The sequence below is a fragment of the Schistocerca piceifrons genome, chromosome 8 (genome assembly GCF_021461385.2).
Source record: "Schistocerca piceifrons isolate TAMUIC-IGC-003096 chromosome 8, iqSchPice1.1, whole genome shotgun sequence".
Lineage (NCBI taxonomy): Eukaryota > Metazoa > Arthropoda > Insecta > Orthoptera > Acrididae > Schistocerca > Schistocerca piceifrons.
In genome coordinates this window covers 54,417,473-54,538,770 of record NC_060145.1, presented here as the reverse complement: position 1 = coordinate 54,538,770, position 121,298 = coordinate 54,417,473, and the positions used below count along the sequence as shown (strand labels likewise).

The following is a 121,298-nucleotide window of genomic DNA, read 5'->3' as shown; positions in this document are numbered from 1 at the left end:
CACAAGTAGAACCAAAATTCGTGCACTCTAACTGTGGTGTCACCGCCAGACACCACACTTTCCGTTAGTATACGTCGGACCCGCGTGTCGCCACTATCAGTGATTGCAGACCGAGCGCCGCCACACGGCAGGTCTAGAGACTTCCTAGCACTCGCCCCAGTTGTACAACCGACTTTGCTAGCGATGGTTCACTGACAAAATACGCTCTCATTTGCCGAGACGATAGTTAGCATAGCCTTCAGCTACGTCATTTGCTACGACCTAGCAAGGCACCATTACCAGTTACTATAGATAATGTGAATCATGTACCGTCAAGAGCGACGTTCACCATTAATGGATTAAAGTTAAGTATTCCACCAGCTACGTCCGTTTTTTCTAAATTCTAATTTCCTTGTCCTGTTCCAGACCTCACGCCAGCCTGCGTGAGCTAAAACGCGTGCCTTTCGACTTCCTCTAGTAACACGGTGTTGGCTCTCCTGCCAACCACAACATTGGCGACGAGGCAAAACCGCGTTCTTAACTACAATGCCCTGATTTACTTGTGTAATGGCTTCGCCACCATCTCCAGATGTACTGTCCGAATTTTATGGTTTACAGAATCAGCAGACGCAGGCCTTACTGGATGCCCCTCGTCCAGGGTCAACGTGCGATGCAAAACGATGCGGCAGTTGCCGCTCCACCGCTAACACAGCCACAACACTCCGTTGCATCACCTTTTCGTCCTTTTGATGCTGCGCTGGAAAGCTGGACGGAGTGGTCACGCCAATTTGGATTCCATCTCGCCGCCTACAGATTTCAAGGTAACGAGCTGCAGCCATTTTTGTTGTCTTCGGTCGGCGTACAAACGTGCCGTGTGATAGTCAAATTATTTCCCTGACACGACATAGCAACTCTGTCCTACGACGAAATTTTGTCTGCATTAGATGCATATTTCAAAGAATCAGTCAATGTAGTTGCCAAATGGTATACCTTCTTTCGTACAAAACGTATGGCAGGTCAGGCTAATCGGGAGTGGGTTGCAACCTTGCAAGGCCTTACTAGGGATTGTGCTTTTGAGTGTCAATGTGGACTCCCTTATTTAGATACTATGGTACGTGATGCAATTGCACAGAACGTTTTTGATGTTCGTATAAGGCAACAGATCTTGAAACTAGCAATCCCTCCCTTCAACGAGTGATGGACATATTGGATCGGCAGGACACACTTGACTTTGCTCAGGAATCATTTGCAACTTCGCCACCCGTGTGTCAGGTTAACCGGCCCGCCGGGCGAGCTGCACGGAACAGTAAACAGCTCTCGCGCCCGGCTGTGCCGCTGCCGCCAGGCTCCCAGCCCCGTGTACCACGCCGGCAAGCAAATGCAGTGCTAAAATCATGCCCGCGGTGTGCTACTAGACATTCGCGTGAGAATTGCCCGGCACGCCAAGCTATTTGCTTTTACTGTAATACAAAAGGACATGTTCAAAGTGTTTGCCTGAAAAAGCTCAGATCGGAAACTCAAAATCATTCCAGGCCCTTTGCTTCGCGCCGGAATTGGAATCGAACCAAAGATACTCAGGATCGCGAAACTTTGCCCATGGAAATTCATATAGTCCATTCCACTCCGCCCAGTGCTACTCTCTCTAACAGTGACTGTGTTCGTCCCATAAATAGTGTGCGTCGACATCGCCGGACCTCCCGTCAAGTCGCAAGTGATTTTGTACCAGTGTCAGTTCACGTTGCACGAGACAGTCACTCTTGTTGTCAGCAGGACAATAAACTTTTTGTGGACTTGGACATTAACGGCAAAGTGATACAATTCCAGCTCTATACCGGGGCTGCAGTTTCACTGATCAATCAAGACACTTACAAACTGCTGGGCAGACCTCCGTTGCGTGCCGCAACTGTTAAGTTAACTAGCTATTCAGGTCAAGAGATCCCTGTGTTAGGACAGTGCAGCCTTCTTGCAGCATACAAGGGACAAACAAAACTTGTGTCATTTTATGTCCTTCGTTCTTCTTCTGCAGTGAACTTGTTTGGTTTCGATTTATTTCAGTTGTTTAACTTGTCTATAGTAAATCAGGTCCTATCAGTGAACCAGACTGTGCCCTATGACTGTGTTTCTCGTGTATGTGAAGAATTTGCAGACATTTTTACACCGGGCCTCGGTTGCGCTTAGAACTATAAAGCACATTTGGAACCGAAAGTAAACGCGCAACCGAAATTTTTCAGAGCGCGCAATGTTCCCCACGCATTGCATGATGAGGTCGCAAAAACATTACACGATTTGGAATCACAAGGTGTAATTGAACGTGTGCCGGCTCCTCTCTGGGCATCAACCTTACTAATTTTGCCAAAACCTTCTGGAAAATTGAGACTTTGTGTGGACTTCAAGGCAACAGTGAATCCACAACTAGTGATTGCAACTTTTCCTTTATCCCGCCCGGGAGATCTTTTTGACAAACTGTGCCTGGGTAAATATTTTTCGAAGTTGGACCTAGCAGATGCGTACTTGCAAATACTGGTGGACGAAGAAGCCAGCGCGTTTTGGTGGTTAACACGCATCTTGGTTTGTATTGATTCAAATGACTGCCATTCGGGTGTGCATCCGCCCCTGCATTGTTTCAGCAATATCTACAATCTGTTTCTGTGTCGGTCCCTACTGCAGCAAACTATCTGGACGATACTGTGATCTCCAGAAAGAACATTTAGCCAATCTCAGAACATTATTTCAGGTCTTGCGACAAAATGGTCTTCGCTTGCGGAAGGAAAAATGTGTGTTTTTTGCTCGTGACTTGCCCTACCTGGGACATGTACTCAATGCCGAAGGCATACATCCCAGTCCCGAGCATCTCCGTGCCATACAAGACTTGCCTTCGCCGCAGAATTTGAAGCAGCTACAAAGTGTGCTGGGAAAAATTAACTATTATCACAGATATGTGCCACATGCCTCTTCGATTTCAGCTCCGCTTCATCCCTCACGCCGTAAAGATGTTCCGTTCGTCTGGACGACGGAATGCGAACGCGCATTTCGCCAGTTGAAATCGGCGTTGCTTTCCAATACTTGCCTTACGCCATTCGATCCCCAGAAGCCCCTTTTGTTGATGGTGGATACATCGGATTTCGGGATCGGTGCTGTGCTTGCGCACAAAGATGGTTCGCACGATCGCCCTATTGCCTTTGCGTCCAAATTGCTCTCGTCTGCGCAAAGTAATTATTCACAGATCGAGAAAGAAGCATTGGCTCTCGTATTTGGCGTTACAAAGTTTCATGATTTCTTGTATGGTCGTCACTTTACCATCATCACAGACCACAAACCGTTGGCATCGCTTTTTCATCCGAGCAAGCCTGTACCTCCACCTACAGCGCAGAAATGCGTTCGCTGGTCTATTTTCCTCTCGCAGTACCGCTACGATGTCTTGTATCGGTCCACTGCTAAGCATGGAAACGCCGATGCGTTGTCCCATTTGCCTGTTGCTGAGGATAGAGCATTTGATTCCTCCGAACTTGCTTGCATGTTCATTGATTCGGAAACCGATGACGTGGTCGAATCGTTTCCGATTGGTTTTCGTCGTGTAGCTACAGCCACAGCTGCCGACCCTGTCCTTGCTACCGTTCTGCGTTTTGTTGCTACGCAATGGCCCTTGTCAAAGTCACGGATCGGGGATCCGTTGGTTCGCCGATTTTTTGCTCACCAGGAGAGACTTTTTGTATGACGTGGTGTTTTGCTGTTGCGTTCTGATAATGATCAGTCCAGGGTCGTGGTCCCACGTTTGTTACAGTCCTCTGTCTTACACCTTCCCCACCAAGGACATTGGGGTATAGTGAGAACGAAACAACTTGCTCGTCAGCACTGTACTTGGTTCGGAATCGATGCTGCGATTACGAATATGTGCTTTTCTTGCATGGTGTGTGCCGAACAACAATCAGCACCACCGCGGACGTTCTTGTCATGGCCAAAAGCCACTTCCCCTTGGCAACGCTTACACATCGATTTTGCTGGTCCATTCTGGAATGCTCGATGGTTGGTTGTGGTAGATTCATTCAGTAATTTTCCTTTTGTTGTCCGGATGTCTTCCACGACGTCATCTGCCACCATCGAAGCGTTATCTGCTATCTTTTGCATTGAAGGTCTTCCACAGACTATTGTTTCCGACAATGGCCCACTATTCATGTCCGCAGAATTTCAGTCATTCTGCAAGGCCAATGGTATTCAACATCGGACGTCCGCGCCATTTTCGCCACAGTGAAACGGTGCCGCTGAACGATTGGTCAGGACTTTCAAGTCACAGACGTTGAAGTTGAAAGAGTCGCATTCTCGGGAGGACGCGTTATTGCTCTTTTTGTCCTCGTATCGCTCTCAGCCCCGAGATGGTCGCTCGCCGGCTGAGTTGCTCCACGGTCGCCTTCATTGAACCTTGATGTCTTTGCCGCATCCGCCGCATCAGGTTCCTGTGCAGCGGCAGACACCTGCTTTTGCCCCAGGCGACGTTGTCTACTACCGCCACTATCGAGGTTCACAGCGTTGGCTCGAAGGGCGCATTCTTCGCTATGTATCTGGTTTTGGGGGCCTCTGGTGAGGTGCGTCGGCATCTCAATCAGCTGCGCCTGTGTCGTCGCACGGGATCTGCCGCTCCCCGTCTGCTTTCAGCGACGGTGCTGTCCGGTCAGCGCCCTGGGGACCCATTTACTGGTTCGCCTCGGCCCCAGGTGTTACCGACGCTACCTTCCATTTTGCCCCATGGCGACGCGCCGCCGCCGCCGCCCCCGCCGCCGCCGCCGCCGCCTGTTCTCCCGCCAGCGACGCCCGCAGTGGACGCGTCGCTGCAACCGCCGGGCGCCTCCCTGGGTCACGCGCCGCCGATCGCTTCCCGTGACCAGTTGTCCTCCGACATGGAACTCTTGCCCGCTCCGGACCGTATGTCGTCTTCGCCCTTCGGGTGCCCTGGCCCGATGGAGGTCGACCCTTCGGCCCCTCCTGTCTCTCTGTGGGCGCATACACCGCATGTTGGCGTGCACCCTGGAGCAGGTTTTCAGGCGTTTCATAGCTCCCCGCGGTCCGAATGGCAGGGTGCGGGTGGCACAGCCTCGCCTGTTGTTAGGCTCCCCACCTCGTCGCATACGTCAACATGGGGTCCTCCCCACGGCGGGCGGAAGCCTTATGCCACAACCGTACGCCGATTTGCGGGGGAGGAACGTGGTGTCACCGCCAGACACAACACTTGCTAGGTGGTAGCCTTTAAATCGGCCGCGGTCCGTTAGTATACGTCGGACCCGCGTGTCGCCACTATCAGTGATTACAGACCGAGCGCCGCCACACGGCAGGCCTAGAGAGACTTCCTAGCAGTTGTACAACCGACTTTGCTAGCGATGGTTCACTGACAAAATATGCTCTCATTTGCCGAGACGATAGTTAACATAGCTTTCAGCTACGCCATTTGCTACGACCTAGCAAGGCACCATTACCAGTTACTATAGATAATGTGAATCATGTACCGTCAAGAGCGACGTTCACCATTAATGGATTTAAGTTAAGTATTCCACCAGCTACGTCCGTTTTTTCTGAATTCTAATTTCCTTGTCCTGTTCCAGACCTCACGCCAGCCTGCGTGAGCTAAAACGCGTGCCTTTCAAAAAAATGGCTCTGAGCACTATGGGACTCAACTGTTGAGGTCATTAGTCCCCTAGAACTTAGAACTACTTAAACCTAACCAACTCAAGGACATCACAAACATCCATGCCCGAGGCAGGATTCGAACCTGCGACCGTAGCGGTCTTGCGGTTCCAGACTGCAGCGCCTTTAGCCGCACGGCCACTTCGGCCGGCGCGTGCCTTTCGGCTTCCTCTAGTAACACGGTGTTGGCTCTCCTGCCAACCACAACATTGGCGACGAGGCAAAACCGCGTTCTTAACTACACTGCCCTGATTTACTTGTGTAATGGAACTGCGGAACTCTGTTGGCCAGTTAGTGCAGTGGGTAGAGTTTTGCGTTAGGACACTCAATTTCGATTCAGGGCCTAGATGCAATTATATATTTTTATTTTTATTTTCTGAATACTCTGTGGCCAACTCTGTTTTTAAAGCGTACGTGGCTTACAACTACGGTTTTTTAACGTTCAACGTAACAATTACAGTTCAAACTGTTACGTGGCAGTTGGCCCAATGCTTCAAATGGCTCTGAGCACTATGGGACTTAACTGCTGTGGTAATCAGTCCCCTAGAACTTAGAACTACTTAAACCTAACTAACCTAAGGACGTCACACACATCCATGCCCGAGGCAGGACTTGAACCTGCGACGGTAGCGGTCGCGCAATTCCGGACCGAAGCGCCTAGAACCGCTCTCCCACAGCGGCCGGCGGCAGTTGGCATCCAAACTATCACATAACATGTTGTGTAATTTGATATGCAGAACCTATCAGCCGGTAAAGTTAAATCATTTACGCTGCATGAAAACTGCAAGCAATATTCGTTAGTGCCGGTGGCTGCATTGCTAATTGTTTAATTTTTCTCCTTTGTCCTTGATATGGCAAGAGAGCCTTGTTATTGCAGTGGTCTTGCAGGGGCCTTAAGCTGGTTCGTGGAAGGGAAAAGGAGTCATAAAGTTGTTTGTCACTGAAATCCATTGTTTCACTTGTATAGAACGGAGGTAAATAGTCTGCTTTGTCAGCAGAGTCGAAGCGTCCAGAGGGCTGGGCAGCTCTCATTAAAAACTGCATTGCGCGAGAAGAGAAAAGTATTCCTTAACCTCCTTTACCTAGATACGAATGTGAAGGCCAGTGTTGTGTCGGAGCAGCTGTTGAACTCTGGTGTACCTTGCTGGAATGTTTGTTCAGATTCTACTAAGGGATCTTCTTATTGGTTCACAGAAATTATTTTGGTAGAAGGGGGGAATTCCCACGTGAATGAACACTCAGTGCTTTTGGTTGGCGTTGACTAAAAATCTCGCATGTAGTGGGAGAGATATTCTGCCCTCTTCTTTGGGCAATACCTTCTTGGTTAAACACGGCAAAGTCTAGAGGAGTAGGAATTTGTTAAACTTGTTTACAGAATTATACTTGGTCAGAACTCATAATGTTTGCTGTTGCAATGAGCTGCCAAGAGTCTGACGCTGGTGGAACCAACTATGTTTCTGCAGAGTAAAGTCAGAACACACTTCGCCTAGCGATACCACAAACTGTTTCTAGGACTCGAGGCAGAGCTGCTGAGAGTGACAGAAATGTCTCTAGCTCATAGCAGAGTACAGAGGTTGAGCTGAACTTGGAATTTTCAGCCGCTACTGCAGCTGTCTTCCACATTCACATAGCTTAAGAGCGGTGAGCATGCGCTGTCTTTGCAGCCACCGAGACAAGGGAACGTGAAGTTTATTAGTTTGCATCAGCGTTCCATTTCACAGACCTCATTTTCACAGCTAGCCAGTTGTACCCATCTTGTGTTTGTTCGAGCTTCGGTGAGACTTTTTCTTTAAATCGGTATCCTTTCTCGCAATCATTGGCCGCATTCCCGAACCTGTTTCATTTTTCAGAAAGAGATTTTCACTCTGCAGCGGAGTGTGCGCTGATATGAAACTTCCTGGCAGATTAAAACTGTGTGCCGGACCGAGACTCGAACTCGGGACCTTTGCCTTTGCGGGCAAGTGCTCTACCAACTGAGCTACCCAAGCACGACTCACGCCCCGTCCTCACAGCTTCACTTCTGCCAGTACCTCGTCTCCTACCTTCCAAACTTTACAGAAGCTCTCCTGCGAACCTTGCAGAGCTCGTAGTTCTGCAAGGTTCGCAGGAGAGCTTCTGTAAGTCCGCAGCTCGTGGTCGTGCGGTAGCGTTCTCGCTTCCCACGCCCGGGTTCCCGGGTCGATTCCCGGCGGGGTCAGGGATTTCCTCTGCCTCGTGATGACTGGGTGTTTTGTGCTGTCCTTAGGTTAGTTAGGTTTAAGTAGTTCTAAGTTCTAGGGGAGTGATGACCATAGCTGTTAAATCCCATGGTGCTCAGAGCCATTTGAACCATTTTTGAAGCTTCTGTAAAGTTTGGAAGGTAGGAGACGAGGTACTGGCAGAGGTAAAGCTGTGAGGACGTGGCGTGAGTCGTGCTTGGGTAGCTCAGTTGGTAGAGCACTTGCCCGCGAAAGGCAAAGGTCCCGAGTTCGAGTCTCGGTCCGGCACATAGTTTTAATCTGCCAGGAAGTTTCCGTTTCATTTTGTTCATTTACTTGTCCATCCACGAGTACCAAGACTATAATTCGTATTTCAATTCCCTTGACCACTTATTAAATGTTTATGTACTTGGTTCAATGGATAAATCATAGTTTGATTTCTTATGGCAATAAACAAAACTACTATAGAAATCACTAGTTTCCTGTCGTAGTTTGATGGCTCCCTTCACTAATATGGGCAGCACAGTTACACAGTACTGAATCAAGAAACCTGTCTCACATGTGATTTCAGTGTTGCCAAATTGCTTTTTTCTGTCGTCTCGTTTCTACTGAAAATATGCATGGGAAGAAATTTTGTTACAGAAATTTTTGTGCTGTTAGTATGCGAAAAAGAGCGCTATGCCATTAAAGTTCGCGGATTTTTGTTCACTTCGTACAGGGAGGTTATGAATTATACGTGCCCTATAACACATTTTATTTTAAATATAATTTATAGATCATGAAATGGAGAGCAGCGTTATGGTATTATCGTAATATTTAAACTGAAAAATTGTGCAAAGCCACGAAGAGAGTTATTGTGTTCACAGAAAAAACTGCACGCCAAGAAGACAATCAGGTAGTGCTATTGCAATGAGACGGATGAAGAAATTTGCATATGAGAGGAAATCGTGGATGGCCCACATCAAAGTGGACAGAAGGCTTCCAAAGGAAAACAATATCTATTGCCACATACCGATGGCTTGCTGAGTTTATATGAAGGTTAGTTGTAATTACCATAAGGCAGCTGAGTCCTATACGACAGCAATTCTCCAGTTAGAGGCAGCTGGGGAGTGAACCTTTCCTGGACCTTCCAATACTACATTTATTTTGTCAAGGAATTATGCTAGAAATTAAAATAAAAATAAAATCCTGATTCCAAATTTTGTGTGTGTCCCGAAGACGCCAGAGATAAGGAAATAATTTTATTCCCGCCGCCCCTCTGTACAGGAGTGATTCTGAGTAAGCGTAATTTTAAGGCAATGCCTTTCAAACTGTAATTATTGGTAATCATCAAGATCGCAGTGACCCTCTGAGAAGCTAAGTTGGAATGACACCAGGAGTGCAGCGATACATGACTGGGAGATAGCTGGCGATTGGAACCAGCCAGGCAATGGCCAAAACATTCTTCATAAGTAATGCTTACTACACTTTTGAGTATTACTTAAATGGTTCAATGCAGTGGTTAATAACGAAATGAGATAACCACAGCATTCCATCTCATTCCAATACATGATCACAAGAAAATCAATTGCCTAGACGTACACTTCAGGATAGTAATGCCTTATCATTCTCCCAAATCGTACTTTTCATGTGTGTGTGCTGGTGCAGTTTTTCAGGTGAGCGTAGTAGAGGACATGTGCACGGGGGTCATGGTTGCATGTCTGTGGGCCTGGAGTCAATTTTCCGAGCAGGGCGAAGTAGGTACAAGTGGAACAGCGGTATTTTCATGGTTCAGGAGTCTCTAGCATATGTCTTTCGTGAACGCCGCGATGAAATCTGTGTTTATTTTATTCGTTACTTGAAGCAAAGATAATTTTACAATGGGGACCAGATGAATGACGCAGTGCAGTTGCTGAAACACTGTTCTCAGATTCGGGAAGACGGAGTTTGCTCTGTCCAGCCATCCTGATTTCGGCTTTCCACAGTTTTCCTGCTTAGTTTCAGGAAAATACTGGCCTTGGCCGACCACCTGCCCTGTACTCATAAAAGCATGCTTACGTTGTTGCATGTATGCATATTTTTGAGCTTTTTATTTTCATTCCATTGCAATGATAACTCATTTGTAATTGTCAGATCATCCCTGAGTGAATAAATAAATCAACACATATTATAAAAATGTATGTTACACATACTCTCCTAAACCAATTTACCCCAGTCTGGAACCACGCGACCGTTACGGTCGCAGGTTCGAATCCTGCCTCGCTCATGGACGTGTGTGATGTCCTTAGGTTAGTTAAGTTTAAGTAGTTCCAAGTTCTAGGGGACTGATGACCTCATATGTTAAGTCACATAGCGCTCAGAGCAATTTGAATTTTGGAACCAATTTACCGATTTCAACCAAACGTGGTTCACATATCATTCACCGTGTGGAAAGAATCGCTAAGGAGGTAAGAACCACTTACCTATCAAAAGCACTGCGATTCCGGAGATAAAGAAGTGCAGCCTATGATGCGTGAATACCCAGACTTTATTCATCCAGTATTTCAGAATGAGAGCAATTACTGATTTTCAGTTAACTTTGTAAATAATTTCAAACCTTTACTAAAATTTTTACCCATTGACGATCTCCACAAAATGATGGAAGGGATGAAGTTTATCGCTTATAACATTTTCGCTGTTCGTGCACCAAAACTGCTGCATCAGACATACTGTCTTAATTTATTATTTCTTTGCAACTGACACATTTTGCAGATTATATTCAAATACTTCACTGAATCTACCTACAAAGTTATATCATTTTACGACACATAATCCAAGAGATGTGATCATGAACACTGACATGTGTGGGAAACTGCCGCAACACGCGTGACTTTTAAATTTATTACTTCTTTGTTATAAACTCTAGTCGCAAAACATTTCACATTCAGTATCCACACATGCTGCTGAATGCGCCACAAAATTATATTATCCTATGACACGTAGTTCAGGAGATACGTCAAAAATATTGGGCTACGAGAAAACTATACTGCAGGGCAAAATTCGCTAAAGATAGATGAAACCAATGTACAAATACATGTGAATTTTTTGAAAATATGTGAGATATATGTGACATGTGCGTATGGGAGCAAAGCCCCGGATGTAAAACTGCTCCTCAACTCCTGGGTCGATTTCAGACAAACTTGGTACACACATTACTTACTGTCTGTTAAGAATTAGTATGAGTATAAGAACCAGCAACTTGTTGAGGTGGGTGTAGTATGGTGGTAAGAGAATGAGCATGGAAGAGATGGACAGACAGAGAGGAGGAGGAAGGACATGGGCACAAATATGAGGGAGAATGAGGTAGACAGAGAAGGGGGAGAAAACGGACAGAGAAATGGAAGAGCAGAAGATGAACAATGAAAAGAAGGAGAAGGAGATGGACTGATAGGTGGAGCAGTAGATAGATAGACATAGGACAAAATGGACAGAAAGAGTGAAGAAAAGGAAGACAGATAGAAGGGGGAGTGCAGGATGAGATTCACTGAAGGTGGGGGAAGGAGGAGATAGACAGAAATGAGGGTGAGGAAATGGACAGAGAAACTGAAGAAAGGGAGGAGGAGATGGACAGAGATAAGGGTGAGGAAATGGACAGAGAAACTGAAGAGAAGATGTAGAGAGAGAGGAAGGATAGGAGGAGATGGAGAAAGAGGGGGAGCGGGAAATGGACAGAGGCACTGAAGGTGGACACATGGAAGTGGGAGGGGAAGAAAAGATGGACAGAGAAACTGAACAGAAGATGGACAGAGAGAAGTGCGAGAGGAGGAGGAGATGGAGAGAGGGGGAGGGGAAATGGACAGAGAAACTGAAGATGGACACATGGAAGAGGGAGTGGAGGAGAAGGTGGACTGAGAAGATGAGGACTAGATGGGCAGAGATGAGAGTGAGGTAATGGATAGAGAACCTGAAGAGAATATGGCCAGAGAGAAGTGGGGGGAGGGTACAAGATGGACAGACGGGGGGAAAAGGAGATGCACAGAGAAACTGGAGATGGACAGATGGAAGTGGGAGGAAGGAGGAGATAGACTGAGAGGATGAGGGCTATATCGGCAGAGATGAGGGTGAGAAAATGGACAGAGAACCTGAAGAGTAGGTGGGCAGAGAGAAGTGGGGGGAGAGGAGAAGATGGACAGAGAGTGGGAGGATTAGATGGACAGAGAAACTGAAGATGGACAGATGAAAGTGGGAGAGGAAGACTAGATGGACAGAGAAACTGAACAGAAGATGGACAGAGTGAAGTGGGAGGGGGGGAGGAGATGGGGAGAGGAAAGCGAAGATGGACAGAGATGTGGGTGGAGGAAATGCGTAGTGAGGGGGTAGTGGGGGGTGGGAGGAGAAGGACGAATAGAACTGGAATAAATACATACCTGGGGAATACTGTAAATAAAAAAAATAAACCTAACCACACCTATAGTATGCCCTTAGAACTCCTTGGTAATATGTGACATAGCTTTTTGTAGTACTCCCATTTAGGGTGGTAATAGAAAATTTTGCTTGCTGTTACTACTGGGACTGCGTTTTGAAGTATGTCCCAGCTGGACATTCATCCTCCCTTTTGTTGGTCTCCTGGAGCCATCAACACTCAGCTTCTGGTTCCATGACACAGAATATCGTGGACAACCACCAGCCGCCATCACACGTCGAGCTGCCTACAGGCTAGGCAATGCACCATCATGCTCCACTGTTGTTTCTCACTGTTAGCGTCTCTCTCTCTCTCTCTCTCTCTCTCTCTCTCTCTCTCTCTCTTGCTCGTTCGCTCGCTAGCCCGCCCGCTCGTGTTAGCCTTACAGAGATTTCATTGTTTACATTTTTCTAACTCTTAAATTATACTTGATAGCATGTGAACATAAAAGTAGGTTGTATACGTGGAAGAAGCCTGGAGATAGTGACAGGTTTCAGATAGATTATATAGTGGTAAGACAGAGATTTAGGAACCAGGTTTTAAATTGTAAGACATTTCCAGGGTAGATGTGGACTCTGACTACAATCTGTTGATGGACGGTAGATTAAAACTGAAGAAACTGCAAAAAGGTGGGAATTTAAGGAGATGGGACCTGGATAAACTGACTAAACCAGAGGTTGTACAGAGTTTCAGGAAGAGCACACGGAAACAATTGACGGGAATGGGGGAAAGAAATACAGTAGAAGAAGAATGGGTAGCTTTGAGAGATGAAGTAGTGAAGGCAGCAGAGGATCAAATAGGTAAAAAGACGAGGGCTAGTAGAAATACTTGGGTAACAGAAGAAATATTGAATTTAATTGATGAAAGGAGAAAATATAAAAATGCAGTAAATGAGGCAGGGAGAAAGGAATACAAACGTCTCAAAAATGAGATCGACAGGAAGTGATAAATGGCTAAGCAGGGATGGCTAGAGGACAAATGTAAGGATGTAGAGGCTTATGTCACTAGGGGTAAGATAGATACTGCTTACAGGAAAATTAGAGAGACCTTTGGAGATAAGAGAACCACTTGTATGAACATCAAGAGCTCAGATGGAAACCCAGTTCTAAGCAAAGAAGGGAAAGCAGAAAGGTTGCAGGAGTATATAGAGGGTCTATACAAGGGCGATGTACTTGAGGACAATATTATGGAAATGGATGTAGATGAAGATGAAATGGGAGATACGATACTGCGTGAAGAGTTTGATAGAGCACTGAAAGGCCTAAGTCGAAACAAGGCCCCGGGAGAGGACAACATTCCATTAGAACTACTGACAGTCTTGGGAGAGCCAGTCATGACAAAACTCTACCATCTGATGAGCAAGATGCATGAGATAGGCGAAATACCCTCAGACTTCAAGAAGAATATAATAATTCCAATCCCAAAGAAAGCATGTGCTGACAGATGTGAAAATTACCGAACTATCAGTTTAATAAGTCACGGATGCAAAATACTAACGCGAATTCTTTACAGACGAATGGACAAACTGGTAGAAGCCGACCTCGGGGAAGATCAGTTTGGATTCTGCAGAAATGTTGGAACACGTGAGGCAATACTGACCACACGACTTATCTTAGAAGCTAGATTAAGGAAAGGCAAACCTACGTTCCTTTCATTTGTAGACTTAGAGAAAGCTTTTGACAATGTTGACTGGAATACTCCTTTTCAAATTTTGAGGGTGGCAGGGGTAAAATACAGGGAGCGAAAGGCTATTTACAATTTGTACAGTAACCAGATGGCAGTTATAAGAGTCGATGAACATGAAAGGGAAGCAGTGGTTGGGAAGGGAGTGAGACAGGGTTGTAGCCTGTCCCCGATGTTATTCAATCTGTATATTGAGCAAGCAGTAAAGGAAACGAAAGAAAAATTCGAAGTAGGTATTAAAATCCATGGAGAGGAAATAAAAACTTTAAGGTTCGCCGATGACGCTGTAATTCTGTCAGAGACCGCAAAGGACTTGGAAGAGCAGTTGAACGGAGTGGACAGTGTCTTGAAAGGAGGATATAAGATGAACATCAACAAAAGCAAAACGAGGATAATGGAATGTAGTTTCTTTAAATCAGGTGATGCTGAGGGAATTAGATTAGGAAATAAGACACTTAAAGTATTAAAGGAGTTTTGCTATTTGGGGAGCAAAATATCTGATGATGGTCGAAGTAGAGGAGATATAAAATGTAGACTGGCAGTGGCAAGGAAAGCGTTTCTGAAGAAGAGAAATTTATTAACATCGAGTATAGATTTAAGTGTCAGGAAGTCGTTTCTGAAAGTATTGGTATGGAGTGTAGCCATGTATGGAAGTGAAACATGGACGATAAATAGTTTGGACAAGAAGAGAATAGAAGCTTTCGAAATGTGGTGCTACAGAAGAATGCTGAAGATTAGATGGGTAGATCATATAACTAATGAGGAGGTATTGAATAGGATTGGGGAGAAGAGAAGTTTGTGGCACAGCTTGACTAGAAGAAGGAATCGGTTGGTAGGACATGTTCTGAGCCATCAAGGGATCACCAATTTAGTATTGGAGGGCAGTGTGGAGGGTAAAAATCGTAGAGGGAGACCAAGAGATGAATACACTAAACAGATACAGAAGGATGTAGGTTGCAGTAGGCACTGGGAGATGAAGAAGCTTGCACAGGATAGACTATCATGGAGAGCTGCATCAAACCAGTCTCTGGACTGAAGACCACAACAACAACAACAACATCACGTGAGCTTAGTATTGAACGTTAGGGCACTCTTTCCTCCTTATTACAGTGCTTAATATTCATCCCCTTGCAATTACTGAATATAGAATATTTTTGATTGAATAGTCGAATTTTGGCTCTTCCCGTTGTTGTGTTTGTGGTAGTGTGCTTCCTGTTCACCTACATCTATTAATCAAAGTGACTGCTTCATTAGCACTCGCAAGTAGGATCGAGTCACCTGCTTCTAAGGCTACAAGCTGGGGCACGACTTCTATTGGGCTTCATTTGTTAGCGGAAGCGGCGGGCAGCCGAAGTGTAACGCCACTACCTCACCATAGACCGAAGGGGAGTATGACAACACTCTCTGTTAGGCGACGGTATCTTTCGAGAGGGGAGTTTACTGCCCTGGCTTTGTGAGTGGCTGACGCGATCTGGCGAGCGGAGAATGCCCTCTACACATCATGCCTGCAGATAAACCGAAGAGATGACGGCCACGTGTGAGTGTGGCCTTTATCAGATGAAGCATCGCGGCCGTCACACTCCGCTTCGCGCTGTCCCCAGACTGACGCGCCCCTTCAGGACAGCGTCCTCGTCTGCCGCTCCACACCCGGACGCTCTCGCCTCTGTACAGGAGGACGACAACCCTGACACCCAAAGGTCAGTTACCCATCTACTTACCTACGTCTTTACTACAGCCAGCTAGCCTCAGAATGGTCCGTAGTGGAGGTCGCCAGCTTCATTCATCCGACTTCCTGCTCCATTCACAGACCCTCTTTCCGAAGTTCTTTGCCTTTCCATTTATTGCTTTTCCCTAATTTCTTTAGTTTGCTGTCTTAGTTCTTTCCATTTTCAATGCCGTGTCTTAAGAGAGGTCCTGGCTTTGATTAAAAACATCTCTGTTTAAGTATATTCCTTCGTAAATCTGTCTTTGGTTCAAATGGCTCTGAGCACTATGGGACTTAACAGCTGTGGTCATCAGTCCCCTAGAACTTAGAACTACTTAAACCTAACTAACCTAAGGACATCACACACATCCATGCCCGAGGCAGGATTCGAACCTGCGACCGTAGCAGTCGCGCGGTTCCGGACTGCGCGCCTAGAACCGCGAGACCACCGCGGGCGGTAAATCTGTCTTTCTCAGCAGCAAAGCAATTTTGTTGTTTTTCTAATGCACTGATGATTAATAATCAGTAATTTGATGAGCAACAGTTCTTCTTCTTCTTTCTGCAAAAATCTTAGGCATTTGCCTATTACGTTCTCTTTGTTGAAATTACTGATCTTTCCATCTTTTCCTCCGTCTTCCTAAAGGTCTGCCCACTGTGTAATAATTCATCATTAACTTTGGTATTCTGTTCCTGTGACGTTGTCCTTCGAGTTGCTCCTGTGTTCCTTAAGTTCCTCGTTTCAGATTGTCGTTCCCAATTCTCAATTCCTGTCTGATATTAACATTCCTCTTCTTGTCGGAGTGTACCCAGCTACTCATCTTAGGAATCATTTATTTTTGTTAGTCCTCAACTCATTTCCATATGTTATTGTTGGTGCCGACATTGTTTTGTGTGAGTTCAGTAGAACTTACTTTCTTAATTTAGTTCTGAGGGTTCTGTAGATTGTTCCACTAATGTAATTCAGTCTTTCCACTTCCTTTTGTACGTCCCCTTCTGTCACGAATGAGATGGTATTTCCTAAGAAGTTGAACGAGTTTACTTTTCTGTTTTTTGATTATTTACTGTTATTTTTCCGTGAATTGACTCCTGGTTAATGAAAACCATAAGTTTTGTTTTCTTTGAAGATAACAATATCTTTATAACTGAGCCCTTTTTGGATAAAATATGGTAGCTCTTTGGAGAGTGTTCCTGCTATCGGCAGTCAGGAAAGTATAAAGTCATACAATAATTCCCGCTGTTGAAGTCACAAGTATAAAAAGTTAATTTACTTATCTATTGCCTCAGTATATTTAGCATAAATATTAAAAAGAATTGGAGACAAACTGTATCCTTATTTTACTCCGAAATTTGTCCTGGTCTTAGATTTTCCAGTTTCTGCAGTGTCGATTTCTGATCCTCGTTACATGCTTTCTACTGTCTTTATTATGTACAAAAGCATGTTTATTATCTCTGATAGCTTTTCCTATGCACTTTATCGAAAGCTTTCACATATTCTACGAATGATAAAAGTACGTTTCTATTGCACTCTTCCTATTTCTCAGTTATTTGTCTAACATTGAACTTATTGGCTGTGCATGATCAACTTTCCCTCAAACCCGTTTGGCCTTGTATCAGAAAAATTTCGACAGTTACTACTACTGTCTATGTTACTACTTTAGAAGATATTTTATACCCGGTGCTGAGCACAGAGATGCTCCTATAATCTTTTTGCAATTACTTATGTCTCATTTTTTTCAAGTTATTGTTCCAAATTTCAAAGATTTCTTGAATTGTCTTATTTTTCAGCATGTGTTAATATGTATTCAGCTCGTTGCTAATTCCATTGCTGCCAGGTGTTTTCCTATTTTTCATTACAAATACCACATCTTTTAATTCCTTCATTTCCATACTGTTATATCTTCCTCTTCTTTTGTTTTTTTATAGTAGTCCATCCATTGCGTCTTAGTTACCACTTCTAATATTGCATCATTCTTCGCCTTATTATTTCAGTTCCTCATAATTTTAAAAGCAAAATTTCTGTAAAATATCGATATCTATTTCCACTTCCAATATAAAGCCAGCCCAGTTTCTTGATTAATTTTCCTACATAGTTCTTTAGATTCTTTCTACAGTGTTCTACATTCCTTCTTATTTTCAGTCGCCCTGCTCTGTAACCTCTTCAGGTATGCCTCTTCTGTTCCTCTTCATCAATCTATCTATTCGTCTTTCCAGTAGATCAGTATTTGATTTCGATGTTCTAGAGACTCTACAGAAGCCTGCACTATTAGAGTTTCCATTCCTTCTCTAGATCTTGGATTTCTACTATTTTATCACACAATTGATCCAGCTTCTACCCATAACGATTCTTTACAGAATTTGGTTTTAACAAATATGGTTTCCGTTTCTTATTCTTACGGCTTAATCTGTATGGTTCATAGACCAAACGACACCTTACGAGTCGCCAGTGAGTAATATAAGACAGTGTCAGCTCTGCTTGCGCAGCGAGTAGACTTCAGTGGGCTCCGCTCAAACGTTTGCCGAATTCACTCCACTATGCCATCAGAAGTGGAAGGCCGACTCTTATCTTTTCACAAGCATCCTATCTCTTTAGATTGGCGATACCAACTACAAATATTTGTGGGTGCAGACGGATCAATACCAAAATGCCAGCGAAATGCACGCTGGGCCGAAACTGCTGACTCACTCTTTGCAAACTGCAACACAGAAAATGCATACAGTTGAGCGGACGCCATCTCACTTCTGACTGGCTGCGAACTGAGAAGACGCATTAACTGACACCTAACGGTGATTTTCTGAAACTCCAGGGCACGCTCACTCAAACAGCACCCATTTCCTTGCCCGCACGTCACATGTTTCGTAATTATTATCGTCCTAAACAAGGTCGTTATTTTTTAAACAGCCCGTATAATGGATCCGTATTGTCCGGTGGCGCGTTACAGAGTAATCGCATATTATTTGATTTCCTTACTGCATTGCACTGAAGATATCTGCACAGCAGTGCAGATATCAATGGTATCCTGTTTGTGTCTTGTTCGGCAAAAAACTTCTTCCATTCAATCACGGAGCATGCTGTTGACAACAGTAATTCCTGTTTCACCCTTCACCCACAAACTTGCTTTCGATATTGCTAGGTTATGTCACGAGTTTGTTTCTTTCTGTGTTAGCTGAACGTTTAGAGACATAGGGTGAGTCAGGAGGATAAGCACAACCTTTGAAGGGTAGTAGTATTAGTGATTTTTAATCAATGACGTCATGTGAACATATGTCTCGTTCTTAACATTTTCTGGGGAAACGCAGAGAAAATGAAACATTGTGATTTAGTATTTTGTTACATTATGCACATTTCCTCAGAAAGTATGTTCAAAAAGTCCACCGTCAACTGCAATGCATTTTGCAGCACTTTTAAAGGAGCTACTGTGTTGCTGATGTGAGCTTCATTCATTCTGTCCTGTACTTGAGCACACACATGTAAAATACGAGCGAGAAGTTCCTCCTTAGTGTCCGCTCACACATATAGTCATAAACAGCAGTACAAAAGTAAAATATTTAGCGGCACTAACTTCAAATAAGTAGGAAAATACGCCGGCCAGAGTGGCCGAGTGGTTCTAGGAGCTATAGTTTGGAACCGCGCGACCGCTACGGTCGCAGGATCGAATCCTGCCTCGGGCATGGATGTGTGTGATGTCCTTAGGCTAGTTAGGTTTAAGTAGTTCTAAGTTCTAGGGGACTGATGACCTCAGAAGTTATGTCCCGTAGTGCTCAGAGCCATTTGAACAATTTTTTTAGCCTAAAAGACGCTAAACTGTTGCTGATTCTCAAACAGCGTCATTCAGATACAGCTAAGAAAAGGGCATAAGTTTTTAAGAAAGTTTTTTGTCCAGAATCACCAATACTATCACCCTTCACAGAACGTACCTTTCCTCCTGATGATATACATAGCAGTGCTGATAGGTTTACTTGTGACGATTTGAAGGAATTATCTGAATGGGACAGAAACCAGCAGATGTGATGTACATGTACTTGTACAGATGCAAATGATCCCAGTTTCAGAAAAATTGGATAATTTATTCAAAAGAAAGAGCTTCATGAATTGAGCAAGTCTGTAACTCGTTGGTCCACCTCTGGCCCTTATGCAAGCAGTTATTCGTCACGGCATTGACCTATAGATTTTTTGGGTGTGCTCCTGAGGGATATCGTGCAAATTCTGTCCAATAGGCGCATTAGATCATCAAAATCCCGAGCTGGTTGGAGGGCACAGCCCATAGTGCTGCGAATGCTCTCAGTTGCGGACAAATTCGACTGCCTTCCTGGCCAAGGTAGGGTTTGGCAAACACGGAGATAAGCAGTAGAATTTCTCGCCATGTTGTGGCCGGTAAATATCTTGCTAGAGTATAAGCCCAGAATGGCTTGTCATAAAGGACAACAACACGGGACGTAGAGATCCGCCGACGTGCCTCTGCCCTGCAAGGCTGCTGCGAATGACAACCCAAGGGGTCCTGCTGTGAAAAGAAATGGCACCCCACACCATCACTCCTGGCTGTCTGGCCGTATGTCGGTCGACAGCCAGTTGGTAACCCACCACTGTCTGGGGAGACTCATCGGGCAGCTAGAATCATCAGTGGAGGTGTCCAGTCAATGAAGTTCCAGGTCGAACACGTGTCTGGAGAGGCCCTGGACAGCGGTGGGATACCACCCTAGATGTTGGCCGTCATACAGCCCGACAGCTGGGAATGATGGTCTAGGGTGCCATTTCCTCTCATAGCAGGACACCTTTGGTTGTCGTTCGAGGCACCCTTGCAGCACAGCGGTACATCGACGATATTTACCAAGCTGTTTTGTTGCCCTTAATCTTATTCTCACATAGTCGTGGTCTTCAGTCCAGAGGCTGGTTTGATGCAGCGCTCCATGGTACTCTATCGTGTGCAAGCTTCTTCATCTCCCAGTACGTACTTCTGAATCGGTTTAGTGTATTCATCTCTTGCTCTCCCTCTACGATTTTCACCCTCCGCGCTTCCCTCCAATAATACTAAATTGGTGATCCCTTGATGCCTCAGGGTATACCGCACCAACCACTCCCTTCTTCTAGTCAAGTTGTGCCACAAATTTCTCTTCTTCCCAATTCTATCCAATACCTCCTCATTAGTTTTGCGATCTACCCATCTAATCTTCAGCATTCTTCCGTAGCACCACATTTCGAAACCTTTTATTCTCTTCTTGTCTAAATTATTTATCATCCACGTTTCTCTTCCATACATGGCTGCACTCCATACAAATACTTTCAGAAGCGACTTCCTGACACTTACATCTATACTCGATGTTAACAAATTTCTCTTCTTCAGAAACGCTTTCCTTGCCATTGCCAGTCTACATTTTATATCCTCTCTACTTCGACCATCATCAATTATTTTGCGCCCCAAATAGCAAAACTCTTTTACTACTTTAAGCGTCTCATTTCCTAACCTAATCCCTGCAGCATCAACCGATTTAATTTGACTACATTCCACTATCCTCCTTTTGCTTTTGTTGATGTTCATCTTATATCCTCCTTTCAAGACACTGTCCAGGTCCTTTGCTGTCTCTGACAGAATTACAGCGTCATCGGCGAATCTCAAAGTTTTTATTTCTTCGCCATGGATTTTAATTCCTACTCTGAATTTTTATTTTGTTTCCTTTACTGATTGCTCAATATACTGATTGAATAACATCGGGGATAGGCTGCAACCTTGTCTCACTCCCTTCCCAACCACTGCTTCCCTTTCGTGCCCCTCCTTATAACTGCCATCTGGTTTCTGTACAAATTGTAAATAGCCTTTCGCTCCCTGTATTTTACCCTGCCACCTTTAGAATTTGAAAGAGAGTATTCCAGTCAACATTGTCAAAAGCTTTCTCTAAGTCTACAAATTCTAGAAACATTGGTTTGCCTTTCCTTAGTCTATTTTCTAAGATACGTCGTAGGGTCAGGATTGCCTCACGTGTTCCAACATTTCTGCGGAATCCAAACCAATCTTCGCCGAGGTCAGCTTCTACCAGTTTTTCCATTCGTCTGTAAAGAATTCGCGTTAGTGTTTTGCAGCTGTGACTTATTAAACTGATAGTGCGGTAATTTTCACATCTGTAAACACCTGCTTTCTTTGGGATTGGAATTATTATATTCTTCTTGAAGTCTTGGGGTATTTCGCCTCTCTCATACATCTTGCTCACCAGATGGTAGAGTTTTGTCAGGACTGGCTCTCCCAAGGCCATCAGTAGTTCTAATGGAATGTTGTCTACTCCCAGGGCCTTGTTTCGACTCAGGTCTTTCAGTGCTCTGTCAAACTCTTCACGCAGTATCATATCTTCCATTTCATCTTCATCTACATCCTCTTCCATTTTCAAACGGTACTTACTTAAAAAATACGCCTCGTACATGCTTTTTAAATGTTGTGAAAGTGTGTTCACATTAAAAGGCTAAAGATAACTGGGCTAAACTGAATAAATAATAATTACAATCTAATATTCTGCGTGGTGTCTGTTTGTTCTAAGTCGTGTCTCCCTACCACTTTCGCGCAACGACGCTCTGAGCGTGTTTTTTAGGGAATTGACAAGTTTGAACCTGGGACCTGTTGCTGGTAAGGAGACGCCAGGCCACACATGACATGTAGAGTTCAGAAGAGTTCAGTGAGACTAGCGATAATATAACCAAATACTTAATGATTTCAGCGTCAGCTCCACTGGATTCCCTGTAAAAGAATCTTAATACTAACTAAATTTAGTGGAAGGGGTTCAAGGCTTTCCTATTTTTAGTTAGCTGGTACAATAACGACGAAAAAGCAGTTAAGTTTATCATTGGAAATTTTATTCTACACACAAAACATTGTTTATAAATTGCACTATTGATAAAAGGAACTGTTTTAGTACAGAATGATAAAAACCAACTGCGTTCAACAAAAATGTGAAAGAATATTCCCAGAATGTGTTTCCAAGTTCTAAAATGGATCGAAGGATGACCTATGCCATATCACATCTATAATCTAGGTTTAAATTAAGTATCGCAAGAGAGAAAGCTATCAAAATGGTCTACAGTGACCCTCAATTATCTTTAATTACTTATCTAACTTGTCGTAAGTTACAGTGGCTGATGTGGCTTCTCAATAACTATATAACAGAAAAATCATCGCGTTTCAGATTCTTACTTCAAGTGGCAAATGTGAACACCATGAGCTTTAATTGACGATCGACACTAGTATTACGCAAAAAGGGGGTGTAACAGATGAGACTTCTGCAGTTCTGAGTGAAGCTTTATGCGCTGTTATGTGGCATTGCGTTCGTTCATTACCTTATCGGTTTTCGTCAGGGGGCGGCGGGCAGCACAGCTCCGCTCACCTCGCCGTCTCGGAAGCAACCCCCTCCTAACTTCTCCTTACTACAATTTACCGAAGTTGGTTTAAAAAAACTATCTGGCTGTGTTTTCTTCTGAGCAATCAGGGTCTCAATGTTAACCTTAAGCTCCGCCTACAAAAATTCTCTCCATCCAATGAGAAACGTTATACTTTTCGTGGTGGAGCAATGTTTTTAAACTTTGCAACGTAACAGAGACGCGAAAAAGTCTCACGCTACAACTTGCAGCTGGTGTGGTCCTTTTAGTGTTATCGTAAGATCTATACTGTTCTTCTGGAGGGCTATATCTTTTAACATGGGCTGGGGGGTGGTCCTGACGTAACAGAGACGCGAGAAAGTCTCACGCTAAAACTTGCGGTTGGGGTAACACTTTTTGTGTTATTGTAAGATCTATACTGTTCTTCTGGAAGGCTCTAGCTTTTAACATGGGCTGGGGGGTGGTCCTAGCGGTTAGCTGGCGACGTGGGTGTCCGTCCCTTATCGTAGGGCCTTCAGCTTAACACGGTTCTGCTCTCGGCTTCTGTTCTCGTTTCTCTCTTTGGAACTGCGTCTGTCTCACGGTGGGAAGGTGTGACATGCATTTAGGCATTCTTGTGTTAGTTTGTGGTATTCCATTTACTCACTCGTTACTCGTATTACTTTGGTTAATTTAATGTCACGATTTATTCGGAGCTATGTGACATACGACTGGATTTGCTTATCATGTCAGGGTTTTCATGGAAGGTGTTGGATTTGCCTGACACCTTACATATCACCACCATTCGAACTTAATTTTTGTGCTGAAGTTAGGCAATGATTGAATCGTTGTCAAAAATTAATCCGTTATCTAAATTTTGTTGCCTACTGTTCAGCCACATTATTTTGTTCTATGCTAGTTTGTATTTTAATTTATATTTTTATATTGTTCCACATTATTATTAAAAATATGTTTAAATTGACAAGGGAAGAATATTTTTATTCTATTATAATTATTATTTTTTTTATTATTTTCTTTCTTTATTTAATTGTGAAGTTTGTTTTTTAAGAAGTTTGTTATCGAAAGTGAGGAGTCTTTCACTTCGATTTTCTTAGAAATATTGTTTTTATAGAAGTAGTAATTAAGTAAAATCTATTCCTAACACATTTTCTAAATATCATGTACAAGTAAAATGTTTTTGTTTCTAGACACTCATTTCAACATTGTTACACTAACAAATAAGAATTATTTCCAAGAATTGCTTTGACAAAGAAATATACATACATAAGTATTGTGATATTATCCTAACAAATGGTATAAATGTAAAAAAAAAGAAGGGAAAACATCCAACAAGATAATTCTTTATTCTTTGTTTTTATAAGGAGAAAATAAGTAAAATATAATTATTCTTTTATTTTTATGAGGGGAAAATAAGTGGCATAAAGTTTTAGTGTTTATTATGCCTTACCTTTGTTCTTTATATACTGTCCATTTCAGAACTAATTACTTAATTTTTGCGATTGTCTATTTTTTACTTAAGTCCATAGTCAATGACTGTTATTTTGTAGTTTATTAGCTGTCTGGTGTGCTTAACTTATTTAGTTTTTCACATGTTTCTTTTGCACTATTCCTACATCACATAATTTGATTTCACACATTCATACAACCCTATGAATGTTTAAGCATGAGGTGGCGAATGTTTTTTGCACGAAGGTGATGGATTTGAGCGAGATGGATGTCGGCAAGTAATTGATGTACAGCTTCGTTCGTTGTTCCTTGTTGGCTTTGCAAGTGTGTGTTGCTGTTGTGGAGGTCTCATAATGGAATAGAGTTGTGAGTGCAGAATCTCGTGGTTTACTGGCTTTGTATGCGTGAAAGTCATCGTTATGTGTCGCTGAAAGCGGTCGTTTTTCGTTGTAATACTTCGCAGACGACTAGTTTACAATAGGATAGGGATTTGGGAAGGTATGTCGTATATTCTTCACCCATCTTCTTTCTTGGTCTCAATCTTGCGAATCTTCAACTTCTATTCTTCCTGCTTTTTCTCTGCTTCTTACTTGATTCTTGGTTCTTCTCTGGGCAGGATATGGAAATATTTATTGATAACCAGTCGCTTTGAAGTTCTCCTCCTAGTAACAGTTTGGTAAATTGTTTGGAAGTGTCATTTTTACTTTGTGGAAGTTTTCTTCAGTTTCGTGCATCAGTGTGCTGTTTAATAGCAGTAGTGTGACTTTTACACATATTTTTTTGCCAGTGGTGGCTTGCCCAAGCAGTCTTCTCGTCGGGCCGTTTTTTTCTCACTCCGCGTTCGGAGACCCTTCTGGCGTTCGGTGTCGTGTCGTGTCTCTGCAGGGTTCCGTCACTGTGTGGTTCCGTGTTCTGTCCCAGCAGGGTTCCGCTTAGTGGGCAGATTTATTGTCCACTTCTGATACAAGAGCCCTCTGTTGGTCTCGCTGTCCTTTCCCTTCCCTCGACGCTTCTGCCTTGTAGGAATCATGTCTTGCTAATTATGTCCTTTCCTTTCTTGACACTTCTCGCGTTGCAACTTGTGGGTTGTTGCATCTCGTCCTTGCTGGAGTTTTTACAATGGTTCTTACAAAAAGTTTTACTTATAATCATCTAACATATGTCTAGTACCTACATTGTTTTACGCCTTCTTAAAAGCTTTACAAATTTTGGCGCCCTTTCCATGTTACAATTCTATGATATTTTGAGTCTTAACATCTACAAGAAACCTCAAATTCGTTTTTTATTTTTGTGTAGTGTCGTGGTGTATAGCATTTTAGTTTTTAATGCTGTTAGACTATCTACGCTTTAGCCCTTCACCTTAATCTATGGTACTATTGGTGTTATTTTTGTTTTTGTTTTCATTGAAACTACTTTCTTTTTCCTACCTCCCTCTGTCTTCATTCTTCTTTCTCCTGATGATCTTATCTGCAACATAATCTTGAAATATTGTGCTGATTATTTACCAGTAATAAAATTAATCTTCAAACTTTTTGATATGGCTCACATGGTGAAGTCCTAAGGTTTTGCTTGTTTTTGGGTTCATTAGTTCCACAGCATTATCATGAGGAATTCGGCTAATTATGACAGGTCCTTTGTATGCAGCGTAAAACTTATGTATTTTGTGTTTCTGTTTTCTGGAGAGATGGTGTGTTTTCACAAATACTTTCTGGCCTACTGAGAATGTTCTTTTAATTGCTGTTCTATCTCCTCTTTCTTTTCTCTTAATGGCTGCCTTTCGGATGTTGGAGAGTGCTGTTGCTATGACTTGTTTGTGCTGTCTACGTGGTACAATAGGAAATATAACATTTTCTCTGGTTATGTTTTGGGTTCAATATTTTTAAGTACAGTAACTGGAGGAAGTAGTGTAGTGCTATGTGGCATTTCATTTATTACTTCTTGAAAATCTTTAAGGTATATATCCCAAGTGTTGCGTCTTTTGCCTGAATATAATAGGCATAAAGTGCCTATGTCCTTCATAGATCGTTCTGCTGGATTTACGCTAGGTTTGTACTTAGATATGTAGATGGGTTTTATTTTATGTTGTTTTAATGTGTTCTGCCATCACACTGATTTGTATTGTGGGCCATTATCCGAAATTATTCGTTCCACTCGACCTACTTGTCTGAGAAAATCTTGTCTAAATGCTTTACTTATAGTAAGACCTGTTGCCCATTTTAGTGGTGTCAAGGTAACATATTTAGAAGTAAGTTCCAAAACGACAAATATGAAAATATATCCATTTTTTGTGCGTGGGAGGGGCCCCATCAAATCTGTTGCAGCTATTTGTTTTAATCTTTTAGGGATTATTGGAAACATAGGTGGTTTGGTTTGGAAAGTGACATGTTTAGCCCTCATAAATTTTTTGCATTTGACTAATACTGTTCTAATTCGTCCTTCCATATTACGAAAATGGCTTGTTTGTTTTATTTTTAAAAAGCATTTCTTTGGTCCAAAGTGGCCATTACTTAAATGTGTATACCATATGTACTTATTAATTAGTTCATCTGGGATATAAATTAACCATTCATTCGTTGCAACATTTCGTCTAAAAAATAAAACATTGTTTTTTTACGAGATAGTGCTGTCAAATGTCCGGAAAATCCTTACTTCTCCACTTGTGTTTGATTCCTAGTATTTCGGGATCCTTGTCCTGTTCTTTGCCTATGTATTTCAGTGCTGTCGTAATGTAGTTTTCGAAAGGTACTTGTTTCATATAGTACATTGTAAACTGGTCTTCTGCTGCTTCCAAACCTATGTTATTGGATGCACCCTGTGGACATCGTGATAAAGCATCTGCTAAATACATTCGCTGGGCCTGGTATGTGTGTAATAGTGAAGTCAAATTCTTGTAGGATTAACATCCATCTGGCTAACCTTCTATGAGTTAGTTTGGCGGATAACAGAAATTCTAATGCTTTGTGGTCAGTGTATACTTTTGTTTTTCTTCCGAATAGGAAGTATCGAAAACGTTGGAAGCCCCATACAATGGCCAATGCTTCCAGCTCCGCGATTGAATAGTTTTTCTCGCTTTTTGTAAGTACCCGACTGGCAAATGCAATTGTTCTATATGATCTTAGCCCTGCCTGTTTGTATTCATGGGATAAAACAACTCCTAAACCTGTTTTCGCGCTATCAGTGGCCATACAAAAATTTTGTGTTAGATCAGGATGTGCTAAAATCGGTGCTGTTGTTAGGGCGTTTTTCACTTTTAAAAATTCTTCATTGGCTTGTTGATCCCATACCCATGGCGTGTTTTTTCCAGTCAATGCACATAGGCGTGGTGTTGCGAGAGAGTCGATTCAAATAAATTTTTTATAGAATCTGGTGAGACCTAGAAATCCTCTGAGAGTTTTCTTATTATATGGAGTACAGAATTCTTTGATTGCCATTAGTTTTTCTGGGTCGGGCATTACCCCTTTCTCGGAAATTATGTGTCCTAGAAATTTGACCTCTCGCCTTCCAAATTTGGATTTTGTTATATTTACTGTGACCCCATGCTCTTTCATGATCTGTAAAAACTGATTTAATGTGTCGTTGTGATGTTCCCAAGAGGGTTCTGCTGTAATCACATCGTCAACATAACAAGTAATTTTTTGTAAAATTTCAGGACTGAGTATAGTATTAAATCCCCTAATAAACGCTGCTGATGATATGTTTAAACCAAATGGCAATCGTTTAAACTGGTAACATCTACCGAATACGATAAATGCTGTAAATTTTCTACATTCTGGGGCCAATTCTATTTGCCAGAAACTACTCCGTAAATCAATTGATGAAAATATCTTAGCAACGTGGAAGTTTTGTATCAATTCCTCTAATTTTTCTGGGCGATCTGTCTCAGTGATTATGATTATGTTGATCTATCTGGAATCAAGCACTAACATGATGCTCCCATCTCGTTTTTGTACAATATGGAGCGGGCTGTTATATGTGGAGGTAGCTGGTTCAATAATATCGTCATCTAACATTTTAGATATCTCCTGGAATACTTTATTCCTGTAGCTTAATGGGATTGTATAGGGTGGCACTCTAAATGGTTTGTGCTGTTTTACTTCAAACTTGTACTGAAAGTGCTTAATACTGCCAGTCTTAGGTAAAAATACCTCTGCTTTATCTCGTAAAATACCCTCTAATTCTCTTTTACTGTGTTCCGAAATACCTTGAACTTTTTGCAGTTTTTCTTCGATTTCTTTATGGACTTCTAACATGAGTTGAGGCGATTCCCTCTTTCGGGCATACCATTCTAATTCTTCATCCTCTTTATCTCGCGTCATTCTTAATTGTTTGTTTATAACTGGTATTTCTTCTAATTTTAGCTTTTGCTCAAAGAGAAGTGTGACATTCCCGAATGTTACGCTACCTTTCCCCATATCTATTATCGCTCGTCTCTCATTTAAAAAATCTGCACCTATAATCAAATCTACAGTTAGTTTAGGTATAATCACGAACTTGGCTTCGATCTTTAGACCTTGACACGAAAGAGTTAACCTTGTTTGTCTCGTAACTTCCGCAGCATTGTTTCTAATAGGACCTCTTACTTTAATCTTACGTGTTTTCAGAACTGGCAATCCCTCATTGGCATTACACTGCATGAATAAATTTTCTGAGATCGCAGTCAGTTCACTTCCGCTATCAATTACAATATTGACTGGGATATGCTTTACCATGGCCTTCACAATTGGTTGAATTTGAAAGGCTTGCTTCTGTTCTTCTTCTTCTTGCATCAACGAATCCTCCACTGAATCATACAGGAGTCTTTTTAGGAATTTCCCTTGTAAATTCGAACTTTCTGTAGGATAAGCTTCGACTGCTACTTCTCTCTCTTTTATTTCCTCTTCTCTATTTCTTCCTTCATTTACGCTTTCTTCAACATCCTCTACTTTTTCCTCATCCTCGTCTATCTTCTCCTTCTTTGTCGCTACTTCCACATAATCGTATCTAAATGCTCTAATTATCACTTCATAACTTCCTTCATTATATACGTTGGGTTGTGTGCCCTCTAGTAACTTATTTTCAACTTCTATCGACTTCGCTTTCCCTGGTTTCCATCTCAAATAGCTCTGCAATACTCATTACTTCGTCCTTTCTTCCTACATTCGTTGTGCATGCCTCTGGTAATTCATCTTCCTCGTCAGTATTCTCCCAATTAACTTCGTCCCAACACGATATTGTTATTTTCTTGTCTTCGATTTCATCTGGTCCCCGCGGATTTGTTTCTTCCATCTTCTCTTCTCGTGATAAGATTTTTACTTCTCTGTTCAAGATGCTGCAATTGTCCTGGGTCGGTGCGTCATTCTCTTTGGCATGGGCGCTTAGCTGTCAATTCGAACGTTTATCGGGGTTTGCATTCTCTTTTCTTGTTCAGCTTGTTGATAGTGGTTTCTTTGTTGATAATTTGTCGGTCTATTGGTTCTCCAGTACCCGTTCCGGTTGTCGTTATTCCCTCTGTAATAGTTGTTGCCGTTCCTGGGTGAATTATAGTTATTGCCATATTCTCTTCTAAATCCATAACAGGTTCTTTGTTGAAATGTATTGTCGTTTCTTGGTGCGAAGTTATCACGTGGTTCGTAATTATTGTTTCTTCATACTGTGTCTTGTGGATTCCACTGCTTTTTGCTTTCGTTTTCACGTGCGCTTCGTCTTTTTCTTGCGTCATCTTCCGAAAATATGAACTCTAGTTCCCTTAGAATACCTTTAAATGCTTCGACGTCATTGCCTCCGCGACCTACTAATGATTGCTGGTATTTCAATGGTAGCTTCATCGCGCATAATTTAATCAACTCTTCGTCACTGTATGGTATATCTAAGCATTGATTTCGAAAAATTTCACGGGACTCTTCTCTCCTGAATTTTCAAAATACGGGTTCTGTAATATTTGTACTTCACTCTGTTCTGTGCTTCGCTGGACCAATATCGTGAGAAAAACTTCTCTCTGAAATCTTCGTACGATCGGCATGTCGCTGCAACATTCTGCATGGTTTCTGCGACTGTTCTTGACATGTGTGCACATATAAAGTCTAATTTGTGTGCTAGCGTCCAGTGTTCTGGTAATCCTACTCGGAATTGATGAATAAAAGTTCGTGGATTAATGAGTTTCTTTCTCGAAAGTGTTGAAATTTTCTTACTGTGAGGAAATGATCGTGTTCGCACTTCGTCATAGTTCCATATGAAATTCGCGATTCTTCGCCACTTTTGTTTCTGATCGTTTCTCCCGTCGTTCTTTCCGGTTGTGGTAGATCCATTGGATATTGTCCACTGTAACTTTCGCCTCCCTTGCGTAGTATCGTTGGAGTGGTACGCAATAATTTTCTTCCATCGGTTGTGAACGTGTAGCTGAATGCACTGCACTGTATTCTTCGCGACCTGGCTTTCCATTGTCAGGTATTGGTTCGGTATCTTGTCTGGCTAACCTTGCTGCTTCATTGCACGATCCAAACTGTCTTGAAACATACATTTGTGGTTCCGCATGTTTTTGTGATGACGTTTGTTCATCAAGAATTTCGAAACGTGTTTGTTGCTGTGCGGGCTGTCTGATTTCACGTATGTTACTTTCCGCCTGTGATTGGAATCGCAAATGCGTAATATCTTCGTTAATTGCTTGTTTTTCCGGTCCTGTTAAGATACGGATGTGGTTGCAGACTCTGTGCTTGTTCGATCCTGTTCACTACTCTCTTCAATGGTTTGCAACAACTCTGTTCGCAATTTCTGAAATTGTCGTTTCGTTTGCGCTTCTACTTTGACTATGCGGTTATCATATCTTCTCAGCGCTGCTTTTGTGATACGTTTGTGTAACACACTGTTTTCAACAATTTCACGCGCTGTACCTGTTGCTTGTCTAGTAATTTCGTTTATCTGTTTCTCTAGTTTCTAGACTTCTCCCTGGGTGTTGTTACATTATGTTTTGATCTCGTCCTGAATGTCATTACGCAATGTTTGTACGTCCGCTTGTACCTTGTCAATGTCTGTTCTCAATTGATTGTGACCTGTTATTAAGTTTCCTATCACTTCTCGAGATTCTTTTGCCTCGTCTTCAATATGACTTAGGTGTAACTGAATTTTTTTGTTTTGCTCTTTAATCTCACGCATTTGTCTCGTGATTTCTGCAATTTGTTTCGTCGTTTCTGCATTCTCAACTTTAATTTGGTTCGCAATTTCTTTATTTTGTCTTGTCATGGTTTCCGTCATTAATTGTAATAATTCTGCCAGATTGGTGGGTCCTATTGCGATTTCTTCCGACGTCCTTCGCTCTGTGTTTTCGCCCAAGTGTTGGTTTGCAACCGATTGCATTGAACTGTGCGGTGACACGTTTCTGCTTGAGTTCCTTGTACTCTGTGGTGAGGGAGTTCTGATTACTTGTACTATGGGCTCTACGTATTCAAGACGCAAGTTAGAATCCTCATCGACTGTCTCTCTACTTTCCTGCTCCTCTGTCGTATGCTGACTTACGTTTTCTATGCCTTGACGTACATTATCCTCGTTGTGCGTTATATGTCCTATTTCTCGCGAAACTGCATCGTCTGTTGTACTGTCCTCTATTCTCTGTCCATTTTCATGCTGGGTCTCTACCTCAATTCGGTCAAGGTCTCGATCTGCCATTGCTAATCTTTCCGAATCCCTTATTTTCTGTTTTAAAAGCAATTAACGCGCCCTACTTCGCGTCAACATGCACTCATACGATCTCACGTGTTTCATAAAGTTTTTGCACACACGACTTGACAATAAATTCACTTACTTGTTGGGTCAGAACCAACTTGTCAACGATGTATCCGCCACCTGTGCGCTTGGATTGAGGAGAAAACTTAATTCTAACAATTTTTAAAATTGATAACTTAATTATGCTATTGTCTCTGCTAGAATGTCTCACTATCTATCGCTGCAGCTACTGTTTTCAACTATTTATGCCTTTTTATTACGAGAAATTTTTAACAGGATTTTTTTCTGACCTAGTTAGGCATGTGGTCGACCTTCAATCATGGTATTTTACCATCCTGGCAAGGTCGCCATTTTCTAACATTCTGCATAGTGTCTGTTTGTTCTAAGTCGTGTCTCCCTACCACTTTCGCGAAACGACGCTCTGAGCGTGTTTTTTAGGGAATTGATTAGTTTGAACCTGGGACCTGTTGCTGGTAAGGAGACGCCAGACCACAATCACATGTAGAGTTCAGAAGAGTTCAGTGAGACTAGCGATGATATAACCAAATACTTAATGATTTCAGCGTCAGCTCCACTGCACTCCCTGTAAAAGAATCTTAATACTAACTAAATTTAGTGGAAGGGGTTCAAGGCTTTCCTATTTTTAGCTAGCTGGTAAAATAACGTCGAAAAAGCAGTTAAGTTTACCATTGGAAATTTTATTCTACTCACAAAACATTGTTTATAAATTACACTATTGATAAAAGGAAATATTTTAATACAGGATGATAAAAACCAACTGCGTTCAACAAAAATGTGAACGAATATTCCCTGAATGTGTTTCCAAGTTCTACAATGGATCGAAGGATGACCTATGCCATATCACATCTATAATCTAGGTTTAAATTAAGTATCGCAAGAGAGAAAGCTATCAAAATGGTCTACAGTGACCCACAATTATCTTTAATTACTTATCTAACTTGTCGTAAATTACAGTGGCTGATGTGGCTTCTCAATAACTATATAACAGAAAAATCATCGCGTTTCAGATTTTTACTTCAAGTGGCAAATGTGAACACCATGAGCTTTAATTGACGATCGACACTAGTATTACGCAAAAAGGGGGTGTAACAGATGAGACTTCTGTAGTTCTGAGTGAAGCTTTATGCGCTGTTATGCGGCATCGCGTGCGTTCATTACCTTGTCGGTTTTCGTCAGGGGGCGGCGGGCAGCACAGCTCCGCTCACCTCGCCGTCTCGGAAGCAACCCCCTCCTAACTTCTCCTTACTACAATTTACCGAAGTTGGTTTAAAAAAACTATCTGGCTGTGTTTTCTTCTGAGCAATCAGGGTCTCAATGTTAACCTTAAGCTCCGCCTACAAAAATTCTCTCTATCCAATGAGAAACGTTATACTTTTCGTTGTGGGGCAATGTTTTTAAACTTGGCAGCGTAACAGAGACGCGAAAAAATCTCACGCTAAAACTAGCAGCTGGTGTGGTCCTTTTAGTGTTATCGTAAGATCTGTACTGTTCTTCTGGAGGGCTCTAGCTTTTAACATGGGCTGGGGGGTGGTCCTAGCGGTTAGCTGGCGACGTGGGTGTCCGTCCCTTATCGTAGGGCCTTCAGCTTAACACGGTTCTGCTCTCGGCTTCTGTTCTCGTTTCTCTCCTCGGAACTGCGTCTGTCTCACGGTGAGAAGGTATGACATGCATTTAGGCAGTCTTGTGTTAGTCTGTGGTATTCCATTTACTCACTCGTTACTCGTATTACTTTGGTTAATTTAATGTCACGATTTATTCGGAGCTATGTGACATACTACTGGATTTGCTTATCATGTCAGGGTTTTCATGGAAGGTATTGGATTTGCCTGACACCTTATAACAATAGTAATAAGATACTCCAGGTCCTTATAATGACATATCCAAATAAGAAACGCAACTACTTTTGAAAGTTTGTCTGCCTAGGCCGTGCTCTCTCTATACTCTAACATTTGCTCAAAGCGCTGCCTGCGTCATAATACGAGAACTAAAACGTGTTGCCAGATGCCGGCCTAGGTGGCCGAGCGGTTCTAGGCGCTACAGTCTGGACCCGAGCGACCGCTACGGTCGCAGGTTCGAATCCTGCCTCGGGCATGGGTTTGTGTGATGTCCTTAGGTTAGTTAGGTTTAAGTAGTTCTAAGTTCTAGGGGACTGATGACCTCAGAAGTTAATTCGCATAGTGCTCAGAGTCAATTGAACCATGTTTTTGTTGCCAGATGAGTTCCGGTATCCGGCCACTTAGCCCCCAGCTGGAGGTAGTCGCTAAGAAGGAACTGGGGGAGGAGCCGAAGAGGAGAGCGAAGGACATCCAGCACATCAGGGACTGGATGAAGAAGCAGCCCCACCTCAAGGCGCGCACGGGTAAGCTCACTCCTCAAGCCAATTGCCAAGCTGCATTCCCCATACACGTGTTCCTGCGTACTGGCCTTCAGATTAGGTACAGGCCGAGCGTGTCCCTGGTAAATGCGTTCTTGTAGATATCCCCAGAGCCAAAAGTCACATGGATGTACATCAGGTATTATTGCAGGCCGTGCATCTGGAAAACCTCTAGAGGTACCACCTGCGTGGAATTTTGCATTAAGCAGACCTTTCACTGGGCGAACGACATGATGTGTCGCCCCATCTTGCAAGAAAACAGCGCTTTCCACAGAACTGCGCTCTTCCAAAGAAGAAATCACCTGTTGTGCAATGTGTTCTCCATAACGTGCATCTACATCTACATGATTACTCTGCAATTCACATTTACGAGCTTGACAGAGGGTTCATCGAACCACAATCATACTATCTCTCTACTATTCCACTCCCGAACAGCGCGCGGGAAAAACGAACACCTAAACCTTTCTGTTCGAGCTCTGATTTATCTTATTTTATCTTGATGATCATTCCTACTTATGTGGGTTGGGCTCAACAAAATATTTTCGAATTCGGGAGAGAAAGTTGGTGACTGAAATTTCGTAAATAGATAGCGTTTGGGATCCGTACCAGATCGGGTTGACGGAGGAGATACAGAAGATCCAAAGAAGAGCGGCGCGTTTCGTCACAGGGTTATTTGGTAACCGTGATAGCGTTACGGAGATGTTTAGCAAACTCAAGTGGCAGACTCTGCAAGAGAGGCGCTTTGCATCGCGGTGTAGCTTGCTCGCCAGGTTTAGAGAGAGTGCGTTTCTGGATGAGGTATCGAATATATTGCTTCCCCCTACTTATACCTCCCGAGGAGATCACGAATGTAAAATTAGAGAGATTCGAGCGCCCACGGAGGCTTTCAGACAGTCGTTCTTCCCGCGAACCATACGCGACTGGAACAGAAAAGGGAGGTAATGACAGTGGCACGTGAAGTGCCCTCGGCCACACACCGTTGGGTGGCTTGCGGAGTATAAATGTAGATGTAGATGTAGAAAAACGTCTTTGCTTTAATGACTTCCATCCCAACTCACGTATCATATCTGCCACACTCTCTCCCCTATTACGTGATAATACAAAACGAGCTGCCCTTTTATTGCACACTTTCGATGTCCTCCGTCAATCCCACCTGGTAAGGATCCCACACAGCGCAGCAGTATTCTAACAGAGGACGAACGAGTGTAGTGTAAGCTGCCTCTTTAGTGGACTTGTTGCATCTTCTAAGTGCCCCGCCAATGAAACGCAACCTTTGGCTCGCCTTCCCCACAATATTATCTATGCGGTCTTTCCAACTGAAGTTGTTCGTAATTTTAACACCCAGGTACTTTGTTGAATTGACAGCCTTGAGAATTGTACTATTTATCGAGTCATCGAATACCAACGGATTTCTTTTGGAACTCATGTGGATCACCTCACACTTTTCGCTACCTAGCGTCAACTGCCACTTGCCACACCATACAGCAATCTTGTCTAAATCGCTTTGCAACTGATACTGGGCTTCGGATGGCCTTACTAGACGGTAAATTACAGCATCATCTGCGAACAACCCAAGAGAACTGCTCAGATTGTCACCCAGGTCATTTATATACACTCCTGGAAATTAAAATAAGAACACCGTGAATTCATTGTCCCAGGAAGGGGAAACTTTATTTACACATTCCTGGGGTCAGATACATCACATGATCACACTGACAGAACCACAGGCACATAGACACAGGCAACAGAGCATGCACAATGTCGGCACTAGTACAGTGTATATCCACCTTTCGCAGCAATGCAGGCTGCTATTCTCCCATGGAGACGATCGTAGAGATGCTGGATGTAGTCCTGTGGAACGGCTTGCCATGCAATTTCCACCTGGCGCCTCAGTTGGACCAGCGTTCGTGCTGGACGTGCAGACCGCGTGAGACGACGCTTCATCCAGTCCCAAACATGCTCAATGGGGGACAGATCCGGAGATCTTGCTGGCCAGGGTAGTTGACTTACAGTTTCTATAGCACGTTGGGTGACACGGGATACATGCGGACGTGCATTGTCCTGTTGGAACAGCAAGTTCCCTTGCCGGTCTAGGAATGGTAGAACGAAAGGTTCGATGACGGTTTGGATGTACCGTGCACTATTCAGTGTCCCCTCGACGATCACCAGTGGTGTACAGCCAGTGTAGGAGATCGCTCCCCACACCATGATGCCGGGTGTTGGCCCTGTGTGCCTCGGTCGTATGCAGTCCTGATTGTGGCGCTCACCTGCACGGCGCCAAACACGCATACGACCATCATTGGCACCAAGGCAGAAGCGACTCTCATCGCTGAAGACGACACGTCTCCATTCGTCCCTCCATTCACGCCTGTCGCGACACCACTGGAGGCGGGCTGCACGATGTTGGGGCGTGAGCGGAAGACGGCCTAACGGTGTGCGGGACCGTAGCCCAGCTTCATGGAGACGGTTGCGAATGGTCCTCGCCGATACCCCAGGAGCAACAGTGTCCCTAATTTGCTGGGAAGTGGCGGTGCGGTCCCCTACGGCACTGCGTAGGATCCTACGGTCTTGGCGTGCATCCGTGCGTCGCTGCGGTCCGGTCCCAGGTCGACGGGCACGTGCACCTTCCGCCGACCACTGGCGACAACATCGATGTACTGTGGAGACCTCACGCCCCACGTGTTGAGCAATTCGGCGGTACGTCCACCCGGCCTCCCGCATGCCCACTATACGCCCTCGCTCAAAGTCCGTCAACTGCACATACGGTTCACGTCCACGCTGTCGCGGCATGCTACCAGTGTTGAAGACTGCGATGGAGCTCCGTATGCCACGGCAAACTGGCTGACACTGACGGCGGCGGTGCACAAATGCTGCGCAGCTAGCGCCATTCGACGGCCAACACCGCGGTTCCTGGTGTGTCCGCTGTGCCGTGCGTGTGATCATTGCTTGTACAGCCCTGTCGCAGTGTCCGGAGCAAGTATGGTGGGTCTGACACACCTATGTCAATGTGTTCTTTTTTCCATTTCCAGGAGTGTAGATGAGGAACAGCAGAGGTCCCAGGACGCTTCCCTGGGGAACACCTGATATCACTTCAGTTTTACTCGATGATTTGCCGTCTATTACTACGAACTGCGACCTTCCTGACAGGAAATCACGAATCCAGTCGCACAACTCAGACGATACCCCATAGGCCCGCAGCTTGATTAGAAGTCGCTTGTGAGGAAGGGTGTCAAAATCTTTCCGGAAATCTAGAAATACGGAATCAACTTGAGATCCCCTGTCGATAGCGGCCATTACTTCATGCAGACGTCTCACGGTACACCTGACAGGCCTTCAAAGAAGAACGGACCGAGAATAAATGTGCTTCTGAATCCAGACCATACAGTCACATAATCACACCGAACGATGTAGGTGTTCGGTTTTTCCGAGCGCTCTACGAGGTTAGAATAATAGAGAATTATTGTGAAGGTGGTTCGATGAACCCTCTGCCAGGTAATTAAATGCAATTTGCAGAGTATCCATGCAGAAGTAAAAGCAGATACGGCGAGTGTAATGGGTCTTTGTGCACTCGGTTTAATAGTATCCTATATTCGGCAGTTCTGTGTAATCACTGCACCCTGTAGCGTAAAATCTACCTCATCATGGAATATTGACCGGTCACAACTCATCAACTTCGATCCGTGTCAGGAACCAAACAGCAAATTCAGAACGTTGCTGCGTATTATGAAGTTTCAGTTGCTGCATTATCTGGATGGCACTGTAAACTAGACTGCAAAACTCCCCATACTGTTACTGTGGGATGGACAATTCTCGTGACACTGCAGGAGCACTAGCGCTACCAGGGGCACGTGCTGCATGGTCAGTTACGGCAACAGCAACCTCGCCAGTAACTCCCATCGAGATAGGACGCCTTCCTCTTCCAGGTGACACACCAGGCTCACCCGTGTTTTCGAATTCCATGATTATCTTCTTTAAACCATTGGATGACATTGGGCCCATCCTCAGACTTTTGAGTCGGCGATACTCTCTCAGTGCAGCACCGTAACTGCTGCTGTTCACCCAAAACGGTTCCATTAGAGATGTTCGATCTCTCCTCTCGGTATCCGTACTGTTCACTCACGTTATGGCTTGTCAAATGGCAGCGTGGTTGAAATGCCGTCATACCAACAATGTACAGCGCCAGATTTGCACATGGTGGCCAAATCTGGAACTAAATTTTTTGTCGATCGAAATTCAGTTCTACGTTAATACACCGAAACGCCAAAGAAACTCGTATAGGCATGTATATTAAAATAGAGAGATAGGTAAAGAGGCAGGATACGGCGCTGCAGTCGGCAACGCCTATATAAGACAACAGGTGTCTGGCGCAGTTGTCAGATCGGTTACTGCTGCTACAATGCCAGGTTATCAAGATTTAAGTGAGTTTGAACGTGGTGTTATAGTCGGCGCACAAGCAATGGGACACACCATCTCTGAGGTAGCCACGAAGTGGGGATTTTTCCGTACGACTATATCACGAGTGTACCGTGAATATCAGGAATCCGGCAAAGCTTCAAATCTCCCACATCGCTGTGGCCGGAAAAACATCCTGCAAGAACGGGACCAACGACGACTGAAGAGAATCGTGCAACACTTCCGCAAATTGCTACACATTTCAACGCTGGGCCATCAACAAGTATCAGCGTGCGAGCCATTCAACGAAACATCATCGATATGGGATTTCGGAGCTGAGGACCCACGTGTGTATCCTTGATAACTGCACGACACAAAGCTTTATGCCTTTTATGCCTAACCTGGGCCCTTCAACACCGACATGGGACTGTTGATGTTTGGAAACATGTGGCCTGGTGGGACGACTCTCGTTTAAAACTGTATTGAGCGGATGGACGTGTACGGGTATGGAGACAACCTCATGAATCCATGGACCCTACATGTCAGCAGGGGACTGTCCAAGCTGGTGGAAGCTCTGTAATGGTATGGGGCGTGTGTGGTTCGAGTGATATGGGATCCCTGATACGTCTAGATACGACTCTGTCAGATGACACGTACGTAAGCATCCTGTCTGATCACGTGCATCCATTCATGTTTATTGTGCAGACGGACGGACTTGGGAAATTCCAGCAGGATAATGCGACACCCCACACGGCCAAAATTGCTACAGAGTGGCTCCAGCAACACTCCTCTGAGTTCCGCTGTCCGCCAAACTCCCCAGACATGAACATTATTGAGCATGTCTGGGATACGTTTCAACGTGCTGTTCAGAAGAGATCTCCACCCCCTCGTACTCTTACGGATTTATGGTCAGCCCTGCAGGATTCAGGGTGTCAGTTCCCTCCAGCACTACTTCAGACATTAGTCGAGTCCATGCTACGTCGTGTTGAAGCACTTCTGCGTGCTCGCGGGGGCTCTACATGATATTAGCCAAGTGTACCAGCTTGTTTGGCTTTTCCGTGTATGTTAGCATACTAACAGTAATGAAGTAACAGACGAGGTGGAAACCATTACAACGTCCCTGAACAAATTTACAGTTGTGGTACCTTATACGCAGAAAATGATATGAACTAAGACTTAAGCTGTCTTTAGTGTGCAACAGATTCACCGCACAGCGCAAATATCAATATCGGGGGAATGTCAGAGATATGTCGGCCTCGTTACACGGCCGCAGTTTCCTCTGCGCAGCGCGACGCCGCCATCGGGGCATGCCATGTGGAGCGTCCACTACCACGAGGGTGTCCGTAGACAAAGCGTTGCAACACTTGTCCGACAGGTCTGGCAATCGTCTGTAGCCTTCAATGATAGTAGGGTAACTGACCTAGCCTGTGTTTGTTTCTGGATCACTTCCTGGATATTTGTGCACTGTAACTTGTTTGTCTTATGTTTCATGTACTTAAATTCGTTTTAGAATAGTAAACTTTCGTGTACGTCTGCTTTGAAAAGTGAATCAGAAAAGTGAAAGTGGTGTGCTTACGTAAACGCTATCTGATGAAATGAGTCGACAGATCCAACTGGAACGGTGTAACTTACTGCAATTAACTTTTACCAAAAATAACAATAAAAATTCTGCATAAAATTACAAATCGAGTGTTGAAAGAATAGATGTTCACAATGCTTTTGTTAAAATGCCTTGCAGTTTTGCGTACGTAAACTGACTAAGTAAAATCCCGAAGACTAAATGTCACAGGCCGGCCGGAGTGGCCGTGCGGTTCTAGGTGCTACAGTCTGGAACCGACCGACCGCTACTGTCGCAGGTTCGAATCCTGCCTCGGGCATGGATGTGTGTGATGTCCTTAGGTTAGTTAGGTTTAATTAGTTCTAAGTTCTGGGCGACTGATGACCTCAGAAGTAAAGTCGCGTAGTGCTCAGAGCCATTTGAACCATTTGAACTAAACGTCACACATACTCATGCGTAGCACTGTACTGGAAGAATAACATTGTCTGACAAAGCAAATGATATATGAACTAGAATTTGCTGAATTGTACCTGCTAATTTTGAAATGACAAGCTTGACTGTGAACAATTTTGTTGTGTCCTCACTGATTTTAAACTGGCCCTTATAAACTTCCGCGACTTACCTTGCAGCATCAGAAAAATGGTACTGTTCGAAAGTGGTGGATATTAAAATACAGCAACAAAACAAACCAGCTAAAGAAAAATCTTGCCAAGTACAATGCACGGAAAAGCGACTACGCTATGCACATCATGCATTATCTTTTGAGCGACTGTTTTTCGCTAAGTGCAATGTGACAATACTCGATCAGGAAAGTAAACTCTCGTGAGGGGAAGGTAGCAGAAATTCGACTTAGTAAATGACTGAAAAGAGACTGGCATTCAAAACTGTATTGTGAATGTCATTCCTTGAGTTACAACCATCTATACGAAAATAACTTCTTATATAAAAAATACTCTGCTACGAAATCATTTAATGAAATGGTAAAGGCGTGGTGAATCTGTAAGCCATGTGAACTGATAACCTTGTTACAAAGCAGACGCACACGAAAGTTTACTATCCTACAACGAGTTTACATACACGACAACATAAGACAAAACAAGTTACAGTGTACAAACATCTAGGAACTGATCGAACTAAGTAATCCGAACCAATAAAGGAAAATCATAGACATTTCCTGTTTCTTTTCCGTCGTTCCTTAGTTGCTTCAAAATTCATGGAGATGTGTTCCGTCCATACAGCTAAATGGAAGGCAATGCTACTGCCACCTTTGACACCGTGGAGAACGAAGACAAGATGAAAGAATTATTAAATGATCCCATCTACAAAGAACTAAGGGTGGACCCTACGGCGAAGATAATTCGAAAGACGCAGGCCTCGATTAAGGACTCGAGAATTTACGCTGATACAGCCAAGGGTCTTATTCCCAGAGTACAGTCTCTCCTAGCATTAACGGTGTTCCAAAGATACATAAGGAAAGTTATCCTTTGAGGCCAATAGTGAATGGGATCAATTCGCCTACTTACAATTTGGCAAAGAATCTAGCGTGCAAATTAAGACGTCTAGTTGCCAAGACGGGTTCTTATGTGAAGAACTCGACGCACTTTATAGACCGTCTAAAGGGAGAAACAATTTTACCCACGGACATCATGGTCAGCTTTGATGTGAGGTCGCTATTTACGAATGTGGCAGTAGATGAAACTATCCGCATCGTTCAGGAGCCTGTCGCGCCAGACATATGCGACCTGGTTGAGTTGTGCCTGCCTTCAGTGTACTTAAAGTGGAAAGGAAAATACTACGAGTAGACAGATGGAGTAGCAATGGGGTCTCCCCTATCTTCGTTGGCAGCTGACATATTCATGGAAGCATCTGAAGCAACGGCCGTTGGTTCAGTTCCTTTACGCCCACGTTTCTGGTTCAGGTACGTGGACGACACGTTCGCTTTATGACCTCATGGGGAAGAGGAGCTACACAAGTTTCACGAATATTTGAACAACATGCACTGGAAGATACAGTTCACGCTCGAAGTAGAGAAGAATGGTGCACTTCCATTTTTTAGGAGTCGAAGTATACAGGACAACTGAGAGCACACTGGGGCACAGAGTATATCCCAAGCCTACACATACAGACAGGTATCTGCACGCCCAATCCTACCACCACACAGCGCAGAAGAACTCGGTCATCCGTTTTTTGGCGATCCGTACACAGCGCCTAAGTGATGCTCAAAACACAACACCTGAGCTTAAAAGGCTACTCTCAACTTTTCTAGCCAGTGGCTACAGCCATAAGTCGATAAACACAGCCTTGTCGACGAGCACAAGTAAGAAATAGACAAACTGCAGCAAACAGTGCGCTTACCTTATGTGAAAAATGTTACTGATCGAATAGGCAAACACCTTCGCCGCGTTCGGGTGCAGCCTGTCTTCTGCAGTGGTCGCAGGTGCTGGGCTCCACCAGGGACAAGGTGGATGCATTACACACTGCAGGCGTGTACAAGGTGGAATGTGAATGTGGAGAGGCATACAACGGCGAGACTGGCAGGCAAATAGCAACGCGCATTCGGGAACACGAGCGCTATATTCGTCTAGGGTAACACAACGAATCAGCAACACTGCGGAAAAGAAATAAAATTTAACCAAGCCTGTGTGTTGACCAAGCAGCAGGTTATGACGAAACGCAAAATCAGAGAGGCCATCGAAATACTTAAACACCCTAATAACATGAACACGGAGGATGGACTCAGGCTTGCCCCAACTTGGCTGCCAGCTATCAGAGCCCAACAGGCCGCACTGTCAACACGAGGCACGAGCACTACCGGTGAGTAACTGCCGCCGCGCGGCCGACGTCCAGCATTTGGTAAACAATTTTTCATTCGTCGGTGAGGACCAATCATGGCACATAACACAAGAGCCAATACACAACAGAGGTTACGTTCTCCCTCCACCGCAACAACCTATTAAAATAAAGTTCCGTCTCCTTCTTTCTTAAGTGACCAATGAAAAGAACTATCTTTTTAAAATTATGACGTAATGGCATGCGCAGTGAACACTAACAACAAAATATAAGGGACACTGCATAGCTAGAACGCACCAGTAGACCCAGAAGAAGGCCGCTGCAACAGTGGCTGAAACGCTGGTTTTTCTCCAGCGGCAGTAGTTCTATACATTACTACGTGGTACCATACCCAAAAAAACCTTTATGTCGACTGACTCTGTCCGCGGAAGCCTAAGCAATTAGAAAGGCAGTTTGTTTTTTGCCATACGCGTGTCGCTTCTCTGATTTACGAAGCGTCTTCAATGGCCTGTAATACATGTTTCTTTTTTCACATAAAATAAATGTATTATGTATTAGTTACAGTATGTTACTGTGTTACATTTTGCCATGTTTTTTCTCTTGTTTTTCAGATTAGAAACAAATATCGTGATGTTAAATTATCGTTTGGTGTTACTCACGATTTCCGGTGTTGTTAGTCCATATGTGTAATCCCGGAGATGTGCTCATTCGGCCCCCATGCTCCAGCTTTATTCATTAACATTTATTATGACACATCACATGTAATTTTCATTTTCTGATCAACATGTGTGTATTTACAGAGTCTAGTGTTGTCAACTGTCGCTGTGTGTTTATCTTTCGCCTTTTGTTTCTGTTGTGTGTGTGGTTTGAGGATTTCATAATATGTGAAAAGCACGAGTTCGCTTTTGTATAAAAGTGATACTGTAGAACAAAATCTAACTAGTGATATTCACTTATTATAATGTTGTTCTACAAAGAAACTAAGGAATATTTAGTGTACATGATATTTTTCATTTGGTTTGTGTGTGTGTTTGTTTTGAGAGAGAGAGAGAGAGAGAGAGAGAGAGAGAGAGAGAGAGAGAGGGAGAGAGAGAGTGACAGTGTAAAATTATCACGATAGGAGTAACGCTTCAAATGGTGCATAACACCCGATATCAGGTTCTCGTGAGATATAAATAACATGACTGTATAACAAACAAGGAGGAAAATAGAATTGTCTTAATAAATTTATGGCTGTGAAACCTGTATGAAAAAGCTTATTTACAGTAATTACTGATTTATTCCTGTCTTTGGATGAAATTAACACATATTGCATGATTACATGAATTTTCTTTCCCAATATAACGACTTAACATAAGGAATCTAATCATCTTAGTATGCAATGGCAGATTGATGCCATGGTGCACTGAATGCGAACAGATGCGTATCCCTATGAAAAAGAAAGTGGAAGAAGCTGGAACGAAGAAGAAAGTAAGGAATGATAAGGAACAGTGTACTAGGTTGAAGAAGCAGAATGAGAAATCTGTACGTGGGTGCTTTACTGAGTAGCCAGTAAAGAAGAAAAAGAGAACCAGAAGTGGGAAAACACAACCTAACAAGCAGGCAAGGAGAAAAAAATTGTTGTGCACGTGTGTTGAGTGCCCCGTTTGGAATCGTGCTGGATGCATAACAGAAGACATGGAAAGTCTACGTTTGTCGTTACTACTTATCCACGAAATGAACATTCTAAAAGTTGTTGAAATAGTAATGTAGAAGTGATTACACATTTCATGTTAGTGTCTAAGTGTATTTCAATATTCTAATTTCCCAACAAGAAATGGCAGATAATTTAAGTGGCGAATATTTTTACTCACGTATATTTTACACATATTTCCCTTCTCAAGCACATAATTCCCAAACCACCGCAGATAATTACACAGTGGGATGTGACATGGTCTTCAATCCCATCTTTGTAATAAATGCAGTTAACTTCATTGTACTGCGCTGCACAGCCTTTTTCGGAAACTATCTTGCTCTTGGACGTCCGACACTTGTCCTGCATTAGGCTTGTATTCCACGAACTATTCTAGGTAGACGATCTTGTTTCATTTTTTCTAAATACTTACTCAAATAACTTTGTTTTTTAATTTTGCTTTCCAAATCTAAAACCGATAGCTCTTGTCATTTATCTCTGTTTAGTACTTTGCCCATCTGTTTAGTACTTTGACTGCCTTGAGAAGTTCATCTCGGCTGACCTAATGTTCCTTCTTCGTTTCTTCGATAGTACGCACTTCTCGCTTCCTGATAATGCAACCAGTTTCGTCATTGTTTTATAAAGATTCAGTTTATTTTCCTTTCTAATTTTATATTTCAGAGGTCTATAAATTGTTCCACATGTTTGTTTAAATTTGTTTCTGTGTGGTCATCCATTTTGGGTATTTTCGCATTCTGCTCCTATATTTCCTATTTATCTCTATTTTCTCCTTTTCGCCTTTTTCCTCAGAAAAGCCATTTTCAATTATGTGGAAATATTATGAGCCTTGTTCTTCTGCCCTATTTCTTAAGATCTGTAGCCTTCTTTATAAATTATCTTCGGTCTGTTGCACATTTAAATTTATTTAGAATAGTAAAAGTTGAGGAACTACAGAATGTTGCACGTATACTGAGTGACTTAGCCGCCACTACCGATGATGTTTTATGCAACCTGTAATGTTACTCCTGGCCTTCACAAACCACACGTGAGATTTTCATGTTCTCTCGCTCGCTTCGGAAAAACTATTAGTCCTACAGAAAAAAACGAACAGCACTTTTTGTTAGGAACTTAAATGTAGTTAAATTTTCATGAAATGAATTTTATCCATAGTGGATGCTGTTGAACTCCGTGACTGTTCCCTTATAGGGTGTAGAAAAATTTCCGCTACCAGTCACAATAAAAGGTTATTTATTTGTCACACGACCGGTTTCGGGCTTGCGCCCATCCTCAGGTGTTTATACATTCAGTGTACATGTTTATATTGCTGGAGATCGCTGTATAAATGCAAAAAAATTATTTGCTTGTGACTAAACAGATACAAGTGAGACGATTGTAAGTGGCAAGGCAGCATTTGTCGAAAAATGTACCTGTACTTATATAAAGATGGAAGCATCATTATTAGTTAAATTTTCTACTGGTGTACGTTTTTGACAGAGCATATACACTCCTGGAAATTGAAATAAGAACACCGTGAATTCATTGTCCCAGGAAGGGGAAACTTTATTGACACATTCCTGGGGTCAGATACATCACATGATCACACTGACAGAACCACAGGCACATAGACACAGGCAACAGAGCATGCACAATGTCGGCACTAGTACAGTGTATATCCACCTTTCGCAGCAATGCAGGCTGCTATTCTCCCATGGAGACGATCGTAGAGATGCTGGATGTAGTCCTGTGGAACGGCTTGCCATGCCATTTCCACCTGGCGCCTCAGTTGGACCAGCGTTCGTGCTGGACGTGCAGACCGCGTGAGACGACGCTTCATCCAGTCCCAAACATGCTCAATGGGGGACAGATCCGGAGATCTTGCTGGCCAGGGTAGTTGACTTACAGCTTCTAGAGCACGTTGGGTGGCACGGGATACATGCGGACGTGCATTGTCCTGTTGGAACAGCAAGTTCCCTTGCCGGTCTAGGAATGGTAGAACGATGGGTTCGATGACGGTTTGGATGTACCGCGCACTATTCAGTGTCCCCTCGACGATCACCAGTGGTGTACGGCCAGTGTAGGAGATCGCTCCCCACACCATGATGCCGGGTGTTGGCCCTGTGTGCCTCGGTCGTATGCAGTCCTGATTGTGGCGCTCACCTGCACGGCGCCAAACACGCATACGACCATCATTGGCACCAAGGCAGAAGCGACTCTCATCGCTGAAGACAACACGTCTCCATTCGTCCCTCCATTCACGCCTGTCGCGACACCACTGGAGGCGGGCTGCACGATGTTGGGGCGTGAGCGGAAGACGGCCTAACGGTGTGCGGGACCGTAGCCCAGCTTCATGGAGACGGTTGCGAATGGTCCTCGCCGATACCCCAGGAGCAACAGTGTCCCTAATTTGCTGGGAAGTGCCGGTGCGGTCCCCTACGGCACTGCGTAGGATCCTACGGTCTTGGCGTGCATCCGTGCGTCGCTGCGGTCCGGTCCCAGGTCGACGGGCACGTGCACCTTCCGCCGACCACTGGCGACAACATCGATGTACTGTGGAGACCTCACGCCCCACGTGTTGAGCAATTCGGCGGTACGTCCACCCGGTCTCCCGCAAGCCCACTATACGCCCTCGCTCAAAGTCCGTCAACTGCACATACGGTTCACGTCCACGCTGTCGCGGCATTCTACCAGTGTTAAAGACTGCGATGGAGCTCCGTATGCCACGGCAAACTGGCTGACACTGACGGCGGCGGTGCACAAATGCTGCGCAGCTAGCGCCATTCGACGGCCAACACCGCGGTTCCTGGTGTGTCCGCTGTGCCGTGCGTGTGATCATTGCTTGTACAGCCCTGTCGCAGTGTCCGGAGCAAGTATGGTGGGTCTGACACACCTGTGTCAATGTGTTCTTTTTTCCATTTCCAGGAGTGTAGTTTCCAAGTTATTCAAGAACAACGTACAAAAGTGCACTGTCAAACGCTACCCCACTCCCACGCTCGGCCCGCACCTGTCAGAATTTTTGTTATGTGGTTCATGGCACTTTTTCCTGCCACTATACAACAATTTGTGACTGCACGAATTATGTCCCGCATTCGACCAGTTTTTGGTATACGTTGACTGCCCTTCTTACGCCACTGGCTTAGTTGCGCACTTACAACTTGTAATATTGACGTTAGTGTAAATTTTACCTAAAATTTTTGTGAATTCTAACGGCATAAAATAAACAGTTACATCGTTGTATTCGTCAGGCTTTCTGACTATTGAACTACTGCGCTTGTAAGGGTCAAGTTTGGATCGAACTGCCAACGTAATTAGTTTTAGCGTAACGTTTACAAAAATCGTTTTTCTTTCAAAAACCTTACAAGCACGTTTCCATTAATAATGTTAACGAAATAGCCGACTATGTTGGTGACGTATTAGCTCAATCAAAGGTAGAATATCAAGAATAAATAGTACATGTAGTCGGAAATTTTTGTACAGCCGCAGATGGGATTGCCACGAAGAACATGCTATACATCCTGACCAACGAGAGATGTATGTGGAGTGAAGGTGCGTTTGAAGGTAATTTTTTTATGTTTTTCTCGAATAACACGAAAACCCTAGTCTCCAGCGAAAATATATCCCCGCACAAAATGTAACTACACTACTAGCCATTAAAATTGCTACACCAAGAAGCAATGCAGATGATAAACTGGTATTCAATGGACAAATATATTATACTAGAACTGACATGTGATTACATTTTCACGCAATTTGGGTGCATAGATCCTGAGAAATCAGTACCCAGAACAACCACCTCTGGCCGTAATAACGGCCTCGACACGCCCGGGCATTGAGTCAAACAGAGCTTGGATGGCGTTTACAGGTACAGCTGCCCATGCAGCTTCAATAGGATACCACAGTTCGTCAAAAGTAGTGGCTGGCGTCTTGTGACGAGCCAGTTGCTCGGCCACCATTGGCCAGACGTTTTCAGTTGGTGAGAGATCTGAAGAATGTGCTAGCCAGGGCAGCAGTCGAACATTTTCTGTGTCCAGAAAGGCCCGTACAGGACCTGAAACATGCGGTCGTGCATTACCCTGCTGAAATTTAGGGTTTCGCAGGGATCGAATGAAGGGTAGAGCCACGGGTCGTAACCCATCTGCAATGTAACGTCCACTGTTCAAAGTGCCGTCAATGCGAACAAGAGGTGACCGAGACGTGTAACCAATGGCGCCCAATTATATCACGCCGGGTGATACGCCAGTATGGCGATGACGAATACACGCTTCCAATGTGCGTTCACCGCGATGTCGCCAAACACGGATGCGACCATCATGATGCTGTAAACAGGACCTGGATTCATCCGAAAAAATGACGTTTTGCCACTCATGCACCCAGGTTCGTCGTTGAGTACACCATCGCACATGCTCCTGTCTGCGATGCAGTGTCAACGGTAACCGCAGCCACGGTCTCCCAGCTGATAGTCCACGCTGCTGCAAACGTCATCGAACTGTTCGTGCAGATGGTTGTTGTCTTGCAAACGTCCCCATCTGTTGACTCTTTGATCGAGACGTGGATGCATGATGCGTTACAGCCATCTCGACCAACGCGAGCAGCAATGTCGCGATACGATAAATCGCAATCGCGATAGGCTACAATTCGACCTTTATCAAAGTCGGAAACGTGATGGTACACATTTCTCCTCCTTACACGAGGCATCACAACAACGTTTCAGCAGGCAACGCCGGTGAATCCTGTTTGTGTATGAGAAATCGGTTGGAAACTTTCCTCATGTCAGCAAGTTGTAGGTGTCGCCACCGGCGCCAACCTTGTGTGAATGCTCTGGAAAGCTAATCATTTGCATATGACAGCATCTTCTTCCTGTCGGTTAAATTTCTCGTCTGTAGAACGTCATCTTCGTGGTGTAGTAATTTTAATGGCAAGTAGTGTATATTAAATCCTCTACAAAAAGTCCTCTTCATTTTTTCCTGTAGGACTATTAATCTGCACATGTTGAGGGAGAGAATATAAGAATCTCACTTGCGGTTTTCGAACGCCAGGAGTTTCGTTGCGGGTTGTATAAAACGAAATCGATAGGGAAGCTGACCCACCCTGTACAGTTTAATTTACTTATAATGAATACATCAATGAAAAAGAAGGTGAATCTGACACGAATCGAATCCGCACGATGGACTGACCAGCTTCGTCGCTGCGTTGCCGAGCTTGGGATGGTTTCCCATTCTTTTAGAGACATATGCTAGATTGGTCCTCAGTTTCGTCCTCGATAATTGTGAGTTTTATTCAGATACCTTTAAAGATATAAAGGTGTGTAAGAAGGATCCATAATTTGTAAATATAACATTTGTTGTGAAAAGTCAACGTTTACTACTAAAACTTGAATTTCTTACCTTTTGATGAGAAATTCATCACAATTATAGTACTTGCCATAAGGGATCATTATAAACAATATTTTTCTCAGTTTAAAATGTAAAGTACGTGACCAATTTACAGTATTTTCAAAAGGTAGGCATTAAGTACCCCTTACTCCCTTATATTGCGAGAGTTTTAGTTTCCAAGGATTTTACTAATAAAAGTAACTGCGAAACACGGACTGTGATGTCGTCTTCGGCGCAGGTCATAAGTAACGACAATAACTAACAAATAAGACTGCTAACAACTCACTATTAAATGTGAAGAACTCACCAAGGACACATTACTGCAATAGTGGTAAACCACAGTACGATCATTTGGATTATGTTCAGATAGACTCTTAAGGCAGTAACGTATGTTCTATGTTTAGTATGTCGTATTTGGCGAAAATGTGTGTCTGATCCATTGATTTATCACTCTTCTGTGAAGATGATTCTTATAACTGAAGCCGATGGAGAATAAATACACAATTTTACAGCTCATGGTGCAGATATCCTATTTTAGAAATACTCAACAGTCGTAGATAGTCACCTACAAAAGTTCTCGATTATGCTTTTCCAGAAACTTGGGGTTAGCCCCACGAAACTGGTCTCGTCGTATTTTATTTCATGAAGGAGTCTATCGGAATAAATACACCAAAAACCTTAACGACAGTGCTTGAGATCCAGCACTGTGTCCATTAAGCTGTCGCCGGTCATCACATCCACCTGCAAACTTTAAAAGGGCGTCACATGTGGAATCGGATTCAGCTATAAATAGTGGCGCGAGACGAACAGTAGTTCATACTCTTGCTGGATTCGAGGCAGTGAATACAAATAACAGCAATACTCGCAGCACCTGAAGACGATGTATGGGTCGGTAGTCGAAATACTGTGCATAAGGGAGAAACAACTGTTCAGTGGAAAATCGAAAGCACATCAATCATGCTGAGAAAACCTGAGAGATCAAATAACAACGTTATTGATAGTCAGAGTATGTTTCAGGTTGCAAGAAATTTCCGAACAGCAGGTTGAGAGTTGGAAAGAAAAGCACCTGACGACCTGGTGGTTGATTGGTTGATTTGGGAGGAAGGGACCAAACAGCGAGGTAATGAATCCCATCGCATTAGGAAATGATGGGGAAGGAAATCGACCGTTTTCTTTCAAAGGAACCATCCCTGCGTTTGCGTGAAGCGATTTAGGGAAATCACGGAAAACCTAAATCAGGATGGCCGGACGCGGGTTTGAGCCGTCGTCCCCCCAAATGCGAGTCCAGTGTGCTAACCACTGCACCTCGCTCGCTGATCGACGTGTAAGAGTTGATACGCCTGCGATTATTGAGGCTGCAAGAGGGAATGTTTTTCAATTCCCAAATTCGTCTGCAGCGAAACGTGCTGTAGCTGTTAGGCCTCCTAGGAATGGTATCGGAAGGGTTTCACAAATACAAAATGACAGAAATGAGCATGCAGTATTGTTGGCCGGGAGGCCTCGTCTGGTGAAGTTCGGCCGCCGAATGCAAGTCTTATTTCAGTCGACGCCGCATCGGGATACTTGCGTGCCGGTGATGAGGATGAAATGATGATAAGGACAATACAACATTCAGTCCACGAGCGGAGAAAATCTCCAGCCCGGCCGGGAATCGAACCCGGGCCCGCTGCATGGGAGGCAAGTATGTTACCACTCAGTTAAGCAGGCGGACTTCACAAAAACAATTTCAGTCCCACACGTGTAAAATTATGACTACATTGTAATTATTTGAAGCGTTTATTCCACAACTGGCAGATCGAAGCTGTTTATCTTACAGATAAGATTAACTATTACTTGCCACCTGCAAAAGACCTATCTAAGAGATAAGCAGCATCCGGTTTTGTAAAATACTGAGATGGCACAATGCTGTGTTGACGATGACGCTGAATGGAGCATTGAACCTTTAACGTGTTGCCATCGACGTAATGCATACCTGAACGTATGCCTACCAGTACAGAGAAACTACACTACTGGCCATTAAAATTGCTACATCACGAAGATGACGTGCTACAGACGCGAAATTTAACCGACAGGAAGAAGATGCTGTGATATGCAAATGATTAGCTTTTCAGAGCATTCACACAAGGTTGGCGCCGGTGGCGACACCTGCAACGTGTTGACATGAAGAAAGTTGCCAATCGATTTCTCATACACAAACAGCAGTTGACCGGTGTTGCTCGGTGAAACGTTGTTGTGATGCCTCGTGTATGGAGAAGAAATGCGTACCATCACGTTTCCGACTTTGATAAAGGTCGGATTGTAGCCTATCGCGATTGCGGTTTATCGTATCGTGACATTGCTGCTCGCGTTGGTCGAGATCCAATGACTGTTAGCAGAATATGGAATCGGTGGGTTCAAGAGGGTAATACTGAACGCCGTGCTGGATCCCAACGGCCTCGTATCACTAGCAGTCGAGATGACAGGCATCTTATCCGCATGGCTGTAACGGATCCTGCAGCCACGTCTCGATCCCTCAGTCAACAGATGGGACGTTAGCAAGACAACAACCATCTACACGAACAGGCCGACGACGTTTGCAGCAGCATGGACTTTCAGCTCGGAGACCATGGCTGCGGTTACTCTTGACGCCGCATCACAAACAGGAGCGTCTGCGATGGTGTACTCGGCGACGAACCTGGGTGCATGAATGGAAAAACGTCATTTTTTCGGATGAATCCAGGTTCTGTTTACAGCATCATGATGGTCGCATCCGTGTTTGGCGACATCGCGGTGAATGCACATTGGAAGCGTGTATTCGTCATCGCCATACTGGCGTATCACCCAGCGTGATGGTATGGGGTGCCACTGGTTACACGTCTCGGTCACCTCTTGTTCGCATTGACGGCACTTTGAACAGTGGACGTTACATTTCAGATGTGTTACGACCCTGGTTCCACACTTCATTCGATCCCTTTGAAACCCTACATTTCAGCACGATAATGCACGACCGCATGCTGCAGGTCCTGTACGGGCATTTCTGGATACAGAAAATGTCCGACTGCTGCCCTGGCCAGCACCTTCTCCAGATCTCTCACCAATTGAAAACGTCTGGTCAATGGTGGCCGAGCAACTGGCTCGTCACAATACGCCAGTCACTACTCTTGATGAACTGTGGTATCGTGTTGAAGCTGCATGGGCAGATGTACTTGTTCACGCCATCCAAGTTCTGTTTGCCTCAATGCCCATGCGTATCAAGGCCGTTATTACGGCCAGAGGTGGTTGTTCTGGGTACTGATTTCTCAGGATCAATGCACCCAAATTGCGTGAAAATGTAATCACATGTCATTTCTAGTATAGTATATTTGTCCAATGAATAGACGTTTATCATCTGCATTGCTTCTTAGTGTAGCAATTTTAATGGCCAGTGGTTTTGTAATATAGCTGTAAATTTCGTAAAATGTTAACTACAAACTGTTTTCAGCACTATCTTTCGTTTTAGAATACATAATCCAACTGCAATTCACTGAGGTGGCAGAAGTCATGGCTTACCTCTTCATATCATGTGGGACCTCCTTTTGCTCGGAGTAGTGCAGCAACTCGACGGGGCGTGGACTCCAGAAGTCGCTGGAAATCCCCTCCAGAAATTTTGAACCATGCTACTTCTGTAGCCGTCCATAATTGCTAAAGTGTTGTCATCGCAGGGTGTCGTGCACGAACTGCTCGATTACATCCCATAACTGTTCGATTGGGCTCATGTCGGCGGATCTGGGTGGCCAAATCATTCGCTCGAATTGTCCACAATGTTCTTCAACCCAGCCGCAAACATTTGTGGCCCAATGACGTTACATCATTATTTGGGAACATGAAGCACATTAATGGTTGGAAATAGTCTCCAAGTAGCCGAACATAACCATTTCCAGTCAATGATCGTTTCACTTGGAGCAACGGACCCAGTCAATTTCATGTAAACACAGCCCACACCATTGTGGAGCCATCACCTGCATGCACAGAGCCTTGTTGTGTACTTGAGTTCATGAATTCGTGGGCCCTGAGCCACCCTCTAACCCAACCATCTACTTTTACCGACTGAAATACGGATTCATCTGACCAAGACACGGTTTTCCACTCGTCTGGCGCCCAACTGATAAGAGCAAGAGCCCAGGAGACGCGCTGTAGCCGACGTCGTGCTGTTAGCAAAGGCACTCGTGTCGGTCGGCTGCTACCGTAGGCCATTAACGCAAAATTTGGCCGCACGGTTCTAACGGATATGTTCGTCGTACGTCCCACTTTCGTTTCTGCGGTTATTTCACGCCGTGTTGCTTGTCTGCTGGCGTTGACAACGCTACGCAAACGCCGCTGCTCTCGATCATTACGTGAAGGCACACCATTCCTCGTGGTGAGAGGTAACACCTGAAATCTGGTATTCTTAGCAGACTCCTGACGTTTTGGATCTCAGAATATTTCATTCCATAAGGATTTCCGAAATGAAACGTCCTACGCTTCCAGATCCAATTACCATTCCGCATTCAAAGTCTGGTAATTCCCATCAAGTGGCCATAATCACGTCGGAAACCTTTTCACACGAGTCACCTGAGCACAAATGTCAGGTCCGCCAATGCACTGCCCTTTTTACACCTTGTGTACGTGATACTACCGCCATCTGTATACGTCCATATCACTACCCTATGATTTATGTCATCTCTGTTCTGTTAGCCTTTAAACAGTGACAGGTATTCGTGTGTTACCCTTCATTAAACCAAAATAGATATAGAAGAGTATGGTTACAGTGTACTCCACGTTCTGCCATCTTCCTGGATTCTCAAATGAATGCCACTTAATTGAGTGTACAATGTATTACAGCTAACATTGTCTCTATCAGTAGGCTTTGAATGGCCCTAACCAGGTCTTCCTCGCCAGTAGATAGCACACGCTCACTCTGAAGAGACTGGTTATCACGAAGTTCTCAGAACTGCACCTGCTGCACCTGTTTATCTTCTGCACGAGCCTGATAGGTCAACACGTGGCACTTGAGCAAGCAGTGACTCAGCTCCTAATATAGTTCTCTGTTTCCTTTCAGAACAGAAAGACAACAGGTTCCGTATCTTCACAAACAACTTTCCAACGAGAAATTGATCTCATATTGAGTAACAGTAGTTAATGTAGGCAAAGATTGATACAATTATATGTACTCCATCCCCACTAATACTATTAATTTCATATAAGAGTAACAGTTGCGCAGTTTAATGATATGCTATTGTACGAGAATTAAGTTTCAATACGCACGAGTTTCCATATTCAACCGAGTAGCTTACTGGTCGCTAGGTGCGCTAGTGTCGCAGTATATAACAAAAACGAGCAGTAGTTTCGCGACTGTACTTGTTAGACTGTGGCGTTACAGGTGCCCCAAAAGTGTTGACCATAAACGAAATGATGAAAGTCAAGAAAATTTCCATTTCGTGTATTGTGATGTTATATGCAAAAAGACAATATGTTTTGGAAAACCAGTGATCACTTCTTGTTGTATCAGAGGATTTATTAACCGATAAGATCACAGCACTAATTCTTGCTTGTTTCTGTGGTTTACTTGTACGAACGTCACTCCAAAAGAAATGCACACTATTTTTTTTCAAATCCATCTTTTATTCTACATGTTTGAAAGTTTTACAGTGTGTAGATACAATATTTTCATTTCTCCACATAATTTCCATCCCTCTCAACTGTCTTACGCCATCTTGGAACCAGCGCCTGTATACCCGCACGGTAAAATTCTGGACCAACCTGTTGGAGCCACTGTTTGGCAGCGTGCACAAGGGAGTGATCATCTTCAAACCTTGTTCCACGAAGAGAGTCTTTCAGTTTCCCAAAGAGATGATAGTCACATGAAGCCAGGTCAGGACTGTAAGGCGGGTGTTTCAGTGATGTGATCGCTTCCATGGTTTTTTGACTGACATGTGGCCGTGCATTGTCGTGCAACAGCAAAACATCCTGCATTTGCCGATGTGTTCGAACACGCCTCAGTCGAGGTTGACGCTTCTTCAGAGTCATCACATACGCATCAGAATTTATGGTAGTTCCACTTTGCATGATGTCCACAAGCAAGAGTCCTTCGGAATCGAAAAACACCGTAGCCATAACTTTTCCAGCAGAAGGTGTGGTTTTGATTTTTTTTTTCTTGGGTGAATTTGCATGATGCCACTCCATTGATTGATTCTTAGTCTCTTGTGAAAAATTATGGAGCCATGTTTCATCATCTGTCACAATTCTTCCAAGAAATTCATCTCCACCATTCTCGTACTTTCCAAAAGTTCGCTGCGTACCGTTTTTCTTGTTTCTTTGTGAGCCACTGACAACATCTTGGGAACCCATGTGGCACAAACCTTTTTTTAACGCCAACACTTTAAGTATTCTGCAAACACTTCCTTCCCCTATCCCAACGTAGCTTGACAATTCGTTCACTGTGATGCGTCTGTCAGCAGTCACCAATTCGTTAACCCTCTGCACACTGTCTGGAGTGTGTGCAGTACGAGGCCTGCCGCTGCGAGGACGATCCTCAACATTGCCGTGCCCGCTTTCATCACGTAACCTGCTTGCCCACCGACTAACTGTAGCGTGATCGACAGCAGCATGTCCATACACATTTTTCAACCTCTTGTGGATGTTTCCCACTGTTTCGTTTTCACAGCACAGGAATTCTATGACAGCACGTTGGTGCTGACGAACGTCAAGTGTAGCAGCCATCTTGAGGACATGTTGTGACGGCGCCACTTACGGGAACAGGTTGAACTAAGTTTGAAAACAAGCGGGAAGGATGTATCTACACACTGTAAAACTTTCACACGTGCAGAATGAAAACTGTATTTTTACAAAAATAGTTGCATTTCTTTTGGAGTTACCCTCGTAACACTACAACACAGTGCCTCATGTATTTTCAGTCACTTGGGTCTATGGTTTTAAAAATATTTTTTTGTAATTAAATGTAGTTATGAGCTTTGTCGGTAGTTAGTGTTTATGAAACTGTAATATGATGCTAGAAGAACAAATAAGGAATAAATACACTCCTGGAAATTGAAATAAGAACACCGTGAATTCATTGTCCCAGGAAGGGGAAACTTTATTGACACATTCCTGGGGTCAGATACATCACATGATCACACTGACAGAACCACAGGCACATAGACACAGGCAACAGAGCATGCACAATGTTGGCACTAGTACAGTGTATATCCACCTTTCGCAGCAATGCAGGCTGCTATTCTCCCATGGAGACGATCGTAGAGATGCTGGATGTAGTCCTGTGGAACGGCTTGCCATGCCATTTCCACCTGGCGCCTCAGTTGGACCAGCGTTCGTGCTGGACGTGCAGACCGCGTGAGACGACGCTTCATCCAGTCCCAAACATGCTCAATGGGGGACAGATCCGGAGATCTTGCTGGCCAGGGTAGTTGACTTACACCTTCTAGAGCACGTTGGGTGGCACGGGATACATGCGGACGTGCATTGTCCTGTTGCAACAGCAAGTTCCCTTGCCGGTCTAGGAATGGTAGAACGAAAGGTTCGATGACGGTTTGGATGTACCGTGCACTATTCAGTGTCCCCTCGACGATCACCAGTGGTGTACGGCCAGTGTAGGAGATCGCTCCCCACACCATGATGCCGGGTGTTGGCCCTGTGTGCCTCGGTCGTATGCAGTCCTGATTGTGGCGCTCACCTGCACGGCGCCAAACACGCATACGACCATCATTGGCACCAAGGCAGAAGCGACTCTCATCGCTGAAGACGACACGTCTCCATTCGTCCCTCCATTCACGCCTGTCGCGACACCACTGGAGGCGGGCTGCACGATGTTGGGGCGTGAGCGGAAGACGGCCTAACGGTGTGCGGGACCGTATCCCAGCTTCATGGAGACGGTTGCGAATGGTCCTCGCTGATACCCCAAGAGCAACAGTGTCCCTAATTTGCTGGGAAGTGGCGGTGCGGTCCCCTACGGCACTGCGTAGGATCCTACGGTCTTGGCGTGCATCCGTGCGTCGCTGCGGTCCGGTCCCAGGTCGACGGGCACGTGCACCTTCCGCCGACCACTGGCGACAACATCGATGTACTGTGGAGACCTCACGCCCCACGTGTTGAGCAATTCGGCGGTACGTCCACCCGGCCTCCCGCCAGCCCACTATACGCCCTCGCTCAAAGTCCGTCAACTGCACATACGGTTCACGTCCACGCTGTCGCGGCATGCTACCAGTGTTAAAGACTGCGATGGAGCTCCGTATGCCACGGCAAACTGGCTGACACTGACGGCGGCGGTGCACAAATGCTGCGCAGCTAGCGCCATTCGACGGCCAACACCGCGGTTCCTGGTGTGTCCGCTGTGCCGTGCGTGTGATCATTGCTTGTACAGCCCTCTCGCAGTGTCCGGAGCAAGTATGGTGGGTCTGACACACCGGTGTCAATGTGTTCTTTTTTCCATTTCCAGGAGTGTATGTCAAAGCTCTGTAATAAACACTCTGGCACGTCAGGGACATTCATACTGTACAAAGCCGTGAAAAATCTTAATTAGTACACCTCGAAAGACAACGTTGATTTTGATCCGATGATGACATACGCCACCTGGGAGGATAGTAGCTTGCGCCATCTGTGTCTATCCTTTACTACGGAATGCTCACTGTCATAAGGCTCAATGTGGTGCAAACTTAAAAACAGTGTGAAGTAAGCAGGCAACCAAGCCACAAACACGCACTCGTGCTTCCTACAGCCAAATGAGAGAGTTTGAAATGGGTCAAACTGTGACCTTCTGACCGGCGGGATGTTCCTTCCGGAGAACTGCCATACAAGCTGGACGTGCTGCGTCAGTTGTGCAACCATTCTGATGTCAATGGTCACGCGAACATTCTCACACCCACAGACGAGGTTCCGCACGTCCGCGCAGCACAGATGCCCACCAGGATCATCGTATTGAAGGGCAGCAGTGTCAGCTCGTACAGCTGCCACAGCACAGATAAGAGCGCGTGTGAGAACAGATACGTCAACACGGAACTGTGCGGATGGGACTACAGGCATGCAGACCAGTAAATGGTTCCAATGGCTCTGAGCACTATGGGACTTAACAAATGGTTCAAATGGCTCTGAGCCCTATGGGACTTAACTTCTGAGGTCATCAGTCCCCTAGAACTAAACTACTTAAACCTAACTAACCTAAGGACACCACACACACCCAAGCCCGAGCCAGGATTCGAACCTGCGACCGTAGCTGTCGCGCGGTTCCAGACTGGAGCGCCTAGAGCCGCTCGGCCACCCCGGCCGACTGGGACTTAATAACCTACGGCATCAGTCCCCTAGACCTGAGCACTATGGGACTTCTGAGGTCATCAGTCCCCTAGAACTTAGAACTACTTAAACCTAACTAACCTAAGGACATCACACACATCCATGCCCAAGGCAGGATTCGAACCTGCGACCGTAACGGTCGCGCGGTTCCAGACTGAAGCGCCTAGAACCGTTCGGCCACACTGGCCGGCGTGCAGACCTCTAGCCCATCTTCCACTCACGTCACAGCATAGACGTGCATGGCTCAACTGGTGCCGTCAGAGGATCACTTGGAAGATGGAATGGCTCACCGTGGTCTTCAACCATGAAAGCAGTTTTTCCCTCAACGCAAATGATGGTCATTTGCAAGACGTAGACCTGGTGAGTGCTGTCTCGTAGTGCATTTGTCCAAGACCCCACCCCAGATATTTCTGTCTGGGATGCGGTAAGTTACAACTCCCATTCACCTATGGTGTTTCTGGGGGGGGGGGGGGGGGAGGGGGGGACGGTAACCTAGCACTCGGTACGTGGAGAAGATTGTTGGACCAGTTCTCTTACCGTTCTGGCAACAGGAAAGTGATGTGCTGATCCAACAGGATATGCTCACCCACACACTGCTCGTGAAACTCAACGTGCTGTGCAAGACGTACAGCAACTTCCCTGGCCAGTATGATCTCCAGACTTGTCCCCAATTGAACACGTGTGGGATATGATGGGGCGAGAAGTAACTCGTGCAACTCGGCAACCAACAACTTCGTGAACAGGTCGAGCAGGCGTGACACAACGTATCCCAGGACAGTATCCGCCATCTGTACGATCTACTGGATGCCAGTCAGGCCTGCATTGTCGCCCATGGAGGCTTCACCACATGCTAATATGCGTGTTTCAGTATGGGTCGGTACCTGGTACTTCTGAACCACTTGTGCTGTTGATCGGTAAATGTAATTGTTTCATGTACTCTATATGCACTGTTGCAACAATAAATCTCGAGTGGAAACACCTGAAATGGTGTACTATTTTTTTCCGTTAATCTATAACAGCAACATCGTTGGAGCTAGCGCGCGCAATCATGGTAGTGTAGCCAACGAGATGAGTTGTGAATCATCTGTGGTGGCATACGGCTGCAAAGTGTTGGTGCGTTAATGCAAAATGGAGATTGTTCTGGAGTTGGTTCTGTAGTATGTGGCTAGGTAAAATATATAAGAGAGCGAGCACGTGTATGGCCACAGTATATGGTTAAATTTGAAAGAAGATTTGGTAATTAAAGAAGATAACTGTGTACATGAATGTTATTCAAGCTGCTCGCTAACCAAGAAGAGCTTGTTGCCAATAATGGATACCATAAAAAGTATTACGTCGCACCACAAGCAACTGGTCGTAAAGGTCAAGCCGGATATACTTGGTTTTCCAGCGTATTAATTAATTTTTTTGATCATTAGAGTGTTGTGTAGTCAAATCATAAACTTAGGGAGTGAACCTAATTGACCCAAGTCATTAACCATCATCAGGGTTCCATTGTTTCACCAAAACCTTCAAGAAAGTCACAACTTCGTAATACTGACACTGCCAATTTGCTGTTGCTATAAATGAAACCATTTACGATCTCAATTTGAGAAGTAACCATTAAGAATCAATAATTCGTTTTTGGTCACGTTTCTGCAAATTTTCAAATAGATTACATTATCGTGGTTACGTAATTCACTACAGTTACCATGAAGTCTTACCTGTCGTTATCTATTATTTATTAATGTAAGTGTACTGGAAATTAGCGTAATTTTGTTCATGTACAAGTGTATTTAACCTCTAAGCTCGCGTAAGTGCATTTTGTTCAGTTGCTGCGTTATTATTCACTCCCAGCTATCACGTGACTTCAAAGTAATGTCAGTCCTTAACAAAATTTAACTTTTGCTCTTATTGAACTGGTGACCGTGATTATTCTAGAATCTAAATTTAATTTGTCTCCTCCCGAAATAGCCATGAAGGCCCAACGGTACCGACCCGCCACCGTGTCATCCTCAGCTCATAGGCCTCACTGGGTGCGGATTTGGAGGGGTATGTGGTCAGCACACCGCTCTTCGGGCCGTTTGTCAGTTTCAGAAACCGGAGCCGCTACTTCTCAGTCAAGTATCTCCTCAGTTTACCTCACACCGGCTGACTCCACCCCGCTTGCCAACAGCGCTCGGCATACCGGATGGTCACCCATCCAAGTGCTACCCCAGCACGACGGCGCCTTACGTCGGTGATCTGACGGGAACCGGCGTTACCACTGCAGCAAGGCCGTTGACAAAATTTAATTTTTCAAAATTATTGCTGTCTGCTGAGAACCGGTGATTTACTGTCATTTTTATACTTGGATCTTTGTTGAACTTCACAAAACCCTGGGCAGTAACGATCAAAATTTAAGTACCTGTATTTTTTGTCGTTAAACATTGTTCTTCGGAACTGATAACTTGTTTTCATCAATTGCGGAACATTAAGTATAAGTGTCAAACATATCTTATACAGCAGAGACTATAGGTACGTCACAGTCTGTTGAAAAGTACAACCTATACCGACTCAAGGGAATAACCATGCTGATTCCTAAACAATGGACACGAGTGCAGCAAATACGTACATATATCTTGCGGTTGAAACTCACTTTTTTGTTCGTGGTTGCTTCCGTAATTACGGATATAGGATTCTGCGTTGAAGAAACACAAATTCTTCTCGCTTAACACTAAATTATGTTTCAGTAAAGTTTCACCATCGTTAATTTTCTGTAAACAAGTAAAACAGTACTGCCTGATAACATATACAGGTTTGAGATTATAGTATTTACTTTCATAACGTTACTGACAGAGAATATACAAAACATTAATGTTCGTGTGGTTATCTGACATTCGTCAGCCGCGGTGGCCGAGTGGTTCTAGGTGCTTCAGTCCGGAACCGCGCGACTGACACGGTCGCAGGTTCTAATCCTGCCTCGGGCATGGAAGTGTGTGATGTTCTTATGTTGGTTAGGTTTAAGTAGTTCTACGTTCTAGGGGACTGATGACCTCAGATGTTAAGTCCCGTAGTGCTCAGAGCCATTTGAACCATCTGACATTTATACTGCAGCTGATATTTTGTTGCAGATGAAAAACTGACTATTCAACTGTGCTTCTAAAGTGTCTTCCTGACGGTAACCAGGGGTTTTCCTGTTACGACTCGCTGCGCTTCTCTACAATTTCATGCATAACACTCAAAAGAAATTTTGACATTTACAGGTTTTCCCGTATGAAATAGTAAGAGAATTTAATACAGATAGGTCTGATATGAACAAAAATAGTTTTATACAATTTCAAGTTTTCTTTTAAAATTCAGTCATTTACACTTACCACCATGTCATAATTACATACTGTTTCAACTAACCAGCGTACTTTTCGAATTCAGTCTCCAGTTAGCGGTCTGTATTTTCTGTTGATACCGGAGCCGGCCGAAGTGGCCGTGCGGTTAAAGGCGCTGCAGTCTGGAACCGCAAGACCACTACGGTCGCAGGTTCGAATCCTGCTTCGGGCATGGATGTTTGTGATGTCCTTAGGTTAGTTAGGTTTAACTAGTTCTAAGTTCTAGGGGACTAATGACCTCAGCAGTTGAGTCCCATAGTGCTCAGAGCCATTTGGACCATTGTTGATACCGTTCCAGTTAAATGGTATGTGGACACAAGCGACTTTTCTGCCGCACCACTTCAATACCAATAGCGCGCTCATTGAGCTAAATTCTAATTCTGCTCTCTACATCTTGTGTTCGCCTTTTGTCCTCTTTCTTGTATTTACGTAATGTATCGAAACCATCAGTTTCTGTCCGCCCCCAGTAGCTCAGTTGTTGCCGGGACGGTGGCTCAGCGTGCTCGGTCAGAGAGCTGGTTGGCCTCTGTAACAAAAAACTGAGAGAAAGGATCAACAACGAACTTCAATGGATATCATGTGACGTCCGCAACGACCAAACACAACAATCAACAACGAACAAAATGAAAAAAAAAGAAGTGGTCAGCGCCAGACTGTCAATCTTAAGGGCCCGGCTTCGATTGCCGGCTGGGTCGGAGATTTTCTCCGCTCAGGGACTGGGTGTTGTGTTGTCCTAATCATCATCATTTCATCCCCATCGACGCGCAAGTCGCCGAAGTGGCGTGAAATTGGAAGACTTGTACCCTATAAAATGACTTTTATCTTAATAATATGAATATTTGTATACCTGTTCGGATATATATATATATATATATATATATATATATATATTGATCTTTGATTGAGATTTTTACTTTAAGTCGTAACTAGTACCTGAATTTTGGTTGCTGCAACAGTTGGTGACGTATTACAATTTGGAGGAAGTTATTGTTCTTTAAGGATTAAAAAACGACTCTCTTTCTTGGCCGTATTGCGGATAGCTTTGAGCCCAAGATTTCGTAGCTTTTCATACCTGAGGGACCACTGCTGTAAGAAATAAGATCAAACAGTAATCTGCTTTTCGTGAGAAAAAGAAGATTGCTTGGCACACAAACTTCCTTCAAACTACACGTCCTGTTACATCCAAATTGGTCAGTGGAGTTCGGCACAATACTATTGTACAAGAACATAATCCTTTAATTGAGAAATTATGAGAGGTTGTTGCTTATTGAATGAAAACTATAGAGAATGCATTTCTTTTCCTGTATTTTAGTGAACTTTGTACACTTACAATTCTGTCGATTGATAGACGGCTGCGGTAGCGTTCTCGCTTCCCGCGCCCGGGTTCCCGGGTTCGATTCTCGGCGGGGTCAGGGATTTTCTCTGCCTCGTGATGACTGGGTGTTGGGTGATGTCCTTAGGTTAGTCAGGTTGAAGTAGTTCTAAGTTCTAGGGGACTGATGACCATAGATGTTAAGTCCCGTAGTGCTCAGAGCCATTTGAAACCTTTTGATAGACGGCGACGAGAATGAAGTTCACCTCCTTTTCCAAAAACAAGATTTTTCTATTCTTCACTTCCAGAAAATTTGTATACATAACTGTTTGGCAACTCTTACACATACTTTACTCGGTTTTATCACTAAAATATCAATTTTCATTAAATGTAACAATACGGTCTGAGCGACGGCCTAGCAACACGTCCTCTTTCCACAAGATACAGATTAACAATCCTCTTTTTTTTAATAAATAAATTGTCTTTTTTTTAGTGTCCATACTCAAAGATTCACAACTACTATCATTGCGGGGATTGCGCTTCGCTTCACTTCGCTTAAAGTACTTTTTGAATCAAATTGACATTTATGGTATTTACATACATTACTGAGCTTCTCGGAATAAAATCAGACACAAATTAGTTTTTAAAAAAAGGGACAGTGAGGCTCACATAACATTACAACCCGGCGAATGGTCTATCCGACGGGAGGCCCTAGTCACACGACATTTACATTTTACCATCAGTTCCTGTGTCATGCAACTCTCTGCCCAAATGAGGTTCCAGTAGTGTTACTAGTGTACTACCTGGTTTTTCTAAATAATCTTCAGTGATTATTGAAGCTGTAGTAGGACCCGTGTAAGAAATCCAGTTACACAGTCGTACAGAGCAAATGTTTTTATGCCGAACAGCTTCTTTTCGACTGCACTTACTGCTTGAAAATCCGGCACCTATAGAACATTGAGAGAGCTTTCGTCACTACATACGTTTTGAAGGAAGAGTGCACTGGATTCTCTATGATTTACCTAATAACAGACTTTATGTTGAACATTTTCACGCGTGGAATGTGAGCGCAAGGAACGTGAACAAAAAAAATTTCCGTCTCGAGATACTGAAGACCAGGGTCGATCATAGTCTGAGTAATATTATCCGAAGAGGAAAGAAAACTACATGAATCCCCTCTCTCACCATTTACTACTCACTTTCAACATCTACGTTTGACAGTCTACGCCTGCACATCGTAGAACACTACTTTATAAGCCCGCCAAGAGGAGCGAGTGGTAAAAAAGACACATTCTTTAGCCACCGATAAAGGATATTAATAAAGTTGTTAGTACGACTAACAACCACATGAAGCGCTTTAGGTCATGCGTGTATTCATGTTGCGTTGAAACATCGATACGTATGCATAAAACATTCTCGGACTTCTTGCAGCGTCAGTTCAGGAAAAAACCTCAAGATTTCGAAGAGTACCCACATCGTTTTCGTGAATAGCAAGTGACTCTTAAAACAGCTACTGTGGTGGCCTTATATCGTGCAAAGTCGCCGTGGCCGAGCGGTTGTAGGCGCTTCAGTCCGGAACCGCGCTGCTGCTACGGTCGCAGGTTCGAATCCTGCCTCGGGCATGGATGTGTGTGATGTCCTTAGGTTAGTTTAAGTAGTTCTAAGTCTAGCGGACTGATGACCTCATATGTCAAGTCCCATAGTGCTTAAAGCCATATTTCGCAAAGACGGCTTGTCGTAGGTTGATAACTGCATCATGTTGTCGCGATTAGTGTCAATTTCTGCACTGGTGGTGCCACCGACCCCGCTGTAGCGTAAACATTGCGACAATATCTCTGGCTCTTCTCTACATCAACAGCTCCATCCCATACATCGCTCGGATTATATTCGCCGCCACGCTTGAAGATTATCTTACACATTATCTTTAGTTATAGAGTCCTAGCATGCGGGAGTCTGGGACAGAACTTAAGTTTCATCAAACAGTATTTCGTGTTTTTTTGTGAGGTTGTGCTCTAAAACTGAATACTTCTCCACTTCTCGATTTTTAATACGCCGTTGTTCTGCATAACGGTCGGAAACTATGCAGATGGACTGACCGATGTAATCGCTTCCGAGATCACAAAGAATGTTGCAAATTTCAGGAATCCTGAGGCCGAGACTGTCCTTAATAGGGCGTAGCATCTCGTTTATAGATCTCATAACTCGTCTTCCCAGCACTCAGCCTATTGTACTGGATGTTGCGCCGCAGAGGCGAAGGAATGCAGTCGGTGGCTAATCACGGGAATGCCCAACACTTTTACGTTTCCGTTTCTTGGAGAAAGCTGACTTCATGTCAATGGACTCATAGCCGTTCTTTGAGAACACATACTTCAGATGATTAATTTCGGAATCTAAGTGGTCGACGTCAAAAGGGTTTTTGCTCTGTGTAACAGTGTACTTAAAGCTGCTCTCTTCTGGATTCGATAGTGAAAACTTTGGGCGTTAAGATATAAATCAGTCTACGTCGGCTTGCGATACACTGAGTGACCTGGTTGTCCAGCCGACTTCCGTTGTACAAAAACATCTGAAAACGGCTGCCTTCTCTCTTTCTCTGTCTCGACGCTCAACTGGGTGTTTGGGTGCAAGCTGTTCATATGTTCCTGGAAGTGCTCAAGAGCTACTGCGTAGCGTGGCCAGACCACAAACGTGTCGTCAACGTGATGATAAAATGAAGGTAGACGAAGGGGAGCCGAATTTAATGCACGTTCCTCAAAATGGGAGCGAGCTCTGGATGCAGAGAAGAGCTAGAAATATTGTCGCAATGTTTGCACTACTGCGGGAGCGTAAACGCTGACACCATCTGGGACAGTATGACATAATTATCGGCCAATCAAAAGCCGTCTTTGGGCGATATAAGGCCACCGCAGCAGCGGTTTGTCAGCCACATTTGTACGCTTATTCCCAAATAGCAAAGAATTTATTTAACTTTTCTCTCCCACGGATCGTACGTTTCTCTTTACTAGTGGTTTCGTCTATTTACAACATGTACTCACATACTTATCCATGCCTATTTTCAGTTTATTTCAATTTGTTCATCTACATGGCCGTATTGAATTATTTACGTAACACTTTGATCTGACGAAGACGATGGAGGTAATCGTCGAAAGCTCGAGGTGTTACTCTGAATTGACATCGCAAGAAGTGCGAGAATTTTTCATACAACAGTGGTCGACAAACTTCGTTCGCATCATTATGTATACAGCCGATATTCGCGTTCCTGGTATTATTCACTCTTGATGCACATTACATTAGTAGCACAGGGTGTACGCAAAATCTAGACGAATATATGCATCGCAAACAGTAAAAGGGTTAATTGTTCTGCCGATGACAGAAACGATAAAACATATGTTGCCTAGTTCTTGATGGAAATAGGCTATAAACTGATTTTAGTGGCATGCACTGTTTCTGTGCCTACATGCGTACTGCCTCTTTTGCTCGAAAGAAGGGAAGGAAGCAAGCTTAGAGTTTGCCTCATCGACAGCACCGCTGTCAGAGACGGAGCACAAACTCGGATAACAAAAGGAGGGCGAAGCTAGTTAGTTAATTAGTTACGTGTTCCATTGATCAATAGCACGGAAAACCGTTATGATGTGGAACGTGTCAAATACACAAGAAATGCGCACAGGAAACATGTTTTTTTGTTTACATTATAGTGTTATACCTAAATATTTGTATTATATATCCCATTCCCTTAAATGGCAAAAAATGCATATATTATATCTCCAGATTTATTCAAGAACTCATCTATGATATAGGAGGAGTTGTCAAGGAGGTATGATTTCAGTTTGTTTTTGAAATTATTACTGCTGTCTGTCAGTTATTTTATTTCATCTGCTAATTTATCAAAAAGTTTTATAGCAGCATATTTTATTTACCCCTTTCTGTGCCAAAGATAGGTTAAGTAAAGGATAGTGAAGGCCTTTCCTTTTTCTGGTATTGTAATCATGAATGTCGCTGTTGATTTTAAACTGGTCCATGTTGTTGTGAAAAAATTTCATTACTGAGTAAATGTACTGTGAAGCAGTTGTAAGAATTCCTAGCCCTTTAAACAGTTGCCTATAATATGTGCGACTATGACCCCACACATTATTCTAACTACTTTCTTTTGAGCAGTGAATACCTTTTGCCTAAGTGTTGAGTTGCCCCAGAATATAATTCCGTATGACATCAGAGTGTGGAAGTATGCGAAGTATCTTAGCATACTAATTTCTACATCCTCCAAATTGGTAATTATTCTGATTGCAAAAGTTGCTGAACCTAGGAGATCCAAAATATGAATTTTCCAATTAAGATTCTCATCTATATGTACACCCAAAAACTTAGTATGCACTACCCCGGCTACTGACTTCTTTTGATGTGTTATGTTTATTGAAGGAATTATACTTTTTGCAGCAGAAAATTGAATGTACTGTGTTTTTTCAAAGTTCAGAGGAAGCCCATTCGCAGAAAACCAATTAACAACTTTTCCAAAGAACTTATTTGTATCATTTTCCATCGGACTTTCCTTTACTGGATTATGCTTGTATCATCAGCAAACAGCGTCAGTTCAGCATCTTGTTTCGCATAAGAAGGGAGGTCATTCAATATATCAAGAACAGGAGGGGGCCCATGATCGAACCTTGTGGAACACATAATGAAATTTCACCCCAGTTAGATGAAGTGGCAAACTCCTTTGAATCACTTGAAGCATATAAAGAGACTTTTTGCATCCTGTTCTGTAGCTATGACTTAAACCACTCATATGCTGTTCCATTTATACCATAGATCGGCCGTGCTTTTTTCAAATAAACAATCCTGACATTTGCCTGGAGCTATTGTGGGAAATAATGGAGAACCGAAATCTGAATGGTCGGACAGGGATTTGAACTGTCGTCCTGCCGACTGCGAGTATAATGTGTCTTTCGGTCGATTCCTTTTTCCAACACAGGGCTCTCGTCTCGCTAAATATTACTTTGCATGATCATTTTAGAAGGTGCTGTATCGCTTCACACATCTCGGCTTTGCGCTTCATACTACCAAATGTTGAGTACCGTTACACGGACGTTAATCGGCTAGAACGAAGACACACCTTCATCTGGCGAGGAAACTGAATTTCACAGCGGTTAAAATTTTGAATGTGTGCTAAAGATCTTAAATCATATTGTCACTATTCAGCAGATGGTAGTCAAAATGTGAAGAAACTTTGCGAAGTTATGAATAGAAATCAGAGAGGGTCTCTTTGAGAATGCGGGTATTGCTTAAGCAGCCACGTGCCAGAGAGTAGTACGTCCAGTCACTGATCGTTCTAAACACAATGCCCATTGAAGTCAATATACTACTGTCACAATGCAAGGAATTATCTGACCTGCATGTGGTGTGGTGTAACTCCGTTTGTTAAATTTACCGGTCATTTTATGTTTCTAAGATCAACATAAAATTAATTTGTTGTTCATAACATAAATTTTCACTCAAAAACAGTTGTTTCTAATGAAAATTATGACACTTTCTGCTGCATCAATAAATTGTTTGAATTTAACTGTCTCCTTTCATACCAGTCACTTTTACCCTAGTAGCTCTTAACATATCAGTCATGTTTTCGCCTTTCGTTTCATGTTTATAAATTAAACGTAACATTGTTAACACTTATTGAAAGTCAGTGCCACCTCATTTTAGCAGTGACGTATAGGTTTTGTGGGAGATATGTTCCACGAACTAATCCTATCAGGTGTCTTCGAGACACAGTCCAAATTTCTTTTCAATCCTTTTAAGAAAGTAAGTTTCTTGTGCTTTCCATTTTCGCATCAGCGGTATATAAATTGGGATAGTTTACAGGAAAACCGCCTTTTCCCGTTTTTCCACGCTGCACGTTGTTCTTTTTATTTCACTTACGCGCCCAGATGCGTTCCGCCATTTTAACGAGGCGTCTTCAACGTGTGTTCTGGGATATTAAACGATTTTTTCGTTCTCACGTATTGGTTATAGCATTAAAACAGTTCTTGGGAGTTTTTTCCATAATAAAACCAGCTTAGGGCCCGCTGCTTCGCTCGCGTAGACACACACACACACACACACACACACACACACACACACACACATACATATATATATATATATATATATATATATATATAATATATATATATTCAGTTGACATTTTAAATTGCAACACCTAAAATGTTCCCAATAATTAAGGCCTTAGAAGCATGGTCTTTCCCGAATGTAATTCTGATCAAAAAGCGATTCTGATAGGTGGAGTCCAAGGTTTTTGTTAATCATTCTCTTTACTTTCTAGTGGCGATATTTCCATAGAAACTTTCATCCCTAACACATATTTACGAGGTGTGACAATAAAGTAATGAGACTGAAGTGAAAAAAAAATGTTGCTTACCGTTTTAAATGGCTCTGAGCACTATGGGACTCAACTGCTGAGGTCATTAGTCCCCTAGAACTTAGAACTAGTTAAACCTAACTAACCTAAGGACATCACAAACATCCATGCCTGAGGCAGGATTCGAACCTGCGACCGTAGCGGTCTTGCGGTTCCAGACTGCAGCACCTTTAACCGCACGGCCACTTCGGCCGGCCTTACCGTTTTAGTCAAGTTTAGTGTTGTCTCCTTCAAAGTAGTTCTCTTCTGATTGCACACACTTTTTCCAGCGCTTCTGCCATTGATGGTAACATTTCTGGAACTCATCTTCTGTAATATCCTCCAAGTCCCTCGTCACAGCTTTTTGGACATCTTGTGTTGTTTGAAAATGGTGTCCCTTGACCAACGTTTTGACTCCTGGAATAGAAAAAAGTCGCACGGAGCGATATCTGGTGAATAAGGTGGCTGTGGTAGCACTGAAATTTGTTTTGAGGTTAAGAATTGTTGTACTGACAGAGCAGTATGGGATGGCGTATTATCGTGATGCAAAATCCAATTATCAGCAGTGTTGGCACGGACACGAAGAACTCTTTTACGAAGTCTTTCTAAAATTTCTTTGTAGTAATATTGGTTAATTGTTTGTCCAGGAGACACCCACTCTTTATGAACAATTCCCTTGGAATCAAAGAAGCCCACAAGCATGCATTACACTTTTGACTTTGACATGCGAGCTTTTTTTGGTCTGGGTGATCCCTTTGAGCACCATTGCGAACTTTGGCGTTTTGTCTCTGGATCGTACTGAAAAAACCAACTTTCATCACCACTGATAACACGGCTCAACAGTTGTGTATAGATTTCCATTTTCTCTAAGAGATCGGCTGCCACATTTTGCCGTGTTTCTCGCTGTTGTGGTGTGAGATTTTTGGGGACCATTTTTGCACAAATCATTCTCATACCAAGATCTTCAGTTATTATTAGACGAACCGTTTCTCAACTGATGTTCAGTTCTTCCGCAATCATTTTCATGGATAATCTTCGATCAGATCGTACGAGATCATGCACGCTGGCCAAGTTGACATCCGTCCGTGAGGTTGATGGTCGTCCAGTGCAGTCTTCATCTTCAGTGTTCGTTCTGCCTTCACTATACATTTTATGCCAACGAAAAACTTGAGCTCTTGACATAACCTCCTTTCCAAAAGCTTTCTGAAGCTTACCGTAAGTTGTCGTTGCGTTTTCACCAAATTTAACGCAAAAAGAAATGTCATACTGTTGCGCAATATTATGCAGTTCCATTTCCGTGACGAGAGACACAAACACATGTTAACGTATTACAGCACAACTCATGACTGAACAGCTGCATCGATGTGCCGCTTGGACTAGAAGCAGCTTATAGACCAAGGTCAAATATATTGTGCCTACACAAGCCTGCAGTGTTACCATATCTTGCAAAGAAAATGAGTCTAATTACTTTATTGTCGCACCTCGTATATCTAATTGAGAAGAGAAGTAACATTTTTTGTAGATTTAGCTTTGAGAACGTTTTTACAATGAAATAATTTTGCACAGCTTTTCTACACCCATTTCACTCCCTTCAGGGGGTGAATTTCCAAAAACACCGAAATATGTAATTTTTAATTTCTAACAGAGAAGTCAAATATCAGTTTTCATAGATATAAGTTTAAAATGCTGTAGCAGTTTTTTAATAATTATTTATTTTAATAAACTTTCACCCACACTTTTATTCCCTTGGTGGCTGAATTTCAAAAAATTGCTAAAACACGTATTCTTTTTAAATTTCTGACTGAGGTGCCAGATACCAATTTGCATAGCTCTAGCTAGCTTCAGAATTACCTTCACAGCGACGTATATCCAAAAAGTCATTCTTCCCCTATTTCATTCTATCAGGAGTGGAGTTTTGTACATTCCCTTCTTAAACGATGGATACATTATAAGATCTACATCCCCTCTAAATTTTTTGATCATAAAGAATCTTCCTTGCAGTCTTCAGACAAAACTACACGACAAAGTATAAACTGGAAAAGAAAGTATATATTCATTAGCAGCTCTTTGGGGCTTCGTAATGACGTCATTCAAGTACTTACAAGGGAACCTCCCCATCGCACCCCCCTCAGATTTAGTTATAAGTTGGCACAGTGGATAGGCCTTGAAAAACTGAACACAGACCAATCGAGAAAACAGGAAGAAGTTGTGTGGAACTATGAAAAAATAAGCAAAATGTACCAACTGACTAGTCCATGTGTACGATAGGCAACATCATGGCCAACGGGAGCTTGGGAGCGCCGTGGTCTCGTGGTTAGCGTGAGCAGCTGCGGAATGAGAGGTCCTTGGTTCAAGTTTTCCCTTGGGTGAAAAGTTTACTTTCTTTATTTTCGCAAAGTTATGATCTGTCCGTTCGTTCATTGACGTCTCTGGCTCTGTTCACTGTAATAAGTTTAGTTCCTGTGTTTTGCGGCCGTACCGCAAAACCGTGCGATTAGTAGACGAAAGGACGTGCCTCTCCAATGGGAACCGAAAACATTTGATCGCAAGGTCATAGGTCAACCGATTCCTCCACAGGAAAACACGTCTGATATATTCTATACGACACTGGTGACGGCATGTGCGTCACATGACAGGAATATGTTGTCTAACCACCTAACTTGTACACTTGGCGAATGGGTAAAAAGATTCTTCTACCTTGCCCGATTTAGGTTTTCTTATGGATGTGATAATCACTCCCAAGAATTGATGAAAATATAAGCGTTTGTTACATAAACTGAAAATAAAAACTTAAACTTCTTACCCGAGGGTAGGCTTGAACCAAGGACCTCTCGTTCCGCAGCTGCTCACGCTAACCACGGGACCACGGCGCTCCCAAGCTCCCGTTGGCCATGATGTTGCCTATCATATACATGGACTACTCAGTTGGTACATTTTGCTTATTTTTTCATAGTTCCACATAACTTCTTCCTGTTTTCTCGATTGATCTGTGTTCAGTTTTTCAAGGCCTATCCACTGTGCCAACTTATAACTAAATCTGAGGGGGGTGCGATGGGGAGGTTCCCTTGTTAGCCGCAAGTATTCAGCCGCTCTGGAACACTGTTGTGGAACGCAATGTAGATGCCTCCTAACATGTAACCGGCGTGTTAAAGAACTAGCAGGAGCTTCACTGAAACAAGAGGTTTGGAATTCTCTTCTACTCACACATGAAAAGTTTTATCAGAGTGCTATTCGAATCACGTGTGCTACACGTCACGGTTTCTTCACGCCTGAAGCCCACTGGCCTCGATTAAAACGAAGACGAAAGCAGGATTGATAATTAAATCAAGACTCTACACTGCTGACAGGCGTTGATATACATCAACGGGGACAGTTGAAAATGTGCGCACCGACCGGGACTCGAACCCGTCGGTTTTTATTTGGTCGTTGCGGACGTCGCATGACATCTGGTCAACTTCGTTTGTTGATCTGTCCACTCAGTTTTTTTTTTTTTATTACAGGGGCAAAGCAGCTCTCTGACTGAACACGACGAGCTATCCATTTGAGCCACCGAGGGCACAGAGAATAGTGCGACTCCAGGGATTTATCCTTTGCACGCTCCACGTGAGACCCACATTCCCAACTTAATGTCCACACACTACATTCGTGGTGCCCCTGCCCATTACACTCATTAAGGCTAACCGGCCGTTGACCTCCTTCTGTGCGGATGCACACACATTGCCCGACCTCTTACGGCACTCGGTAAGATTGTCTGCCGCGAGTAATGAGTGTAATGGGCAGGGACACTACGAATGTAGTGTGTGGACATTAAGCTGGGAATGTGGGTCTCACGGGGAGCGTGCAAGGGATAAGTCCCTGCAGTCGCACTATTCTCTGTGCCCTCGGTGGCTCAGATGGATACAGCATCTGCCATGTAAGCAGGAGATCCCGAGTTCGAGTGCCAGTCGGGCCACGTATTTTCAAATGTCCCCGTTGATGTATATCAACGCCTGTCAGCACCGTAGTGTCTTGATTTAATTATCATTTCATTCTAGAGCGCTGCATGGTCACCGATGGTAGCTGTTCTTTCGGACATCGTTAAACGGTACTGGAAAGCATACATTATGTTTTCCAGAGCAGTGCTTGCAGCAAGAATAAAAGCAATGCACGACCCCCACAATACTCCAAACTAAATTGTATCATCTGATGACGAATCGCCAGGCGATTCGAAACCGGTCGTGAGTAAATAAAAATTGAAGAAAAAACGGCGATTGGTTGCAGTAATTCCTGAAACCTTTAACAAGACAGTCGCAGTGCTCCAAATACCGAAGGGATAAAAGTTTTACAATGATTTCACTTTGCTGTTCCAGATGACCAGTGGATCGTGACGTTTCTGCGAGGCTGCAAGTTCTCCCTGCAGCGCACCAAGGAGAAGCTGGACATGTACTACACCATGAAGACGGCCGCTCCGGAGTTCTACAAGAACCGAGACCCCTTCGACCCCAAAATTCAGTACATGCTCGACGCTGGGTAAGAACACCAACTTCAACTGGATCTAGAATTAATGGTCACTCTCCAGCGGAGTGTGCGTTGATTTGAAACTTACCGGCAAATTAAAATTGTGTCGCAGTCTGGGACTCGAACTTGCAATCTTTCCCTCTGCTGGCCAGTGTTCTACCGACTGACCAATCCAGATATTACTCATAATCCATCCTCACAATTCATTTTAATCACCCATTTTCAAAGTTTCGGCTTCGAATCCCGATCAGAAGCTTCAAATCGATCAACACTCCGCTACAGAGTGAAAAATTTATTCTGGCAATGTTCTTTAGGCTGTGGCTAAGCCACATCATCTCAAACATCCTTTATCTCAGGAGTAATACTCCTGAAAGATATGCAGCAGAATTTAAGTGGTTTGTCAAGCAGAAGAGAGGTACTGGGGTAGGTAAAACAACGACAGTGAGTGTATCTGGACCTCTCAGTCGGTAGAGGATTTCCATCGGAAGTCCGTCCTCTTGGCTGAGTGGTCATTGTGTCTGATTACCATACAAAGGGCCCGCGTTCGATTCCCAGCAGGGTTGGAAAATTTTCTCCGCTCGGGGACTGGCCGCTGAGTAATCATCATCATCGACACGCAAATAGCCCAGTGTGGCGCCAACTGAGAAGACACATAGCCCAGCGGCCGAACTTCCCCAGGAAGGAGAATTTCCGATCATCAGTACCATACGATCAAATGGTTCAAATGGCTCTGAGCACTATGGGACTCAACTTCTGAGGTCATCAGTTCCCTATAACTTAGAACTTCTTAAACCTAAATAACCTAAGGACATCACACACACCCATGCCCGACGTAGGATTCGAACCTGCGACCGTAGCGGTCGCGCGGTTCCTGACTGTAGCGCCTAGAACCGCTCGGCCACCACGGCCGGCGCCGTACGATCAATTCATTTTTTTCTGCGGAATGCAAAGGTACCTGACTAGAGTCCCGGTGCGCCATATAGTTTTAATCTGCCAGGACGATTGCTCCTCAGTCTCAACATGATTCCTGTTTTCATGCAATTAATGTGTGTGCCCCCATCCGCTACACTAACATCCAAAACTGTAAGCAGTGTAACTGCGGGAATCGGCAAACGACCTTTACCTATAAATGAATACAGAGCCTGACAGAAAGAGTGAAACACCCAGAAGCAGAAGAGGAACCGAAATGAAACGTGACACTTTGCGAAGGTATGTGGTGTTATGTCAGTGATTACGGTATCGAGTCCACTTTACAAAGGACATGGCAGTGTGACACAGAGCAGTTTTATTCTCTTCTGAGACAAGCTGCCCCTCAGCTGTTGTAACTGATCCTTGATATCCTGAATACTGTGAGTAGCAGGCAGTTTACATCACACACGTGTTCCATCAGGGACACACCTCAGGATCTTGCTGGCAACGAGAGTACCGTTGTGAGCCCGCATCTCGTGGTCGTGCGGTAGCGTTCTCGCTTCCCACGCCCGGGTTCCCGGGTTCGATTCCCGGCGGGGTCAGGGATTTTCTCTGCCTCGTGATGGCTGGGTGTTGTGTGCTGTCCTTAGGTTAGTTAGGTTTAAGTAGTTCTAAGTTCTGGGGGACTGATGACCATAGTTGTTAAGTCTCATAGTGCTCAGAGCCATTTGGACCATTTTAGAGTACCGTTGTGTCGTGAGATTTCCTTCTGTCACTACCAGCCATGACTTGACAGAATGGGAGTTCTACATTTACATATATACTCCGCTATCTACCAAGCGGTGTGTGGCGGAGGGCACAATTCGCGCCAAAGTCATTTTTCCGCCTCTCCGTTCCATTCGCGGATCGCGCGAGGGAAAAACGACTGTCTGAACGCCCCAGTACGAGCTCTAATTTCCGTTATCTTTGAATGGTGATCATTGCGCGATTTGAAAGTTGGTGGTAATAATATATGCTCTACATCCTCGGTGAAGATCTGATTTCGGAATTTAGTGAGCAGCCCCTTCCATTTAGCGCGCCGTCTATCTGCAAGTGTGTCCCACTTAAAACTTTTTATGAGGTTTGTAACCCTCTCGCGATGGCTAAACATATTAGTCACGAATCTTGCCGCTCTTCTTTGGACCTTCTCAATCTCTTGAATCAGACTCAAGTGGTAACGGTCCCATACAGGCGAACAATAAGACTGGACGAACTAACGTATTGTAAGCTATTTCCTTTGTTGAAGGGCTGCATCGCTTCAGTATTCTGCCAATATACCGCAATCTAGAGTTCGCCTTACCCGTTACTTGTGTAATCTGATCATTCCGTTTGAGATCATTTCGAATAGTCTCACCAAGATACTTGACGGATGTTCCAAAGACTGAGCATTTATTTTGTACTGGTACATTAATGGGGATTTTCGCCTTGTTACACGCAGTAGGTTACACTTACTAATATTGAGAGATAACTGCCAGTCACTACACCACGCATTTATTTCCTGCAAATCCTCATTGATTTGTTCACAACTTTCATGTGATACTACTTTCCTGTAGACTACAGCATCATCGGCAAACAGTCTAATTCCGCTGTCAATACCATCAACCAGGTCGTTTATGTAAATCGTAAAAAGCAGAGAACCTATCACGCTACCGCGGGGCACACCTGAAGTTACGCTTGTTTCTGTTGACGTCACTCCGTTCAGGACCACATACTGCTCCCTGTCTGTTAGAAAACTTTCTATACAAACGCATATGTCATCGGATAGACCGTAAGCGCGCAGTTTTTGGAGCAAGCGACAGTGCGGAACTGAGTCGAACGCCTTTCGAAAGTCGAGAAATATGGCATCAACCTAGGAGCCGGTATCTAGAGCCTGTTGTATATCATGCACAAAGAGGGTCAGCTGTGTCTCGCATGACCGCTGTTTCCCAAAACCGTGCTGGTTTCTGCAGATGAGCTTCTCAGAGTCTAGAAAGGTCATTATGTCTGAACACAAAATATGTCCCACGATTCTACAACAAATTGATGTCAGTGAAACTGGCCGGTAATTATGTGCATCCGATTTTCTACCCTTTTTATTGATTGCTACTACCTGGGCCTTCTTCCAGACCCGTGGAACTTACCGCTGTTCCAATGATCTCTGACAGATGATGGATAAGAATGGAGCTATATTTGTAGCATAGTCAACATAAAATCTTACGGGGATACCGTCTGGGCCAGATGCCTTCCTGGCGTCTAATGATCTTAACTGTTTTACAATCGCAGATGCACTAAACACTATGTCAGCCATCCTTGCGTTTGTTCGATAATTGAAAGGGGGAATGGTGCTGCAGTCCTCTACCGTAAAAGAGTTTTTGAAAGCTGGGTTTAGAATCTCCGCCGACGATAGTCGTGCGGGGTAGTGCAGAACTGAATACGATACGACTCCATTCATCAGAATTCCTTGATTCCCTATGACGGCAACACTCCAGACGTAGCGATTTCTGTCGTGGAGTAAATGGCAGCCTAGTTATGGGTCAGTAATTGGCTAGCTCGGCTTCTGCTCGTCTCTGACCAAAGGTACGAGATGACAAAGAACGTTTCAGGACGTCCTTTACTTGGTCTCGGATGGCAGCCGCAGATGCCTGGTGCCAGCACGGTGATGCTCTATTCTGACGGCCACACACTGCCGACGAGAATCTTGGCGATTTGTGCGCCCGCCCTCACACTCCCATGCAGTCCAGCACTGCGCCACGGTCACATTCCAATGCCCCACAAATCTGCATATTGCACAAGTCGACCAGCCTGCCAAATCGAGACGCACAATGAGGCCCCATTCGAACTCTGTCAGTTGCCTATAACGCTGTCTCACGCGGGTGCGCTGTATCTCCATAGCCTTTACAGTGATCTCTCAAAATTTCAAGCTGGTGAGCCCCTTTTATACTCAACCAGCTCTGGTTACAATGCTAAATACCAGTAATGCACAATGGTGGCTGTTCTACTTGTCTCTCGGAAATGCAACTCTAACCATTTACGTACCTGCCGATGGTGTGAATGGGTACGAAGTTACAGTAACATGTGACCATGTCTTCTGGTCCTTCATTTTTTTCAGGAAGTGTGCGTACAGAATGTACCAGAAGGAATGGTCAGTATTCACGGACGTGACGGGAACGCTCACTCGAAGCAACAAAGTCTAGTCAACATGGGCTCTAAAAAGAATCCCTTAAGAGCTATGAATACTTCCTCATCTTCGATACTGTGAAACGAATCTCCTCTACTGCAAGCCCTTTCCTTTCTATATTTTGGGAGACGGCACTATGTTGTGATCAATGACATTCACGGCAGGGCATGTAGAGCTCAGAGTGAAGACGTGCTCGCTATTAGTTTGTAAACACCGGGAAGCACACTGTGGGAAAGTGTTACTCAACAGGTGCGGAGTCTACCTGATGGAGAGAATTTGTAATATTCGTGGAGCCAGGAGGAATGAAAGATCTCGGGTACGATGGAAGATCTCCGGCACTAAGGAAGACGAATATGATGTATATAAGCGATTGTTGTTACACACTGCCATGTGATTGAGAGGTCTTTGAGATAGTAATTTAAATAGTTCTGGGAGCAATAACTTCCCAGGTAACGCGTAACTTTTTATGAAAGTTTGTACAATATACAGAGTTCATTGGAACCAACGTACACTTTATTTAAGTGGAGGAGCACTGTTTTGTTTTATAGTTACTTCACTTATAGAAACCTGTTCAAATGGTTCAAATGGCTCTGAGCACTATGGGACTTAACATCTGGGGTCATCAGTCCGCTAGAACGTTGAACAACTTAAACCTAACTAACCTAAGGACTTCACACACATCCATGCCCGGGGCAGGATTCGAACCTGCGGCGGCAGCAGTCGCGTGGTTCCGGATTGAAGCGCCTAGAACCGCTCGGCCGCCGCAGCCGGCTAGAAACCTGTACGGAAGAAAGAGATTCGATGCTGAGGAAGAACTGAGCCCAGCATAGATGGACCCACAGACAAATCACAAGAATTGTAAGGCTGAATCTATACACCAATCTAATAATGAGGTGTTATGGCGGCGGTGTCAGCTATAGCATCTTGGAGTAATAGGTCGAGAACAGACGTTTCTCCAGCTATCAAATCATCGCCACACAAAATAAGTAAAGCAGTTATCAGCCATTAAAAATCACTCCGTATGCAGCAAAAATTTGTAGTAAACATGGACTCTAAAATGAATATCTCAAGAACTACTACCACTTTTTCATCTTCGCTACTGTGAAACACATCTTTTCTTCTGAACAATTGCTCATAATTTATTAAAGAAAGCACTTTGGAGCCCATGTGTACTGTTCAGTTTTTCTTGTTTTTGTCTCTACTAACTCCTCCCAAAATACAGAAAGCGAAGTGCTTGCACGTGATGACTGGGTGTTGTGTGATGTCCTTAGGTTAGTTAGGTTTAAGTAGTTCTAAGTTCTAGGGGACTGATGACCATAAATGTTATGTCCCATAGTGCTCAGAGCCATTTGAACCATTTTTTTGAAGAGCTTGCAGTAGAAGAGATTTCTTTCACAGTATCAAATAAAAAGTGCTCATACCTCCTATGGAAAGCATTTAAGAGCCCATGTTTGCCAGACTTTTTTGCTTCGAATGGTCGTCCCTGTCATATTCCTGAATATTCACCATTCCTCCTGGGACGCCTCGAATGCATATATGCATATGGCCTGCCTCTGTAACTCAGGAGTCAGCATGCCTATTGTCATCGCTTTCTGTTTTTAAAAATTTTAGCGATGACAGACGTTTATAACGTGCTGAGTTTTTTCTACTTGACAGCGTAAAATGGACGTGTTTTACTACAAAAAGATGTTTAAGACCTTAAGATGACAGCAAAAACTGTTGAAACTGGTTGTCCTGAATAAAAAATATTTTGTGCGATCTTGGCTTTTTAATGGTTTTTAACCAATTATAATGAATTCTACTCTGTAAATGATGAAAGTCTATATGAATGCAGCTTGCCGCTAACTTGGTGTAATGTTTTGTCTGTACATAAGTGTATCTGTCGTCTTTATCGCTCTTTCACCCTCACACATAAATCGGTACAATAAAGTCGGGGCTTCGTGTTTTCTTATTAGGCTGATCCGTGAAAAGACAGACAAACAATTATGCTAATGGAGGATTCTGAGTAATTTCTCGAATTTCATTCGCTCTCTCTCTCTCTCTCTCTCTCTCTCTCTCTCTCTCTCTGTCTTTTATCTGTGTACAGTTTAACTATATTATTTACGTGAAATCAGCCTAGTAGACTCTCTGGTGGAGCCCTTCGTCTTAATATTCAGCGGCTGGCTTGCTAGAAAAGATCTTTACATTTGTTATTATTATTAAGCGCTGCATTCAGTTGGGAAAATCGATCGTTTGAACAATTCGTTCAGTTTACGACAGATCTAAAATTTCAGATGTGGACGAAGCCTTTTTGGACGATTTCAAAAAACTCAGAGATTGCAGGCTCTCTTCGTCACAGCTGAAACTTCCCAATTAATTACAGGGCCCAGACAATCACCAATGATTCAGACATAGAACTCATTCGTCATGCACTCTAGAATAAAATGGTCACAAACCTTATTTCTGAGGAAAATTGTATATTGAATCCATTTTCGTACATGTTCCGTTTTCTGTTGGTTCCAAGTCTCATGTAATTTTCTTTTACAGGGTTCTCTTTCTCTTTATATATCACGCTAGCGGCACAAACTTCCTAGCTCGCTTTAGCGCGAAGACGGGTAAATAAATCTCTTTTAGCAATCCGATAATCTTCCAACCGATACTTCCGAAGCTGTTCCTTTTTCCCCCTATAATAACCATGGAGCATACATATCTGTACCTCTGTTGTTCCAAAGAATAAACGTACTAGAAAAATACCTTGGCGTCGACGAGCTGTCGGCGCATATATTACTAGAAAATCTGATCATATACTTTTCAAACGTAAATACATGTGGGTGATTTGGTTGACCATTATTAATTATTGCGTGGTAGAGGGTAATTTTCCGTGGGGAGATTACACGATGTCGAATGGTAAGTTGACTAGAATGGATCGTAGCTATTGGATAAAGTTGTGTTTCACTTATTGTTTCACGTTGTTGTGTTTTATTTATTGTTTCACGTAAATCAGTTCTTATTCTATAATGTCCTTGTATTTTAGTACTCAAGATGGCTATTTATAGCCGAAATCTCGATACGCAAGATTAATAAAAAGATTTCTGTGTTTCTATCCCTTCCTTAATTAAGGAAATTGTGTTTCTTGCTTCTTGTGCCGGTATTGTATTAGTAGACAGTCATTGCTGAAAACAGAAAGTAATACAACATCCTAAGAAGAAGCAATGAACACAATTTCCTCATTCCTGTACCAAACATAGATATACCGTATCATACCTATCTCATCTCGCCTATCCTGGTGCCTCTCTCTCTCTCTCTCTCTCTCTCTCTCTCTCTCTCTCTCTCTCTCTCTCTCTTTCTCCCTCCCTCTCTCTCTTCGTCTCCGCCCTGCCACCCCCCTTCCCATGCGCCCGTCTACCTTTCACTAAACCCCAGATTGTACTTACCAACAGCTCGGAGGTAGTTTCATTTCATTTGTTCGCATCACTAGAAGAACATGAAGTTTCTACTACAACTGCTTGCAAAACTGTAGTACTATAGTAGCTTACGTGTCAGTGCTACGTACAGTAACTCGATTAAACTTGTATCATACAGGGAGAGAACTGCTTCCGTATAGCACAGAAGGTAACTACAGAAAGTAACTGAAAGAACAGCGCAATGAAATGAACAGAAATGGTTCATTTATTCGTATTATAATTACACTGAAGCCACCGTGATTAATTATGGTTCGCTGGGCATTACAAACGGCGGGACATGGTTCCTAATGGGGTGCGTGGTCTGCAACGTGCTCCCAACCTGGCCACAAGGTGGATACGGAGATCTTGTGGCAGGGCGTTCCAGTCTGAACCAGCGCGAGTGACAACTGCTGGATAGTCACATGTTCCACACCCACGAGAATCATCTCATTTTTTGAGTCTGTGGAACGTGACCTGAATCTAATCTAATCTAGCACATCCCTAGCACGACGAGACTACGTGTCCCTCCCGGTTCTCCGGCAGGTTCATCAGTTACCTGCCCAAGGTGGACAAAGAAGGGCGGCGCATAACGGTTCTGCGCCTGGGCAGGCTGGACCCCAAGAAAGTGACCGCTGACTACCTCTTCCGGCTGCTTTTCATGGGCGGCGACCTGTCCCTCAACGAGGACGACTCGGCCATTGTCTGCGGTGCCACAGTCATCCTCGACCTCAAGGACACCACGCTGGCGCACGCCGCCATCTTCACTCCATCCGCGGTCAAGAAATCCATGGCAGTCTACCAGGTGAGACATAAATAAAAACGTAAATGTTGGTTTGTTCACAATTGTTAATCTCCGACCGATTGCTTTCAAATTTTTACGCAACATTGCATTCTAATTTCTAATAGAGGCGTGTTGTACTACACCCATTTCTTTAACATGTAATGTAATCGTATTGAGATGTCCGCCCCAGTAGCTGAGTGGTCAGCGTGACGGATTGCCGTCCTCTGGGCCCGAGTTCGATTCCCGGCTGGGTCGGAGATTTTCTCCGCTCAGGGACTGGGTGTTGTGTTGTGTTCATCATCATTTCATCCCCATCCGGCGTGCAGGTCGCCCAATGTGGCGCCGACTGTAATAAGACCTGCGATATGGCGGCCGGACCTGCCCCGCGAGGGGCCTCCCGGCCAGTGACGCCAAACGCCCATCATCATCATCATCATCGTATTGAGATTCCATATTATTAAATTTATAAAACATTATTTATTACATACTATTAAAAAAGGTATATAAAATGTTGTGTTACTAGTGGAGGCCGAAATGTACGCGTTTTAGCTCACGCAGGCTGACGTGACGTCTGGAACATGACAAGGAATTAGAATTCAGAAAGCGGACGTAATTAGTTTGATACTTAACTTTAATCTATTAATGATGAACATCGCTCTTGACGGTACATGATTCACAATATTATCTGTTCAGAATACATTCATAGTAACCGAATATGGCGCCTTGCTAGGTCGTAGGAAATGACGTAGCTGAAGGCTATGCTAAACTGTCGTCTCTGCAAATGAGAGCGTATGTAGACAGTGAACCATCGCTAGCAAAGTCGGCTGTACAACTGGGGTGAGTGCTAGGGAGTCTCTCTAGACTAGACCTGCCGTGTGGCGGCGCTCGGTCTGCAATCACTGATAGTGGCGACACGCGGGACCGACGGATACTAACGGACCGCGGCCGATTTAAAGGCTACCACCTAGCATGTGTGGTGTCTGGCGGTGACACCACATAAAACACATGCGTATTTGAATGCAACATCGTGTCGAAGTTGCAAAGCATTCGGTCAAACACTTTAGGAGTTTTACAGTTTGTATGTAACTACAAACGTAGGTGTTCCATTCTTAAAATTTTCATATCTCCGAATGTCCTTCTCCGATTGCTTTCAAATTTTGATACAACATTGCATTCGAATACTCAGGTGTTTTTATATACCCACCGAAACGTTATCTGATATGTACGTAATACGAAAGGAAACGTTATAAAAATGTAAATGTTGGTTTGTTCAAAATAATTATTCTCTCAAAGTTCTTGACAGATTGCTTTGAAATTTTGACACAGGAGTGAATTATAATAAGGGCGTCTTCTTAGATACCTAATTCTTTAATATATGGTGTATAGTACATGTCATGTAACTTTTCAGTTTTTTTGTTTCAACGATTCTCTATGATTAAATTTATATAAAATTATATTGTTGTTGCTGTGGTCTTCAGTCCTGAGACTGGTTTGATGCAGTTCTCCATGCTACTCTATCGTGTGCAAGCTTCTTCATCTCCCAGTACTTACTGCAACCTACATCCTTCTGAATCTGCTTGCTGTATTCATCTCTTGGTCTCCCTCTACGATTTTTACCCTCCACGCTACCCTCCAATGCTAAATTTGTGATCCCCTGATGCCTCAGAACATGTCCTACCCACCGATCCCTTCTCCTTGTCAAGTTGTGCCACAAACTCCTCTTCTCCCCAATTCTATTCAATACCTCCTCATTAGTTACGTGATCTACCCATCTAATCTTCAGCATTCTTCTGTAGCACCACACTTCGAAAGCTTCTATTCTCTTCTTGTCTAAACTATTTATTGTCCATGTTTCACTTCCATACATGGCTACACTCCATACAAATACTTTCAGAAAGGACTTCCTGACACTTAAATCTATATAAAATATATAAAAGTAAATCTATATAAAATTATATATTATGCATATTTAAAAAAAGGGAAATAAAAATCACGGATGTACCAATGAAACGTTGTCTAAAAATTTCAAAGCAATCGGTCAAAAACTTTCGGAGAATTGCGATCAGCAAATCTACATTTTGTATATAAGTAAAAACGTAGATGTTCGTTTCTTCAAAATTCAAATCTCCGAAAGTTCTTCATTAAAGTCTTTTAAATTTTAACACAACATTTCTTTCGAATACCCGCGTGTTTTTATATACAAACTGGATCGGCATCTGGTAAATATGTAATAAGTATGTGATGAAAAACGAAACACTCTAAAAATGTAAATTTTGGTTTGTTTAATGTCGTGTTCTCCGAAAGTTATGGACCAATTGCTTTGAAATTTTGGCATAACGTTCCACTGGTATACATGCTTGTTTTTATTTACATATTTTGAAATATATGTAATACAAAAATTTCTATGAATTTAAGAATAATAATCTGTTGCAAATATGCAATAGTGAAACGATGTTGTTGTTGTTGTTGTGGTCTTCACTCCTGAGACTGGTTTGATGCAGCTCTCCATGCTACTCTATCCTGTGCAAGCTTCTTCATCTCCTAGTACCTACTGCAACCTACATCCTTCTGAATCTGCTTAGTGTATTGATCTCTTGGTCTCCCTTTACGATTTTTAGCCTCCACGCTGCCCTCCAATGCTAAACTTGTGATCCCTTGATGCCTCAAAACATGTCCTACCAACCGATCCCTTCTTCTCGCCAAGTTGTGCCACAAACTCCTCTTCTCCCCAATTCTATTCAATACCTCCTCATTAGTTACGTGATCTACCCACCTTATCTTCAGCATTCTTCTGTAGCACCACATTTCGAAAGCTTCTATTCTCTTCTTGTCCAAACTGGTTATCGTCCATGTTTCACTGCCATACATGGCTACACTCCATACAAATACTTTCAGAAACGACTTCCTGACACTTAAATCTATACTCGATGTTAACAAATTTCTCTTCTTCAGAAGCGATTTCCTTGCCATTGCCAGTCTACATTTTATATCCTCTCTACTTCGACCATCATCAGTTATTTTACTCCCTAAATAGCAAAACTCCTTTACTACTTTAAGTGTCTCATTTCCTAATCTAATCCCCTCAGCATCACCCGATTTAATTTGACTACATTCCATTATCCTCGTTTTGCTTTTGTCGATGTTCATCTTATATCCTCCGTTCAACTGCTCTTCCAAGTCCTTTGCTGTCACAGACAGAATTACAATGTCATCGGCGAACCTCCAAGTTTTTATTTCTTCTCCATGGATTTTAATACCTACTCCGAATTTAACATCGGGGAGAGGATACAACCCTGTCTCACTCCTTTCCCGACCACTGCTTCCCTTTCATGCCCCTCGACTCTTATAACTGCCATCTGGTTTCTGTACAAATTGTAAATAGCCTTTCACTCCCTGTATTTTACCCCTGCCACCTTCAGAATTTGAAAGACAGTATTCCAGTTAACGTTGTCAAAAGCTTTCTCTAAGTCTACAAATGCTAGAAACGTAGGTTTGCCTTTTCTTAATCTTTCTTCTAAGATAAGTCGTAAGGTTAGTATTGCCTCACGTGTTCCAACATTTCTACGGAATCCAAACTGATCTTCCCCGAGGTCCGCTTCTACCAGTTTTCCATTCGTCTGCAAAGAATTCGCGTTAGTATTTTGCAGCTGTGACTTACTAAACTGATAGTTCGGTAATTTTCACATCTGTCAACACCTGCTTTCTTTGGGATTGGAATTATTATATTCTTCTTGAAGTCTGTGGGTATTTCGCCTGTCTCATACATCTTGCTCACCAGATGGTATAGTTTTGTCATGACTGGCTCTCCCAAGGCCATCAGTAGTTTTAATGGAATGTTGTCTACTCCCGGGGCCTTGTTTCGACTCAGGTCTTTCAGTGCTCTATCAAACTCTTCACGCAGTATCTTATCTCCCATTTCATCTTCATCTACATCCTCTTCCATTTCCATAATATTGTCCTCATGTACATCGCCCTTGTATAAACCCTCTATATACTCCTTCCACCTTTCTGCCTTCCCTTCTTTGCTTAGAACTGGGTTGCCATCTGAGCTCTTGATATTCATACAAGTGGTTCTCTTCTCTCCAAAGGTCTCTTTAATTTTCCTGTAGGCAGTATCTATCTTACCCCTAGTGAAACAAGCCTCTACATCCTTACATTTGTCCTCTAGCCATCCCTGCTTAGCCATTTTGCACTTCCTGTCGATCTCATTTTTGAGAAGTTTGTATTCCTTTTTGCCTGCTTCGTTTACTGCACTTTTATATTTTCTCCTTTCATCAATTAAATTCAATATTTCTTCTGTTACCCAAGGATTTCTATTAGCCCTCGTCTTTTTACCTACTTGATCCTCTGCTGCCTTCACTACTTCATCCCTCAGAGCTACCCATTCTTCTTTTACTGTATTTCTTTCCCCCATTCCTGTCAATTGTTCCCTTATGCTCTTCCTGAAACTCTGTACAACCTCTGGTTCTTTCAGTTTATCCAGGTCCCATCTCCTTAAATTCCCGCCTTTTTGCAGTTTCTTCAGTTTCAATCTGCAGTTCATAACCAATAGATTGTGGTCAGAATCCACATCTGCCCCTGGAAATGTCCTACAATTTAAAACCTGGTTCCTAAATTTCTGTCTTACCATTATGTAATCTATCTGATACCTTTTAGTATCTCCAGGATTCTTCCAGGTATACAACCTTCTTTCATGATTCTTGAACCAAGTGTTAGCTATGATTAAGTTATGCTCTGTGCAAAATTCTACAAGGCGGTTTCCTCTTTCATTTCTTCCCCCCAATCCATATTCACCTACTATGTTTCCTTCTCTCCCTTTTCCTACTGACGAATTCCAGTCACCCATGACTATTAAATTTTCGTCTCCCTTCACTACCTGAATAATTTCTTTTATCTCGTCATACATTTCATCAATTTCTTCATCATCTGCAGAGCTAGTTGGCATATAAACTTGTACTACTGTAGTAGGCATGGGCTTTGTGTCTATCTTGGCCACAATAATGCGTTCACTTTGCTGTTTGTAGTAGCTAACCCGCACTCCTATATTTTTATTCATTATTAAACCTACTCCTGCATTTCCCCTATTTGATTTCGTATTTATAACCCTGTAATCACCCGACCAAAAGTCTTGTTTCTCCTGCCACCGAACTTCACTAATTCCCACTATATCTAACTTTAACCTATCCATTTCCCTTTCTAGATTTTCTAATCTACCTGCCTGATTAAGGGATCTGACATTCCACGCTCCGATCCGTAGAACGCCAGTTTTCTTTCTCCTGATAACGACGTCCTCTTGAGTAGTCCCCGCCCGGAGATCCGAATGGGGGACTATTTTACCTCCGGAATATTTTACCCAAGAGGACGTCATCATCATTTAATCATACAGTAAAGCTGCATGTCCTCGGGAAAAATTACGGCTGTAGTTTCCCCTTGCTTTCAGCCGTTCGCAGTACCAGCGCAGCAAGGCCGTTTTGGTTAATGTTACAAGGCCAGATCAGTCCATAATCCAGACTGTTGCCCCTGCAACTACTGAAAAGGCTGCTGTCCCTCTTCAGGAACCACATGGTGAAAGACATTAAAGTCACCTTGTAGACAAGTATTATGTTAGGTCAGGAATTTCTTTTACTGCACTTTCATGTGTTGCCATTAATCTCAAATGACATCATAATGGCCCATTTGTCAAAACAAAATTTTTAGTGAATCACAGGAAAACAAAAACAGTTCCATTACTGAAATTACATCACATTTATGTGTTTACAAACTTCAGGAAGGATGACAGAATTGCTTCAGCATGTCTCATAATAAACTGCTTGACAGAGAGATTTCAAACAGGGCTGTCGACCCACATTCTTGTATGTAGTCCAATGTGTTGACTGAGTAATCAAAATATTAACCCAGCAAAATGAAGTTCTCATTAGAACGATGTTAGCAAACACGAAAATTGTATTTATGCCGTATTGGTTTACTATTACAGAAACTAAATTTCCAATATCAATAAAAACGAGTCAACATTAGAGAGGGGAGGGGGGGGGGGGGAGAGCACATGGACAGAGGAGTGGAAAGAAATGGACACAGCAAATGGGATGTAGGAGATGGACAGAGAGAGTTAGGAGGTGATGGACTGAGAGGGGAAGAGAGAGGAAGTAGGTAGAGAGAGAGAGAGAGAGGAAGGAGCAGAAGATGGACAGAGAAAGGGGTAAAGAGGACATGGACAAAGAAAGTTGGAGGAGATAATGGATAGAGATAAGTGAGAGAAGGAAATTAGGACATATATTCAATTCTCGTACGTATTAGATCTTTGGAGAAAAGAGAACCACTTGTATGAATATCAAGAGCTCAGATGGAAACCCAGTTCTAAGCAAAGAAGGGAAAGCAGAAAGGTGGAAGGAGTATATAGAGGGTCTATACAAGGGCGATGTACTTGAGGACAATATTATAGAAATCGAAGAGAATGTAGATGAAGATGAAATGGGAGATATGATACTGCGTGAAGAGTTTGACAGAGCACTGAAAAACCTGAGCCGAAACAAGGCCCCGGGAGTAGACAACATTCCATTAAAACTACTGATGGCCTTGGGAGAGCCAGTCCTGACAAAACTCTACAATCTGGTGAGGAAGATGTATGAGACAGGCGAAATACCCTCAGACTTCAAGAAGAATATAATAATTCCAATCCCAAAGAAAGCAGGTGTTGACAGATGTGAAAATTACCGAACTATCAGTTTAATAAGTCACAGCTGCAAAATACTAAGACGAATTCTTTACAGACGAATGGAAAAACTGGTAGAAGCTGACATCGGGGAAGATCAGTTTGGATTCCGTAGAAATATTGGAACACGTGAGGCAATACCGACCTACGACTTATCTTAGAAGAAAGACTAAGGAAAGGCAAACCTACGTTTCTAGCATTTATAGACTTAGAGAAAGCTTTTGACAATGTTGACTGGAATACTCTCTTTCAAATTCTAAAGATGGCGGGGGTAAAATACAGGGAGCGAAAGGCTATTTACAATTTGTACAGAAACCAGATGGCAGTTATAAGAGTAGAGGGACATGAACGGGGAAGCAGTGGTTGGGAAGGGAGTGAGATAGGGTTGTAGCCTCTCCCCGATGCTATTCAGTCTGTATATTGAGCAAGCAGTAAAGGAAACAAAAGAATAATTCGGTGTAGGTATTAAAATCCATGGAGAAGAAATAAAAATTTTGAGGTTCGCTGATGACATTGTAATTCTGTCAGAGACAGCAATGCACTTGGAAGGGCAGTTGAATGCAATGGACAGTGTCTTGAAAGGAGGATATAAGATGAACATCAACAAAAGCAAAACGAGGATAATGGAATTTAGTCGAATTAAGTCGGGTGATGCTGAGGGAATTAGATTAGGAAATGAGACACTTAAAGTAGTAAAGGAGTTTTGCTATTTGGGGAGCAAAATAACTGATGATGGTCGAAGTAGAGAAGGTATAAAATGTAGACTGGCAATGGCAAGGAAAGCGTTTCTGAAGAAGAGAAATTTGTTAACATCGAGTATAGATTTAAGTGTCAGGAAGTCGTTTCTGAAAGTATTTGTATGGAGTGTAGCCATGTATGGAAGTGAAACATGGACGATAAATAGTTTGGACAAGAAGAGAATAGAAGCTTTCGAAATGTGGTGCTACAGAAGAATGCTGAAGATTAGATGCGTAGATCACATAACTAATGAGGAGGTATTGAATAGAATTGGGGAGAAGAGGAGTTTGTGGCACAACTTGACGAGAAGAAGGGACCGGTTGGTAGGACATGTTCTGAGGCATCAAGGGATCACAAATTTAGCATTGGAGGGCAGCATGGAGGGTAAAAATCGTAGAGGGAGACCAAGAGATCAATACACTAAGCAGATTCAGAACGATGTAGGTTGCAGTAGGTACTGGGAGATGAAGAAACTTGCACAGGATAGAGTAGCATGGAGAGCTGCATCAAACCAGTCTCAGGACTGAAGACCACAACAACAACGTATCAGAAACGTGACCTTTCTCTTTTCTTTCTTTTCCGTTTGAACAGACTGAGCCACAGGAAAAAGTGGCTGGCTGCAGTATTACAGATAAGTCATTTTGTGTCAGAGAAATGGTTACAAATATAAGTAATTAATACCTCACGACACCCATTGATTCTTTTGTTCAAATATTATCTTGATATCGATAAAATTGTGGATATTTCTGTTGGTACCACATAACGTATTGAATGTGACACTGGAACACCTCTCAGATTGGTTTGTCCACCAGAGCGCTCAGCTGTCGATGTTAGTCACCTGCCCAGGAATTTCGTAGTATCCCCTCGAGGACAAGTCTGAAGGTGTGGAATCGGGCGATATCGGCAGCCAACACATGGTCCACCACGACCTACTTTTCCCCGGATACTTCAACGCACACAATCGCATTGAAAAGTCAATTATTCGTGAGTCTTTAGTGGTACACCTTCCACCAGTTCTTCCTGTAGGAAAATCAGAAATATCTATGACCTATTCAAACCAGTTATACTTGTCCATCGGCCAAACATGAAGATGTACTGATATCCATGGGCATGTGTGGAGTAAGGATTTACTTAACCCTCTTCTTTTTATTTATGTTGGGTCACGGGGCATGAAACACTTCGTATACAACATTTGAAATTTAATCTTCCAATTTAGCTGCTATTACTTTTATAATATTTCGTACGGCAAGACTATTTCTGCGGTACTGCCTTTGTCAAGTACACCTCCGAATATTGCAGTTGGTGCATTTCATTTACTTTTGCGATATTTTAATATGGAGCTAACTGTACATTATACCTGGGCGAGAAGTACATATTGTATTACTGATTAATGGTTTGGTCAAATACTTGTAGTAGTTTTTATGATGAATAAATAAAGTCGGGTAGTAATTTGGCAGCTAGATGACAGTTCTCAATGATGCTGTATGTTTACAAAGTAGTTACAGCTAGCCAGCCGTATTGTTCGAAGTGCAGATAATTTAGTTGTTTGTGTAATATTGGTCGTTTATTTTTTGCCTGTTGTCATATTCCATAACGCCTGTAGGATTTTCTCAGTGATATTTATGTTTGAAGACTGTCTGTTCATTTAATTTGTCGTGCCGATAAATTTTCATGTTTATAGAAATATACAATTCTTTCAGGATGTTCATGGTGAGTATTTTAGGTATTATATGTAAGATTTGAATGCAGTTTCGATTTTGTCGGCTTTCTACTTTTGGATTTCTAAATGCATGAAGAGGCTCGACTGACTGCTCTCATTATCTCTAGCATATTCTCTAAAACTGTTGTTAAAATTTCCTCCTGTTCATCCAATGTAGAATTTGTTAAAACTGTCACACGTAATTCTGTATGCGTTTGGATTAGCGTATTGAGGTATTTTGGTTCCTCCAGAGAGGGGTTCCAGGTTTAGGTTGTTGGAAGTCCTGAATGCTTACTTAATCCAAAATCTGGATGTTACTTCTGCTGAAAACACCTTTTCTGGTGAAACGTCGACTTCGTACTGCTTACCTCAGCCCCAGATATGTGTTCTTACAAAATTTTTTGTTACGTAAATTGAAGGCAGAGGGGTGGGGAGCAAAGGAAAGGAGGGATGGATGGTCTGGGGGAGGGGATCAAACAGCGAGGTCAGCGGTCCCACCGAATATGGAAGGAAATCGGCCGTGCTCTTTCAAAGGAACCATCCCGTCATTTGTCTGAAGCGATTTATGGAAATCACGGAAAACCTAAACCAGGATGGCTCGAAGCGGGTTTGAACCGTCGTCCTTTCGAATGCGAGTCCAGTGTGCTAGCCACTGCGCCATCTCGCTCGGTAACTGTGCGAACTGATGATATCAGCCGCATCCAGGCTTCATCCAGTCTTCTAATTTGTTTGATGCGGCCCGCTAAGAATTCCTCTCGTGTGCCAGCCTTTTCATCTCAGAGTAGCACTTGCAACCTACATGCTCAATTTTTTGCTGAATGTATCGCAATCCCTGTCTTCCTCTACAGTTTTTACGCTCTACAGTTCCCTCTAGTACTATGGAATTCACTCCCTGATGTCTTAACAGATAGCCTATCATCCTGTCCCTTTTTCTTGTCAGTGTTTTCCATGTATTGCTTTCCTGGAAGATACCGCGGAGAACCTCCTCATTCCTTACCTTACCAGTCCAATTTTTCAACGTTCTTCTGCAGCACCGCATCTCAAATTCTTCCATTCTCTTCTGTTGTGGTTTTCCCATAGGCCGTGTCTCATTGCTATACAATTCTGTGCTCTAAACGCACGTTGTGAGAAATTTCTTTTTGTATTTTAATCCCACTTTCTACGTTCCTCTTATATCCGACTTAGCTTCTTAGACGTATAGACTGAACAGCAGGGGCGAAAGATTACACCCCTGTCTCATACACAGACATTCACACACACACACACACACACACACACACACACACACACACACACACACACACTCACACTCACTGGTCATACCGGACTCGAGAGTCCATTACCGCAGCAACGTATTTTCGCCATCTGTCCCTGTCTTGGGCTACTTCCTTCCATTCACTTTCAATACCTAGGCTCCTCAAATGAACCTTCACATTGTCCTCCCATCTACGCCTCGGTCTTCCCACAGGACGTTTTCCTTCTAGGTGCCCTACCAGTACTCTGCGCGCTGCCCTGCCCTCATCCATTCGAGCTACGCGACCCGCCCATCGCAGCCTACGTAATTTAATAATACTGATTATGTCAGGGCTTGATAGAGTTCGTGAACCTCTTCGTTATGCAGTTTTCGCCACTCTCCGCTAAAATCATCCCTTTTTGCTCCGAAAATTTTCCTCAAAATTTTGTTTTCAAACACTCGAAACGGCTTTTCATTTTGCACAGTGAGAGACCAAGTCTCACATCCATACAGCATAAGTGGTACAATAATAGTTTTGTATATTCTAATCTTTAAATTCCTAGAGAATATCCCTGATGAAAGTAATCTATTCAGTGATAAGTAGCACGAATTTCCCGCCCGTAATTTCTTTTTCAGTTCGGATTCAATCTCATTTCTTGAAGTGATGTCCACGCCAGATTGTATAACTGCAGAATTAGTTAAAAATGGGGGACAGAAATTGGTGGAAGTAGTTCACAAAGTGATAACTAAATTATGGAACTCAGAGATGATACCTGAAGAGTGGCAGGAGTCGATTCTGATCTCAATTTTTAAGAAGGGTGACAAAATGGATTGTAGTAATTATAGAGGGATATCACTATTACCAGTATGTTCCAAAATGTTCTCGAATATTCTGCTAAGCAGGCTTACACCGTATGCAGTTGAAATTGTGGGGGATTACCAAGCCGATCGGGGGAACAGATTAACTATAGACCAAATATTCATGCTGCGTCAAATTTTCGAAAAGAAATGGGAATACAATAAACCAGTTCATACTCTTTTCATAGATTTTACAAAAGCATATGATTCAGTATTGCAATCAGAATTGTACAGAATTATTTTAGAACTCGGAATACCAAAGAAGTGTGTTAGACTTATAGAAGCGAGTTTGAAAAACACAAAAGGTAGAGTACGCGTGGCGAAATTGGAGTCAGAAGAATTTGTAATAAAGAACGGACTTAAGCAGGGAGATGCCCTGTCTCCGCTACTTTTTAATTTAATCCTAGAATATATTGTACGAATGGCAGCAGATAATTCAGAGGATGTGGAGTTAAATGGAAATATTAAGATATTGGGGTATGCAGATGATCTAAACATCATTAGCGATAGGAAAGAATCTGTAACAGCAAATGCGAATGCGTTAATCAAGGCTAGTTAAGATGTAGGTCTAAGGATAAGTGAAGACAAAACTAAATACCGGGTTACTACTAGAATGTCAACAGCAGTAGATCAGGAAATGTTAAGAGTTGGAGACATGCAGTTTGAAAAAGTGAACACACCCCTGTCTCATACACTGTTTAATCTGTACACTTCGTTCTTGGCCTCCCACTCTTATTGTTCCTTGGTCGTGGTACATTTTGCATTGTAAGAGAGCATTAAGTGGAAGGGCTGGGAGTGAGGAGGTAGCAGTAATACAACAGTTCTAAGCATAATTTTGTGGTAACCAACCATCCAGTAATATCCACTGATACTCTTAAGACCAAACATTTAAAAACAACACGAAATAATTGATTTAAAACAATATGTCAAAAAACTTTACAATGAAACGTTTAATTTAATTTAATGTGGTACCTTGACCTAGAAAAACTTTACAACCAGAAGTGAATATTACACATGCGCTCATCCTATCAAAATTACTGCAGTTCCTCATTCGTCTATCTTTGCTCAGTGCAAACAGTTGCAAAAGAAAACACAACTATCAGAATTCGCCTCTGTAAGAAACAGGAAAATAACTGTCTGACTACAGTAATACACTCCTGGAAATTGAAATAAGAACACCGTGAATTCATTGTCCCAGGAAGGGGAAACTTTATTGACACATTCCTGGGGTCAGATACATCACATGATCACACTGACAGAACCACAGGCACATAGACACAGGCAACAGAGCATACACAATGTCGGCACTAGTACAGTGTATATCCACCTTTCGCAGCAATGCAGGCTGCTGTTCTCCCATGGAGACGATCGTAGAGATGCTGGATGTAGTCCTGTGGAACGGCTTGCCATGCCATTTCCACCTGGTGCCTCAGTTGGACCAGCGTTCGTGCTGGACGTGCAGACTGCGTGAGACGACGCTTCATCCAGTCCCAATCATGCTCAATAGGGGACAGATCCGGAGATCTTGCTGGCCAGGGTAGTTGACTTACACCTTCTAGAGCACGTTGGGTGGCACGGGATACATGCGGACGTGCATTGTCCTGTTGGAACAGCAAGTTCCCTTGCCGGTCTAGGAATGGTAGAACGATGGGTTCGATGACGGTTTGGATGTACCGTGCACTATTCAGTGTCCCCTCGACGATCACCAGTGGTGTACGGCCAGTGTAGGAGATCGCTCCCCACACCATGATGCCGGATGTTGGCCCTGTGTGCCTCGGTCGTATGCAGTCCTGATTGTGGCGCTCACCTGCACGGCGCCAAACACGCATACGACCATCATTGGCACCAAGGCAGAAGCGACTCTCATCGCTGAAGACGACACGTCTCCATTCGTCCCTCCATTCACGCCTGTCGCGACACCACTGGAGGCGGGCTGCACGATGTTGGGGCGTGAGCGGAAGACGGCCTAACGGTGTGCGGGACCGTAGCCCAGCTTCATGGAGACGGTTGCGAATGGTCCTCGCCGATACCCCAGGAGCAACAGTGTCCCTAGTTTGCTGGGAAGTGGCGGTGCGGTCCCCTACGGCACTGCGTAGGATCCTACGGTCTTGGCGTGCATCCGTGCGTCGCTGCGGTCCGGTCCCAGGTCGACGGGCACGTGTACCTTCCGCCGACCACTGGCGACAACATCGATGTACTGTGGAGACCTCACGCCCCACGTGTTGAGCAATTCGGCGGTACCTCCACCCGGCCTCCCCCATGCCCACTATACGCCCTCGCTCAAAGTCCGTCAACTGCACGTACGGTTCACGTCCACGCTGTCGCGGCATGCTACCAGTGTTAAAGACTGCGATGGAGCTCCGTATGCCACGGCAAACTGGCTGACACTGACGGCGGCGGTGCACAAATGCTGCGCAGCTAGCGCCATTCGACGGCCAACACCGCGGTTCCTGGTGTGTCCGCTGTGCCGTGCGTGTGATCATTGCTTGTACAGCCCTCTCGCAGTGTCCGGAGCAAGTATGGTGGGTCTGACACACCGGTGTCAATATGTTCTTTTTTCCATTTCCAGGAGTGTACACTACTGGCCATTAAAACTGCTACACCAAGAAGAAATGCAGTTGATAAACGGGTATTCATTGGACAAATATATTATACTAGAACTGACTTGTGATTACATTTTCACGCAATTTGGGTGCATAGATCCTGAGAAATCAGCACCCAGAACAACCACCTCTGGCCGTAATAACGGCCTTGATACGCATGGGCACTGAGTCAAACAGAGCTTGGATGGCGTGTACAGGTACAGCTGCCCATGCAGCTTCAACACGATACCACAGTTCATCAAGAGTAGTGACTGGCGTATTGTGACGAGCCAGTTGCTCGGCCACCATTGACCAGACGTTTTCAATTGGTGAGAGATCTGGAGAATGTGCTGGCCAGGGCAGCAGTCGAACATTTTCTGTATCCAGAAAGGCCCGTTCAGGACCTGCAACATGCGGTCGTGCATTATCCCGCTGAAATGTAGGCTTTCGCAGGGATCGAATGAAGGGTAGAGCCGCGGGTCGTAGCACATCTGAAATGTAACGTCCACTGTTCAAAGTGCCGTCAATGCGAACAAGAGGTGACCGAGACGTGCAACAAATTTCACCCCGTACCATCACGCCGGGTGATACGCCAGTATGGCGATGACCAATACACGCTTTCAATGTACGTTCACCGCGATGTCGCCAAACACGGATGCGACCATCATGATGCTGTAAACAGAACCTGGATTCATCCGAAAAAATGACGCTTTGCCATTCGTGCACCCAGGTTCGTCGTTGAGTACACCATCGCAGGCGCTCCTGTCTGTGATGCAGCGTCAAGGGTTACCGTAGGCATGGTCTCCGAGCTGATAGTAAATGCTGCTGCAAACATCGTCGAACTGTTCGTGCACGTGATTGTTGTCTTGCAAAAGTCCCCATGTGTTGACTCAGGGATCGAGACGTGGCTGCACGATCCGTTACAGCCATGCGGATAAGATGCCTGTCATCTCAACTGCTAGTGATACGAGGCCGTTGGGATCCAGCACGGCGTTCCGTATTACCCTCCTGAATCCACCGATTCCATATTCTGCTAATAGTCATTGGATCTCGACCAACGCGAGCAGCAGTGTCGCGATACGATAAACCGCAATCGCGATAGGCTACAATCCGACCTTTATCATAGTCGGAAACGGGATGGTACGCATTTCTCCTCCTTACACGAGGCATCACAACAACGTTTCACCGGGCAACACCGGTCAACTGCTGTTTGTGTATGAGAAATCGGCTGGAAACTTTCCTCATGTCAGCACGTTGTAGGTGTCGCTACCGGCGCCAACCTTGTGTGAATGCTCTGTAAAGCTAATCATTTGCATATCACAGCATCTTCTTCCTGTCGGTTAAATTTCGCGTCTGCGGCACGTCATCTTCGTCGTGTAGCAATTTTAATGGCCAGTAGTGTATGAGTAGCATGACAAGTTTTCGGACTCCCCCTACGGCAGAGTTCTCTTAGTGAAACGTACGCCACAGCTGAGCCACATAGAATGCGCCAGGTATTCAGATGCCTGGGCGACGTCTGTTCCAATCACCACAGCTCACTATAACTCAAAAAGGTTCATGATCGGTACTATCCACGGTGTCACCGATATCGACCAAAGGCATCTTCTGTGCGGAACACGTCGTGTAGCAGGTTGACGCAGTCCGGGGTTCCGCTCTTCCGTCTCGCTCCCAGATTGGAACCTTTCTCCACGTAGCTGGCCCCAGCCGTCCCTCATGGCAGTCGGCTGGAGGCGACCGACACCCGAGTGGCGCTACTAGCGCCACACTGTAGTATCGGCGCTGGATGGTTGCGTGCTACATTCAGAGGCGGCCGATATGTGGTGATGATACCATCGGCACAGTATATTGCCCCTATTTTTCTCAGGATTTAGAACATCTTAAACCATTTTGCATTGTGGAACGCTTTTTCCAGGTCGACAGATCCTTCGAACATCTTACATTTTCCATCAGACTTGCTTCTATTGTCAAGCGCAACGTCAGAACTGCCTCTGGTGCTTTTATCCTTCATAAAGCCAAACTGCTCCTCATCTATCACATTCTCAATATTCTTTTCCATTCTTCTGCATATTGTTTTGTCACCAACTTCGACGCACGATCTGTTAAGCTGATTGTGCGGTAATCCTCGCACTTGTCGTGTCTTGAAATCTGGGGAATTGTGTGGATGATTGTTTCCGAAAGTCAAATGGTATGTCGATAGTCTTATACTTTCTGCAAACCAACGTGAATAACCGTTTAGTTGCCACTTCCCACAATGATTTTAAATATTTCGATGGAATGTTTTTCTATCGCTCCCATCTTATTTGATTTTAAAACTTCCAAAGCTCTTCTAAATTCTAGTACTTGATCACCTGTCTTTTCCCTATCGATTGCTGTTTCTTCTTGTATGACGCAGTGAGATATGTCCTCCCCTTCACGGTGTCCCTCAGTGTTCTCTTTCCACCAACCGCTCTATCCTCTGTATTTAATATTACAGCCCTTGCTTTTAATTTCACCGAAGGTTGTTTTGACTTTTCATTATGCTGAGTCACTCCCTCTAACAAACATTTCTTTTTTGATTTCTTCACGTTCTTCCTGCAGCCATTTCGCCTTAGCTCCCCTGCCCTTCCTGTTTATTTAATTCCTACGTGACTTGAATTTCTGTATTCCTGAATTTCCCTGAACATTTTTGATTTTGCTTCTTTCGTCGATCAACTGGAATATTTCTTCTGTTATCCACGGTGTCTTCGCAGTTACCTTCCTTGTACCTACGTTTTACTCTGCAACTTCTGTGGCTGTCCTTTTTAGAGATTTCCACTCCTTTTCAATTGAAATGCCTACTGAATTATTCATTATAACAGTATCTATTGCCTCAGAGAAAGTGTATCTCTTAATTCCTTAGCACTTCCGTATCCCACTTCTTTGCATATTGATTCTTCCTGACTAGTATCTTACACTTCAGCCTACTCTTCATCTTTACCTAATTGTGATGGATCTATATCTGCCCCTGAGTACGCCTTACAACATATTATTTCGGAAGCTTTCACTGACCATGTTGTAATCTGACTGAAATCTTCCTGTATCTACCGGCCTGTTCCAAGTATACCTCCTCCTCTTGTGATTCTTGAACAAAGTATTCGCTATCACCATCTGAAACTTATTGCTGAACTCAATTAGTCTTTCTTCTCTCCCATCGCTACGACCGAAATTACACTCCTGGAAATGGAAAAAAGAACACATTGGCACCGGTGTGTCAGACCCACCATACTTGCTCCGGACACTGCGAGAGGGCTGTACAAGCAATGATCACACGCACGGCACAGCGGACACACCAGGAACCGTGGTGTTGGCCGTCGAATGGCGCTAGCTGCGCAGCATTTGTGCACCGCCGCCGTCAGTGTCAGCCAGTTTGCCGTGGCATACGGAGCTCGATCGCAGTCTTTAACACTGGTAGCATGCCGCGACAGCGTGGACGTGAACCGTATGTGCAGTTGACGGACTTTGAGCGAGGGCGTATAGTGGGCATGCGGGAGGCCGGGTGGACGTACCGCCGAATTGCTCAACACGTGGGGCGTGAGGTCTCCACAGTACATCGATGTTGTCGCCAGTGGTCGGCGGAAGGTGCACGTGCCCGTCGACCTGGGACCGGACCGCAGCGACGCACGGATGCACGCCAAGACCGTAGGATCCTACGCAGTGCCGTAGGGGACCGCACCGCCACTTCCCAGCAAATTAGGGACACTGTTGCTCCTGGGGTATCGGCGAGGACCATTCGCAACCGTCTCCATGAAGCTGGGCTACGGTCCCACACACCGTTAGGCCGTCTTCCGCTCACGCCCCAACATCGTGCAGCCCGCCTCCAGTGGTGTCGCGACAGGCGTGAATGGAGGGACGAATGGAGACGTGTCGTCTTCAGCGATGAGAGTCGCTTCTGCCTTGGTGCCAATGATGGTCGTATGCGTGTTTGGCGCCGTGCAGGTGAGCGCCACAATCAGGACTGCATACGACCGAGGCACACAGGGCCAACACCCGGCATCATGGTGTGGGGAGCGATCTCCTACACTGGCCGTACACCACTGGTGATCGTCGAGGGGACACTGAATAGTGCACGGTACATCGAAACCGTCATCGAACCCATCGTTCTACCATTCCTAGACCGGCAAGGGAACTTGCTGTTCCAACAGGACAATGCACGTCCGCATGTATCCCGTGCCACCCAACGTGCTCTAGAAGCTGTAAGTCAACTACCCTGGCCAACAAGATCTCCGGATCTGTCCCCCATTGAGCATGTTTGGGACTGGATGAAGCGTCGTCTCACGCGGTCTGCACGTCCAGCGCGAACGCTGGCCCAACTGAGGCGCCAGGTGGAAATGGCATGGCAAGCCGTTCCACAGGACTACATCCAGCATCTCTACGATCGTCTCCATGGGAGAATAGCAGCCTGCATTGCTGCGAAAGGTGGATATACACTGTACTAGTGCCGACATTGTGCATGCTCTGTTGCCTGTGTCTATGTGCCTGTGGTTCTGTCAGTGTGATCATGTGATGTATCTGACCCCAGGAATGTGTCAATAAAGTTTCCCCTTCCTGGGACAAGGAATTCACGGTGTTCTTATTTCAATTTCCAGGAGTGTATATTCTCCCGTAACCCTTGTTCCACTTTTTCCTCTATAACCGCATTACAGTCGGCCCTGACAATTAGATTTCCATCTCCCTTTACGTACTGAATTATCCATTCAATATCCTCATATACTTTCTCTATCTCTTCATCTTCAGCTTGCGACGCTGGCACGTATACCTGACTATTGTTGTTGGTGTTGGTTTGCTGTCGATTCTGATGAGAACAACTTCACCACTAAACTGTTCATAGTATCTCACTCTCTGTCCTACCTTCCTGTTCATAACGAATCCTTTTCCTTCAGTTTTGTAGTACAAGTGAGACGTCCATTAAAGCTAAGCCCGCCCCGGTAGCTGAGTGGTCAGCGCGACAGAATGTCAATCCTAAGGGCCCGGGTAGGATTCCCGGCTGGGTAGGAGATTTTCTCCGCTCAGGGACTGGGTGTTGTGTTGTCCCAATCATGATCATTTCATCCCCATAGACGCGCAAGCCGCCGAAGTGGCGTCAAATCGAAAAACTTGCACCCGGCGAACTGTTTACCCGACGGGAGGCCGTAGTCACATGACATTTTATTTTTATCAAAGCCTAAGGGAAAGACAGACGTTGCAAAGAAGGAAACATGCTGTGGTCATTGCTGCAGTTTCATGTTAAGAAAGAGATAGTGACCTATTTCAGTGTGAGGGAATTTGCGGAGCTGGTTGACTTAGAAACGCGAAAGTCAGAAGTCATTCACCACAGAATATTTGTCCATAGTTGTCAATCAACTACAAAGAAATCATTCTCCGCCCCCCCCCCCCCCCCCAAGTGCTGACAAATAGTTTCTGACAGCCTCTTCCCCATTTTGAGGTTTGTTCCGATTCTGATTACCGTCCCTTGTGGAAGTTCCATGTTACTTTTGTCTGACTCTTCACGAGGAGAACAGCGTCCAGTAGAGGTAACTGAGCTATTAAAAGAGTACAGCACCAGCCACAAACAAGAGGATTGCCATACGTCACCGCCTCCGGCAGACATTCATAGTCCGAAGATGATCTGACAAAAAGATCGAAACCGGTCACCATTAAAAAAGTTAAGCGATCAAGACTGCTTCCAATTTATTTATTAAAAGAGTATGAAAAACGCGGTGCAGGGTAAGGTTCAAAGCTATTGTGGAGATGTCGTCTGCAAAAGAAAATAGAGCTTCATGTCTAAGTCTGCCCCCTCATATTGTTTGTTGTTGTTGTTGTTGTTGTTGTTGTCATAGGGCCGAAGACTGGTCTGATGCAGCTCTCGGTGCCAGTCTCTCTACAAAACTTCTGCTCTCTACGTTCATTTGAGCCAGCTTACTGTAGTATATTCATGGTCTGATTTTACAAGCCTTATCACCTTAACAGCTACCAAATTAACTATTCCTTGACGCCTCAACCGACCCCTTCTGCTAGTGAAGTTGTACTATAAATTTATCTTGATTTTTCATTGTAGTAAATGGGGAGATTGCAACCGTGTCGTTATTTGCAATTATGAATAAACAGGCCTCTGGCTACAAGGATAGTTATTAATTTCTCTAAAGGCTTATTGATTTCGGGAGGGCCAACTCTATTTTCTGGAGCACCTTGAAATATACATCTAACCGACGTTAGTTATTATTTTCTCAGTATCACAGGTAGCTGTCATCACCCATCAACAAACGTACTAGAGCCGCGTCCACAATACCACGCAAAATGACACCTGCCGGCCACTGAAATGTTACCGGAAAAAAATAATACATAATATCAATGAGACGTATCTCTGAAGGTGCATCTGAAGATGGGGATGACAGTCCAGAAGTGATTTAGACGTTAAAAAATTAAAAACCATCCTTACAGCCAGAGGCTAATTTACTTATGAATGTGTCATAAATTTCTTTTCTCTCCGATTCCACTCATTAGCTCTTAATTAATCATGCGATTTTCTTATTCATTTTTCATCATTATTCTGTAGTTTCACATTTCGAAAACTTCTCTTCTTGTCTATTTCTTACCCCTCCTGAAAGCTTATTAAAAGCGGAATTTCTATTACAGTGCGCATGGGGAAGGAAATGTTATGAAAGAGCACATCCATTCCTGTCTCCTTTTATCAGTTACAAAGATTTCTGAAAAGCATTTGAGAAGTGGAAACCGTCGCGCAAAACGCTCATACTGGCCCAGTGGTACAGTGTCGAAATCGACAACCTTTGTCATGGACATTAAAAGAGAATGGTCTTGTGTTTATAGCCCGTGTGCCGCTATCTACATGGCAGGTGTTCACTTGACACCAGATATTTGCCTTTTCGAATAAAAAAGGGAACTCTTATCATTGATAGTGTGGCTGGATAACAGGTGCTGCAGACGCCAATTCAGGCGAGTCTTCGCACAAATACACTCATGTTCAGAAGAAAAGCTGAACGTCTTGAACGACTAGAGCTAGGACATACATATTCACAAATGGTTGAAATGGCTCTGAGCACTGTGGGACGCAACATCTGAGGTTATCAGTCCCCTAGAACTTAGAACTACTTAAACCTAACTAACCTAAGGACATCACACACATCCATGCCCGAGGCAGGATTCGAACCTGCGACCGTAGCGGTCACGCGGTTCCAAACTGAAGCGCCTAGAACCGCACGGCCACAGCGCCCGGCTACATATTCACAGGACATGTATGTACATTAGTATGTTCTGCAGTAATCATTAGTATTTGACCCATGTCGACATCGCGGCGCAACACCACTACCGGTAAAATGTACCTACGGCCCTCGTTGTTACTAGAAAACCGAAGGTAATGGGTCAGTGTGACTTGGGCAGACGTGCAGGATACCTCGCAGACGCATGCGCGAACCGCACCGCCAAATCAGTGAGTTTGAAAGAGGGCGCATTATTGGCACGAGAGAGTGTGATGCATTCACCTGCGAAATTGCTGCTCGTGTGGACGAAGTGTTTCAGCTGTGCAACGACTGTCTTCAGAATGGTTCACGAAAGGCCGCAGAACACTAAGAGATGGATCTGCATCCTCCTCTGGCGCCACAGTGGAACAGTCTAGCATCGTACCCTGTCAGCGGTTACAGTAAGTCGCCGATTACTGCGGCATGGGTTAAGTATTCGTCGTCCACTTCTCCGCCTACCTTTGACGAATGTGCAGAAACATGCTAGACGGCAGTAGTGAATGGAAGGACGTCACTGGAGACAGGAATGGCATCAGACGGTGTTTTCGGACGAATCCAGGTTCTGTTTGTTTGAAAATGATGGACGTATTTTGGCTCGCTGCTGACATGGTGAGCGGCATCACAGTGAGTGCATTCGCACAAGACATACAGCCCCAACTCAAGGCTTTATGGTATAGCGTGCTATACCTGCGGAAATAACATCCTACTACCCTTAGCCATACTCTTTCTGCACAAAACAGCAGACGCAATTTTTCATCAAGTCATTGCACGACCACGTGCTGCTGCACAAACACGTGCCTTCTTACGTGTCAGAGGATGTCAATGAAAAATGTGTGGGATATGGTGAAACGACAAGTGCAGCGCTGTGACCCAGTGCCAACCACCACAGATGAACTTTTGGAGCAGTTGAATGTAGCATGGATGGCTGTACCACAGGATGCCATTTGCGCCTTATACGTGTCGATGCCATCACACAGGGAACAAGTTACCAGGGCCCATGGCGGGCGCTGTGCCTGCTAGGCAACAGGACACGTGCTGTACCGAGCTGACTGAAATACTAATCATTTCTGCAGATCGTACTAATGTAGAAGTCCTGCGAACATGAACGTCCAATCTCTTGTCGTTCAAGGTGATCTGTTTTTTTTTTATGAACATGAGTGTAACTGTAATACTTGAAGTAGTAGAGTTGATTCACGACTCACGATGTACTGAACTCGGCTAGCTACAGAAATGCTGTGTTCTTTAGGGAGAAAATGCACTTTTTTTTGCTTTTAGCCTCCTATCAGATGGTCAGTGCACGTTGCCCAACTTTCTGAAGTGATCTGTTTCCATCCCTGGGAGGTGTGCAAAATATTAATCTACGTCTCTCTTTGCCTTTTCATCCGAATAGAAACGTATTCCAACCACAAGCTTATTTACATGTTAAAAAAATAACTGCTTGTATCCGTACGGCGTGCTTACGCTGTCGTAACGCTCAGCCGGTGGACGCCTATCATCGAATGCTGTGCATGAGTAATACACATCTGTAGGTGTCAACTGTTCGCTGATAAGATTTCACGCTATTCTTCTTTCCTCTTCGCTGCTCCTTCACAGGGATGCCCTCAGCATCTGACGCCGTTCACGCCGCTTATGTGCCCAACCAGCCTTGGTAACAACACTAAACGCGAGGAACACTAATACACTCTGGTTGAAGCTCTAATCATTTACATACCGGCCCATGGTATGTACGTGTACGAAGTTACATCGACATCCCAACATGTCTTCTGGAAGTTTCACTTTCTTTTTCAGGCAGTGTATTAGGAACTCACGTATTTCCGGGACCGATTAAGATGTCATAATTTTGTTTCAACTCAGGAAACTTGGAAGAATGTCATGAATAAATGACACAAAGTCTCTAATCGTAGCTATTTTTATTACAGGCATCTGGACATCCGCTTTGCTGTTTCAGATGGACATCTAGTAACTTCTAATTCTGGGATTGTGAATCTTAGTGAGATCCACTTGTGCACTGAATAAAAGCAGAAGAGTCAAATCTTCTTCGAGATAAGACAGTGGGAGCATGTGAGACCAGGTATCGGAGCATCTCGAAAAGTTAATTATGTCATCGTTAGTTAGAGACCTGTGAACATACTGTCAGTCGGCTTAAAGATAAAGTCAAATACTGACGTGAAATATTTCAGTCTCTAAACCGGTTTTCACTCGTCAGTCATTTTGAAGCCCATGGTGCTATTCTTCGCCTAAGGCTGTGTCAAAACACGCTTAGGTTCGCTTTACGCTCTGGGCGCCTACCTGTAGAATCTACTTATGGAGATAAACTATTGTAAACAGCGATTCTTCAAATATAACTGCTGCTCACACTGCCGATAACCTTGTTTCTCAGATTTACATGTATCATGACAGTATTTAGTAGTACCTCACTTTCAGTTCAAATTTTTTCGATCGGTGGTTTCCAGCCCGATTTCTAAAAGCAGCAACATCAGAAGTGATAGACGTACTATCACTGACTTTTGGTGACTGTCTTTGTTTCAGGACGCGTACCCCTTCAGGCCAAAGGCGATCCACTTCGTGAATACTCCAAGCTTTTCCGAAGCCATCACAGGACTCTTCCTGCCACTCATGAAGCCCAAGCTCAGGAAGAGGGTAATTATTTTACAGAAGACTAGTTCGAGTACTCGGTTTCTCCCGGATATAGTTAAGGGTCACTTTTACATGAATGTTTCGTTTTATGTTACTAAATAAACCAGCTCGATGCAGGTAGTTCGTAATTGCAATTTCTGTGCGTGCTTCGATTCGTCGATTCCCGGGAAGAGCGTTCATTATTTCATTGTTTCTTTCCTATCGCAACTGTTGTTGTTCATAATGTCTCTTTTTTAATACACGGAGGTGACTAATGTCAGCCGCGCGGGCTTAGCCGAGCGGTCTTAGGCGCTGCAGTCGTGGACTGTGCGGCTGATCCCGGCGGAGGTTCGAGTGCTCCCTCGGGCATGGGTGTGTGTGTGTTTGTCCTTAGGATAATTTAAGTTAAGTGTTGTGTAAGCTTAGGGACTGATGACCTTAGCAGTTAAGTCCCATAAGATTTCACACATTTGAACTAAAGTCATGGCAGAGCGATATGCACATATACAGATGACGGTAGGTATAAAAGAACATTGCATTTGCGGGGCTGTCATTTGTAATCAGGTGATTCATTCGAAAAGATTTTCGACGTTACTATGGCCACAGGACGGGTATTAACAGCATCGCAATGCGGAAAGGTAGTAGCAGCTAGAAGCGTAGGGACATTCCACTTCGGAAATCCTTGGGAAGGTCAATATTCCGAGATCCACAGTGACAAGAGTGTGGCGAGAATACAAAATTTCAGGTCTTACCTGTCACCACTTACAACGCAGTGGCCGACGTCCTTCACGTAACGACCGAGAGCAGCGGCATTTGCGTATTGTCAATGCTCACAGACAAGCAACACTGCGTGAAACAACCGCAGGAATCGAAGTGGGGCGTACGAGGAGCATACCCTTTAGGACAGTGCGGCGAAATTTGGTGTTAATGAACCATGGCAGCAGAGGATCGAGCCTAGATCCTTTGCTTGACAGCAAGAAATCGCCTGCAACGCCTCTCATGTGGTCGTGACCGTATCGGTTGGGCCCTAGACTACTGGAAAACCGTGACCTGGTCAGATGAGCCCCGATTTCAGTTGGTAAAAGCTGGTGGTGGCGTTCTAGAGTGGCGCAGACCCCACGAAGCCATGGACCCAAGTTGTCAACAAGGCACTCAAAAACTCGTGGTGGGTCCATAACGGTTTTGGTTGTGTTTACGTGGAATGTGTAGTGACTTGGCAAGACAGCCAAGCCACTTGGAGGTAGCCGAAAGGCACGCGTTTAAGCTCACGCAGACTGGCGTGTGGTCTGGAACAGGACAATGTCTTGAGAATTGCAAATAAAGTACGAAGATCTTGGAATACTTAACTTTAATCTATAATTGGAGAACATCGCTCTTTATGATACATAATTACAATCTCAATATAACTGGTAATGGCGCCTTGCTAGGATGTAGCAAATGACGTAGCTGAAGGCTATGCTAACTATCGTCTCGGCAAATGAGAGCGTATTTGTCAGTGTAGCATCGCTAGCAAAGTCTGCTGTACAGCTGGGACGAGTGCTAGGGCGTCTCTCTAGACCTGCCGTGTGGTGGCGCTCGGTGTGCAATCACTGACAGTGGCGACACGCGGGTCCGACGTATACTAATGGACCGCGGCCGATTTAAAGGCTACCACCTAGCAAGCGTGGTGTCTGGCGGTGACACCACAGAATGGGCTGGGTCCTCTGGTCCCACTGAACCGGTAATGGACTGTAAATGTGCGTGTTCGGCTACTTGGACAGCTTTTGCAGCCATTCATGGACTCGATGTTCCGAAACAACTCGGGCACAGTTGTTGGCGATTGGTTTGAAGAACATCCTGGACAGTCCGAGCGAATGATTTGGCTACTTAGATCGCCCGACATGAATTCCATTGAATATTTATGGGGCACAATCGAGAGGTTAGTTCGTGCACAAAATCCTGCACCGACAACAGTTTTGCAATTATGGCCGGCTATAGATGCAGTACAGCTCATTATTTCTGGAGGGGTCTTCCAACGGCTTGTTGCGTCCATGTCACGTCCAACTGCTGCACTACGCTGGGCAAAAGAAGCTCCGACACGGTATTAGGAGGTATTCCATGACTTTTGTCCCCCTCAGTGTACAGACACATTGTTTTACACTTCGAATTTCTTTTTCTTCCTTTTAGTTTCCCAAGCCGTCTTATCTCTTTGCTGTTTCAGGCGAGATTATGTAAATATTCTCTAACGCTTTGTTCTTTTAGCGACGGATTATCAGTTTTTATTGGTTCCTAAAATAATACTGACAAACATAGCGTTATACTTGGAACAAAGCATTTACAATCCCGGTTCCAGAATATTCCTAAAAATGCTAGAACTTTCTAGAACTTTCTATCTTGCTCGCAGTGCTTCTCCTTCTCTTCTCTTCTCTTCTCTTCTCTTCTCTTCTCTTCTCTTCTCTTCTCTTCTCTTCTCTTCTCTTCTCTTCTCTTCTCTTTTCAAACAATAGGTGATTCGACTTCTTCGACCACAGAGGAAATTGTTGCTATCCTTTCCTTAGTCTTCCACTGTATCCTTTACCGACTGTATGTTAAAATTTCTTCTAGTGTTCTTCCTTCTTCTATTCTGTCCAGATGTGAGATGCATCTTTCTTCACTTTCATTGATTCTGTCTCTATTTTAAAAATATTCAATTTTCCTCATTTTTAAGTCCATCCGGTCTAATGTAGCCTTTCATTGGTTTGAAGAATTTCATTTCGGTTTTTCTGGATGTTACCGAAATGTTCAAAACTCGTTACCCATGTCTCTGTCACAGCGTTAACTTTGCAAAATTTCATACTCGTATTTTTCTCATTTTTGTAGATAATTTCCTTCGGCTAGTTCGGCGTATGAGCTAGTACTTATCCAGTTTGTGATCGATGTCACAAAGACCAGAAATTGGCTTTTACAGGCTAATATCCAGTACGAACAGAAATAAGCCTTGGTCACAGACCAATTGAGCAAGTGTCTTACTTCTAATGCCTTGTCTGTGACATGACTTACTACAGTGATCATGACGTCTATCATAAACTGAGTAAATATCAGGGTATAACATCGATCAACATCTAGGAAAAAACATGATTGACATTTTACAAAGTGAAGACTGTACCAAATCAGATCTATGGTCCAGTGTCATGGATAACGAATTATAAATAGTAGTAAGGTGGAGAGACAAAAAATTAAATTCCCGAGATCCCTGGAAAGCTCCACGTGGACGGACAGATTTAAAAGTGATATGTGCAGTAATAACTGAACATTATCCAAACAGAAGACACAATCTTCGAAAAAAAAAGAAGGATTTGTTTATGAGTTTTTCTTCTACCTTTTATTCACATTCCGCATAACATGTTTCGGGAAAAAAATTGCCAATTTCAAATGTGTTTACCGTGTGTTATGCGATTTATTAGTGATGCTTTCGAGCTATGAGGTGCTGCATTGTTCTGTCATCTGTACCGTAGAAACACGGACAATTTTTAATCCATGAGCCGAGCGGTTCTAGGCGCTTCAGTCTGGAACCGCGCGACCGCTACGGTCGCAGGTTCGTATCCAGCCTCGGGTATGGATGTGTGTGTGTCCTTAAGTTAGTTAGGTTTTAGTAGTTTTAAATTCTAGGGGACTGATGACCCTAGATGTTAAGTCCCATAGCGCTCAGTGCCATTTGAGCCCATTTTAATCCATGATGGATTTTTACATAGACTTCATTGAGGATTCGGAGAGAACTCCTACAAACGGTTTTCTTGTGGTCCACTTGTGCAGAAACTCACACATATTAAACATCACACACAATTTTCTGTGGATGGTACACAACAGCAGCAAACGTTCTAAAAAAAACAGTTACAAAGATATTTTTACATACATTCAACAAAGAGAACACTACGGGTCGCCCACAGTCTATGATATACTATAGTTTCCTACAGATGTTCCCTTTAATAATCGAAGTCATTATTTGGTATTTATTTCTGTGTATCACTATTTTTGTTTAGGCGTCCAAAGAAATTCACTGATTCACTTTCCAGTTATCATTTAATATTTGGTCTTCACATTTTTTGCAGTGTAAGTCCCCAGATCCATTTTATGACCTTTACTTTGTTGGTGGAGTACTCTTACATTTTGTTATTTTTCCCTGGTTGTATTGTGTGTGTGTGTGTGTGTGTGTGTGTGTGTGTGTGCGACTGTTGCTGATGTATTTGTAGACTTTACAGTGCTCTGTACACTTGTTGTAGAAGTCTCTGCGTGTTTGTCCAAGGTGGAAAATGTAGCAGTTCTTGCACGATATTTTGTGTATTTCCAGAATCTGAATACGGGTCACGATTACAGTTTATTTTTATATTAGTTTCTCTTGTAGTTTGTTAGATTTAGAAAACTGACTTTTTATTCAGTGTTTTTTTTTAACGTATTTGTAGTCTTTGATGCTATTGTTCCAATGTATGTGATGCCAGATATGGATTCGTTTTTATCCTTATCTTTGGCGTCGTTTGTGTATAGTAAAAAAATGGTTCCAATGGCTCTCAGCACCATGGGACTTAACTTCTGATGTCATCAGTCCCCTATAACTTAGAACTACTTAAACCTAACCAACCTAAGGACATCACACACATGCAAGCCCGAGCCAGGATTCGAACCTACGACAGTAGCGGTCGCGCGGTTCCAGACTGTAGTGCCTAGAACCGCTCGGCCACCCCGACCGACTCGTATGTGTATGGATCTTTATTTTGTGTAGTACTGAGTCTACGATGGACACAGTGTAGTCATGAAAACTGTCATCTGTTTCACTATTTTTATTTCCAGTGCACGTTTCAACGATATTTTAATTTCCCTGCGCAGCATTAACCTATACTGAAGTGACAAAAATCAGGCGGTATCTCCCAACATCGTGTCGGTCCTCCTTTTGCCCAGCGTACTGTAGCAACTTGACGCAACATGGACTCAGAAAGCCTTTGGAAGTCCTATGTAGAAATAATAAGCCATGCTGCCTCTACAGCCATCCATAATTGCGAAAGTGTAGCCGGTGCGGAATTTTGTGCACGAACTGACCTCTCGAATATGTCCCATAAGTGTTCTATGGTATTCATGTTGGGCGATTTGGGTGGAGAAGGCCGTCGGCCACTGCGTTGCCCGTGGTAACGCCTGAAATTTGGTGTTCTCGGCACGCTCTTAACAATGTCGATCTCGGACTATTGAATTCCCTAACGATTTCCGAAATGGAATGTCCTGTGTTTCTAGCTCCAGCCACCATTCCGCGTTCAAAACTCCTGAATACCCGTCGTGCGGCCATAATCATATCGGAAAATTGTACAAATGAATCACCCGAGTGCAAATAACAGCTCCGCCAGTGCACTGCCCTTTAATACCTAGTGTACGCGATACTGCCGCCATCTGGATATGTGAATATCATCATCCTATGACCTTTGTCACCTCAGTGTCTATGCCGCTTGTTTACGAATGTTTGAACGACATGAAGTTGCATGGACTGTGGTGTAGGACACTGCATTTTTCCTATACATTTTCAGCGCGCATGTATTGCTGTGCTTTGTCATATTTAGGTCTACGTATCTGATACTTCTGTGCAGTTGTTGTTGCACTATACATGTAATTGTCTAGTGTACCGTGTCGGAGTAGTTAGGCATGTCCACTATACAGGGTGGTCCATTGATCGTGACCGGGCCAAATATCTCACGAAATAAGCGTCAAACGAAAAAACTGCAAAGAACGAATCTTGTCTAGCTTGAAGAGGGAAACCAGATGGCGCTATGGTTGGCCCGCTGCATGGCGCTGCCATAGGTAAAACGGGTATCAATTACGTTTTTTTTAAATAGGAACCCCCATTGTTTATTACATATTGGTGTAGTACGTTAAGAAATATGAATGTTTTAGTCCGACCACTTTTTTCGCTTTGTGATACAAGGCGCTGTAATAGTCACAAACATATGGCTCACAATTTTAGACGAACAGTTGGTAACAGGTAGGTTTTTTTAAATTAAAATACAGAACGTACGTACCTTTGAACATTTTATTTCGGTTGTTCCACTGTGATACACGTACCTTTGTGAACGTATCATTTCTGAGAACGCATGCTGTTACAGCGTGATTACCTGTAAATACCACATTAATGCAATAAATGCTCTAAATGATGTCCGTCAACCTCAATGCATTTGGCAATACGTGTAACGACATTCCTCTCAACATCGAGTAGTTCGCCTTGCGTAATGTTCGCTCATGCATTTACAATGCGCTGACGCATGTTGTCAAGCGTTGTCGTTAGATCGCGGTAGCAAATATCCTTCAACTTTCCCCACAGAAAGAAATCCGGGGACGTCAGATCCTGTGAACGTGCGGGCCATGGTATGGTACTTCGACGACCAATCCACCTGTCATGAAATATACTATTCAATACCGCTTCAACCACACGCGATGTATGTGCCGGACATCCATCATGTTGGAAGTACATCGCCATTCTCTCATGCAGTGAACCATTTTGTAGTAACACTGGTAGAACATTACGGTAGGAAATCAGCATACATCGCACCATTTAGATTGCCAGCGATAAAATGGGGGCCAATTATCCTTCCTCCCATAATACCGCACCATACATTAACCCACCAAGGTCGCTGGTGTTCCACTTGTCGCAGCCATCGTGGATTTTCCGTTGCCCAATAGTGCATATTATGCCGGTTTCCGTTACCGCTGTTGGAGAATGACGCTTCGTCGCTAAATAGAACGCGTGCATAAAATCTGTGATCGTCCCGTAATTTCTCTTGTGCCCAGTGACAGAACTGTACACGACGTTCAAAGTCGTCGCCATGCAATTCCTGGTGCACAGAATTATGGTACGGGTGCAATCGATGTTGATGTAGCATTCTCAACACCGGCGTTTTTGAGATTCCCGATTCTCGCGCAATTTGTCTGCTAAAACACAGCAGCTAAAACACCTACTTGGGAATCATCATTTATTGCAGGTCGTGACTGATGCTTCACATGTGGCTGAACACTTCCTGTTTCCTTAAATAACGTAACTATCCGGCGAACGGTCCGGACACTTGGATGATGTCGTCCAGGATACCGAGCAGCATACATAGCACACGCCCGTTGGGCATTTTGATCACAATAGCCATACATCAACACGATATCGACCTTTTCCGCAATTGGTGAACGGTCGATTTTAACACGAGTAATGTATCACGAAGCAGATACCATACGCACTGCCGGAATGTTACGTGATGCCACGTACGTATAAGTACGTTTGTGATTATTAGAGCGCCATCTATCACAAAGCGAAAAAAGTGGTCCAACTAAAACATTCATATTTCTTTACGTACTACACGAATATGTAATAAAAATTGGGGGTTCCTGTTTAAAAAAACGCAGTTGATATCATTTTGACCTATGGCAGCGCCATCTAGCGGGCCAACCATAACGCCTTCTGGTTCCCCCTTCAAGCTAGACGAGTTTCGTTCTTTGTAGTTCTTTCGCTTGATGCTTATTTCGTGAGATATTTGGCCCAGTTACTATCAATGGACCACCCTGTATATCTGTCATCTCCTTTACTAGCAGTAGTGTGTCATCTACACATCTCCTATGGAACACAATTTTCTTTTGGCTGTTAAACAATTTTTGTCCCAAATGACTTACATGTACGTCAGCTGTGGTAGCAGATGCATACGGTCGCATTGCTAGGTCATCTGGCTGCTTATAATTGCTGACATTAAATGAAAAATAGTTGTAATCTAGGATTATCTGCAGGATTTCCACGAATTCAGCAATAGCATATGTGTATGCAATTTCCATATGTTTCAGAATGTTATTTTTGATTTCTGCTACAGCTTCTTGTACAGGTATGTTTGAGTAAATGCTGATAATGTCCAGCGATAAAAATTTAGCGTCTTGAGGGAGTTTTGTGACTTTTAGTTCCCCAGCTAGTATTATGTTGCTTCATTTGTATAATTTTTCATCAGTATTTTATTGAATTTATGTGCAGTTTTTTGCTAGTTTTATTAGATTTCATTATTTGCGTTTCAGTTTGTGATCTTAAATGTGGTACCTTTGGGTTCGTGCATAAAAGATACTTATTTTCAGTTTCTGTCAACAAAAAATGTGTTTTCTTTAACTGATCCATAATTTTATTTTAAACTTGCTTCAGTTGGTGTTTATCAATGTCCTGAATATTACTGTAATAACGTGAAAGAATATATGTGTTTGGTCTACGTACTCTACTTCGGCCATCATAACTACTGTCTTGCTCTGACTGCCTTTGAAACTACGGATTTAGTGCTTTTCACTTGATTATTCCTGGATATTAAGGTTTTTTTTATCCTTTGTCGCATATGAAGGTCTCAACTTTTACTTCCTAATTTCTTTTTCAAGAAGCTTGCTTACTTTGCGATCTATTGCTGCTCTTGTATTTTGATTGAATTTTGCAGCACCAGTTACATTTTTACTTGCAGCTATGGTCTGCTGATGGATATTGCATTTTAGTGCTTTTTGGGGTATATTTTCCCGTTGGTCGAACTTTATAACTGCATTGTTGATCACTGTGCATAAAAATGTATGCGTTAAAATTAGCGTGTTCAATGACTGGTTTCCTGGTTTCCATTGAACTTGGTGTATGTGGTGTATTTACAAGTTCTTAGAAACAGAGCTGTACTGCATGCACAACAGGACATAAGCGTGTCAACTAGTGCTACCGGCTCAACTACCAACATTACCTTCACTAGCAGTGAGCTGACTGGTGTTTGAATTTAGGAATGCGCTTCCCATGTCTCACATACACTTAGCACTTTCTTGTTGGCATTCTCTTCAGCCACCTGACGTATCGAGGTTCGACCACAGTACTTTCATCAAGTAAAATTTTTTGAAACATTTTATTTTTTTCATTTAGAAAGTCAGTGGTTATGTTAAAATTTTTTATGTAATGAAACGGCCCCAACCGCATAAAGATGTTTACTTATTTTCTAATAACCGGTTTCGACCACTGTTCTGGTCGCAGTGGTTATATTCCTCGTACAGTGGCGCCTGTATATCGCCAGCTTCAGCAGACACCCATGAGTACTGTTTTGTTTTAAGTATTTTTTGATGTACCGTGTTTCTTTTTGTGTTTGTAGTTAAGATTCCTCTAAGTATATTCATGTTACTCTCTTCACAGAGTGAATGTCTGATGATGACCATAACAGTGACCGAAACTGGTCAGCAGTAAATAAATAAACATCTTTATGCAGTTGGGACTGTTTTATTATATAAAAAATTTTATCATGTTATAGATGTCACAAATTTCAAGCTGTTCATCTAATTTCATATTTCGTGGCTTTCTCTAAAGTGGAGCGGAGCGTCTGGGTACAACACTGTACCAGTCAAATTTACACTTTTCCACACGCTGAAAAGTCTCAAAAACTCTACAAATGTTCTGTGAGTGCCCCTATGGCCGCAAGACACACGTTCACGTGGTTGTCTAAAGTTAGTTCCACATGTACTGTAGCAACATCGTGCCCATTTTCATCGCAACAGCTCAGTCCTTAATGGTCGTTTTGTCCCAGGGCTAAGTGGAAGGGGGTTAGACGGGGTGGGGCAAGGGAATAGAGCCACATCATCTTCATCACTACGCCAAATCCTGCGATGCGGAATTAGTTTGTTTAGGTAGTGACGAACATCGACACTCCAATGAGAGGGTGTCCTGTCTTGTTGGAAGATGGAATCCTCGGAAACAGCAGTCAGTTGTGGAAACAAACACAATTACAACGTATCACGGTAAGAGGTGCACATCAGAGACTTGTCACAGAAGGAGAACAGCCCATACAGCTTCGTCTGCGACACTGCACAGAAAACGTTAACCTTCGCGAACCTCGGTCAAGTTCCACAATTTCTGAGGATTTTCAGAGCCCCACACTCTCATATTGTGTCGATTAACCTTTCCATATAAATGGAGAGGGTGCTTCGTCGCTGAGTACCAGCTTGGAGACCAAAGGTTCTCTTTCCTTGCTCTGTCCCCATTTTGTCAAAGCAAGCCAACAGGTGGGCACAATGCAAACTCAGAGTCACGGTTCTTACCATGCTTCAATCATATTTGTACATGTAATATTTTGGAAAATATAGCACTCTGAAAGCGAATCAATCACTTATAGTAGCTCTGTGTTTTACAAGGAGGAACTTATGGTCAAGCACTCTCATCCCTAAAAGTGATGACTCACACAAAAATGTCGCCTGCATAACATCAGACGTAGTCAGATTAATTGCGTTAATGCATCTAAGAATTTTACTGGCCTACGACACGAAGTGCTTGGTAAACAAAATTCAAGTATCGAGGAGGCATGTTTCAATACGACTTCGTACATGTACAGACCATCGGCTGGTGTGGAAATGATAAGAATTGGATTTTTCTGTGACAGGTAGAACGGTGCGACGGGGCGGTAAATAAAGAAGTGCGGTTGAAGAGAGTTCACATGAATGTGCATTTACAAATGTTGGTTAAAAAATGTTACTGCAAATTTTGGCTCTCACACATGTCTCATGGGATGAGTTCCACACTTGGTGCATTAGTACACTGTTCCACACCCGCGCATTAGTTATAGTTTTTGAATCAATTATTCACTCAGACATGAGTACAGTTTATGCTAGGGAACAAAAATTAGGCGATTGTTATAGCAAAATCAGTTTTTCACGACACAGTTCAATCACTATTTATTGGCGTTGTCCTATTCTTTCACACAATGAAATTAGCACTGGTGAGACGGTTTACAGTTTTACTTTAATAATAATTTGGCTCCGAGCCCCCAATAGCAGTAATGTAGGCTGCTATAAACGAAAATTACTCAATCAATTCGAACAAAACCACAAGTCCCACTGTCCTCTTTGTTCTAGCAGTTTTGGCGCGAAATCACAGATCGCCGCATGTTCACTTATGCCGATGTATACCTCGTAATTCGTACTCACACAAATAATCGTAACACTTCCAGTTCACCAAATATATGCTTGGACACTTGCGCTATCAAACAATACTCTATATCGAAATAAATCGGCGCGATAAAAAATTCTCAAACGACTACATGGGCCACTCAAGTGGGGCTCGCTCGCCACCCACCCTCCAAAACGACTGACCAACGACTGACCTCTGACCAAGATGGCCGCTCGCTTATATATAAGCTCGGATGTCCACCCCCCCCCCCCCCCCCCGATTATTTAAGTACCAATCTCACCAGTTAAGGTTACAAATTTTGATACATACATCCCTCGACAGAAATAAGTACACCATCGGAACCGCGCTAAAAAGTACATCTTACCCACTACTTTACATTAATTTCTAGGATTATTCCATCGCCCGTAAATCAAGTTTTAGTTTCTGCAAAAATTCGCCACTTAGCGCAAATTTGTTTGTTGACATCTTAGCTGCAAAGTTTTAACAAAGAACTGCATATAGCACCGTTTTTAGATGTAATATATAGCGAACTATACATTGCACTGCTCATAATCTTCATATCTATAATAATTAATTAATTATGGGCGATAAATGTTAATAAAAATTTGCAAACAATGAAAACTATTGCAACTTAAGTGTACAGTATAACTTCACTAGTTTAAAATACGTGTGATGCAACCCAAATTATTATATAGTGCCGTTCTTTACGTCATGATTTTTCTATTGAATTTTATAAACAGTTTTCCCTCAAACTTTGTTTATTGCTCTTTACGGTTTTAATTATTTATGAATCTTAACGTATGACTACGGCACTCGATCCGCTATGACGAAACGTTTTTAATGAGTGCTCGCTCATCCCTGTAAGTTGTTATCTACTACTTTTATTAATCTTTCAGTATTCGTGATATCAACCGATTTTGAGGTTACTATAACTTTTGCGTCTCTTGACTTGAAATAAAGATCGATCTTTCAGAAGGTGCATATTGCTGACCACAATCCACTGCTGCATCTCTCTTCACCGTAAGTTACATAGTTTTCGCGTATTGCGCGAAAAACCAAACAATACCCTAAGCTGCGGGCCACGTGGCGACGGAGGCGTCCCACCGACCGTTGCAAATCTCGCGCGGGCGCCTTACCAACAATTAATTTTATATGATCATTCCACTTCAAATCGTTCCGCACGCATACTCCCAGATATTTCACAGAAGTAACCGCTACCAGTGTTTGTTCCGCTATCATATAGTCATACAATAAAGGATCCTTCTTTCTATGTATTCGCAATACATTACATTTGTCTCTGTTAAGGGTCAGTTGCCACTCCCTGCACCAAGTGCCTATCCGCTGCAGATCTTCCTGCATTTCGCTGCAATTTTCTAATGCTGCAACGTCTCTGTATACTACAGCATCATCCGCGAAAAGCCGCATGGAACTTCCGACACTTACTGCTAGGTCATTTATATATATTGTGAAAAGCAATGGTCCCATAACACTCCCCTGTGGCATGCCAGAGGTTACTTTAACGTCTGTAGACGTCTTTCAATAATGCTCGATCTCATAGGGCACTGATGGCTGATGTTTTTTTGGAAACGGAAGATATTGCACTCATGGCGTGGGCTGCTCGCTCTCCCGATTTGAATCAAATGGAGCATGTCTGGGATGCACTAGGGAGAGGCGTTGCGTCATGTCAGCAACCACTAACCGCTCTCAAAGACTTGTGAGCAACTCTGCAGGAAGAATGTGCGTTATTGCTTCAACATGAGATTGATGACCTCATTCACAGCGTGTCCCGTCTTCGTCAGGCCAGTATTGGTGCAAGAGGTGGTCACACCTCATACTGACCACCTTAACCGGTTGTCAGAATGAGTTTGCAAATCCATTAAGATGGGAAAAAGCAAGAACATTTTTTGTCTACCATTATGCTTGTTGCAGTTGACTACGTTCTGTACTCTTTACATTGTGTCTACTTTGCTATCACTGTTTGTACTGTTTTGCGGCAAATAAACAGAACCTTGCAAACTTTCCTTTTCTTGCTTTAATTTTAGACACCAGTGTAGTTGCCCAGATACTTTTGATCAGATAGTGCATGTTAAAGATTTTTGAATCGTTAAAATTATCTGTAGCTATTCATTATTCTTTATTAATCTCGATGCGTTTCGGAGGCCTATAGGGATCATCAAATATAAGAATTTTATCTAACGGCTATCTGAGTCTAGGAACTCACAAAGTACGGAGAGCTTTGTTTTTGACACTGATGACAAGTGCGGTCCTCGCGTCTGTGCCTGGTGTTGCAGCCCCATGGCGTAAGCAGCTGGAGAGCTTCGCTGAGTACCTGAAGGAGGACGAGAAGTACGGCACGGACGAGTCCAAGAGGATGGGGAAGCCCAAGACACGCAGCGACCTGTTCGGCGTCGAGGGATCATTCCGCCAGCTGGTCGTGGACTGATGGGCAACAAACCTACCTCTTACCGAGAGTGTCCATATGCACATCTTTCATGTTCTGTTCTCAATCGCTTTGAATCAATAACACTGTCATCTCCGTGAGGAACTGATGTATATATGTAAATCATTTGTAAAATAGGTATAAAATAAAAGACTGCTCTATTAGCCAAAACATGTTTACGTTTGCAGCGACTTGAAGGAGCTGCGCCTCTGACACTTCCACACTTCTGTTGCCCAATACCTCCCTCCGCCTCCTATTCACAATTTTACTCACCTCCCATCTGTCTTTCCAACTCAGCCACTAGCAATGAATGCCGCACTCAGAGGCTCGCTCGATACGCTAACTGCGTGCAAAGACCGCGGCTTTCACACGTCTTCAAAGCCAAGACGAAGAGAAACAGGTAAGTACGCATTCTCTGAATCACTGTTTTGCACATGGACACTCCAGGTATAAAGTATTTTTACTGTCAGATCCTTAAAATGTTCTCCTCCTGAAATACACTGCCGGACATTAAAACTGCAAAACCGTAGAGGCGACCCGTATCCAACATCAGATGATCATTCTGGCGTGAAGTACACTACAGGCCACGATACGCAAGTGATACGCATTTCTGCACAACCGCACAAACTACGAGCAGATAAATATAACTAAAACTAAGTTTACACAGTGGATTTCTCATTCAGAAATTCCATTTGAATGTTGGTTTTAGAAAGGATAACATTTTCCACCTGCGTTGTAATTACATTTGTGTAGTTACCACAGTCGCGATATCGACTTAC

General features: G+C 43.7%; 1 protein-coding gene across 1 annotated transcript; it reads left to right on the top strand.

Moving 5' to 3' along the window:
- Positions 1 to 34,388: 34,388 nt before the first annotated feature.
- Positions 34,389 to 120,522, top strand: LOC124711141 (retinol-binding protein pinta-like). Its single transcript, XM_047241036.1, has 6 exons — positions 34,389 to 34,533; positions 75,020 to 75,179; positions 83,238 to 83,496; positions 107,075 to 107,243; positions 111,046 to 111,055; positions 120,339 to 120,522. Exons 1-6 carry the CDS (start codon positions 34,389 to 34,391, stop codon positions 120,520 to 120,522), a joined length of 927 nt encoding a protein of 308 aa, XP_047096992.1.
- The last annotated feature ends 776 nt before the right edge of the window (positions 120,523 to 121,298 follow it).

What these genes read in the sequence shown, in the direction of transcription:
- LOC124711141 (XM_047241036.1), top strand. Translation starts at nt 34,389, where the DNA reads ATGAGTTCCGGTATCCGGCCACTTAGCCCCCAGCTGGAGGTAGTCGCT. An exon ending in CCACCTCAAGGCGCGCACGG is followed by an intron (nt 34,534 to 75,019) that starts GTAAGCTCACTC and finishes TTGCTGTTCCAG; the next exon opens with ATGACCAGTGGATCGTGACG. An exon ending in CAGTACATGCTCGACGCTGG is followed by an intron (nt 75,180 to 83,237) that starts GTAAGAACACCA and finishes GTTCTCCGGCAG; the next exon opens with GTTCATCAGTTACCTGCCCA.